Raw genomic sequence first — 121,896 nt, forward strand, 5'->3', positions numbered from 1 at the left:
GCTGGGTGGTTTCAAAACAAGATCCACCAAGCTACAGCAGGCAGGAGGATCCCTCGACCTATTTGGGCGGAAAGAATGTCAAGCTTCAGTGGACGGCTGCGCCGCCAACAACGTCCGAAGTGAGAAAAACGCTTCGCATCACTCACTGTGCCCCATCGCTGGCGTTTTGATCCGCGTCTCGTCTCGGGCGACTGTCGCCAACAGTCAAATCAGGTCTGGCGCCATAACCCGGATTGAAATTTTTGACTGTCAACCCGCTCACATCCACCTACCTCAGGCAACATCTCTTCTATTCGTCCACAAAAAAAAACGTTATACCATAGGCAGGAACACTGCTCGTCGTCGACCGAAATGCTCATCGTCAACTTTACGGTCAGCAGGCGACGATGATCTGCGAGCAATCATTCGAACGATCGGTTGCTGATGATGAGCGCCTGCAAAGCGATAGTTGGAGCCGAAACGCCGCGCTAGCGTTCTCAAAATGTGATAAAGATTGGAATTAAAAGATTTCATACATTTTATTGAGCCGTTAAATTTGGTATCCTGCCATCGCGGGTGTTCATTCGGCTTACATTTATTTATATAACTAGGTTAAAAATAGAACCTGTCTTTATATTTCATTTTTTTATTGTAATAAATCGTATTTACGTACGCATTTATTGCAGTTTTGAGAGGAAATTCTAATATTTAAACGTGCTTATTTGCAAAAAACTTAATCACGAAGGTTGAGAAGTGATAAGTGGCACACAATTTACAATGAAATACAAATTTGTTAACTAGAAAAAATGTTTTTTATAAAGGGTTCTCTAAAACGAGACTCAACTGAGGATCCTAATGAAGCATAATAAATTGGAGTTCCCAGCGTGCAAAAACAGTGGTCAAGCGTCACAGTAAACGAGTCTCAATGGGTATAGGAAATCGTCGAAATCGATTCTAATGATCGCCACCTCCTACGGCTGGTACGATTCTTAGCAACGAGACCTTTTAGATTTAAAATTGCTTCATTTTTATGATGGGATTCTAAACCCTCGCTAGCCCTGCTGCCACCCGCGTGCTGCGCGACTCATCGCACAGAACGCGCTGGCACCTCCGGGAGAGAACACTCCAGTCGCTGCTAGCCCCTCCTAGGCCAGAAACCAGAATTTTGAACGTCCTTGGTGACCTTTTCAACACGGTCGCATCCGCGAACCTCGGGTCGCATTCTTCTGCTCGCACACCACCGCGAAACACGCCGCCATCGCAGATGGGTACGCCGATGGGTAAACCGGTTTGCCGGTCTTGAAACCGGAGCTTTAACGGAGTATGGTAAACAGGGAAGTGTCTCGCTGCGGGCTGGGGATACGCCGGGGACAGTGAAAAAGCAGCATCAAGACAAGATCGTCGCATCACGAGTATTATCGATAGCGATTACGTTGAGTTTCACTTTAGCCATGGGGCAGACGATAAATTTTAAAGCTTCGCTCCGTGGCATTCATCCGTTTTATAACATGTTCTATTCCATTTCAACTGAGAATTTAAGCCGCTGAACGATTTTGGCTAACGATGCCGGCCGGCTAGCACGAACTGTAGAAGTTAGGCACGATCCAGCAGAACAATTATCATAGCGAAGAAATTAATGTCAAGCATCTTTATTTTAATTCCAAATAACGAGTCTTATAAGTTTTGAACAATTCATGGAACAAACGCTGGCAGGATGGTCCTGGTTAACTGTGTTGTCTCAGAAGCCTAGTAGAATCTGAACCGATCCGCATAATTTGACAGTCTAGACTTGGTCACGGTACAAATTATTTTAAAAACAAATGAAATTTGGAAATCGAAATGATTTGAAGTCGAACCACGCCGTCGAGGGAGCGCCTTGGCACTCGTGGTTCAATCTTCTAACCAGCGTAACCGCGAACCCTCAATGTATTTTATAGCTAGTTCAGTTTTGACCTTCACCTTTTCACTTTATCAATTCCAGTTTCGACAAATAAAAACTCAAATATTACTCTAAATTACACTCAAATCGTTACGCCTAGAGTTATGCAATGCCTGACACAATAACAGTTTTAAACAACCCGAAACGCGTTTGAATTTGGGTAGGTTAATCAAATCCTTATGAAGATTTGAATCTTTCTAATCAAATCCGATTTAAATTCCGGATTTATGAATCCGAGTCCATCAAACAGTTGCGAGACGGTGTAAACCAGTGATGTCAAACTCGTTTCACCTCGAGGGCCGCATTTCCTTCCAAAATAGGTTCGCGGGCCGCATTTCCTCCCAAAAAAGGTTCGCGGGCCAAACCATATAATTGATTGGATTGATGAAAACATGTTCTTATCAGTGTGGTTTGATCCAAACATTCAATCGTGTTCAACACCTTCAAATTTTTAAATATTATATTATTTTTTATAAAATTTACAACTTACAGTAAAAGATAAGGTTACTTTAACACTACAGTCTGTTCTCGAGTTATTCGGTTCTCGACTTACGCGGATTCGGAGATACGCGGTTTTCAAAATTTGACAGTAGATTGGGTTTATTACATCGATTTAAATTCCTGAGATGTACAACCACACGAAAAAATGTGTAAATTACACATTTGCATAACTTACGCTTTTAATTTCGTTTGTTCCAATTTATGTAGTTTGAATACGCTTGCATTGCATTCATATTAATGGACAAAGAAAAATTTTGAATATTCGATGATACATGTACAGTCTGTTCTCGAGTTACGCGGTTCTCGACTTACGCGGATTCGGAGATACGCGGTATTCAAAATTTGACAGTAGATTGGGTTTATTACATCGATTTAAATTCCTGAGATGTACAACCACACGAATAAATATGTAAATTACACATTTGCATAACTTACGCTGTTTATTTCGTTTGTTGCAATTTATGTTGTTTGAATACGCTTGCATTGCATTCATATTAATGAACAAAGAAAAATTTTGAATATTCTATGATACATGTACACAAGAGCTCGATCTCTTAACTCCTAGTATAAACTATGTGTCAAGCAATATTCGAGATACGCGGAAATTCGAGATACGCGGATTTCTCTGGTCCCCATTATCCGCGTAACTCGGGAACAGACTGTACACAATAGCTCGATCTCTTAACTCCTAATATAAACTATGTGTCAAGCAATATTCTGTTGTGATATGTGCTCGAAATGAAGCCGAGAACAGCTAGCATGCGACTACAACGTTTTATTGAAATCCACGTTCTTATATACAAAGCTCATGAGACCGCGTTCACACATAGTTGTTGTGTTTACGTATTCGGATAGTTCGGTACTTGAGTTGACACGTTAACACCCCCACACAATTCTAGGATCCTAACTATCCTAACCAAAGACAAAAACAATATAATTCAAACAATCTTATTGATTTACTCCCTCTCCAATCCTAACTTAATACAGAAACCTTTGAAGAGGTTTGGCGATAGACCCTTTGTCATGATATCAGCTTGTTGCATCGATGATGGCATGTATATGATTTCAATCCGCTTTTGTTGTACAAGTTCCCTAACAAAATGATATTTTGTATCTACATGCTTGAGACGCTTTATGTCTTTGGAATCTTCCGCCACTTTCATAGTCGATTGATTGTCTTCATATAGGGGTACCGGATCTGTTATGGACAACCATAAATCTTCTAATACGCGCAACACCCAAATGGTGTGACATGATCCAGTGCACAAGGCATTCAACTCTGCTTCCGTTGATGACAATGAAACACTTTGCTGTTTTCTGGTCAACCAACCTACAGTATTTCCGAAAAGTTTCATTATGTATCCAGAAATTGAACGACGGTCGGATACGTTGTTTGCCCAATCCGCATCACAATAAATTTGCAAAATCGGTTCATTCCTGTCAGCTCTGTATACCATTCTAACATTCAAACTACCTTTTATGTACCTTAAAATACGTTTTAAATGAATCCAATGTTCCTCGTTAGGGCATGATTGAAATTGGCTAAAGTAATTTACTGCCGCTGAAAGATCGGGCCTTGTCGTAACTGACGCATACGTGAGACATCCGATCAGTTCACGATATGGTTTAGATGTTTTCTCACTTTCCTTTCCTTTACTTAATTTCAATCTGATTTCGATGGGTGTGGATATTGGTTTACACTCGGTCATATTAAATCGTTTTAATAATTTTTCAAAATATTCCTGCTGACCTATACTCATTAGTCCTGCACCAATATCTCTTTCTATTGTCATACCTAAAAACGTGCTAACTTCCCCATCATCTTTCATTTCGAATTGTTTTGCACATTTTTGTTTTATTTCTTTCAGTGTATCTGGTGAATCACTCACAAGCAAAATGTCGTCAACATACAAAATGAGTATTATTTTTACAGCTCCTTTCTTTTGTGTGTAAAGACACATATCGTTAGTACTACGCACAAACCCTATGCTTATTAAGAAATTATGAAATTTTTCATTCCACGCACGAGAAGCCTGTTTCAATCCATAGATTGAACGATTCAATCGACAAACCAATCCTTTATCCTTCTCATAGCCTTCAGGCTGCATCATGTAAATTTCCTCGGATAAATCGCCATTTAAGAAAGCAGTTTTAACATCCATCTGATGGATATGCATTCGTTTTTCGTTTGCTAATGCCAGAACCATACGTAATGTATCTAACTTGGCAACAGGTGAGTAGGTTTCAGTATAATCTATACCTGGCTTCTGAGTGAAACCCCTAGCAACTAATCTCGCTTTATAAATGATTCCATTATTATTCCCACGTTTTATTTTAAATACCCACTTGCAGGATATAATTTTTCTGCCTTTGGGTGGTTTTACCAGTGTCCAGCTGTCGTTTTTCTGCATCGCTTGCATCTCGCTGTCCATGGCGGATTGCCATTGTCCCCAGTCATCTCTTTTCTTCAGTTCGGCAATTGAGCTTGGGATGTCATTGACGAAGCTCAGTGCATTAAAAGCATAACCAGCATAACTCATATCAAAATCTTCATGCCACTTGGGAGGTTTTATTTCACGATGCGAAACCTCTTCTTCGTCAAAGGATTCTTCATTGTTGTTCACTAATGTCTCATCAGCACTGTTGAAACTAGTTTCTAAAGGATCTGCTTCTAACTCTTCTTCTTGTTCATCATCTTGTACAACAACCGGATTAACTTCTTTTGGAATTACCACCTCACTTTTGCCAGGATAGCGTCCACTAGAATTTTCCATAAAAATCACATCACGCGAGCAACTAATACAGTTTTTCTGAGGATTCCAAATACGATAACCATTTGCGGAATATCCGACAAATATTCCCTTCCATGACTTTGCATCAAACTTTCCACGAAATTGTTTCGGTATATGCACAAAAGCGTCCGATCCAAAAACCTTTAGGTTCGCAACGTTGGGTTTCTGCTTATTCCACAACTCATACGGAGTTTTTCCAATAGCAGCAGCAGGGCTTCGATTTGCTAAATAAGCTGCAGTTTGAACTGCCACACCCCACAACTTTTTGTCAAGGCTTTTGTCTTCCAACATAGAGCGCGCTTTTTCTACGAGGGTCCTATTCATCCTCTCACTTGTACCGTTCTGTTCAGGCGTGTACGGATTTGTCCATTCCATTTGTATACCTCTTTGTTTGCAATACATTTGAAATTCACGACTTTTGTATTCGCCACCGTTGTCGCATCGAATTTTGGAAACGCGCACACCAAACTTTGCACACACCATGGCCTCATACTCACGGAATTTCTGGTAAACCTCCGCCTTTGTTCTCATCAGGTACACCACGGAAAATTTGGTGCAATCGTCGATGAACGAAACAAAATATCGTTCACCGTTAATCCCATTGTTCTGCATCGGACCACACACGTCCGAGTGCACGAGTTCCAGGATTCTTGACGATTGTTGTCCACTCCGCATAGAAAACGATTCTCTTGTTTGTTTTGCTGTGATACACGCTTCACACACTTTGTCCTCTTTTCTTGAAACAGCACTGTTCGGCAACCCTAACACCATATTATTTTTCATGAGCACTTGCAAATTTTTCGAACTGAGGTGTCCGTACCGACGATGCCACAAATCGTATGCTTCCGGAATTTTGCCACTGAACAAAGCACGATTCGATTTATTTTGATACAACTCTACTTTATAGAGATTTCCACAAATTTCCCCGGCCAAAACTAATTCCGAGTTTCTGAACACTTTTATTTTGTTTTTCATGAAAACGACCTTAAAACCTGCGTTTTCCATTTTTCGCACTGATAACAAGTTTACTCTTGCTTCCGGAATGTATAATACATTTTCTAAATTAATTTCACCAGAAATTTCACTGTGTACATTTTTCAAACGCGAAATGTTTCCCCGGTGGGTAGCTATAATGCATGCACCTTCTTTTGCCACTGCAATATTCATGGGAGATTCCATTTTATTAAGCTCGGTGAAAATTTCTTTATTGTTCGTAATGTGCTCCGAAGCACCTGAATCCACAATCCATGTGGTTATCTCACAATCACTGATTGTCCCAATCATGAAACACGCATCATTTTTCACGTCACGTTTTCGTTGATTTCCTCGCGCATTCAAGATCCTACAGTCCTTTTTCATATGGCCTATTTTACCGCACTTGTGACACTTTCCAGGAAATCGTTTTTGTTCCTTTCGTCCGACGAACGCCGCCGAAGGCCCATTGTCACTATTCACAAGACGTTCACTTCTTTTACATTCTTCGGCCATCAAACGTTGCTTCACAAAATCAACGCTTAAATCTTTTTCAGGAAGATTTTCCAAGGCTGTTATCAACGGATCATACGAGTCCGGCAGGCTAAGAAAGAGTTGCGAGACGATATCCGCCTCTATCAAATTCGCACCTGCTGTTCGGAGCTGCCGTACCAAGTCTTCAAATTCATGAAGATGCGCGCGCATGGAGTTTCCTTCATGCATCCTGAGTCGCCCGAGTTGTTTTCGTAAAATTGTCTGGTTAACCACAGATTTCTTTGCATACACTTCATTTAGACACGTCCACATTTGCTTCGAAGTTTTAGCATCACGCACTGTTTCTAAGCATTGATCTGCTAGGAAACCCACTAACAGGCACTTTGCTTTTCGATCGGCAATATCGAATAATTCCTTTTTCTTGGCGTCTTCAGGAACATCATCAGTCAGTGTATGTAAGACACTTTCTGCATCCATCACCATTTTTACGCGGAAACTCCAATTGTCGAAGTTTCCTTCACCGCTATACCGCGGAATACCAAGAATAACTTTTTCCATGGTGACTGGGCCCATAACCTGTTGTGATATGTGCTCGAAATGAAGCCGAGAACAGCTAGCATGCGACTACAACGTTTTATTGAAATCCACGTTCTTATATACAAAGCTCATGAGACCGCGTTCACACATAGTTGTTGTGTTTACGTATTCGGATAGTTCGGTACTTGAGTTGACACGTTAACATATTCGAGATACGCGGAAATTCGAGATACAGTCTGTTCCCGAGTTACGCGGATAATGGGGACCAGAGAAATCCGCGTATCTCGAATTTCCGCGTATCTCGAATATTGCTTGACACATAGTTTATACTAGGAGTTAAGAGATCGAGCTCTTGTGTACATGTATCATAGAATATTCAAAATTTTTCTTTGTTCATTAATATGAATGCAATGCAAACGTATTCAAACAACATAAATTGCAACAAACGAAATAAAAAGCGTAAGTTATGCAAATGTGTAATTTACATATTTATTCGTGTGGTTGTACATCTCAGGAATTTAAATCGATGTAATAAACCCAATCTACTGTCAAATTTTGAAAACCGCGTATCTCCGAATCCGCGTAAGTCGAGAACCGTGTAACTCGAGAACAGACTGTACGCGGATTTCTGTGGAACGCAAAAACCGCGTAACTCGGGAACAGACTGTATTGTGCATTTTGATTTTTAGTAAATTTAAGATATCAAATAAGTTCCAGCTAACTTATTGCTCCACATCTATTATTTTTTAAAATGCTCTCGTAGTTCATGACGTTTGTTTTGTATTTATTATAACACTATTTATTCGCTTGCCTCGAAAATCTATGTGAATTTTTTGCTCTTGTCAACCGCAATATATCGGCGTGATGTGGATCAAAGTTGTATATCACTTTCTTAAAGAAATTGTTTAAATTGAAGTTCATCCAGTTCTTTTGCAATTCTTAATTCACCAAAAAACATTCAAACAAAAGCTAATAATCAAAGATCCAAACATTCGATGTATTGCTTGAAAGGGGCCGCGGGCCGGATTCGATATTCTTGCGGGCCGGATGTGGCCCGCGGGCCGTATGTTTGACATCCCTGGTGTAAACCAATCAATGCCGGCGGGGTAGGCTACATGAAGCCCCGGCCTAGATCCTTGTCATCCTACTGTTTCACAATTGTGTCTGAAGCTATGGAAAGCGCAATACAGGCATTCTTTTCGAATATTCGAATGCTAACGGTTTTGTTTAAAAGTACATTACGGTTTAAACTAATCATGCGGTGGAGGTTGAATGCGGGGATGTTTACATATTACTTAACCATGTAAAATATACTGCAGAGGATAGACAGCAAGAACACAGCGAGCGGACTGCGCTAGTCAACCGAAAAAGGGAGGGGTGGTGGTTTGCTATAATTTTTTTTGAAATAAATGGGGCCCTTTATGATTGCGTAGCCAAATATTAACGGTCCACATAAAGATTCAAATAATAGTAGGACGAAACTAAAAAAGTAATATATCACAAATAGGGGGGTCCGCGACAGCCGAGCGGTAGCGCCGGTTAGAAAATCGGCCCATGAGGGCCGGGGCTCACCAATTCGACGGTGTGGGCTCGAATCCCAACCGAGTCCGAACCCTCCCTTGTTTGAGAGGACTGACTATCCACGTACAACAGCGAAAAAAGTCTCGTAAACCCTTAAATGGAGCAAGAAATGACCAAGAGGTATTTACGCCAAGAAGAAGAAAAAGATATCACAAATAGCATACATTTAGGAATATCGTCACACAAGTGGTGTAACCACAGCCGAAAAAACGAAGGCCATGGTCTCATTTACTCTTTTACCGCTTATACCCTTATTAGACGAGGAATTTATCTGTCATATTTTCCCAGATGTTTTCTGCCAAACGCGTTTGATAGAGACATTCCTTTCTCAAAATTAAGGGTATTAAGGTAAACTTTGTGAGCGAATGTACCTAAAAGAGGGTGCCCATGGCGCAGCGGTAGCGCGAGGAAACACCACACCACAGGTGTGGGATCGAATCTCGAGTCTGTCACCCTCCGGTATTACGAACGGCTGACCACCGATCTATAATATACCGTCTTTCGGTCACACAAACTCTCTTCGGAGAGAGGCCTTGTCCCACTAGGGGATGTCGTGCCACATAAAAAAAAAAAAAAAAAACAAATGCCGTTGTGTGAACCGTTTGAATTGAATGTCTCGTTAAATTAAAGATATGGTTATACTGGAGCAGATATACAGCATGAACTCTTTCATGCATTACTTGCATGAGTTTATGAAAATTTGGCTGCGCTCGCTGTGGGCGCGCCGCAGTTTCAATCTAATTTCGTAACTCATTGGTTTATGCTGTCCACCTTGCCAAGTTTAACCGATTAGTTCAAACCATTACAGCTTCTAACGGAAATCCAACGGTTCAAATATTCAAACTGAAATGATGTGCCCCCTGTTGCATAACTTTCAGGCGCAAACGTTGAATAAATGATTACGATGCGACGAGTAGGGGGCCTCATTTGGGATTTTACCCAGAATCAATCACTTTGTCTTTACATTGAAGTTGAGTCAATTCAGAGCAAAGAGATTCAGAGAATCTAATCAAATTTCAATCAATTCAAATCTATTCGAATCCCAATCGAAACAAATCTGATTCGAATCCGTTGAATGGGATCCAAATCTTTAGAATCCTCGAGTCTTCCGATCCCGATTCTGCCAACACTTTTGCTGTTTCCGAAGATTGCATAACCAAACAAAGATGCAACATAGTATATTAACTTTTCAACCATGAAAAGGTGAAGTAATTCACATTGATGAGTCTCAAATGAAGCGTAAAACATCTTCACGGATGCTTTGAAAAGGCTAAATGCAATCCGTTTTGTTTGCCAAAGTGAAAAAAAACCATGCGATGCGTCATTGTTCAGTACGAAAAAGACTCGTTTGCTTAGTGATGGGAAATGAAGGTGATCGGAGGAAGTGGTTCGGAACTGGACTATTTTACGAAAAGGAGCGGTAGAATCACAAAAGGATTTACGAGTATCAATGTACTGAATGTTAGATTGCTTTTATTTATGCTTGAAATTAGAGTATTAAGAGTTTATATCAGTTTCACACACTTTTAATACTCGAATTCGTTGATGTTATCCCGATTTTATCGAAGTAAAAACCTTGTTGGTCTCCTATCTATGGAACTGAGTGCACCGCGTTCTCAAATCGATTCTTCTCTCTAGGTACATGACCAAGTACACCCCTCGAGTCTATCTCCTCATACGCGATTGAACACGGAACGACGAGCAGAATCGTGAAAATTCGAGAAGAAAAAAGGTCGAAGCGGCCGTCCATTCCCAAGTAGCCGTTTTCATTGCATTGTGTCAATCAAGTCAACTGTATTTTGCAGCTTTGCCACGCGTGAATTGCATCAGAATCTTTCTCAGAAAGCATAGAATCCAAGCAGCAAAAAAAACTAGTGAAAAAAGCAAATAAGAAAAATGGTGAAAGAAACGGGATTCTACGATGTGCTTGGCGTTAAACCAGGTTGTTCACCCGAAGACCTGAAAAAGGCGTACAGAAAGCTGGCAATGAAGTACCATCCTGACAAAAACCCGAACGAGGGAGAGCGCTTCAAGCAGATCTCGATGGCCTACGAGGTGCTGTCCGACCCGGAAAAGAAAGCGATCTACGACGAGGGTGGCGAAGCAGCCATCAAGCAGGGCGGTGCTGGCGGCGGTGGCGGTTTCCACAGCCCGATGGACATTTTTGACATGATCATCAACGGTGGTATGGGCGGCCGTAGGGAGCAGCGTGGACGTGACTTGGTGCATCGACTTACCGTTACACTGGAGGATCTGTACTGTGGAGCAACCCGGAAGTTGTCCCTGCAGAAGAACGTCATTTGCGACGGATGCGAGGGCATCGGTGGTAAGAGGGGCACGGTACACAAGTGCACACAGTGCCAAGGTACCGGTATGATTACCAAGGTGCAGCACATCATGCCAGGTTTCTTGCAGCAGAACAAAGTTCCGTGTCGTCCCTGCGCCGGACAAGGCGAGGTGTTCGACGAGAAATATAAATGCAAAAAGTGCGACGGTCAGAAGAAGGTGCGAGACAAGAAGATACTGGATGTGCACATCGAAAAGGGAATGCGCAAGGGCCAGAAGATCGTATTCAGCGGCGAGGGAGACCAAGAACCGGGCCTGCAGCCTGGCGACATTGTGATAGTACTGGAGGAAAAGGAACACCCGATCTTTAAGTGCTCGGGTATGGATCTGTTCATGGAAATGCGGCTAGAGCTGTCGGAAGCGTTGTGCGGCTTCACAAAGGTCATCCAAACGCTGGATAAGCGGAATCTGGTCATTTCGACGCGCCCCGGCGAGGTCACAAGGCACGAGGAAATCAAGTGCATCCTTGAGGAAGGTATGCCGCGTTACAAGAGCCCGTTCGAGAAAGGACGCTTGATCATCCAGTTTTCGGTCGTATTTCCGGACTCGATACCGGTCGATGCGGTGAAGCTGCTCGAACGATCCCTACCGCCGAGACCATTCGAGGAGATCCCGCAGGACGTCGAAACGGTCAACATGGTTGAATTCGATCCCGAGCAGGATTCGCGCAGCCAATACAAGAACGCCTACGAGGAGGACGAAGACGAGGGCGCTCCAAGAGTGCGGCTGCAGCAGTGTGAATCGAGCTAAGTTCGTTAATGACGCTGCTCTCTTCCGCTCGGGCACAGTGTGTTTGTGACTGCGCACAGCGACCTAGATATTGCCGAATGCGGCAGAAGCGCGCGGGTAGGGACGAAGCCACAGCAGTGGGAGAGGTATTGGGTGGGGATGGATTGTATTCAGATTATATTTTTTTTAGTTGTCCAGGATCATTCACTAATATCCACAAAATTACAGAACGGTACGCGAATGTACTCGTATTCCTTTTTCGAAAATCATTTGAATAAACTATTATTGGGCTGTTTGGACAACGTAGCCGCAGTTAACCAAAAACTAAAAGACACATGGCAAAATAAAACAAACACATTAAATGAGAAAAGAACAAATCAAGCGATGTAGACGCAACTGGAACGGCTATTAGATGCACAGGCAAAGGCATCCAAGGACCTTGGAACAGAGCGGTAGAACCCAAAATCACCCTAACTACCAACTAGACGTAAAGTCAATATTATTTAAAATCCCCTTTGCACCATATTTCCATAACAAGCCACAAGATTACCGAACCAGATCATTACCCTAATATAAAACGAATAGCATTCGCATTGGTTCCTTCGAATAAGTGCAAGCAGTAGACACAATAGCAGATACGCGACTGGAGACTGTCTAGTATCCTTCCATTTATCCCATCTATTGGCTGAAAATCATAATGCTCTTGAAACCTACGTTTACCAATTGACCTAACTTTCCGTCTCCGTATCTTTTTTTTTCCTAGACAAGAAAGTGTCTTTCCATTGTACCGTCTTTGTACGTTTCATACGACAGAAACGAAATAAAATTTCATGTAGCAAAAACAGGCGTATTTAGTAAATCGAGTATCTGTGAAAGAAAGTGTGGCATTTGCTTGTGATATAACATGCCACTCCTCATGCCGTAATTCCAACCGACGTAGTGACATTTTAACGTAGACAACAAAAACTGATTTTTTTGCCATTTATTTTAGGTAGAAGAACGTTCGATATGGGTGGAAATTATATAGCAATAGTCTACCACTACCAGCTTATTTGTCTTCTACGTGTGCAATAACAAAAACAGAACATATGCAACGTTTCAAGTAGACGTAATAGTTATTTTCGAACATTCAATAGAGTATGCAATATCGGTGATCATAAAAAGCCGAAACAGTATTACTGCTGCCTAGCCTGATGCCGATTGGTTAGAACGGTCTGATTGGTTGCTTCGTTGATGCTGCTTTGTCGTAAAAATAACAATATCTTTATCGTTATTCATACGAAGAATCCGTTGTCAGGAAACTGCCGCGGTTCCGGTGAGTGTGCCCGTCCACTTCTCACTAACGGCCCACAGCCATTTGGCCACTCGTTCGTCCTTCGCTTGCTCAGCAACATCTTTCGGGGCGCAATCGCTAAAATACTGACCGGTCACCTTCTGCAGGTCTGGATCAAGTGCGGCATAGAGCGTTGTTTGTGCACCGTACAGGGGTGACTTCAAGAACGGCCACACGAAAGGTTTGACAAATACGGCCGAAAACCAGCTGTTGAAAATGCCCATGTGTCGCATCAGCTCCGTATCGACGATACCAGGGTGTAGCGAATTCACCGTAACACCCGTACCCTCCAGCCGTCGGGCGAGCTCGCGCGTAAACATTACGTTTGCCAGCTTACTCTGCTCGTAAGCCTTTGCCTCGTCGTAGGAATTTGCGCTGTTCAAGTCTTCGACCGCAATACGACCACGCGTGTGCGCCAAACTGGACACAACGACAATGCGGCTGGGCGCACTAAGCTTCAACTGATCGAGCAGCAGGTTCGTCAGCAAAAAGTGGCCCATATGATTGACGCCGAGCTGCATTTCGATACCCTCTTTGGTAAGCGTGCGGGGGCAACGCATCACGCCCGCATTGTTAATCAGAATATCCAGCCGCGGTTGCTCCGCTTTGAACCTACGAACCAAAAATTAGCATTTACCATTACGTTGTTACATAATGCAAACATCACCCTTCATGGCTTACTGTTTCGCAAACTCCCGGATGGATTGCATTGAGGCGAGATCACATTCGCGGCAGTACACCTGAGGATTTCTCGTGTCCAGGACTATCTCCTGACGAGCTTCTTCGCATTTCTTCATGTCCCGACATGCCATGTACACATGTGCACCGCGGCGGGCCAGTGCATGGGCAGTTTCCTTCCCGATGCCGGTATTTGCTCCGGTAACGATAACCACCTTGCCATCTGCCCTTACATCAGTCTTCTGGAAGGACGCACCTTGCATGTAATCCCTGCAAGTATATACACGAGCATTACAGTTAGTATACAGTTTTTTGGGTGCAAATTTTGCTTCTGCCTTCACAAAAAATACTTACTTCAACAGGACAGTGCCGCCAATCAGCGAACCGATAGCGCTCGACGCTAGAATAAATTTGTTGCGAAATATCGACATTTTGCAGAATGTTTAACAAATTGTTTCCCCTCAAATCAAACCATTTAATTCATGTTTTCTACTTCTATCGTCTCGAAGATGACGAATGAAGGAGAAATCGATATTTTTTGTTTACGAATCGCAAGGGTGATACCGTGTTGCCAGAAGGTATTCAATCGTATCATTTCAACAAACGACTTTTTTTTAAAAAAAACCTTTACCATGTAAACGCAGTTTTAGTGCAGAAATGTTCACTTTCCTTATGATATCAAACAAAAAGGATAAGTGTGGTTAATATCGTTCGAAATTGATTAATAATTAATAAAATACATGGTTCCGCGGGTTCCGGGACTGCCGAACGAAAACGCCGGTAGAAAATTCGGCCTACGATTACGTCAAAGAAAAACAACATAAACAAGTGAATTTATCAACAGCTAGCTGAATACATCTATTAATTAAAAGCTTATGAGATCGCACAAATAACGTATCAACACTATCGCCTCTACATTGGGAGATAAACTTTTCTTGTTTTATTCCGTACAAATGCAAAATAAAAATGCTATACCGAAGAAACATTGCACAGTTCGAAGAACTATCAAAAAACGCTTAGTTCGTTTGCCTGTAAAACGAATGTTTACTGAGTTGCCCGGCTTTGTAGAACTTTCCGCATGCTGGAAAACATATTTGGCAGGATAGCCACATGCTTGTCGACGCATTTTATCGCGCAACGTTCGAATTCGGCAGTGTACTTGGCGATATCGCCCTCCGAAGGATTGGATCCCATCTGCAAAACATAACAACAACAGTATTATGAATTAAACCCGTAAGCATCATCCTATCTGGGATGAAACATACCTTATCTTTAATAGTGTCATTACAATCCATAACACATCGCTGAAGACGGCTGTTGAATGAATTAATTTCGGTTTCTACGTGCTGTTGCGCTCGTTGGGCAGGAATGGAGCAACGTTCAACGCACTGTTGCACAGTGTCCATAGAAGAATTTGTATCCTTGCAGCACCGGGCGGCACAGTCGTGCATATCGGCCTTCAAAGAAACAAAAGATATTGGAGATGCACATCAGTACGATGGAGCATGGAGCCGGCAAACTAGAAACGGTGCATTTGATATTTACTTGCATTTTACGCAGCACATTTCGGTCGAGATCGTCCAGTTGCTTCGTAATCTCCATTTCTATCCGCTGCTTCTGTTGCTCAATCATTTTGCAGATTCTGACGAAATTCGGTCCGTTTTTTCCTGAGACAACAACTTTGGTGCCGCTATATTTGCCGATTTCGTTGAACTTGACAGCTATATTACATCACACAAGTTGAGCGACCCGTTGCAAAGAATGTAAACAGGCGAAAACAGTGCTCAAGTTCATATAGCGGCGAAATTGTTTCAATCATTTTTTTTCTTTTATTTCATGCTCAGGTATTCGTGGAGAAAAATAATAGCTGCTCAATAGCTTTTAAGCTATTTTTTCTCCTTTATTTCGGGGGTCGTTTTCTATAGTTATTTATCTTCATAAACAACGTGGTGTACTTTCAATGTTTCACCACGTGGGCATCCTGTCACCTGTCAAACATCGATCCTGTGAAGTGAGTGAAAACATCTTCGTCTGTATATCTTGGGAATCAATGTTCGCCTACCGATAGTATGACCTTTCGCAAAATATCCTAGAAAATACCGTGTCTTTCTGCCTTGGTTGCATTCACTAGAAAACGGGTTAACTTTCATAAAAAAACAACAACGTTTTCGATTCTTTGCGTACGTACTGCATTGTTAGCAGTTTATTCATGTGGTCCTGGAAAAACTACAGCGTTCCGCTATACCGTTCAAGGTTCTTAACACCGAGTTGTACTCGTTCAGAGTAGTGTTGTGCTTAATGAATCTTTTGACGAGATTCATTCAGATGGATTGATGAATCTTTGCGGGTTCGAATCGTCCAAGTAATGAATCTTTCATGGATCTGTCTCGAATCTCCACGATTCTTTCATTGACGTGGACCATGCGACAAAAAAAAACAAACGAGGTCCCTCTACCCATTTTAGGCTGATCACTTTTCCTCAGTTAGTCGACGAAAGATTCATGAATCCCTAAAACGCAAAGAATCATTAAAATCCATGAATCTCAATCTGATTTACACAACTCTAGTTCAGAGGCATACACAGCAAAGGTGTGTGATCATGCTGATCGAGCCGACGACGACGTGCGTTTTTTGAAAGCTGCCATTGCAAAGAAGAAAAGAAGCCCGTGCACACGCAGGAAAGCAGTGCAAGAGGTCTCTCGTTTTTCCTTCGATAGCTCGGTTTTTGGGTTTTTAAGTTTTTTCGTTTCATACTGCCGGCCTCCCGCAAACGGCGTTAAGCCATTGTTTCGAGCGAAAAACACTGCCAAACGCAGAGGGCTCGGAAATCGGGAAAAATCGTCCATTATCCTGTACCCGGCGACTCGGCCGACCACCATCACCACCACTACCACCACGAGAGAACGGGCAGCAGCTTTCCAAAGTGGCGGTGCACGAAAGACCGAAAAACGAGAGACCACACGGGCTTGGTTGAGTTAGAGAGAAAAAAAAAGTGTATTATTACCAGATTACCAGATAGACTGGTAATCTATAACCTACCACATTGTAAAGGCAAACTTCCCCCCCCGGCTGACGTAGCGCGTGTATTAGCTCAATAAGTAACATTGTAGGCAGGGCCACACAGAGCGAGTGGTGTTGAAAAAGGACGCACCAGTAGTGCCGCATCCGGAGCTGCTCGCATGTGCCCTCGTGTGTCCAAGTGCGTTGTGTTGTGCCGTCGTCTTAGTCGTCTGTAGGTGACCCGTTCGCCGGACAGGAAACAAAGGAGTCGCGAAAAACGGAACAACATATCGTGCTCCAAACCCGTGTCCCGTCTCCTTCACAACGTGTGCACCACGCAGGAAGTGGTAACGCGGTCCTTCTCCCCGGCGGCGCACCCACCTCCACCAGCACCACTATCTTCATCGCAGCTGTGATATACTCGCTGTCCGCTCCGCATCTCTGACTGCTCGGGTGGCTGTTCCCAGGAGTGAGCCGTGTACCATGTTCTACCCGCTGGTGAGTATGACGTACATGTCTAGTCTAGTGTGACGTTATATGCGAGATCATCTTTTGCGCTGGCTGCGGGTCGATTTCGGGGTATGAAATGGATCGACACGTTTTTTTTTTTTCTCCAACCGGGAAAAGGTATCAAACAACCTGTCGGAAGACGACGGTGCAGGCGGCGTTTCCCGTCGTCGTCGTTCCCGTGTAACTGCCATCACTCATACTCATCCGGTTCCGCCGCAGAACGATGGCGCTCGCTGTGTGTTGTCGCGCGGTGGCTGCGAAAGGCGATGGAGCGAGCAATGGCGATTTTTTTTACGTCTACCATTTTTTTCGCTTCTCTCGCGAAAACATACCGCTGCTCCATCCTGAGCGCGAGAGGACAGCCGAATATTTGTGCGTGCAAGGCAGGAACAGCAGCATCGTGCGGCACGCGGCAGCGGCGACGGTAACGGCAACGGTTACGACAGCAGCGGGCCCGCTAACATCAACCTCGGTTGCTGTATGTGTGCCTCTGCGAGCCGCTCGCCAGCGCCGATGCGGCGTGTGTATGTACGGGCTGTCCTGTGCGAATTGCAAAAAAAAAGGCAACGAAAACGAGTGCGGGTGCAAGAAAATGTGGTTTCGCGAATATCGGCGCGGCCCTCCAACCCTCCGCGTGATGCTGAAAGGAACATGAAGAAGAAAAAAACACCCCTGCAAACCTCCCCGGGTCCTCTTCACGTCCAACAACGGGGGTCGCGAATGAGAAAAAAAGAGGCCCTCCTCGTTTTGCCAAATTTTAACCAATCTTCGCCGACGCGCTCTCGTGCCTTAACTGCCCCCGTAAGGGAGAAAGAGGGGATGTCTTGGTTGTAGATCCCTAGTCCCCCCACGGGGGCCTGGATAGGGTGTAGCGCCTTTCCTTGGGGTCTGCTTGTGCTGTAAATGGTATGCCCACAGCACACCCAAAGCCACGGAGTTGTTTCCGCAATTTTTTTTCGCACACTATCTGGTTTAGTTTCATTTTTTCTACTTTTTTTTTTCTTTTCGCCTTTCTGCATCCCCACGCCGTTCGTACGCTCGATTCGCGAATTTTTGGCAATGTGATCGATTCGCCACGAAACCCCCTCGAGCAGTGGGACTGCAAACGGTGGGGCAGAAAAAAATCAGAAAAATTAAAAAAATATACATGCGAGAGCGAAAGCGAGAGAACACCATGGAAAACGGCGAGAGCTGGATTTTGCGTTTGCCAAAAATGAAACATGAACAAGAAAAAAAAAATAAATACGCCGAAAGAGATAGGAGGTTAGGTTTTGATCCGAGGCGCACGATTTGAGGAACGAGATCGAGTAAAGCAAAGGGTCAAACATGTAGCATAGCAACAGCAGCAAGTCTAGCACTGCGTGGCACCACCGAGAGGCTCCGTCCATAGTTGAGTCCGGTTTCCGGTTCCCTCCTAGACGAACCCCGGATGGACCGGGGATGGATACCGGTCGCGATGATCCACAGTCGCACCAGTCGCGGTAGCGTTAAATTTTAAATGAAAAATTTATTCTCTGCCCCACGGGTCGCTGATGTTTCTATGCATTGCACCGTACACATGAATAAGAAAAAAAAAGAGAAACGCACACAAAGTTGCTCTACCATCGTCGGCATCACCACTACCATCGAGCTCTCAGGTCCCTTCATCCGTTTATCCGATAATAAAAAAAAAACCTTCGTCCTTTCGCTGCCCACTACACCCGCCCGACATTTATTTCGATGCTGCTGCTAGCAAAGGGCTCTCGCGATGCTCTTACAATGGTTGCTTTGCTCCTCTTCATTTATGCTTTCGCTTTCGTCATTCCTTAGCGTGTTCCTATCGGCTTCTTTTTCAGTCATCAGTATGTGTGACGGAATTTGGGAAAGAGGGATTTTTTTTTCTCACTAAAAGATTTCCAACATTCCGTCTAACAACACATTTGTAAAGGATGTAAGTTATGAATGGTTTGGATTCTACAAGCTAGCACCAGCAACCTTTTTAGCATTTATCCGGAAATGTTTGGCCAAATATTTGTTCAATTATGGCACATTCGATTAAACGTATTTTTGGAAGTCCCTTATCTTACAAACGTAAAAAATAGTTGAAGAAAGTAAACACTCAATCGAATGAATGAATTCACGGTGTGGCTCCTTCTTAGAGAGTCAATCATAGGTGGCTGCAATAAGATTAAAAAAATCCTTATCAGAAAAAGAAAATACGCCTATAATCGAATTAAAATAATCTGTTGACGCGAATCCCCCATTTGTTTCACACCTTTCCAGCAAACCACATTCGAGGATGGTGAAATCGAGCTGGGTCGTACGGAAATGCTCAACCACGATCAATTGACTGACAATAAGCACTCGTTGGCCTTGTCCCTCTCCCTGGGCAATACGCTCATCAATCTCAACAAAATCAAGTGTCCACAATGTCGGAAGGTAAGTCGTGTATAGTTGGTCCGCTTTGTTTGGAGCCTTTCGCCATAGTACGTCCTTTAGAACCATAATAAAATTCTCCCACCTGTTCCGAGCAAGGGTCTCAAGCAAATGGTTTTAAAATTTAAGTGTTTAATTGATCTCCGGTATGCTTGTGGTAGCATATAAATTGCATTCTTCGTCCCATCGTGTACCACAATTGTCTTTCCCGAAAGCAGAATCAACCCACTGAACGAGTTTTCCCTTTTAGTTTTTTGGTCTGGAAACCAGATCCCGATTCTGGGACGCCTTTAGGAATAGATCGCTTGGGCAGCGAGAAAATACCCCCTGTAGCATCGAAAAGAAGTTGGTTGAAAGAAGAATTAAAAATAACAAACCTGTTCCTGGTTGTTCCTGTTTTCCCCCTCCCTCTACTTATGCTCCTTCGCTTCCCGTAAGCGATCATCGGTTGATCTTTAGCTCTCCTGCTTTGCGCAGGAAGGTTCAGGTTTGACTTATAGCACGCCAACAATCGTTGCTCGTGATGGTTTCAGCTATTTTAATCCTTTTCAACGGTTCAGCCTTTGCTGGGATCGGTTCCTAGTGGGGGATATTTTTTATGAGAAAAAGACGTTACCTTAACGTGCTGCTGCTCACCTTGTCCTGCTATAAGAGAGAGCATAATAATGCCTCGATCTTACCCTTAATAGCTGTCATTTTTTGACCAGAAAAAAATAGTAAAAGATAAGATCTTCAATTTAAAGTACAATTGGTCCTTGTTAAATGGACAGTTAGGTGAGCTTCACAGGCATTTAAAATAATCAACCCGCAAAGAAGCATTCGTACCGTCCGAAGTACAATGTTTGTATTCTTCTGATTTCCCTCCCTTCGCAGCGTTTTGATACGATGGAGGAAATGCAGCAACATCGGACGAAGCATCTGACGGAGAACAAATTCAAGTGTGAAATTTGTAGCAAAGAATTTCCCAGCCATAGTTCCATGTGGAAGCATACCAAGGCGCACACTGGCGAAAGTAAGTTGTACTCACATTTAGCAAAGTCGAAAGTTATTGATATACTCTGACTCCTTTTTCGCAGGACCTTTCGTGTGCCAGATATGCAACAAGGGCTTTACTCAGCTAGCCAACCTCCAACGACATGATCTCGTTCACAATGGTAAGTTGGCCAGCTCGGCGCAATAGATTTTGTAGGTTCAATTCCGAATCCGTTAATTTGGTAATGATGACAACTTACACAGATTGGTCACAATATAGCATTGATGACATTTTAAAAGTTTGGTTCATACTGATGCCTAACCCGAGCAGCATTAAATCGGATGAGATGGGCATTATTCAACGGTTAATTAAATATAATATTGCATCCTAAACGAGATCATGTCGATGTAACGCCAACCGCATCCGGTTAATGCTACTCGGAAAAGTTTACCCTTATACGATTTGAAAAATTGTGCGACTGACTGCTTCCAATTATGTAATGCGGTACTAATTCTACCATCTTCTCCAACTCCTAGGACTGAAACCCTTCAAGTGTCCGATTTGCGAAAAATGTTTTACCCAGCAGGCAAACATGCTCAAACATCAACTACTTCATACTGGTAAGTAGTGGCAATCGCATGGGGTGGCACTTCGTATATCCTCAATTAATCAAGCGATGGGAACACATTTTACAATCGCTACTACACGCTGTCACTTACGGTATCTATAAATAGCGATCATATTTACTTCTGTCGTTCAAACCTGATTCTACTCTGTGGAATGGTCATTCGGAAGATTTTTTTTTCTCATCTTGCTTATTCCGATGTGTCATGGCAATGAGGTAGATTAACTCACTTCTTTCTAAAAGAGAACTGAAAACTAAAAATTTATTGAAAAAAAAGGATACATTTTTTAAAAGCCACAAAAGCTTTCAGAACTCGAGAGATGACTGTGCTAAACCTGGGTTTTACTCTTGCTCTCTTGCCCCGATCCTTGCTATCGTTCTCTACTTTTTTTTCTCTAACCCCATCTCCAATTGCAGGACTTAAACCATACAAATGTCCCGTGTGCCAGAAGGCATTTTCGCAACACGCAAACATGGTCAAACATCAAATGCTTCATACAGGTTTGCCAGTTTTTTCCATTTTTCTTTTCTTCTACCTCTACTTTCACTTACTTTGCTAGTCAGTTTTGGATCCATTAACCCCTTGTGCTCGATCTGTTTTCGCACAGCTAAAGTTTTGAATTCCGATGTTCTTTTTATTTCAATTTCAATGTTTGTACCATTGTACGTACCCTTAATCAAAACCATCCCGAATGCCCTTTATTGGTTTTAATGTGCGTAGTTTATTTGTTGAATGGTGAACCATCTTTCTGATCTAGTTTATTTTTTCGTTCTCATTCGTTTTCTATTCTTGGTGTGTACCATGACTCATCCATCGCGCGACGTACTGGTTTCCTTTGCCCACGTGCGTATCTTCATTTCGGCGACGAACTCTACTCGCGGTTCCGGCTGGCTTTCCCGCGTACAAAGGTCTGAAGCCTTACAAGTGTCCAGTGTGCGAAAAGGCGTTCACTCAGCATGCCAACATGATAAAACATCAAATGCTGCATACCGGTAAATTGTTTCCCCATCATTGTGCTTGTCCTTTCCCTCTAAAATCCTTCATCGGCGGAACTTTCTCTTCCCGGGGGTGTACATTATCATGATGACAACTTACACAGTTTTGTCACAATTGCTTATTGATGATAATATAACGTTTGGTTCATACTGATGGATAATGTAGGGAAGAGAAAATGGTACGTCTTTCATTGTTTATCCTTTTCGATTAGTTTTATTTTTTCGCAAATTACCTTAGCTAACACGATCTTCTCCCAATTTCCAGGCCTCAAACCATACAAATGTCCGGTCTGCGAAAAAGCCTTCACTCAGCAGGCAAATATGGTGAAACATCAAATGTTGCATACTGGTAAGTAATACAAGAAACATTCCAATTGCATTATTTCCACGATTCACATCATTTCGTGTTTGTTATCATAGCGCCATGTAGAATGTATGGTTTTCCCTCTCATGTGCTGTGCGTTCAAATGTGTCCGATGTCCCCCACAGTTTCCCCCCATTTTTATGTTTCCCGTTCGTGTTCCCCCCGCTGTATGTTTGTGTTTTTGCTATCACTTCACTGATCGGTGGTTTTTCTTATTTTCTTCTCTTTTCCGATTGTGCTTGGCAAAACGTGCATCGTGCTTGCACTTGGTTGCACTACCGTTCTGCCTTCTCTTCTTGCTCCTCGTGTCCATGCCATCTGTCCCGGTCGGTTTCTTCATGATGTCCCATATCGACCGGCTATTATTGATTGAATGCGTGAACAAACGCAAAGGTGTGAAGCCGTACAAGTGTGGCACCTGCGGCAAGGCCTTCGCTCAGCAAGCCAATATGGTCAAGCATGAGATGCTTCATACCGGTAAATCCTAGCGTGTAGTTGCATCACTTACAAACAAAACCAACGCTGACAGAGGATGTACAGTCATTTTGGAGTATACACTTGGTATCGGAGCTAATCTCCTTGTAGGAATTCATTTGATCATGTGCCGAAAACAAATAGGGAATGAGGAATAAGTTGCGACTAACAAGAGTTATTAAAGCTGCCCCTCATTTTAAAGACGGTTGTTCCATATGAAAAAATTAACAATAAAGACATTTATTGATGTACATTGCAATTTTAATTTGAAGAAGAACATCTTCAGCCAATTATAAACCCAATTGAATTTCCCCTTTTTGTTAGCAGTTCTAAAATGTAAAATGTTCTTTTTCCTGATTGTTCGTTTAATCTTTTGTATGTATCCTGTTTTTACTATTTTGTGATGCATCAATAAATTACATTTTTGCCTGCCTCAAAATGGCCTTCAATTTGCCCATTCTCACAACATCATTATCATTTTATTTTGCTTGCTTTAAAGAAAGAGAGATATTTTACTACATGTTCCATTTTTATTTGTTTGTTTTACAGGTATTAAACCATACAAATGTCCAACCTGTGGCAAAGCGTTTGCCCAGCAGGCGAATATGATGAAACATCAGATGCTTCATACGGGTGAGTGGATACCGCCGCCCAATTCAGTTCGGTGGGGTGGCCATTTAGGTTTTCTTCGAACCTGTACGAGTCTAATCCTTTTATCTGTTCATCTTCCAGGACTTAAGCCGTACAAGTGCAGCACTTGCGACAAAGCATTCGCCCAGCAGGCCAACATGGTCAAACACCAGATGCTTCATACCGGTAAAGTATTCGTTAATAAGATAAACATTTACCTGATACTCATACCTCCATTCCTGTCATGTGTTTTTTTTATGTTCTTTATTGAAATTAAAACATTCCAACAAGTGGTCCGACCATTTGTAATTAGCACAAATGTGCCCTCCTTCAGCTGTAGATAGAAACGAAAAAGCATCAATATCAAGTTTATAAACAAAGACGACGCCTTTACTGTTTGCAAAAAATCGAGACACAAACTATTGTGGTTTATGGTACGATTGCGATCGTATGTATAAACTGTGGATGTTTTCCTTGCCATTTGGCCTGTATTCACAACACTTCCCACCAAATTACACACTCTCAAACACACACACACACACACAAACAGAACCTTGTGTTAGACTCCTGTACTTTTCCGTGTACATGCCTTGGTTCTTTTTAGTAATGTCCCAACATCCTCCTTCTCGTCTATTAGGTTTAAAACCGTACAAATGTGGCACCTGTGGCAAGGCATTCGCCCAACAGGCTAACATGGTCAAACACGAGATGCTTCACACCGGTAAATCATTTTTTACTACTTCTATTTTACCTCGCTCTTTAGTCAATTTTCTGTTGTACTTTCTTGTTATGTGTCACGCTTAAAATCTCTGTTTTCGGACACGGATTTTACTGCCGTTCCTTAGCAAGTCTGTGGCTCAGTTGCAACGAGTTGTTGAGTCGTGTCCTTTTTTTTCTCCTTTTCATTTATCTCGTCGATGGTTTTATCTCTCTTTTTTCCATTCTCTCATTCTATGGCACACCGCGGCGTACGTTTTATATATGCAACGCACAAAATCACAAACCCGCGCCCTTCTTCTCCGGTGAAACGAATGCTTCCGTTTCCGACTCGACCCTCGTAATGTGTGTACCTGTCCCCCCGGCTCAGGAGTAAAACCGTACAAATGTTCGGTTTGCGATAAAGCCTTTGCCCAGCAGGCAAACATGGTCAAACATCAGATGCTCCACAGCGGTAATACACATTTTTGCGATTTAATTTACTTCCACCTTCCCGTCCCAAATTAGCCTGCTATTATCCCCCCTTGGGTGTTTGTTGCGTCTTAGTTAACACAGTTTGGTAGTTCTGGTGTGCAGCAGCATGCGCTGTATTCTATGATAGTCACTTCAAACAAGCATAACAGACTATGAATTTTCATGATTTTTAATTTTGTATTTCTATTTCTCGGTATGCGCGCCGTAATCGTTGGGTTCGTTCTCGTTGGGTCACCACGCGACTGGGTAATGTACGTCCACATTCGCCTACATCGCCATCTTCCCGTGAGCAGGAATCAAACCATACAAATGTCCAACCTGTGACAAAGCATTTGCCCAGCAGGCCAATATGGTGAAGCATCAGATGCTCCATACCGGTAATAATATACTATTTCTCAACCCTTCTGTGCTTCAACTCCTATCTAATCCCCAGTTGATGAAAGATTCATCCCTTTTTTAACAAATGATTTACCGATGATGAGTATCAGATCGTGATAAAAGTCGAAAGTAGGGAAAAATGTGGCAAGATGCCCTGCCGGTGGGGTAAAATGCACTGGCACTTCTTTAGCTCAATCAAGCCATTTAGAACAAATTGAATTAATTGGATATGTTCATTGGCGTGTCTCATACATGTGAATTTCAATAAAACTAGGCAGAATACAGCGAATTATACCTGAAATCATCTAAGATTTCCCTCCAAAAGTTTAAGCTTTAACAAATGTTAAAATAAAATATAGCAATCAAACTGACATGGTACCTTTATATGTTACTTAACGAATATTGCGCATAATTAGATTCAGATTCCTAGCATTATAGTTGTGGAGACAAAAATCAAAACATTCTCATCAGAGGGGAATGTGGATCTGCTTATGTGTGGCAGAATGTACTGCTGTAAATGTTAGGGAACACTTAAGTTTTCCATACTTATGCTGAGTGCGTTCGGCCTCACTATCTGGGAAATTTTGGCCCGCAATTTAAAATGTCGCGTGGAAAAGAATGTTCTCAAAAATCTTCGTTCTGTTAACAATTTAAGATTATATAAGGCTAGCCAATCGATTTGTGAAAATTTGAGGTATTTTCCATGAATGATCTGTGATTTCGAAATGGTTTTTAAACATTCAAGAAAAATTGCGGTGCTTAGCAACATTTGCTTAATTAACTTAGCAGATGAAAAACTCGATTTGATGCTCATCCGTTTTTATTTGATACATGTTTGTTCCGTGACAACAATCCTAGTTACCATCTACTTTTTTAATGCTTATTTTTACCTCTTTTTTCATACCCTCGTAGGAGAAAAACCATTCAAATGCAAAAGCTGTGATAAGGCTTTCTCGCAACGTGCCAATTTGAAGAAACACGAAATGGTACATCTCGGCATCCGGCCACATACCTGCCCCCTGTGCACGAAGTCCTACTCGCAGTATTCGAACCTGAAAAAGCATTTGCTCGTCCATCAGAAGCAGGCGTTGAAGCAGCAGCATCAAAACGGGCAAGTGATGGTGTAAGTGTCAGCTGTAGAATTGATTTCTCTTTTCCATTGAGTAGGATAAGGGTATTGGCTGATGCACAACACGAAGGAAACCTTTTACTGAGAACTTTATTTATTGCGGCGACATCATTTATTGTTACAATTAGATGTAATGTATCATTTGATATCAAACATGTTGAGTATTTGTACTCTATGCCCAACGTTTAACACGATTGCCAATTACTAGTACCCTTACCCTATAGTTTAACACACAGCCTTGCTTTTTATGATGACAAATTTCACAAATTTCCTATGTAAACATTGAGGAATAATTTGTTTGGTTCATTCTGATGCACATAAGGTGCATCCAAATTGATAGGTTCGATACGGTTATTGATTGATGGTTAATGATTTTCTTTTCTTCTCTGCTCTTTTTTTCGACCGTGCACTAGCATACTCTACAACTGCCAAACGTGCAAGATGCAGTTCGAAGATATTATCGAATTCGAGCGGCACACAAAGCAATGTGATATCAACAACGGCCAGCAGCAGCATAGCGTGAAGCTGGAGACGATCAAGAGCGAAGTTGACATCGATGGCAGCTCGAGCTCTGGGATGCAGCAGCACCTGGCGACGTCCAGCAACGGTAGCAATGGCAGCGCGATCAACGTTAGCCAACCGCAGCAGCCGCCCCCAACGCCGATGCACATTCCATCGGCCATCCTTACCTCAGTCATTTCGTCGTCGATCGGTGCAAACGTGACTGCACATAACCTTCCACCGACGGCTCACTCCTCCCACGTGTCTCACGTGACCTCTAATGGGGGCATTCTGGGCGGTATACCGCCAGGGCATCCTCACGCTCAGCAGCAGCACACGCCGCCAGGTGTGTCACTTTCGCAGCACATTTCTGCTCACGTCCAACAGCAACAGCAGCAGCAACAACAGCAACAGCAACAACAGGCCCATCAGCAACAGCAGCAACAAGCAGCTCATCAGCAGCAGCAGCAGCAACAGCAGCAACAACAGCAGCAACAACAGCTCTCACCGGTCGGTAGTAGCCACCAGCAGCATTTGGTGCTGCAACAGCAGCACAACCTGCCGATCCATCTGCAGCAGCAACTGTCGCATCATCTGATCGCGTCACACCTGCCACACCATCAGGACCATGCGGCGGCCGCCAGCGATCTGCATCATCAGGTGAATTTCCATCACCCGCACATCTCGCACCTGCCGAACATATCGCACAAGATCCTGTCGCCGCTGTTCCACATTCCGCCGTTCAACAATAACCACAGCACATAATGGAACGCGTGCAAGGGAGCAGCAGTAGCGGGGCGACCGATTCCGGTTAGTTCTGCCACTGGTGTATCCCTTCTACCCACAGCAACGATGCTACCAACTGCAACGCCAATGGCGTCAATGCTGCCCCCCTGCGTCGTGAAGGCGGAAAGGCAGGAGGAAGAGGATGGTGATGCCGCCGGAGGGAGTAAGTAGTAGATCCGGTGAAGGACTCATAAGCTGCACCTTTTGCTGGTGAAACAAGGTGGCCATGGGACGTGTTTAATGCAAGCTTGATCTATCAATGGAAACACAATGTTCTCTAATACTCAGGAGAGGGGGGAATGCTACTAGGACGCACACGAAGCTGGCCCGATCATGCCACAGGTGGTTTTTTTATTGGGAATGCACAAGGCGCACTCCAGTGCGACACAAACACCCACACTCCAGTTAAAACAAAAACTCCCCCGGTCAGCTTCAAGTAGGTAATGTGTGGTCCTGTATTTTGTTTTATTGTCCTCGTCATTATAAGCACTACGGTTACTATTATCCTTGATAGAGATTTTACGATTAGGACAGTTCTCTTTTAAAATGCCTGCCTCTACTACTGCTGTACGCACGCATGTACACTCGCCACATCGCGAGAGGATCTGGATTGTTGAGAGGAGAGTAAACCCCGCGGGAAAGAGTAGGGAGGGTGTAAATCGCATCAACAGCACGTCGCGCACACATCCTAGCTATAGTATTGTCAAGTCATCATGTTATCGTAATAAGGTGTAGTATCCGTTTAACCCTCCCATCACGGAAGGGTGAAGAAGACGAACTCTGCAGCTGTGTATAGATATGTTATATGTATATTTTTAACACACAAAGAGAAGTAAACGCTTGTGCTGGGCGCGTTTAAGAGCATTGGGGCCGCATTAGATTTTAAGCAGCAGTTATAAAGAAGAAGGGTTGATCCGAGCGAGAGGGGAATTCGGGATGCACTTCTTGTGATAGGCGCCGGAGATGTTGACGTTAGTATACCAGAGCGTGTATAGGAGAGTGGCAAGGCAGAACCCACTTCGAAAGTGTGGTTTTGTTCTGGTTAAGTACAGGGCGGGAGAGAGATTAGAGACGAGAGTTACAGTAGAACGCAAGTGTGATAAGATGAAAGTGTGTACGAATTTTGCGCAGGAAGAAAAGGTGTATTAAAAGTTACGGTGGAACCGATGCGCCCCTTCTGGACAGCAACAGCAGCAATCCCCGGCGCTCTAGGGTTTTGGTGTGTGCCACGACTAGGTTGATCTTTTCCGTTTTTTTGTTAGTTTGGTTTTGCTTCTATGACGCCTTTCGGCGTGACAGCGACTTTGTATACTCCATATCACCATTTCCAACCCGGGTGAAATATTGTTTTTTTGCTTCCTTATTATGTACGAAGGATTCGAGGAAACAGAAAATCAAAGGAAAGCATCTAACGGTGTAAAAAGGGATAGAAGAAAGGGCAACTGTTGTGATATAGATTACCATATATAGATTGAACACACAATTTTACCTATACTCGTAACTTTTCGATCGTTTCGTAACCAGTGACCACTGGTTTATTAAAATGTTCTTTTTTTAAATATATATACATATACATATATATTCCCGTGTCGCGGTGTGTGTGTGTGTGTGTGTGTGTGTGGAGCAGATTTTCGACGTCATTCGGAGTGGAAAGGAAAAGTGTGTGTCAAACGAAAAAAGCAAATTAGAACGAAAGAAGACTTAATACAAGAAAGATTTGTGTGATAACAATGGCTGCGCGCGTGGTGGGGTTCTGTCCGACTGGGATAGGATTTTCATTTTGATTTGGATCCATGGGACGTTTGAAAAATATGGTTGAAGGAACTTGGACGAAATCCAAAAGTTTAATGCGTAATACGTAGTACTGAAATTCGTTTGTTCGATTCATTAAGATAATTTGCTACCGTCTCTTTTACGTAGGTTTTCATCAACCGCTTCTAATATCTTCTCTAAGGAGGAGGAGGGGCTCCGCGACAGCCGGGAGGTAGCGCCGGTTAGAAAAGCGGCCCATGCGCGTCGAGGCTCACCACCTCGACGGCGTGGGTTCGAATCCCTATCGAAACCGGACCCTCCCCTGTTTGAGAGGACTGACTATCCACGTACACAAAGGGAAAAAAGTCGTGTAAGCCCTTAACACTCTGACGTCCGGATACACGCATAGATGTAATGGCTCCGTATTAGTTTGCATCCGATCACATCATTTTGGTGTGCTTTCAACGCTGTCTCCTGACACGCACCACAGACTACTGAATGTAAACAAATATCAAATGGAAAGTAAACAAATTACACAGGGCGCGTTGCTGTTCGTACGTAAATTCTAATAAAGATTGAAAAAGAACGATCAAACAGGGCGGCCAGATACGGAGGAACTAGTGCAAACGCGCGCCGGTCGTAAAGCGTTGCAACACCGTGAATTGTGCGGACGTCAAAGTGTTAACGGGCAGGCATGACCAAGAGGTCATTACGCCAAGAAGAAGAAGACGGAGGAAATTATGAAATTATTACATTACGGTTTTTAATGTACTATTGCTTTCCCAAATTGGTTTCAATGAAGTTTTTTTTTTAACTTATGATCCGGACTTTTTTTATGGCGTGGTACTGCATAGGACGGCGTAGGATTTTAAAAAAATTAAATGGTTAAAGAATCAGATATTAGGTTAGCATTGGAATTTCAGTTTTTTTAAGTCACGTAACATAACGCGCCACCGTTAGCGACGCCCTACGAAGCAAGAAATCTCTCAAAAGTCAACAAGAAGGGGATCTTAAAGTCGTATAAATAACCAGACATAAGAAAAGTTTGTGACCAGCATATGCAAAATCATAAAACGATGGGTCTATTGACCATAAAAATTCTCGCAACCATCACTGTTAAACTTCCTCATTAATACTAGTCTCCAGATCGAACCAGGCCGATCGGATATGATTTGTGGTGTATACGGCTCGAACAGGCGCGAAACATGGCAATTTCCCCTCAGCTTGTTTGAAGGACACGAGAGAGAGGGAGGGAGACAACTCAGATGAATCTACAGTAAGCCAATGGACAGGGATAATGAAAACTCAGGAGAACGACGCCCACGGGCGCAGGATGTCATATGTCAAGCAAACATTACTGGTGTCCATTCGAGGGACGAGAGTAGTCGTACTTAGGTGTAAGCGTTATGTTGTTACTCGGTAAACTCAGCTCAGTGTTGGCATCAATATCCTCGAGAGCTCAACAACGGCGTAGGATTCTTTAAGCCAAATTCGGCGGAAACATAGCACACGATCTATTTGGTTCTGTATGCCTGAGATCGTTGAGTTGCTTGCTCTGGCATTAGGTCGCTTTTCTTTTGACCATTGACATGTGAACTACCTACCACATGATGATGATGACTCGCTCAGTCCCCTCGCATGTCTTCCAATGCAGCCAGCTCTCGTGGACCGTTCTCACTTTTCCCTCCAAGAGGGACAACGGGCACTGGTCGTTATCAAAAGGGTCACTTTCTTCTGCAAAGTGATTGTGCGTCGTCGATCCATATCGTCCCATTTTCTCTTAACCTGCCACTGTCGAAGTCATTCCCTAAGCCAGCTGCTTTTCCGAGTTGTTGTATATGTGATGCAGAAAAATATGGCGTACGTGTCCTAGCTATTTTATTTGTTGCATTCGGACTGTGATAGCTTGATCGTGCGCAAACGTTTGCATTTGCGCTAAACTACTGAACCCCTTGCTATTATGTCATATGGACTAAAGGGACATTATTCCCGAGCCCGTGGAGCTTTTGTGCCCCCATGCTCGTTGACACTGGATAAAAAATCACTTCAGCTGGTTACGCCACTTACTTACGAAAGTAATCCAACGTGTTTTTGCTCATTCAAATCCATACGCACAGAGATACCGTACACTCGCAAATACATCCCTTTTGCCATTAATTGAGTCAGTTAGAGATTAACGAGCGTGCTTAGGACGGTATTAAAAAAAAACATGGGTGATAAAGAAAAAGGAATCGTACGATTATTCAACCATATAAGATGGCAATAAAACACAACATGAGCATTGAAATGACTAGAACCCAACATGAGCGCCTAGATAAGATTGAATTAATAAAAAATGGAGAGAACAAAAAACACACAGAACGGAAATGTACTACGGGGTTGGTAGTGAAATGGATAACAGCGCTTAATTTTGAACTAACATAATGAAACGTCCCCTGAAAAACAAGTCCTAAAGAAGGCACATTATTACGCAAAAGGAAAACATTGGCTTGTAGACAACCCATACACATGAATCCATAAATATATGGCTGGAGGTAAAATAAAAAAAAGGAAATATACGCAAACCATAAGTGACAAGGACTATCGAACGGTAGTTTAATGGAACAAAGTAAAATGAACATTGAATAATGGGAGGACACGACACTGTGTACTCGACAAGGCAGACGGATAGACAAAACAGAAAATCACACACAACACTAGTTGTAAGCCACTATACTATATTCCTGGTTTCCCAGAAGTATAAACCGAAGGAAAAAATCATCGTGAGCAGAACAAAAAAAAAACTAAACGTAAATCAAAAGTAGACTTAAAGTAGTAAGATGCAAACTGAAACGCTACATAAAAAATGCGACATCCATAGAGTAGAGTGATAGTTCCCAAGAGATTTTCCAATAAGGTAGCGAACCGTAACAGCTGGAAGCAGGCAATGAAGATGGTTAAAAAGGAAAAAATTTGCTCTAGCCATCGTGCACACAGCTACTTGAAAAAAAAAAGTGGGTCATACTAAAGGGGTGATGTAAAGAAAGGGCAAGATAATAGTCTGATTGCTGCTGCATGGGAAATCGGTGAAAAGAAGTGAGAACAAATGGGACAATTTAATAAAAAAATATACTGTTCTAAACAGTGGGAAAAAAAAAGATTTGAAAAACTAAAACTAAGAAAACATGGTAAAATATCATTCAAGTGCAACAAGTAACAAAAGAAAACACAGTTTTTAAAACAGAATCGACACGTAGCGATACAGATTAAAAAAAGGGTAGCATGAAGTAGAAACAATTTAGAGCGGGAAGAGAACAAACCAGTCAAAAAAGATCGAACAAAAAAAACAGGAGAAAAGGATCATAGAGCAAACTAGACAAAACAAAACAAAAAAAACACACACATCTATCTACCCTTCAGCCTACTGTGTGTTAACATTTATGTGTCCCCGTTAATGTATGCCCTAGGAAGGGTGCTTCGAGTACACGGAATGTGAGTGATAAGAAAAGAACCTTTGTGTGGAAATCTTTGTTTGATCGATCCACCTAGATTAACTTTGATTTCAATGATGGCAGAGTATGTTCTTCTTGGACGGTTCGTTTCTCGTTTGCAGGTTAACACTGGCACAGGGACAGCAAGGAACTAATATTGGTTTTCAAATTTGTTATGAGAAGAGCAGAAAGTTTATATTGGTAACTCAGTCCTTGCACGACACACCTTCCGTAACCGAAGGGATGTTTAAGTATGAGTCGGAAAATCTTGTTAATTGCTATGGGCGGAGGATTGGACCGAGAAGCCGAGATAGGTGACAGGATTCGGTATCAGATCGGGTTGGAGAATGTAAGGTTGTTGGAAAGATCGAATGGATGAATGCCACACAGGAACGCACGGAAAGATACAAGGGCGCGTCCATTGGGAAGTTGCAGCATATGTCCTCGTTTCTATATAGATTTATATATTGTTCTTTGCGTTATGTAAACCTCCTACAACAAACGGCATGCACTCGCACGTGTGCTTATCGAGAGTAGCGTGCCGACATGACTTTTGATCCGCGTGTTAGTTAGGTTAAGTTTGTGACTTATGATTGCTTACCCCTAGATTCCAGTTGTTTCCGGTCGGTGCGCGACGGGAAATTGTTTTGCCTCCCCAGAAATGTTGAGAAAAGAACAAAGCGCCTCGAGAGTTAAACGAAAAAAAAAAAAAATGCACAAACAGTTAGGTCACAGAAATCAACTCGACGACGGAAGGAAGGAAAACCTTTACCTCCGTGCAGGTGGTACGTGAACGTGAGAATAATGCAAAACCCTTCAACATCGCCCCGGGAAATTTTAAGAAAAATTAAAAACACCAGAGTTTAAAACACATGGATAGCTCACGTGTTTGACTTGTGAAGGGCGAGGCAAACTGAAAGGGGTTAGATTTCAGTAAAACTTACTCTGTTTAGTTGTTCGAAAAAAGAATGAACAAAAAAATCAAATATTTTGCTTTATTCATTTCAGAAAGAGAAAGAGAGAGAAAAAAGATGTGCGAGCGCCTTCCTACTATTATTATGATTATTATTAAAATATAATTATGAGATGATTTGTACGAAAAAAAACAATCAATAAAAGAAAGATTACTTACTAGTGAAACGCTTACAAATTGTAGCATGTTTTGCCCTTTTTTCATCCGGATGCGAAGGAAAGAACACATTTATCTATTGCTTTGTCAAAGAATACTTCAACTTAGGATAATAAGTAATTTAAATGATTAACGTCTAAACTTTTTATGAGTGCAACCGGTTTTTACTTTTTCAACTTGAATTATTAAAAAACGGTAAGAGATATCTATGCGAACAAAGAGATTTCGGATTGTCTTAAATTTTCATTTATGTATTGTTGACCGTGATCTTCCAAAATAAAAATAAAAATTGTAGCAAGTAGTAGAATTTTCAACATTTGACCTTGTAGTTTGCCAAGATCCGACATTTCGTGCCCGATTCCGTTAGACCAGAGGTCTCCAAACTTTTTTTTATCGCGGACCGCATTGGGTGGAATAACCGTAGCGTTAGGCCACATTTACCCAAGGAGGAAAGGGTCTCGCGGGCCGTAGTTTGGAGACCCCTGCGCTAGACCATCGGTGCGCTGTGGGAATAACAAATAAAAATAGACGCAACAAGTCAGTTCAAAGTTTTAAATAATAATACAGCGATCGTGTAAAGTTTCGAATTTAATAAAATCGCCTTGAAGCCGTCAGTGTTAAGACAAAGTAGTATGCTGTTTTCTCTTTGCTTTCATGTGTCATCAATATTGAAAAATAAAGAACAATACCATTTTTCTCTTTTATCAACCGGCAAGCCCATCCGCAAGGAGTTGCAGATTGCGACCGACGACGATGCATTCGGCATTTCTTTTCTTATTGCAGAAGAATGTCAGTGTTCGTAAACCAATCGGGTTCCTGGGGTTTATCTATGCAAGCGCCTAAGATCGCAACATATCGGTAGCAGCAATTATCATATGCGCTATAGTGGATTGCGATATATCGTTTACAATATATACCTTCATCATCGTGATCTTCTATCTACAGTATGAAACTGGTTGCGACGGGGAGTGGTGGTAGTGCTTTCATCGGTTTCTCCAGTAAGCTGGACCAATTTCTACGCGACGGCACTCTACTAACTGGCAGCCTTAGATGCCGTTCCATTTTCGGCTCTTCCAACCTACTTTGTCCACATCCATGAAGCAAGCTGCAGTTGTTTCGCTATCGGGTTCCCCGTTGTGTTCCTGGTTTCTCTCTTTCTAGCACTTTCGAGGAACAAACACGGGCGAGCGCACACTCTACCACGATTCGCTTAAGTATTTCCTAATTAATCCTTAACGCAACTACATAGAGTGTACCTATGTACTAATAGTTTCACAAGGGATTGTTTGTGTTGAAGATCGTGTGTCTTTTGTATGAAATTTAATCTAGTAGTAGCTTCTTTTCGGTTCTCCAACGCATACCATCTTCATCGTCCACTCCTAAGATGACGACGACACGACGCCACGGAGGAAATATTGCTGGGTGGAAAGTTCTTTCCCCGTTTTACTGTCTACGAGTCGGCCGGGAAGAAATCTTTCAGTAACGTCGTGCGTCGCTTCTCCGCGATGTCCATCTGGTTCTCCAGCTCACCCCGATCGGTCGTTTCCGCTCGCTCAACCTTCCAGGAGAGGTTTTCAATTTCCGCTTCCAACTGGGCCTAAGGATTGGAGGAGTATTAGTTGTTGCTAACGATGAGACGGATAAACTAAGGTGCTTGAATGGTGCATCCTGCTTACCTGCTGATACTCGAACAGCTCCTTCCGGGAGTCCATGTAGTACGCGTATGGATAGGTATACTGAAGAGTGTAGCGACACTTGGCTAACAGGGCGGCCGCATCGAATAGATGCTGCCAGTCGATCCACGTGCCAAGCCCCTTCATCACCTTCTCGTTGATGCGCGCCTTCATCCGATCGAGCGTTTGCTGCTCGAGCTGCAGCGATTTGGAGTGATTTTCCCACCGTTCGTAGTAGTGAAGGTACTTTTTGAGCGCTTCGCGGGCCTGAAAAATAACGTCAAAAACAAAACCCATCTCGTTAGAACCGTTGGACGACCGCGGGAGGAGTGTTTGTTGGGTTTGTGTGCACCTGAAGCCCTACCTGCGCGTGCACGGACTCATGGGCAATGTTGGGGTTTTCCTTGTAGCGGGAACATTCATAGTACTCCGAGCCATGCGCCTTCCAGTCGCCGAGACACATCCAGCAGAAGTCGTGCTTGCAGTTAAAGCATTGCATATGGTTGCAGCCACCGTTCTTCTCGATGCAGATGTGACACTTTGGGCAGTCCTTCGTGTGGGCGCTGATGTAGTTGGCCGTTTCGCTGTCGTCGGCGCACTTCGTCAGCCACTTGCGGATGATCTGGCAGTCGGTTGGGGCGTGGTAGTCCGTCCCACAGCGGAAGCAAAATGCGGTCTTGCACACCCGACATAACGCCTTTTTTGGACAGATATCCTGGCTCCGGATGATGATCTGTAGTGCGTTGGAAAGGTGAAGAAAAGAAACGATGAAAGGAGTGTTTTTTGTAGCATACAAGTTAGGGGGTACAAGAGTGATCGTGTGTGATTTTTTCTCTTTTAACAATTTGTAGAGCAAAAATAATATTTCATTTTTTTAAAAGTATCAATAACGGAACTTGAATGGATACTCTAATAGGACTACCTTTGGGAAATATTGTATTGTCATATGACTGATGTTAAATATATTTGATATTTACTGCCGGAGGTATCCCACAGCTGAGCGGTTAGGATGGTCAGAAAATCGTATCAAAAGCGCCAAGACCCTTCCTCTACGGCACGGTTTCGAATCCCAACCGAGACCGGACCATCCCCTGTGCGAGAGGGCTGACTATCCTCGTACACAAATTGAAAAAAGTCTAGAATATCTTAACTGGGACTGCCATGACCGAAGACGGTCGTTACGCCAAAGAAGAAGAATATTTACTACAGAAAACTGCAGTCATTTGCGAACGATGAAGATATCTAGATTTATAACTATTTCAAATTAACCATTACTATTAATTATATTAATTTCAAATTTATTAATTTATCTGGTCTTTAAATCTCTTAACCAATCTTAACAAATTAACGCGAACATTATGTAAGACGCGGTTAACCGATTCAGCAGACATATTGAAATCCAAAACAGGAACTGACCAACTGTTCCGTGTTTATGCCAAGTAGAAGGCACCGAGTTGGGTAGTCCGGAAGGGAAGGGTCGTTGCACCACGGAAGACGGTCAATGACTACACGAGTAATACTACGCTGCCCTGCTTCCAAACGAGCGATTCTATTTCTATGAATAAATTACCAAACCACTGACGCAAATTCAATAACAGATAAAACTAGTCTGCAATACAATGTTTCAAGACACATAGCGTCACGGAATTCTTTACATACATGCGATAAAAAACAGAGATGCTTTCGCGTAACAGAGATAACAGAACATTTGAGAACATTCAAACAATTCTAAAGTTGAAGTCATTAAGGTAGGCGACGATCGCTTTTTCGCATCGGAAAACAAGTGCGTATCAAAGCAATCCTCCCAGCAGTATGATTTTCGACTGGGAAAGGCAATTCTTTTCATTCATTCGGAGGAATCATTCTTTTCAGTTGCACATTAAAGTGAACCCACTTTTGCATTATTTGCAATGGGACCCATATTTTGCCCCCAAATTCATTTTCGAAATCTTTTCCTTCTCACCTGACAGTTGGGACCGGGACAGAAGCGCAACTCCGGATGGGACTTGACGTAGTCGGCGAAAGCAAACTGCTGGTACTTGTCGCGCAGCATCGGCCGGTTGAGCAGCGTCAGCACCAGATCCTCCGGGACGCGCACGTCACACCGCTGCTCCATGCACTCGATCTGCGTCGAAATGCCCTGCCCGATCTGAATCTCGAAGTGCATCGCCCAGCAGTCGCGACAGAACGCGTGCTGACAGGACAGCCGGTGGAACTTATCGATGGATTGTACGGTGACGCACACCGGACACAGCTGCGTCCGGTAGCCACTGCCAGCGATGGAAGCGGCAGTGGTGGTGGTGGTAGTGGTAGCGGAGATACTAGTTGGCGAGATGCTACCAGTGCTATTCGTCGTTGTTAGCAGATGACCAACGGCATGTAGTGATTTACTGCTACTGTTACTCGTATTGCTACTGATGGTGTTGCTGCTGCTGCTGGTACTGCTGGTACTACTATTGTTAATACTATTGCTACTACTGCTATTACTGCTGCCCGCCGTCGTCGGAAGCCCCGTATGAGACGATGTTGACGCACCGGATGTCACCGTCTGCACCGGCGGGATAGAGGAGCAAGACGGGACAACTACACCGGTACCCGAGGACGTCGATGGGACGGCAGTGAGGGGCGCTGTGACGGCCGGTACGGCAGCTGCCGTTGCCACTACTACCGGCACTGCTGGCGGTTTGATGCGTGCACTGACCAGCAGAAAGGACGCGTTGTTCCGGTACCGCTCGATCACCTCGGCCGTGTTCCAGCCGTTCGCGTGCAGCAACACCTTGGCCAGCGATGGCGTAATCTGCAGCTGCGTGCTCAGCTTTTCGACCGACTCGTTTAGCAGCTTTTCCACCTCCTCGACGTCGAGACACTCGTACACGAAGTACTCCGGATCGGTACGCTTCGGATCGATCTGTTCGATGTCGCAATCTTCACCTGAGGCAAAAAAAAACATCACCCGATGGATGCGTGAAATGGAAGAGAATAACATAATCAGCTAATTGATCACATGGACCTACACACACACATACACGCATATTTGAGATGAATTTTTAAAAACGTTTCTTTCCACCAGCTTTGTCAAAGAGTGCTTCCCTCTCTGTCTCTCTTTTGAATGTTACTTTTTTAATGACGCTCCACTACGGTTTCGATCCGGTTCGTCCCCTATTGCGGAATCTTTGAACCTGTTTACTATTACTTCTTTTTTCGAATTCTCTCCTTGTAATAGCACCGGCCACCGGACGGTCGAATGTCAAATCGATTGGCGGCGAGGCATAGGCACACCGGCGAGATCCGGATGGTTTGTACCTCCCCGTGTGATCTCGCTGCCATTGACATTTGGTGATCTGTTTTTTTTCTACTTCTTCTTTTCACCTTAGACGTCTAACGGGCATTGGCTGTTGCCCAATCCATGTCCGGCGAGCCTTCCGAGTGTCCGAGCTGACAAGGTTGTTTAGATTTACCATTACGACGGGGTAGAAAACACCATACCGTCGAGTTGCGAATGAGGATTCGGAGACCTTCGTTTTATGAATTCAACATTTTGTTTATATGTGCGCACACAGTGTCGTGGACGGAAATCTGCAACCTTAAAACGGGCCAAGGAGTAAATACATCAGCAGCTACCGATCGATCTACAATCATCCCACACATCTAGGCCATCGGAAGGGAGTTACTTGAGTTGAGGGATTGTTGAGCGGGCAGGCAATGCCTTTCAAACGATTGATTACCAATAAGCACCACTATGGAATACACTAGACTCTCGATTATACTCAGCAAAGGGGGCACAGGATTCAGTAAAATGTTTAAAGGATCAACGAAAAAGGACAAATTAAAACACAGAAGCGTTTTCCATCGGTTTTTAAGAAGTGCTTCGAAAAGGTAAATTACAATAGGGCTGTATATGAGCTTAGGGAAATGCGGTATTGCAAGTTGGGAATCAAGGAGTCTTCGAGGAAATATTTGTACAGTTGCAACAAATTGTTTATCGTGGGAAGTGTATTTCAATAAATATTGTCTCCGTGTATAACGCAACCATTTAGAATACATTTCTTTGTAATCTTGCCCGAATGCTTTTTAGGGGTCATTTTTACCCCTATTTTTAAAACGTTATAACTCATATTTTTGAAGATTTTTCAAATCCGTCAAATGTTACTTTTTAGTATGTTTACATATCTAGGATAATCAAGTTGGTTCTCGGAACTGTTCGAATAGAAAAATCTGAACTTTTTGTTTTATATATAGCTTAGGATTTTAAGAAAAGCCTTTTTTGTAAAAATATTTAGCCATTTTCAAAATATTAAAATCGAAAACAGCGTTGGTGTTAAAATGATCCCCTATTTAGATTCTAGTGTTAAACATGACGAGCAAAATACCTGGAACGACCGTATCAGTAGATAATGGGGACTGTAACGAGTTACGTTGAAGTAAACAATACATGGAAGGCTTAAATTATTATTCGACGTAATCAGAGTAAGTAGCTACAAATCGTGAGACTATAGAGAACGAGAACGAAAACTCTGCCATGCACTTGTTTAGTTTCATTTGCATCTGTTTTGTTTTACTCTTGTTCACCACTCTGGGCTCCACAAGAATACAATGTAAAAAGCGTGATAAAGTAGTTCATTCCAACAACGATGATTGGAGTTATGTAAACCTTAACCTCTAAGCCTCGACAGCGAGGTATTAGGAGTCAATTATACGAGAAGAGTAATGCTGGTTGAAACTACGGGCCTTTCATAACGCTTTCATTTTCCTCTGATCAAGAACTTGAAACCCTTATGATTAAGAAATGCTCCTAAATAAAGACGAAACATGGCCCATTTGTAAGCACAATGATTCCAAAGAAACCGTTTTACAGAATGAAAATGGCATAATAGAATAGAATAGAAATTCCGCTGAATGATTAAATTATGAAACCCCGCACAAGCTGGAAATGAATGTATCCTTTTATCGCACGCAAAAAAACGCTGGGCTAGATGGGAAAACTGCTTCCGAACCAATAATAAAGTGTGTTTATTTTTGTCCCTTGGCAGCAAAGACGGAAACAGCAGTAAAATGTCTTATGATCCTGCGGTAGCGCTGCTGTCGTAATAAACTGGTAGACACTTTTTCTTTCCTGAGTTACGTTCCCTTGCAAACGCCAAAGGAATGGAAAAAGGCTTATCCACAAACCCTCCCTCCCTTCTTGATGCCTCCTCTAAGCCATCATCACGGAATAGATGTACGATTTACATAAGGACATCAAGCGTCGGTGGACATTGTTTCCGGTCAGTACGGTTCGCGCGCTGTCCGTTGTTCGGAGGTTCCCTTGGCCTTGTAGCAAATGTCATCATCTTTCGATGGCACGTGGCGGCCTAGGCAACTGAAGGGGGGTTATGGGGGTACTAAATAGAAAGGGGCTTTGAAAGAGCATACACTACTCGTTTAGCTTCAGTAGTTCTGCTTTCGCACGAGTCATGTCGCTGGCCGTCGTTGTATGTGCTAAATTTATCGCGAACTTGCTACCCCAGACTGGTTCCACCATCCGACTTCTTCTAGACGTTGGCGTCATTGGCGGCAGAGGCTTCATAAATAATGAGATTGCACTGACCGTTGTCCTGCGTGTTTCTGACCTTCCTGACGTATTACAAACGCTTATGGTCCTTGGCAAACGGGGGTAGTTTGTATGGCTTCAGGTGTACTTTTCGTTCCTTATTTTCTTTCCTATAGATGCGCTAGGCCTATACCAATATTATGCAACGCTAAACAACGTTACAAACATGTACGGTTTCGCTACACGTGACGCGCAAAAGGTTATCAAGACTAACATACTTCCAAACGTTTTGAGGATTTGCCCAGTGAAGCGTATTGTAAGAACTTAATCCTCCAATTTAATGTTTGCGAAAGTTTATAAAAGATGAGATAATGAGGTGGCTGTTTTCCAAGGGTTTTGTTTTTAACAACACACCGAATACAATATTTACACACACTCATATTTCCGATCAGATATATCCTATTAGCAATTTCTAAAAAAGAAATATACTATTTTCTTTTTCAAATAAACGAAAGATAAAAAAATTCCATAACAGCGAGCCGTTACAGTCTTATATTTATCTAAAAAAAATCTATTTTATGTAGCCAACATATTTGAGATTATCCAGTTTTTCACTTCGAGAGAAATGAGAAACACTGAGCAGGGGAATAAAATTTACCAGTAAGGAAATCCCTGGTCAGATGCTGTGCAGGGCAAATTCCAATCTGTGAGAAATTCGTAAGAAATTATTCCTTTCTATTTATCCGTGAGCGTCACCAATTTCCGAGAAACGTCCAACAGATGAGGAAAAACCTCTACCACGTGGGAATGGCCCAGGGAACGGCGTTGATCCATCGGCTTTGGCGCAGGTGGAATGAAGCCATTTTGAGGGCAGTTGCGGTTAAACAGTAAGCAAAGTAACGGGCAGGGGTGGTGATTTGAAATGAGATATCGTTTCATCTCATCTCGGCCGCAATTTGGTGCGACCGCAAATTATTGGAAAATTTGCATCCATGTAGGAGGACAGCATTTGATTACCACACAGACAGCGCACAAATACGTTCGGTAGATCCCATAAGTCTTTGGGAAAAAGAAACATTTCCTGAAACCAACAATGACCTAGGAAGGTGATCGAACGGATTATTTTTTTCTGATTAAACATAAAATAATCTCTAAAGGACCTTGGTTTAAACTAAAGCTTTATTGCATAACAAGTGGTATAAGTGAATGATCCGCATAACAAAAAGATGGTTTGCCAACAAGAGTTATTTTCTGTTTGATAATTTTCATTGTAGATCACATCGACTATGGACGTGTAGATCAAATATGGAAAAAATAAACCAGCAACACAGCCTCAAGTGTCATATTTCACACAAATGGTAAAAGAGGAGAATTGTGAAAACTCGAAAAAAATAAATATCACGGCCATGTTACAAAACGCAACTTTCTATCACAATCTTTTCCCACCTTGACACAATAAAAAAACTCACATTGTCATATCCATCTTTTCAAATGAACCAATAAAATTTCTCTTTGCCATATTACCGATAAATAGCAATAGATAAAATCTGTAGCTTAATTTCGTATGAACGAAATGTCTAAAATCTTGCTAAGTTTATGTGTTTAAACAACAATGACAACATTGAAAAGGTAAAATTTGATTTCTTACTGATCTTGAATTTTATCAATCGCTTTCCTTTTCAGTTTTGAAATCACGTCGATCAAGAAAACGATCGTTGTAAATAGGATGTCGAACGATCATCTGTACCGTGGGGCATCGATGGCAACACCATGCATCTTCTCTATCAGCCGCTCTGGGTTGCCACCGCCGTCTAGCTGTCTGGTGACCTCCCGCAGTTCAACGATTTCATGACCGACCCTGCCAAGGCCCGCGGAACCGACGCGGCGTTCGTAGGCGACGACGGAGAGACAAACATTCCACCTCCCCCCCACACCGAGAAAGGGTGCTCGACACCACGTGGGGAATCGGTGCAGGAAAGGAAACGATAAAACCCTTCCCCATTCGCGCACTGTTGCCTGTATGATGTTTACATGAAACACGTGAACTAACATACTATTTTACACATTTTGCCTCACTGAACTTTTTTTTTTATTGAAAACATTACTGATACTCATGGCTATAAAAATCTTTGGCTTCAAATGACAATTTTGACAATTGTGCTTAAAATCTACAGGTTAAATAACGGAAACTTTTCGAAGAAAACAAGTTTAATTGTAATTTTTTGGTAGTACTTTCCCATTATTTAATATTCATAGTTTCGTAGTGAGTATTTATGGGTAAATCCAGCACAAACATTTTAGTTGACCTATTTATTGGTCCGTTAAGTAGCAATAACGAGGCACGAAAGTTTGTAAACTATTTTAACGAAATGTGAAAAAAATTAAAAAAAGTCAAAACAATACTCCATTGATTGCAACTGAACAATTTTTTTTAAAAGCTCTTTAAACGAAAAATGATGACAAAAATTAGGGTCACATTAAATAACTTTAAATAATATAGTGTATAAACATCCCTACTAATTTACTATGGAAAGTGGAAAAAATAAATTTACTAAATTTTAAACTGTTGCTTAAATGGTAAATTTAATCCAGTCCTCAAACTAGAAAAGTTTGCAAACCTCTGACCTGGCACAATATTGACGACATTGGACGGGGTGGTAGTTTATATTTAGAAGCATATTCAGCCCACTCTGCTACCCGTTGCTAATGCAATTTCCATCCTCACGCCAATGATGTGATGGCATGGAAACGCATTTTTGCGAAGCTCACTGAGGCATATTCTTTTCGAAGAAATTAATACAACGCATTTATTAGGTATGTTGTATGATAGTGAAATGTGTGTTCGTGATCAAAACGACCCATTCATCGGAAGGACTGACTAAAAAACATCAACTTATCTGAGGTGATAAGATTTGGTGCGGTAAGATGGTATTGTTTTTTTTTCTATTAATGAACGAAAAAGAGAGACAGACGAAATGATGATTCATTACTACACGGCCAATGCAAACCAAACTTCAATCCGAATGAGTCAGTGACCAATGATGTGGAGATACGTTACGGTGCGCGAAGAAAGTGAAACGGGTTTATGGCAGGTGTCACCAAACCCTTTATTTATTGTGGGACTGGGCGTGGGATTGAAGTGGAAAATGAGCCAAATGACTTTGAAGAAGTTTACTTTTTTGTGCTTCATAGTGCACGTAATTTGTAGTTATTTTATTTGAGTAATACCTTAATTTGAATTACTGCAATTTTCTACATGTAATAAAAACAGTATTTAACTTATTGGAGCATCATTCAATTGCAAAAAACATAACGTACCGTTCAAACATGACCGAGCCCATGTTTATGGCACAACTGTTGGGCAAATGAACTGAAAAACAACGTTACCCGATCGGTGTGGAAAATTGAACTATACAGGGGAAGTGTAAACGTTAATGACGTATACTAATAACATTGATAGTTGAACTAAACTCTCGTCCTTGTACAGAAAAATTTCACGGGCAACCGGTGTGAGAGTGCGATAGACTAATGTTTTTTTTTTTTTTGTAAATTAGTTCGGTACCGCGAGCTGACAGTTGTAAGGCTAACCACCGCTACTTTGACTCTGAGAGGATTTATTTAACAGCATTAATTTAAAAACATCATATCTTGGCACGGGTCCGATAGTTGGTAACAAGTTCTTACCACTCCGGATGGAAGCAAACGTAACTAGAAACCGCTCAAAATATGTTACTAACAAGTTTTCCTGCCCAGATCGCTTAGTTTCGTGAGACCTTGGCCATCGTGTTGCTGATGCGACGGGTCTACTGACCTTGAAGCATCGTCCACACAAAGTGTGGGCTGTGTATTCGGAGGCAAGTTTTAGTGGGTTTTGCACGGCACTACCATCAACAGCCTTCCATCCATGAATCATAGTTAATGTTGATATCATTAGTTTTCTAACATGTCCACAATGTGGAAATATTATCAACCAACGTAACCAAATAAAAGGGCACTATTAAAACCCGTGCAATAAAGCAGAAAAGATTGCGTGAGTAAACCGCGCACGACATTTTCGATAACCTTTTTTGTGGCATTCACCCATTACCACCATACTCCCTTTTCGCCTTGGCAACAAAAATCGGCGCGCCTTTTTGGACCTCGCGGCAGGGTAGCACATAAAAGCGGGCATGTGGTGAACGAAACTCTATGCCATTGACCTCCGCGGGGGCAGTGCTGCATGAAAAGCGAAGCCCAACGAAGGACCCATTTCCAGCGGATGATGCTACACACTCCGATGAGCACGCGGAGAGCGAGGGACCACACAAAGCAACCCAGTAAAATCTCCTCCATGCACACCTGACCAGAAAAAAACATAGTAGATTGCCGGTAAGAGCAATGTTGAGGCACGTAACCCATCTCTTATGCTTCCAAGCCACCGTCTGGTTCACGAAAGGCTTTTTGGTGGGGCGTACGGATATATGGATGCGGCTAACAACCGTAACGATCGCGCGCACGGTACGCTCCCGCCTTGTTTTTCTACATGTGCGGGATCGACAGGGAAGTGAAACAATTTAAACGTAAGTCATTCAGTGTGGGGAATTTGCTCACATGAATAAAATCCATATCTCCCTCGACAAGGGAGAAGGAAACCTATCCGAGGCATGTAGTTTTTAGGGTTACGAAATCGTGATAAAAAGGTGAGGGAATCAGAATCATTCCCTCTGTTGGTAAGACTCATCCCACCGGAGGTCACTGAACGAGCTTAGGGAAAGAAATCAGAGGGGACGGACGGAACGTTTTCCTTCGTGTGCTCTACCGTTCAATCGCGTCAACCAAACCGACCGGAACTGCAAGCAAAGTGCCGTTCGGTGATCTCGAAGCAGGTCGACTGATTGAACATTGGGGCGATTTTGTTCTATTGGCGACGGAGGAAAGAAACGTTGTTGTGACTGAAACATTTAATCTCATCGGACAGTGTACTGTGTCGTACCTGAGTTGTAGTAATCCTCGAACTCGTAATCATTATCGGATGAATACTCCATATCCGACTCCTGGTCAGCCATCGCGCCAGCTTTTCCTCTGACTTCGCAAGCGTTATGTTCGAAGGGCAGGTATTGTGTGTGGTAGATGGATGATTGCAGACCTCCACGGAACCGATTGTGGCTTTGTTTCCTTCTGCAATCTGAACGGTACGTTGTGCTACCAGCAACACTCGGTGCGCTGCTCCTTGAATCACCTTCACTTTTTGCTGCTGCGAAATATTTTCCCACAGCCGATTACTGCTCACACGCTGCTGTGGCCCAACCTCGCACTACTCGCCCACTCTTCGTCTGCCTTGGCGTGTTGTGTGTGGAAAGTTTTCCGCAGCACCTGAGATGAAGATGAAGACAACTTCTTCGATTTCTTCGACGCACGTTTAGTTTCGCTGTGGAAATTTCTTGATACTATGTACACACACAAACAAGCACCGTCCAAAGGTTCGTGACGCCAGCCTCTACTGCGGAAAGGTTATAACCGTGTTTAAACAAATTGCACTATTTTGCGACGTTTTATTGCACCTTCCTGATTTGCTTTCCACGCACAGCAAACAGGAAGCAAAACACACAACATCGAACAAGGGAAACTTTGCTGTTTTTTTTAACTGCGGATTCTGCTGTCAAGCTGACAGTCGCGGGTACAACTGTGATGATGAGGCCCCGTAGGACTATGATTCACGAAACGGCATCTTAATACCCTTTTTAGAACGAACACTTGCCTACGACACTGCGGAAAAAGCGAGCGGAATCGATTTCCCGTAATCAATGGTAAATCTTTGCGCAAACAAACTTACGTTAACGTAGCAAAACATAAATGTACAAATAACTCTCTGCCAAACGATCCGCGTCGTTTGGCGTTCGCGAATGTAATGTTACGACTAAGTTCCGAACATGCAGCTTAGGACCTATACCCAAGATGAATAGAAAATGCCAGGTGGGTTCGTTCCGAACATTTCGCATTGTTTTGATTGACAATCAGTGAAGAACAAACTTGGTAAAAAAGGCACACGCAGCATTCTGCAAAAAGATTATAAAAATTTGGATTTTCTAAGGCGAACCAATGAATTAATTCCTCAAATGGTAGAATTAATCGTAAGGTTTGATGTGTAGGGAGTAGGGTTGAAGAAATCCCAAACTGAGATACGGAATCGAAATAATTGCGTTCCGCGTAGTGATTCCATTTGCCCATCACTCACAAACCTCTACCGAAAAACAGCGTTGACATGTTCAAACTTTTGCTGCAGCTATCAAACTTTTGATTTCGGAAAATGCCACCACGAGGTAGAGGCCGTTACAACGCTTATGCTGCCATCTGTGTTCAAACGAGGACCTTTTTAATTTCGGTCGTCACAGTTGTAATTGAATTGCAGGCTAACAGTTGATTTACTTTCTTCTGTTACTTCTCCCGGATTATAAGTCTAAACAGGATATTATTCGGTTTATTGCAGACCTCTTTGGTCTTTAAAAGAAGATAGTCCCACGGTAAGCCAGTCGGCATAATCATTTCTGTATTGTAGTAGGCACTTCCATTTCACTAACCGCCGCCGCAAGGAGCAAAAGACAATTCGGGTACTTTATTTAATTCGTTCCTCGTTGAATGCCAGGCAATGAATACAAAAGCTTCAAAGAATAGTAAGAAGGCTCAAATCAAAGCGAATATTAGTAATAGTTATAGTATTTCGCTCACCAAAGAAAAAAAGCGACAGTTGATGCGGCAAATCCTTCGACTGGTACATCAGCGCAATGTGTTTTCAGAAGGAGATGTCCGTGTTACGTGCAACTATCTGAACCAGTGCTTTGAACCCGAACTAGACTCTATACTTTTAGCGATGGAGATCATATCGCTGCTTTTGTCTCGCCGAGTGGCGGAGACTGAAGTTATTCAATCGTACCGCAAACTGCTATCGTACGTTTCGGGCATGCTTCACGAATCGAACTGTAGTAAGATTGCTGCTCATTTCACCAGGTAATAAACTGTAAACTCTGGGTTAAAGTCGTATTAATTAAGAAACATATTTTATTTGTTCTCAGTATATCGAAGATGGCTCTGCAAAGTGAAAACATTTCACACGAAAGCTTTCCAGTTTCTTTGATAAAGTGTATCTTGGTACTGATGTGTCGATTACCGGTCAGTCGGGTAAATGAAAGAACCATTATCCTCGAAGCATTACGTACTACCCTGCAATGGGGCAGGCATTCGGCAAAGCTGTACAGTCAATTTGAACTCGGATCCCTCGTAAGAAGTGCGTTTGCTTTTGCGGGTCATCTGCAGGACGACTTTGCTGCGATTACGGAATTAATAGCTTTAGCACGTCATATTCTCGACACCTTCTGCACCCCTCCATCCAACGAAGTTCATCCCGTGCAGGTGTTACTGCGATCTACGTATGATAAAATCTTTACCCGCTTGGTATCTGAATGGACCGATATACGATGCTACGAGACGTTGCTGTACGTGCTCTTCGATCTGCTTAAGCGCGATATCTGCATTCATCTTAAGCTGGAAATTGTCCGGAAAGTAGCGGATGCAGCCGGGGGCGGTATGCGGCGACTGGTACGCTTGCTGGCTGTCCCGAAGCACCTGAGAGTAGAGCATCTACTTTGCAAACTTAAAACTATTCTTACGATCATACTTGCCCATAGTTTGTTCCGGTATGAACCGACGAAACGTACATCCGATTTTCATGTACTTTTAAAGGCGGTCAAAACTATCGTTGATGGTGTTAACTTTGTGGAGCTGGTGAAGGCAAAATTTCTTTGTCTAAATCTTCCAAGGACAGAGCTGACATTCCAATTCGTATGTTTCGTATTTATCGTACGCCACCTTGACCTTCTCGACGGTGTAACCAGTAACGCAAGCATGGAGCTAGATTATGTATACAATCTTATCGCATCGCTCAATATCGTCTATCACAAACGTTGGAATCTTCCTAACTTTCTAGTTAAGCACTTCATAGATGGCCTTTCGGTGAGTTACAACGTTACATGCGTTGTGCAAAAGTAGAAACCTCTACCTTTATGTACATTACCTATTTCCAGCGATTTTCAAAAACCGTTACATTTGAAAAGAGTTTCCCCGACCCGGAGAAAAAGATAAAAGCGATTCTTTCCACCGCCTCAACTACTGCTCGTGTGAATGAGGCGATCGCAAACATATTTGGCCGCCTGCCGCCCACGGTACAACGAATCCAGTGGATCCAGATGCAACCGCACGAGTTTCGCACCAAGTTTATCTTCCATCAGCAGCTGGGCATCCTTAAGGACCGTTTCATCGTGACAGGCGACGATGTGTTGATTCATTCGCTGTTGACCATTTTCAAACCGGATACGCTCATCAAGGTGCTCTCAACCAAACAAGCTTCTCCAATTGCTCGTCGGAATGCATCGGTGCTGCTTTCGAAACGCTCGTTGGCGGAGTCTGCGTTGCAGAAGGTCATGCTGGAAATAGCTCGTTCGCAAGAGCAGCAATCGAATAATGTCGGTGCAATATATGACTGGGTGCGGGCGGTACACGGATCCGTCCAGACGATCACCGATGGATCGAAACGGATGCTCTGGAATACACTGGCCACTATAGACCAGACGGCGCCCCGTAGCGATGAACAGCGATTGTTGCTAGTGGATACGAAAGCTAGCCTACTGGTTAGTATGATGTTCATGATGAAAGACAAGGTTGTAGAATTGCAAATCGAAAGCACCAGAGGCGGCACTAGAACTTCTGCACTTAAGAGGAAACTTTCGAAACAGAGAACGGAAGAGACAAAGAAAGCATTTTCGCTACCCTTATAAATATTTGAAATTTAATACACTTGACTTAATTAATTTGATTTGATCTTACGTTGTTGAAATTAAATTTATAAGATTGAAACTCTAATCGAAAGGAAGTAGTTTGTAGCTTTTAGACTGATAATCGAAAAGAAAAGCATTACACGTAACATAACGTACAATAAAACAGCGTTATAGGTATGCGAACTTGCGTAGTGTATTGAATACCGGTTTGTTTAAATGTTAGCGCTTTTCTTTACTAATTCACATACAATCTCCTTGCAAATCCTTGCTCCAATTTTTGTCCGGCTCCGCGCTATGTAAATGTTAAATTTTGTCCACCAATGTACAGCTTAAACTTAAACCCTCGAATTTGTTATATACTTTTTAGCTAGGTACCTCTTCCACTTTCCGGCATGATCTTATCTTTCAATCAGTTCTCTGGAGTCCAACATTTTTCCTGTGGAGCGTGTTTTTTTTTTTTTTTGTATTCGCAGGCGTGGTAACTTAGCTAAATAGAATCGTTTTATCGTTTGTTCTCTACTGAACAATCAACCGTACCATGCACATTAAGGATCACTTCCAACGATTGAACACGATCACTTAGCATAGTGCATCGTTTTGAATTTGAATACCAATTTCAACTTGAATTTGTAATTTTGACACACTGCTGTACGAAACTGTTTGTTTCGATTCCTCTCTCTAGGCTACTTTATTCTGTAGGCAATTGAGCTCATAAATATGGATGCCATTTTATATAAATATATAGTTTTAGATATTTAAATGAGCTTTTCATACTAGAAGAAAATGAAAGGTTTTTTTTTTTCATTGTAGCGTGTGTTGTTAGCAATGTAAAAGGGTCGCACAGAATGTTGCTGTTACAAAGTTTCCTACTCGAACGAAGTTTTTTCGAATGAGTTGTCCATAACGACGGGTAAAATAGTTTTTTCTTTATTTTTTACATATGCCTGCACGCTTTTGCTTGACTGGAACTTTAGTATATTCAGGTATATATTGAATTTCTCTGCTCTCACTATCCAAGGGCTACTGTCGCTTTAGTTCGTTTATATTTCAGTTCATTGTTTTTCATACTACTATAGCAAGAGCTTTGTAAAGATTAAAGACTCCGTAACGGCTGGTTGTTCTGTTGATATTAAGACTGCTTTAACTTTTTCGGTTCATAAATGTAATGGAAAGTTGGTTGGTTGATTGTTTAATGTTTTATTATTTTGTTAAATGGTTGTTAAATGTTGGTTTGGTTTTTGAATAATATTAAGTTTCATTATTTAAACATATATATTATTGATCGTTCGCTATTTCATACCTTGCCTGTACGCACACACCCGAGAGGAGAGAGAAGGCATGAAGAAAGGAATTGTGGTTGTTGTTTTTGTTTTATTTCTTTTGATTCTGGTACTTTGATTACTTGTGTTTCAATGCCGGCTCACCCTGACGCAATACACTTTAGGTAAATTTGAAACGGAAAGACGGATAAATTTGACGATTAATTGTGCCCGTACAAAACACAAGGGCACTCCCCCTACATCTAGCATATTAACACAGTTCGTATGCTTTCCATCCTCTGTTCACTATCGACAAAAAAAATCGAATCGTTTGCGCGTTTTACTTAATCTTTTACATTTCAATCGCAGCCTTATCCTAAATTTTATGCTACCTTTCCTGCTTCACTTTTACTCACAGTACTCGCAGTTGCAGGGCTGATTAATAATGATGATGATGATCATTACGATATATTAGATTTGATATTAGCTTTAAACTCCATATTTCTCGTGTAGAATTCAGGAGCACAACCGAACGAAGGAAATAATAAAAAAAGGTAAAAAAGACACGCTATAAGACAAACAGTATAGCAGGCGAGGGAAAGACAAAAATTATTGTAAAAAGCTCATCTCGGTTCGCTCGGTACTTATTTTGTAAACAATTGTCAATCTCTACCGGTTACCCTCTACATTCGAGCGATAGAATGCATTTACCTAAGTTAATGGCAATATCATGCGCACATCTGTTCTTCAATATGGTTGCGGTGCTATGTTTCCTATAACGCGTCGCTAGCAAACAAAGCGCAATGATATATTCGTTAATACCATTCTTTTTTTCTTTTCTTTAAAAACAAAGACTACCTACAGCACGAAAGAATGAAAGCTAGCGAAAACGCTCTAAAATATAAACATTGCCTGTCGTCATTCGAGGACGCGTTTTTGCAAGCATGCTTTTTTATCATGTGGGATGATCATGATAGACAGGAATAAAAGTAATTTCCTAAATGTTGTGAGAGTGCAAAACTTGACGTCCTGCCCAGAAAAGATGAGAGCTGTCGGTAAAAAAAAATCTTTCCATTTGAAGCGCTACTTTTGTTGTCACAATGGGCACAGTAGTATCGGGATGAAGTGGTGGGATACAGGAGAAGTGTGAGTGGGGTTTCGTTCCTACAGTTCCATTGTGGTGCCACACAATTATTTTTGGGAGTGAGTAATTTGCGTTGCACGTGTTGCACACAAAATAGTTTTAATATTGCATTTCACCGATGGTCCTCTCTTTCCAGGCAGGGTTCACCAATCCCGATCAGCAGTCAGTATTGCCACTAAAGTTTGTCGACTAAAGCATAATGTGTATGTTCTACGCCTGGCGGCTGCGCTTCTCCTCTTGTGCAGAGTATAACTACATGTAACTATTTACATTTACTGGAGCCATCGCCCTGGAGTCGGGATTTATTGGCGATTCCTCTGTCCAGTTGTTGGAAGGATTAAGGATATTCGGGTGATCAACACTGCCGGAGAAGAGGGGAAAACCAAAACATTAAACTATATCGTCTCATCGTAAATATAATTTTTTCCACAATTGTTCTTACCTACGCATACAGCGTACACTCAATGTAGCTAGTCGGTACAAATCCTTCCTCCCAACCCTTGGAGCTAAACCGCCGGACTCGGGTCCAGCCATCTCCCTGGTCTACTTCTATCACTTGCAGTTCTTCACCTTCCGACATAGGAATGCTACCTTCGCTCGTTGCTGCAATTGGATTACAAAAAATAGACAAATACAAATGGGATTAAGAAAAATCAATAAATGGGGATCAAGTGCCCAGATTGACACCCGATTGGCAACACCCAACCAAAAGTCGTACCATCGAATGGATAGAGCGCCCGGCACGTTCCTAATGGTTGGTCTGCATCGTAGTACTCGTCGTTTAGCGGCTGTTCGTTGGTGCTACCCTGGCCCGAACCGGGCAGTGAGGTGTGCGATGTACCAAGTCCACTTTCCGGACTCGCCGAGCTGCTGTTGATTGTGAAGAAAGGAAGAAAACAAGTGCGAAGGTACCATATTAGTGACGTTTAGGCTCTATCGCTACAGGCGCTGTAGGAGGTGTGTGAGAGCGGGTTTGCGGGAGGAGCTACGATTAGTTGTTGTGTTTACTGTTAAAGGCTGCTTGCTGCTAGTGGCAACAGGAATTTGTTGACAAATTGTTGTACATAAAATTCAAAATCAAAATTTACTAAGACATACGATACGGAGGTGTGTTAATATTGGGATAAAGAAGGAATTCCAAGAGAAGGAAATCGAACTACACACGATCATCGAGGAACTACAACTACATGTCAAAAGCTACGCGGGGTGAAAGCGATAGTAGGAATCAAGAAACAATTGTTCAGTTGTACCCGTTGTTGTTAATGTTAAGCCCATTTTGCGCTTGCTGTACACTACTTTCGGAAGCTGACCTGCTAAGGCTACCGGCATCATCGGGGTGATCTTCACCGTTGTCGTCGTGGTTGTTCTCGTGATTACTGCTACCGTTGGAATGTCTGGAAGGAGGAAATAGTGTATGGGTAAAATAATCCGCCCTTAGAAAGCAACACAAAGTACAGCAAATGATACTCACCTGGATACACGCTGGCCGTTCTGTATCACGCGGTTCGCCTGTGGACTGTGCTGGTTGCACGTTTGACTGTTGGCCTGATCCAGCAGCTTCTGGTAACGCTGCAGCTCGATCCGCAGCCGGTCCAATCGGTTAACCGATTCGTTCAGCTGTTCCTCCACCGTCCGCGGGTCGCCCAGCATCGAGTTGGCCTCGTAGACGCCCTTCATTTTCATCAGTCCATCGCTGGCCGCCTGCTCCTGGGCGACCTTCTGCTGTAGCTCCTGCACCTTGGCGGCAAGCTTTTTTCGCCGTTGCGTCGGTGGCAAATCGCTGAAATCCTCCTTCAAACCGTCCGTCGAAAGGTTGTTCTAGAGAAGGGCGGAAAGAGCGCGGCGGAGGGAAAACGTTAGAATGCCACTAGACTAGGCTTCTCCATTAGTATTTCCTCCTTGTTGGGACAAGGTGAATGTGCTCCAGAAAAAAATGTACCGAAACCTCATGCATAAAGGATTCAAATAAAAATAATTAAATGGCCAATATGTTACATTAAAAAAAACACACACAAAATGTACTCAACGTAATCGAAACAGAAATCATATAAAACAAAAATATCACACGAAAGCAATGGAAGATAAGTACAATATTTACAACACACACACACACACACACACACGCTGTAAACAATTTTAATCGAGCAAACATCAAATCAAACGGAAAATACATTTTGACACACCACGCATCACGCACTTGGCAGCAGGTTATCACACTCATTACCTTAACATTTATGCAGGCTTCGAGAATCTTCTGGGATAATTTAGTAGAAGTGTAGTAGAGTTGGTAGTAGTGGGTGCAATTTTGATATTTTTGCAGACAGTTTAGCAAACGGTAAGTAGCCAGCGGAAGAGGAAGCGCGTGAAACACATCGAAAGCACCACGTTCACAGTTCAGCATCGTCAGCCGAACGCCAGCAGCACGAACCAACCAACCGACACCAAATACGAGGGAAGGTAGTAACCAAAATGCAACGAAAGCAGATGATGTTTAAGAAAAAGGTTTTAGTGTTTTGTTTATAGTATGAGTTTGTGTTTGCATGTAAAGAGTGTTTGAATTGGGTTCATTTAGGTTTCGGTTGGAATGGTAGCATGAAATAAGATAGAGGTATGGAAAAAAACATTGCACATAAGAGAAGCGCACGTAAATAAGCTACACATCTACTATTATGGTTTTAGATCAATTTAGTCTAAAAACGTAAAAATGATGGATAAATAAAGCATACCAAACGGAAATGGTACAATAGGGGATACTTTTTTCGTGAAATTATTAATTATTGAAAATATTAATTTATTAAATCATCAAAATATCGTGGGGTTACAGTAAGAGCGAACACTAAGAACGTGGAATAATGTGACGCATTGAGGCTATAGTTTTAATAACTTTTTTAAATACGAGACATTATTCCTGAGGCAGCAACAAGTTTGAGTATGTACAGATTACATCACTCACGCTACAATAACCTTGCGGGCATAAAACACACACGCAACAGGAAAAAGCTCGAAACCAGACAATGGATTTGAAGAAAAAAACTGGAACAATGAAAAAATAAATCCGCTGCTAGAAGCCGTTGCGTGCGTGAACGATATCAAACGCTTTAGCTGTCGGGTCACGTTTGCAAATGATATCCGCGGACGAAGGACGAAAGGGACGACACGGTGGAGTCCATGAAATGTGTTTCTCTCTCAGTACGGATATCGATTCGCGAAGGGGGTTCGTCTTGTAAAGCTTATCCGTTAATAATGTGACACAATTCGAAGGAACGACCGTCGGTGGTAACCGGAGGGGGTGGTTTTGTGTCTCGCCATTGACGAGCTCGGTTGTTTTGTCGCGACAGTGTCCCACTCCCTCAAGAACTGCTTGCTGATTTTCTATCATTGCCATCCTTAACCATTTGGTTTGCGTACTTATTGTAATTCAATCCGGCAAATCCTTATTGCATGGCGTACCTAACGAGGCCGTTCCTCGGATACGAGACTGCATTTCATTTTTTTTATTTGCATTCCTCTTGTTATGGAGAGTGCGAGAGTATTTAATGAGTAATTAAAAAGGGCTATAAGTTGAATATTATGAACCGACGGAAAGTCCCCAATCAAGAAGAAGCCTTTTTTTTCTTTTGCAGTTCCTGTTTATGTGTCATAACTTATTGTTTGATTTTTGCCTCAACTTTCGTTATCAAACATACATTTTAAAAAAATCGCCTAGAGACTGTTATTGTAAAAAAAACATCCGAATCCGATAGTGGCCAGCAAGGGAACAACATTTGCAAATGAACAAATGAATGCAACTTATTTGCAACATTTAGCGTTTCCCAAAACGTAGATGTGGTTTGAAGATAAGATTAGAGATAAATATAACGAACAAGACACAACAGTCCCCACCCAAGATTTGCGGTGCGGGGTCGAACAAAAACCATACACGATGAAACTCCTTTTGGGGCACGGTGAGTAATCGTGAAAAAATGGAAGATTACTCGTCATTCCTAAGTGAAAATGAGTCATCGGAACCGTTTGTAAATGGTTTCCAGGCGGTTCAGCAAAAAACCGTTTACATTATGCTAACCGAACACCAACGCAATATGCACGAAACAGCCGACCTTCTGTAGGAAATTGTTGGGACTATTTTATATGTATTTTTTATTCTATTGAAGACTTTTTGTTGTTGGGATAGTTTCCAATTTTTCAAGTCTTAAGTAGCCTCCATTAACCAATTTGCAAGCCAATTTTACCCGGAGGTCTTATTCGTGAAACGGAAGGTGCCGATGTCGTTTGTCAAGTGTAACCTACGCTCGTTGGCACAAAGCATCAAGCACTACACCACCCCCTCCCACTGTTTGATGAGTGCGTTTTTCTAACCAAAAGTTTGTCTTAGAGGCCAAGTGGCAAGTGTGCTTTAAAATGGCAGGCAAACACCTATCTCAGCGCCACAGCAGAGGGTTTCCCCGCTAATGAGATGCTTGCTCTTCAAGTGGCAGCACTGTGTCAATTTGTATGTTGAAATGGAAGAATATCTCTAATCTTAACGACCCACCCACCAAGGCACGACGAGAGAAGGAAGTTACGTTTAGCTTGGGCCATAGAAAATGAAGAAAAGACGAAGCCTTAGCAATGATAGATAAGCATAAACGCATATTATGATGAAAGCAGCTGGGACAGCAGCCCGGGCAAGCAAGCTTCACAAGATGTACTGACATTCGCCCATACTAAGCGAGAAGAAGAAGAAGAAGAGGATAAATTCAGGAAAAGTAACACAACTCTAAATGAACAACAGTCCGAGAACCGACATCGTGGAACCCAGTGGAAGTGTGTGCAAGTCTGTGGCAAAGGGCAACACTGGAAAACGATTTTGCGTGCGATAGCTTCAGAAACAGCACCAAAAGACAACAACAACATTAGACAAACGCACACGTGCTTTGATTTTTGAGTGCAATTTCATTTCCGAATCTCCAACGGAACTCGACGGGTAAAATACTCACTCCATAAAAAAAACATTGTTGATACCGCCACACGTGTATCGTCAGTTATCAGCAGGATTTATTTTTATCAGGAAGTTTATTTCCCGTTTCGAAGCATCAAAAGAAAACACGCCGAACGGGTGTTTGTTGTGATTCGGTTAGCATGTTTGACACATTCAGCACCGACCAGAAGAAAAAGGCGCAATCCATTGCATGGCGAATAATAGATGATACGTAAAAAAGTAAATGAATGAGGATAAGGGTTTTCAACAGAATAATGAATGAAATCAATTTAAGAAAAATTTACATATGGAAAAATAAAGGATATAAGAACAATAATTCTTGTAAGACGATAAACATATGTAATTATTAAAACGCAATAAAAATGTAAAGGACGGGAAAGTATAACCAGTTAAAAGATTTGACAAAAACAAAATGAACACACGGTATTGTTCTAGCTGTGAATTAATTTCGATCGCATTGCTTATACAAAAGGAGGATCTTACAGAGGAAGGATACTATACAGATGTTAAATTTTAAATGCGGACGAGAAGGTAGACATATCGCGTTTGCGTTACGACAGGCATACAAGACGGCGAGCCTTACCTTGTTGCCGGTGAAGATACCGAAAATGCCAACTCGTTTTTTCAACTTATCCTTCGTCGTGCCCTTCCCCGTCATGTGGTTCAGTCCGGTGCTGGAGTTGTGGGTCTGCGAATTGTTGGCGGCGTCCGGGTCGGGCTTTGAGAGATCCTCGAACGGTATGTCTCCGGGTGGTTGAAAGCCGGACTGATATCTACGGTTACGACGGTAAAAGGAAAAGATCGTTTAGCGTAAGATCATTGTGTGCAGCCAAGGAAATAACGAGCGTGCGCATACTTCTCTATAACAATCATCGAATCGTCCTTCTCGTTAATCGAATCGGCCGCCTTCACCATACCCTCCAGGCAGCGGGCAATGATGGGCGAAACTTCGTACTCGACATCTGCCGACCGTTTGATGAATTCCTTCATGCCACGTGTTCGCTTTTCGTCCAATTCCTGTAGCCGGTTGAACACCTGCAAGTGTGAAGGGAGGAAACAAACGGACAAAAGATGGTGGGTTAGACGGTTGGATCGACGCCGTGGAATACCGCACCATACCTCAGGCAGGGCCGTTTGGTAATGCTGCTGCTGCAGTTTGTTCGTAATCTGCAGCTGATTGGCGTACTCGCTCTTGGCGTCCTCCGACTGGCTGTTGCGTATGTTCATGTTAACCCGTTGCTTCTCGACATCGGCCCGGCTCAGGTGGAAGTCGGCGTCCGCCTTTTGATAGCCCTCGAGGGCCTTCTCCGCCTCGCGGAACGCCTTCTCGTAGCTCCGCTTCGCCCGCTCAAGCGTACCGATCTGTGTGTGCAGGGACTGGGTCAGCAGGGCGCCCTGGTTAAGCGACTTTTTGCGCTCGTCCCGAAGATTTTTCGCTAGCAGCGTAATGCCCTGCAGCACCTGATTCTGAAGATTCTCCGCCACCACCTCGCGCTGCCCGGCCAGATCGGCCACTTCCTTGAGGACGTTTTTGAAGGCGATCAGCGTGGAAAACCTGTGCGGAAAGGAAGGGCATGAGAATTACACTCGCTGTTTGATTATCTCCGCGTGGAAGTGCAGTTAGATTCGCCAAATAAGTATAATCCACTCTCAGGTGCTCGGACGTTCGTTCTAAGATCCCTCCTCCGGCAGCGAATTGTCATTGATTCAGGTAACCAGTACTTACTCATTTTCTTCGTCCTCTTTGTTCTTTTTGGGTTGGTAGTTTTTCACGAGCCGTCTGCAATAGAGAGATGCGAACGAAAACCACAAGTTAGAGACTTAACGGAATGAGAAGAAACAAAACAATCAAAATGGACAAGAGTAGATCTAGGTTAGAATGGCAGCCTTCGAATGCCTTAGGGAATCATCCGTGACGTAAGAGTCGTCAACGCAACAGCCGCAAAACAAACCACGGATCAAGTGTCAAGCATCAAAAATCACTGATTGGTACCTGTCGTTGGGCTTGACACCGAACCAGGCTGGTCGTGGGTTGGTGTTTTGAGCGGCGAGGGGGGCTGTACATTGGTGCAGCCTTAGAAGGCTGCAGCATACAGCTGGTAAAAGGCAGCATAAAAGAGGGGCAGAAAAGTGCAACAACAATCCTGTAAAGGTGCCATTGGCACAGAAAAAGCCCACAATTACTGACACTCTTTGCGTTTGGGCCGGTTAGCCGAGGAGTCGGTGTCCGTGGCACGATATTCCCATGCCATTTATGTATATTTACGTACACGCCAGCACCGTTTGGGATTTCGTTTCGGAAGATTAGCCTGTTTGATGATCGGAATTTCGTTGCTGCGGAGGTTATGCAGTGTCGGTCGCTGATTGAAGCCCGCTAGTACATTGTCATTAGGTCCGGATCTGTGGCCATTTCAAAGCAGAAGCCATACTTTAACCAGCAATGCGTTGTGTTGACGACAGCTGTAATCACACGCGGCGTTCTTTTCCCCCTTTCGGCACATCCAGTAGAACGGAACGGAATGCAGTTGGAAACGGAAAGCCGCCACCCGATCGGCATTTGGATTAGAACGAAGGTATAAATGACCCGATCTTGCCATCCATTTGAGGCGCACAAAGTGCTCGGTACGTACGACGTTGCAGTTGCATTCCTTTCGCGTGATCTACCGACTGCGGCACAATGATCGTCGTTGTGACGGACGTAGGTTTTGTGTCATCGGAGATGGGTTTCCGTGTGGTGAGCGCGTGGGGTGTAAATTGTTTTAGATGAACGCATGAGCTGCTCGGTGTGTGACAAAACTTTCTCGAAGCAATACAACAAAATGGCGGTTGAAAAATCAAACAGAGAGCTCTAAACAAAATACAATATGTCCTGTGAAAATTCAGTCGCTTCTATCTGATATACAGATATTGGAAACGGGTTAATAGACTGTGACCGGCTCGTCGGTTATCAACAAAATCAACAAACAATCACCCCAATGATTGGGGCAGAAAGATAATTATCTTATCATTTAGCAAATATTTGTCAACGTTTATGATGCGCGAAAATATCGGAAACACGATGATGATTTAATAAAGCGCAATTGGTTATCAAAACCCTCTCTATATTTCTCCCTAATTACCCTCCATAAGTAATGAGATTTACGTTTACGGTTTGCGTGGAGGTAAGCAATGAGCTTCAGTAACGCATGTGAGTTTCAGATCGATAATTAGCATTATCCGCACGCACAACAGGTTCGACTAATCTAATTTCCCGATAACCACTGGTGCGATATGGGGGCATGGCGTGATATACCCCTACCACCAACAGAAGAGGATATCACGCAGGTACTCAGAGGGGACGCATGTGGTTATTTGTTTTTCCTTCGTGCACAATCTACACTGACCTTCTTCAGCAAAACGATATGTAACACTCTATATACTACTGGCCCTGCGGGGGTACTACATACAAAGCAGATGCGTCTAGAGTAACTACCTCTGTGATCAGTTCAACGTTGTTGGGGAGAAGTGAGCCACCGGATCCGTTACACGTTGCACTTTCTAGCCATGCGAACAGTAGCTAGCTGCAGCCACAACAACGGTTGGGGTCTTTGCAGCAGCGATCTTGCCAACACCAATATGTCTATACTAATCATCATTGCCTGCGAACATGTGCGAAGGAGTGCTCACTTTCTACCCACCGCTAGCGGACTGTCCTACAACCTAGGAGGGAAGGGTTTCCAACCAGTATACTGCTTTGCTAGTTCCATGAACGAGATCAATGAAACGGGCGCCACCATGACGATCAACATCGCGAATTCCTTATGATGCGTTTATGATCGCATGCATCGGGAGCGGCGTTGACACATGCAGCACACACAGGCCATCATTTGCGGCAATCATAATTGATACCACACACAAACACACTGGAGGGAGGTTAAAACATACTCGCCGGACGGACATGTTGCATTCGACCGGTTTGTAACCGCTTTGCAGCACCGGGTTCACGTGACACTGATAGGAGTCGGACGGTTGTTCCTGATGACTCGATCGGGTTAGCGTCATTGGAGATTGATTGCTTTCTCTGGGGAACTCGATGGGAGGAGCACGATGGTTCGTGAACATAAATGAAAGTGAATGAATGAAGCGGTCTCGGAACTGCCCTACTGGGTGTGGCGTGTGCATCATGCAACCAAGAGTATTCAGAGTGCATATGGGCATAAGGTTTTAACTGACCCTGGCAACTACAACAACTATAGCGAATCTGACACGCTCCAGTGAAGTGATTGTAAGATCACGAGCATTGAGTTAACGATAATAATTAAAAACAGAATATGCCACCCTCCTCCTCCGCTTAGTCAATTGAGCGTTGGTGGCAATGGCCAGGATCAAACGAGACGCTGCTAGTCGCCGGACACTTGGCGTATCTCGGACCTATGGCGGAATTGGAGAAAGTTTTCGATCTGTGTCCATCGCCGGCCAATCGCCGGGGCCCGGGGGGAGAATTGATGGCCATCGACCGATCAACCGGTCAGCGTCGGGGATTGGAGATCGTTTAAGCATTGAGGCTCATCGAAAACTCATGAACCACAAGGGGGATATCATCGCAGGAGAACCGATATCGGTATGCGGGAAAGAAATCGTTATTGTTGCTTCTTGATGCGTTTGCCGCACCGGCAACATAACCTAGTTTACAGCGTACACTGTAACCTGTCCATCTGGAGGGTGGGATGATGGTCGGCGAATTTTATTTCGCTGCTTTCTTCCTCAGCTCACCGCCAGCCTTACCTGTGGCTCGATGGAAAAGAATCGATAAGCCCGTCCTCGGGCGACGCAGAACAATAGGAAATTTCTCTCAAAAACCCGCTCAAGAAAAAAGGCTTCGTTCGTTCGAAAATAAACAAACCAAAGCCGCACGATCGACCGGATTCGGAGAGTGAGGGTAATTGGAATTCGCGAAAAGTTGAACTGTTTGCCCACATATTTTCTATTTCTTCAACCGGCTTAAGCCAAATGCCCCGCCCCGTCCATCGGGAAGGCATACCGTTCGGCGGTATGTTTTAATGAGTTTTCCGGTTTTAACAGTAAACCAAGATCGGCTAAGATACAAAAAATAATCATTCCACCAACCGATTCCATCTTATGTTCGAATCATTTTATGCCCTTTTTTTATTTTCTTAGTTTGTTCATGGTCGTTATGTAGAATTATGACACAGTACGGTACCGCTAAAGCAAAAAAAAAACAATGATCAACGGAAGAGATGGCGAGATGTAGATTATAGAAAAAGGAAAAGACGTAAATTCCAGACTCTGCCGTCCGAAATAACAAGATTTATCACCAGGTAGCGATCAGTGCCAAACGGAACCGTTGAACGCTAATGCCGGTTGAATTTAAATCATATTGAAGCGATATTTTACGAGACGGCATCGAAAACAGTTTTACTTGCTGTCACAGCAGGGATACGAAAAAAAACGTATCATAATCAAAAGGTAATTCGTTGGAAGGCTTTGAAATTCAAATATTTTGCTTTGACAACGGAATCGATTTGAAAATAAGGAAAGTCCTTGATCTTCCTCCCAACAGGTGTGCGGCATTGTTGTTTACTAATTTTCTCCTTTCGCATATTGATTTTTGATCAAAGTTCCGGAATCATAATTTCACTCACTAATTTAGGCCGCTTAAGGTCTCAATCAAGCGGATTATGGGAAATCTAGCTAAGACGACACAACCCGAATTGCAAATCCAGGAGGTTCCCCAAGGCACGCAGTGGATTGAATATGATTTAGGAATGAAATGGAAACTAAAGAAATCAAGCTGCGTGTAGCGAAAACAGCCAAATTCCTTGTGTCGCAACGGAATTTTGCCGCTATCTGGATGAAGTTCCATTTCGCACGATGCGGCTTTCAAAGCGTGCTCGGTAGCGAGGGTTGAATGTCTCGCCCGATCGATTGTATTAAACCGTCACGTCTTTCGTTCGTGATTGAATTCGCATTCAAACGGTCACGTCATCGATCTTGAAAAGGCAAGTAGTAGGAAAAAATGACTTGCGCATATGAATCATATTAATCGATTCAAAGAATACATTTCAAATTCACTGGAACAATGTATGCAAATTTCTTCGAAATTTTCTTTTTTCGACGTGGTGATTCAAATTTTTCTTAACGGCAAAAAACGAACAATTGCTCAAGAATGCAAGCACCCCCAATGTCTCTACATTTCTTGTTCTCGGCTGACGTTGTTTAGATGCAAACGTAGGCGGACACGGTATGCAGTTTACAAACATTAAGGCTACGTAAGAGCTCTTCGCATCCGCCCAAAAACTCACCTCCACCAGAGCGAATGCCTTCGAAAGCGGAAGCTGAATGAAATGAATCTCAATCGAGCAAATGGGGAGAGACGTGGGAGTTCGTGGTGCCAGCCAGCCAGCGCATTTTCTATTATAAACACGTAAGATCGGTGCGCACGGAAGCCAATGGCCGCGAAATCTTACTTACGGTAATTGGCACGCGCGATGTTGGAACCGAACGCCCACCGCGCGTTCGTGAACTCTTTTTGGAACAACATCAATCTCACTGCGCACGCAAGGAGGAGAAGGAGGATGAACACAAACCATAAAACCAAATAAACCACAACCACGCTGCTTCGGCTTCTCTTACTTCGACTGAGATTTTTGTTTTTGGGTCATTAAGTCACCTAAGTTTGTTCGATTCCGTCGCACTCTCGCCCGAGAAGCGTCTAGAATGGCGGGCATCACTATAGTTTTGTTGAACGTGAATCGGGCAAATTATAAGATAAAATTAGATCGCAAGAGCAAGGTGGAGCACTGCGTCCGGTCACCGTTGACCGCCGGCACATGGGAATGGGACAAGCGGCGATCCGGCAACTGAGGTCGCGAAACGGCAGGTCCTTGCGCTCGCGACATTGATCGCGTTTGAAAACGCGTAATTAATTCGCTCGCGATTTTAACTCCACCCGTCGCTTGTCGGTCGTAAAGACGCCATACTTATTGGAGCGCTACCCCTTTTGATCGGAACGAGAAACAGATTCGAGAAAGTGGATGCCTTTCCGGACTGAAGCAAGACGTTGGCTTAACGCTTTTAGGTTGTGGTAGACAACAACCATCACATTCGACAAAGGCGATCGTGAACGAATTGACAAAATAATCCAAACGGTTGCCGATGGTATATTCTTCACATATACGTTGGACCAGTGGAACTAATCAGTTGGAGGACTTGCAGCGAGACATACCCTTGAGCACCTTTTTCCACGTGGTTGCGTTTGTTGGTGTGATGATGTGACGAAAGATCATGGTCAAACGGGGTGTCCTACACACAGGTCTCCTTGAGGTTACTTGACGCACGCACATCGAATGCGTTGAAAAATAGAAATGCGGCTCAAGAAGATTTTCAATGAGTTTCCAACGCGTCGCGTTCCTTCAAAATGGAGGGAATTATTAAAATCATTTTGCACTTTTCTCCCCGGAATAAATTATGCTGTCGGGGCAAAGAACCTCTTAAACGTTCTTTTTTTTTTTATTAAAATTTACGACAAATTACCCATCGAAAATCGATTCACCGTCGCAATGCCGGCAGATCTGTTCAGATTCAACAACTGGCGCGAGAGCCGACAGAGGAGAAACAAGCCTCGATGATGGGTGCAGCAGTTTTGGGCAAACTTTCGCAACCGGTTCAGCGAACTTGAGCAGTTACCTTGGCCACAATAATGGTGGTGTTGGTGGTTACGATGGTGGCTGCTGGCGAGTTTTTGTCGCCGTTGGGTTTGATCGCTTGTGTTCGTCCATTTGTTTCGTCTCGGTTTCGATCGCTGGAATCAAGCGTAGGATGCTTCGTTATCCCGGACGAAGAACGTTCGTTAGTTGGACTTCATCGCTAAAGCAGGAACACCTAACATTCGGAGGACAACGAACATTACGTCAACAGGCGGCTTCGAACGACATACACACACAGACAGATACCTCGATCGGAAAGGGGAACAATGGGATGAAGGAGAGACATCTCGTCAGACCGGTTTCCCGATTCGGTAACTAGTAGTGTTGCGGGCCCACAGGGGACAGAGACAGGATGGTTTTTAGGGATTCGCAGCCAACGGATGGAACCTGATGCCAAAGAACATCCCTAAGGAAGAAGAACTTGTCTCACACGCCCTCCTCTTGATCTATGTGGCATTACGCCACTACACCACCGGACTCACAGAAGGAATGACTGCAATCGAATTAAACTTATGCCGATGAGCTCATCCTCTCCCACAATCCTCAAAAAGGTGTCGTGCTATAAACAGATTTTAAACAGGGAGTCCCGGATCCCGAAAACCAAGCGGTCAGTTGCGCGAGCCATAGACGACGATGTTGAAACTGTGCACGAACTCTAGCATAGGAGAAGCATGCTAACAAAAAAAACAGGGAAACGCATTTCCGTGTCATCAGGTTCCAATCGGGGTGGGAAGATTAATATCTGCCAGCCTACATGTAAAAAAACGCCGTCGCGGCGATTTGGGACGGAATTTCTCACAGCGGCTAAAAACAAACAATTCGTGTCGTTAAGATTCGCTCCAATTTTTGGAAGTTTTAACTGTAATGGGTCAAACACGACCCAAAGCGCATTAGTAACACCAGCACGTCGGCAAGAAAAATGAAGATTCCGAAATGTAGAGCATCGTGTCGGCTGCAGAACAGTGGTCACGATCTCTCTTCTGGTTACGAATAGCCATATTCTCCGCCAAGACCGATGCACATGTGCTGGGCCCAACCATGGACTCAGGGCGCCGGGGGTTTAGGGAGTAGACAGCAAAATCTGACACACCGAAACCATGACCTATGCTTGCAGAGGTACGTACAACCATCATGGAAGTCAGAACGTCGTGGCTTAACGTCCTTCCCCTTCTGGATTTGGGATGTTCTTGTACTCCTGCCCCTCCCGTCAGTCGTCGCCGGGCAGCATCCGAGCTTTGAACGACCTAAACCAGTCCCTGACCCTTTCGGAGGATGATCGTACGGTGGGGACCAACATCTGGTGCAGCGTCGCGATCCGTTCTACGCTTGCACCAAGCGAGCAGCACAAGCCACAACACAGGGTCGTTTCTTGTCGGTGTCGGCTCGTTTGGTAGCACGCCAAGTCGTTTCTCGCACCGAGAATACCGTGGTGCACTTTTTTTTCTACCCTTTCCTTCTCTAGCATGAACGCATGATGCACAAAGCGAAACGATCGGAGGCTAAACGGAGGGCTTGTTTCTGTTCCCGAAGAAGATACTTTTCGAAACGGCGTAAAGAACGCAAAGCGGGGATACTGGCAGGCCCTCTTCTTAACACTTCTTCCTCCTCGGAATCTGTCCAATTGCCACGTGTGTGTATGCCGCCGGAGAGCGCGTACGTGTCAATGTTTATTTTTAGTCCGTGCACTCTTTGAGATGAGTGTGGAGTCCCGAACCCCAGCAGAGAAGCGGGGATCGAACGTTTGCACGACGTCGTTGTCGTCGTCGTTGCAAGGGTTTTCCCGAGGGTCACGCACGCCGGGGAGCTCAAGGTTTGTGTTGGGAGGTCGAGGGGCACGGAAGGAATCGCTAAAGAAAGGTGGGGGGCAGGATACTGCCTTCTTACCAGAACCCTGGCGTAAGGCACGTAAAGGCAGATGAACGATGGTGGGCGCGTGTCTCGATGTAGTCTGCCCCCGGTGTACTACCGATACGACAAGTTGCGAATGAAGCCGGCGGGAAAGAATACCAATCCGCGAAGAAAAACCTTACATCCCCCCGTGGGTTCGTAAAAAAGAATAAAGTTTTGCCAAAGGTACAAGAACACATCTACCGAAAACAACCGCACCGCTTCCTACATTCTCTGGTGGGTTTTCAATGAATGAAGGAAAAATAAAAAAGAACTACCCAAAGGCAACCCTCGATTTCGTGTGGTTGGGTGCGTCGATTTTCTTTAGTTCTTGCCACTGGCGTACGGAGTCGAGTTTCGACCCCAGAGCGCTGTTTACGCACATGTTTCCCCTTGCCATTTGCGTGTAATTGGAGAATTGTTTACACTCAATTCGCGTCTCGATGATCGAACCGCGGAACAGGAAATGCATCCATTCAGCGTCAGTTCCTGGACGAGGTACGCGGTCTCCCTCGGGCGCTAGGGTTAAGGAACTGTGCGGTTTTGTGGTGCAGCAGTCCACCAACGCGCGAAGGTTAACCCCGCACGAAGGGAGTATAATATTTTGTACTGGCTTTGTACGACGAACGCTCTCTCTGTCCAGAATACGACGGCGGCGCCGCGGAATGGAAATTTAAAGGAGTAAAAATTCATGTCTCCCGCATGCCAGCATATTAATGACGCAAAAACCTTATTTTTTCGCCATGCACGAGATTTACGAGGACCTATAAATACTGGAGCAAACTAAGCGGAACCGTCGTCATTCCGCTTGGCGTTACTCAGCCGTCGTTATCGGGCAAATTTTGAGACGCCATTCGGACTGGATTCGACCAAAGAGCCGTGGCGATGCCTTTCCCACAATGTGTTTGATGCTAAAATAAAATGTATGATTTTTTTTTTGCGTGAACAAGCTACCATCAAAATGGTAAGTAATTTATGACATCAACACGCTGAGAAATATGTTCTGGAGTGGAGCTCAGGTCGTCTCGTACGCGGTTTCTCTAAACACGGCAAAGGCCTCTCTGGATTGTTTACCAGCGTTTTGACTGAAATGCTACTAATAATAATGGTTCGTCTATTGCCGCTTACCTAAGCTTTAGTGCATATTCGACTTCGATGGCACTGCGATCGCGGATGAAGTTTCCAAATCGCTCGAAAAAGTCAATTCCTTTCTGCGTGTGTGTTGCTAGGTTGTCGAACTGGTCCTGTAAAGGGAAGAAAGAAAACAACATTCAATGATCATTGGTGAGTAAAACTTTCTTATGCTGCCAAATGTAAAGTAGGATTATAATCCTTATAGCGTCGAGTCATATTTCAATGTTGAAATTAAGATCTGGAAAACGTATTAGGTTAGTTCTTGACTTAAAGCCGGTAATGTTCGATCTTGAGTCAATCTAGACTGCTGTCACTATTTGAAACTTCAACTTATCTCTATTTGGAAGGTCACCTTCCACCCTCAAAACTAAAATCTGCTTGTCCAAGTTGTGGTTCTTTGCTACACCGGACGTTTTTTTGCCGATGCTGTTTTGGAGTGAGTGGAAAAATAACGCCTGACGTCATGGTCCGCGTTTGGAGCGACAGTGGACCAGCGAACACTGGTTTGCAGCTTTGAATCGAGCTTAGGTGTACGCTATACGCCATCAAGCGATCGCATTCTTTAATGTTCATTCCTCCCTCGGTTGATGATTTTGCAAACGTAAGAATATCATTTCTGCCGCCCCAGTATAAGGCAAACTCAAGAGGGGGAAAGATTAAGATAAGCCCGACCTGGTCAGTTCACTCCGAGATTTTGCCCAGAGCACTGGTTAGTAAGATTCCTTGACGGGATACAAGTCAACACAAGCAGGGTTTTATTTATTAAAGTTCATCCACAGCGTTCTATCAAACACTTGTGCGAAGACATATGGTTGATTGAGGTGAAAAACAAAACCCTCCACACACGATATCGGCGAATTTATTTGCTGAGCTTCCCTCAGTAATGCTTTGCTATCGGTACAATGCGAAACAGTGCCTCAAGCGGCCATTCTGCATGCAGGGTTAATGTTTTGTGTTCACCTTGAGATCGTCAAGAGGTTGGAAAGTTAAAGATCCGCTCCGACACGACCCTTCTTCTCGGAAACGCTCACAAGGTTAACCAGAGCCAATCTTGGCTTCAAATTGATTATGGGATTGTCGGGAACCTGGTCAAAAAAAACTCTATAAAAAATCTCTGTCGCTTTCAGAAAATTTTCTCAGAAAGGATGAAGGATAACTCAAAGCCGGCGAAATGGATTGAAGGTATAGCAGGAATGTTTACCTCAAAACAACAAATTGTATATGTTACGCAAATGCACCCCAGGTTAGGTAAGGATTTAGTTCTGCCGAGTACCTATGGTGGTTGTGTTTGCTCGGGAAAGCTTTTTTATAACTAAATGTTTACCAAACACTGACACGCAGCGCGACAAACAACATGCGTGACATATGTACTGTTATAGAACGTAAGAACAAACGGCCGCAGTACACGGTGGACGACCAAAAATTAAGCTGCATTGTATAACGGATATATACAGTACATTTATTATCACTAGCCAATAAATGAATGTCAGAACAAAATTATCATTCTAAACCGACGCTTACATTGTAGGTGTAGGCAACGTTTTAATATCCCTTTCCTTTTCCGTAACGTTTTATGACGGCGGGCAACAATTTGTAGACTAAATAATAAACAATGGAGAAAGACGAAACCTGGCAGGCTTTGCTGCCAACATGCCACTCTTCATTTCGATGGACCACGGCTCTGGCCAATATTTCATCGCTGTATGATTTAGAGGTCTGAGTGTTACTACCATTTTTTGTAACGGTGATTCCATAAAATTAAAAAAAACCAAACAGGTCCAGAAGATGCAACAAACTTTGGAGCAAACTGTACCGAACCCGAAGAAGAAGAGAGCCAAGAGAACCCATCCGTAATTAGCTTGTATTATACTACTTTCTACAAAACACGGCGAGGCTGGATGGTGCCTGCGTCGAATACATATGTGTTGCAGAAGGTGCTTCCCTCATCGGAAGCCGACGAAAATAGGAAGCGATCGTTTATTAATTCTACACATCGCACGGTTTTACGGTACACGGTTTTCAGCCGATCGCGACCATCAGGCCGTCGTGTGGTCCAGTTGTAGTGTTTTAAAACGGCTAGGCTTTCAAGTCGTTTCACATGGGGTTTTACTGTGGCTAGTACATGATGGTGTACCATCTGGGTTTGCGTTGGTAGATGCCGGATGATTCCAGGAACGCCGAAACAAACACGCTACCGGAAGGCATACTACTGGTGGCCTTTAAAAAACCACATTGTATTACTCACCACCACCATCTTCTTCGTCATCATCAAAACCATGCTCTGGCGTCTGAGAGCACATTTGAATGAATAATGGAGTCGGCGGTAATGGCAGTAGTTCACGCTTCATCCAGGCCTTCGTATACCCTCTTGCCGCAGAACCGATTGTGTTTTTTATTAGCACAAATAGCAGAGAGGATCAATCGGGCTAATAAATATTAGCAACACCGATTGATTTCGGCAGCTACTGCTCACTTCTCGAGTTGGAACGCCAACTCTTCTCATCGGGATTAATTATATCTCTCCTTCCGAGAAACAATACATTTCATCTTCATTTCTTAATTTTATGGCCACGGGGCACTTTTCGGCTCCGAAGAAGATGTTCGCGGTGAGACAAGAGTGATGAAAGGAGGAGATGAAATATCTCCAAAGAAATTTTTCACGATATTCGATATTAATATCATCATATTTCTTACTTCTACCGCTCGGTGATGCTGCTTTCCACCTTTACCGAGTCTTATCTAATGAACCATCGCGTCGGCCAGCGTCGCGAGGAGGAGTTAACCCATTGATTACCATTTCTATCGTTGTCCCATCTCACGGTATTACGCGGCTCAGCCTCTCTTCAGTGGTTTCTGGAAGCTCCCCCTGCTCACCGTCTTTCACCATTTCGTCTAACACCAAAGTTCGAGCATAAATTTCACCTGCATCCCGAGCACAACACACCTGACGACGCGGCCACCGAACGTCCCGTGAAGGCCGGACGTCTTACGAGGTCACTTCGAGTTGGTGTCTCTTCTCCCGAGGGGAGAGTTTCGGGCGTTGGCGATCGGACGGCACACACCGGGAACACGCAGGCACGGGCGCGGAACGATATTTAAATTTGTTAAACAAAACGTATCCACGCCCTACGAGAGCAGAGAGTAACGGCAATTGAGGAGGGGAACGCCACAACGCGACAAACGACAGCTATGGACACGGCGTTCGAAAAATCAAAACAACGTCTCGAAAGTCTTTGATAACCAGCAGTGGAAAAGACCACGATGGCGGAAGCTAGAGGTCCAGACGGGATCACCGCATAAACGCACCCGTAGGTATGTTCATGTAGGCATCTCCCGAGACATCGACAATAAGGAAAAAGGTAGGTTAGGAAAGTTTTTCTTTATGCTTTACTTTCACTTGATGTCAAGCAGAATGACTTTAGATATTTGGAAAGGAATGCTGGAACAGGTATTTAATGATGTCGAATGGCCGGTGTTTGGTAGGACAATTTCTTTCGGTGCCCGAACACTGAACAAATGTACAAACATTTGTTATACTATAACTGTAACAAACCGACATATGTACATCTGAATAAACTCATTAATTCGTATTAAAACCAGCCATCCCTTAAGCAAAACGAAACCGGTCGTCGTTCTTACCCCCCGAGGACAATGTACTTGATCAACTTCTACAGATCATGCTGCTCTGGGAAGCCAGATAACGTGGTTAATATGATACTTATTACTTCAGGGCAGGTTCTGTAACATTCACCACGACGATCGTTTCCTGTCAGAACTAGCAACCTAAATCCGGTGGTGAATGAGTGCAACGCCTGCATTGCGACCAGCCTTTAATGGTTTGCTCAAGCTTATTACCGCCGGGTGCACAGCAATGAGCTGCCAACCTCATAGGAGTCGTATCAATTATTAATATGCAAATGTTGAAAATCCTTTGGGCCATAACTATAATCTCGGGGATACATACAAAAAGGCATCAGTCGTTTACACGCGATCTTGTTTTTCATTTTATTGATAGAGCCAATTCTAGCATTGCGATTTTATTTGCCGTTTAATACCGTTTGTCAAGTAGAACATCGTAACGGTTGTAGAATCAACCTAACCTAACCTAGCAAGAAACGGTTACACGGATATCCCGACGCAATGGCTAGCGGCAACCGCTTCCCAATCCTCGGACGCTCGGAATGCACCGGGAGAATTCAGGTTCGTCGGAATGTACCGGGCATATCGAATAACGACTTCTACGAGCTGCAAGCGTGCAGCAAGCAGCCCGGACTACACGCCCGGAAGAGACGGCCGTTCGTTCGTGACATGCAGGTGATGCTCATCGCAAGTTATGTGGCAGCACAAGTGCGTACTGCCGTCGGCTACTACTACTACTACTACTACCAACCATCGGGTGAGAAACCCGAAAAACTAGTTTTCATTCCTCCTCGCTTCAAGATTGATATGCCCCCGGGGGAGACGAAGGGCAGAAGGGTAGCAAACGGCACGGAACAGGAACTAGTTTCATGGTGTCGTGTTTCGAAGCCTACAGCTTCTTGACAACCACCGGACGCACTGTTCTATCCCCAGTGAGAAAGCTGTCTTGGAGTCGTTCGCAGCGACTCAACAACGCGATAACTTAAATCCCCCGATGTCAAGTACAGTTCTCACAGGGACCTGTTTGCATTGGATGTAGTAAGGTGCAATGGAACTTAGAAAAGAGGGAAGGGACGCAATAGAATTTGGAATATGGGGCGCAACACGAGTGACTCAAGTTCAATCAACGGAACTTTTCCCAGCACTCGACGGGCAAAATTATGTTGTTTTTAACGTCGTTTCCAAACGAAGCCACATGATTACAACACAAAAACACTCTTATCTACAATGTGCCGATATGCTTCCAAAGAAAGTACTTCCTAACCATTACATCCCTCCCAAATTACGCGTTCATTGTTTGTTAGCTCAACAAATGGTATCCAAAGTTCGGATCGACCCGTTGTCAAGTGACAAAAAGTCCCCTCGGATGGAGGTGGAGTTTCGAAACGCTTCATCAGCGGCGAAATGTGGGAACTTAGAGCGTCAGCTATGCGGTTCAAGAGTGCCCGGAATTTCCCTCGCACCAGTCAAGTGTGGTGAATCAGTGTGTGGTTTTGTAACGCAATAGCTGTGACAAAAATAATCTATTACTTTACGAAACGAACATTCTCACGCTGCTTGTACAAAAATCGCGCATGAAAGCATTTAGAATATTTCGCAGGAATTATTTGCTTTTCATATGATGTATTTTAAAGACCGACCTAGGCCTCATGGTGACTACGTGACAAGGAAGTTGTCGTCAACAACACATCAACCCGTGTGGATCATTAAAATATCGACAAAACGTTGTTTACAACCCCGTGAACACACGATGACTGTGTCCGAGGGCACACAGAGACTGAAATAAACTTCATACTGCAAACCCAAACGTGACAGCTAGATCTTGGCCAGCATCGTTTCGAAGGAAGTGTCTATTCAAGTGTGACGATAGCAAACCAATCCTCATGAGGAGAAGCTGTTTGATTTGTTTTATTTGTTCCCATCTTGACTTCGTTTCCTCATTTGCGGTTTCAACTTTCTCCGGTACAATGAGATCGGAACGATCAGCTGAGATTCCCGGTGTTTCGAAACGCCACAACACATATTGTCTGGTAGAACTGAGTGTTCTCCACTCGCCGTTGTTGTGGCCTCTACGCATAAGGCCGGTATTATGACTTTGCGCTGCGCAGTCCATTGGAAGTGGGGACGAGAAATGGAAGAGATTGATTAGTAATAAAGAGTTCGCATATCCCTCTAAGTAAGAAAAAAAGAAATCCGAGGCGAAAAAGGAACCCCACCACCATTGATTAGATAGGCAAGCGCTGGCTGATGCTGAAGAAAGGTCGAAACGTTACAGCAACGAGGTAGGGGTGCCCACTGCTCGAGCTTTTATGCTCGATCTTTCCACCGGACCGGAGGCTTGAGGGCATCCGTGTGTCCACGCCTCGTGTGATGGATGTGATGGTCAATCGGAATAGCGTTTGTTGGACAGTTGGAACCCGAGAGACCCCTGAGAGTTGGTAGGTCCATGCCGAAGTTGGCCGTAACGGGATAGGGCGCGATTGACCGTTCCTTCCATCGGCCGTTCTGCTGAATAGATGTGGGGAAATCTATTTTATTGCTCATTGGACACATGAAGGGTATTTTCTATTCGGCCATCAATGTTAGTTGATTGATGAGTTTGCTTGTGGGAGGGTTTACCATCATTCTATTTTATTTGTTCGTTATACGAGTTTAAACTGGACTAGGTAATTATCGGCTCGGTCGTGTATTTATGTATGGCCCGAGTTGAACCATTTAGCAAATCACAAAATAACGGTGCCGTCCTCAATAATGTAAACACCAATCAATAACGCAAATATTTCAATTATCCGCTACTACATTTTGCAAAGTAAAAACTAGATGTCACATCACATAAAAAATAAAACAAAGTGTGACACAGTTTGCTTCACACATTTTCGATAAACCATGAGTCAATGTGTGTACTGTTTTTCTTTTCCTTTTTTTTTCCAAACTAATTCAAGTGGCACTACTCTGGCGCCTTCGTTAGTGGTGTGAAATCGTAAGCAGAGCCAAAAAAAACCCTAACCCCGCACACCAAGCGTGGCATACCAACCAACCCCATCCCCAAACCGCAAAGTGATCCATCAGTCCCATCTCGCTCGCTTCCAAATAAACTGACCGTCGCCGAAAGCGAAACGAAAAATGCTAAACAAAAACCATCTTCAAACTGCCAAACTTAAATGTATACCGAACCGCAAATAAACACCCTCTTGGATCGCGAGCGTAAATAAAACGTGCCAAACGGCTGGCAACATCAGCCCGAAAACATGCACGCACGCACACGCATGTCGGGCACTGGAGGAGATGGCGCGAAACACACTTCGCCGGCGTCTTGGCGCACACCTAATTGAAAATTCCAATGTCAATGTTAAGCATGGCCTGTGTGTGTCCTCCTGCCTCCGTCAGAAGCCTTGCCTTGGCTTGGAGTCAAGCGCGCCACAGTTGAAAAATGAAGGTGTTAGTGGATGGGTTTTTCGTTGGGCCTATACTGCACATTCGTCTCCGTAGCTTGGTTATTGACGTGGTGTCGATGTTGGAGCGAATGTCATCATGAACTAATGTTCCGAATGAAGAAACAAGTTCTGATTTACGAATCCATATTCGTCCGTGCGTTTCTGTTTCGGTTTGCCAACAATGTAGAATTATCATAAGCTGTGGGCTGACTGGAATTCTAAAGGCGAAAATGCTTATAATTTATAATCAAATGGTTTAGATATGAGCCCCAAAGCCATTCGAAGAAGTAAGACAACCAATTGAATAAGGGACGCATGTTCTTGAGTTAACCAAATACATAAAAAAAATCCAAAAGTTAGACACATTCAGTCGCAACCACTATCGTAAGGGTTTCAGATTTTCATTTGTCCTCAGAAGATTGCTATGCTATATTGCCTATGACGTCATGTTCACAAAACATGGCAATAAACAGCAGAGCAGACTAGCGAATTTAAAAGCCTGCGAGCAACCTATTGATGATCTGTTAGCGACATCATTTGTTGATCTCCTCCAAGCGCGCTTCTTAAGGTTACTCCACATAAAGAAACTGTGACAAGGTTGACCATGCGCAGCTGGTGAATCACAGGCCGCCAGAGTACAACGTACAACGGCTTGCTGTCTTCTGTTCCAAAGCTATAAAACGTTAACTCGACCCCCAAACAAGCTCTATCTATGGAACACCGATCTCCTACGGTCGTCGTAACCTACAATCAACGATCTATACGGGCTAAAGGAAACTTGCACCATGTGATCCTAAATGTGCGAGACAAGGTAGTTGCTTCGGTAGTGGTTCGAAGATGGAGAAGGATTGATGCATAGATTCTCGCCTTCTGGCGGAGCAGGTTGATGACTAAACTTTGCCAAACATAGCTGAAGAAGTTGAACAGCACCCCAGGAGATCGCTGTGCTGCAATGGAGCCTTTTTTTCGTCCGCCTTAGTGGCGCGCGCAACGTTACAACACGAAACAAAATAGGTGTAGGGTTACAGTGTCTCTGGGAGGCACGGGACTTACCCCACCACCACGCATCGTAATAGCCACGATAATTTCAAGTAACCGGCTACTAGTTCCTCGAGCTACTTCTTTGCCACGATCGAACACACTGTGTGTGCGCTGTCCTGTGTCAAATTTAGCAAAACTTAAATCTGCGAAAGCTTATGCAAAACAAAGTTGCTTTCAACAGACAGACACAGACACAAATCCAGGGGGGCATGGTTACGAATTACATAAGAGTGTTCGGCACGCGAAGGAGATCGGTTTGCGGATTGTAACGCAACGAAAACAGCTCCATAACCGTTACTCCAAGATAGGTCATTGATCCAGTTGGTGGAGTAGGGCAGAATTCCGAAACGCTGGAAGATACCAACCGGACCGAGGAGATGTTTGTGCAGCGGGTTGAGATTTACAAGAATGCCCGCGAAAATTCCATCCAGTTAATTTCGATGCGTTGGCAAAGGTCAGGAGTTCCCACGAGCTCCCGGTCTTCTTACATCAACCATGTTAAACACGTGATCCTCCCCCCAGATGATGGGGAACTAACGACATTAATACATTTAGTAGTGTACGGAATTCGACCGTCGTGTGCAAGGCATGCGTGCACGTTAATGCAATAATCTCCGCTCAGCCGTTGATTCCAGCGATGAATTTCAACCCCACACTAATCGAATAAACCCGAACACCGGTCACAACCCCAGCGACCCACCCGTCATTGAGAGCGTGTTCGCAGCACGCGACTTGAGCTCGTCCTCCCGCCGTTGTGTCCGAGGCCCATAAATTAAACGGTAACCCCTGGTGTCATTGGTTGGAAAATTTTGTTCAACAGCAGGGGAGACATACCAGTTTGGGGCGGTCTTCTTCCGCCTCTGTAGCAAAGTAAAAAAAGAGTTTCGTCGGTCAATACTGACCGACCCCACCAACCGTAAACGCCAAACGTGTGGTAATGCCATCAGCCAGCCAGCCATTATCAATTTACAGCAAGGATTAGTACGCACCCTTCCGCATATAACACGGGACCAATTGAGCTGTAAGGGAGGGCTATCTTGTTTCTTGCATCAATCGGCTGTGGCGGGGCTAGTGGATGGTGGTGCAGTAGCGTGGGAGATTTAAACATATTGCATCACACCCGATGAATCTCGACACACCACATGACAGTGAAATTGGTGGTAACACGGCGGTGCTGGTCGAAGTCTTACTGACTTACTTTCGTTTGACTTTAATTAACGATTTACGTTATGGAACGAGTCAAGAAAAGTGGTGGTGGTTAAAAAACGAAAACATTTAGGTCATGAAGCAGGGAGGGGGGTTTTAAAGTCGAGACGGTTGAAGAGGTTGAACAAAATTGAACTGTTTTCAATTACACTCTCAATTATGACCGCCCTGAAGGCTGCCCATCACACACGCACACACCGAAGGGATTGTGTAAAACCACAAGCGGAGTGCAGTGTGTTTGAACACATCTGGTCCGACGTGAATCGATTTGTTTAACCTCAGAGTCTCTGCTGTAAGCCAACGTAAAGGGTTGTTTGTTTCGTCGTAGATGTCACTTTATGAGAGCAAATAGTAATGAAGTTACTGGTTTGGGATGTATTTCTTAGGCTAAATATTCCGCAGGTAAACCTCTTACGAAAAACTAAACCCACCAAGCAAGTTCGTTTAAATCCCTCCGACATGATTTAACCGAAACTTAAAACTTTGCACTAAACGAGGGTAAATGGGAAATTCTCTTTGCTAAAACTCACGACACGAACCTACAGCTGCATAGTGTTGTTATGTAATAGCGTCAAGCCGTGCACTGCGTTCGATTTTTTCTTTTAACTTTTCCACGTTTTAGTTTCTGCCGCAGCTAGACACTTTGAACGAATGCCCTGCACACCCGAACTGCATCATTCATGAGGTACAGTGGGCGACATAGGCAAGGAGAAAATATGGTTGCGCATAGCATCGACCGGACCATGGACAGGAGTACTAATGCGAGATCCATAAAGTGACGCGCCTCACGAGGCGTGGACTTCATTCGCAGTGTGGTGACGTTTGGTTCGAAGGCTGGCATCAACTCCGCAAATCCGTTCCGAAAGTAGTAACGAAGCCGAAACTTCACTAAAAACTTTGGTGATGGTGATGCTGGTTGGCATAAGGTGGAATAAATTATACACAAACCCACACCCCTCGACGCCGGCCGGCCGGCTGGTTCCTGGTGCCGGAGATTGCTTTATGATCGAGGAAACACACAAACCACATGAACGCACCTCTGGCGGCCTCAGGACTCACGGAGGAGGTCGTTCTACCGGAGGGTTTGACAAGCACCCCGATTAGCCGAGCGAGAACGTGTTTTTCCAGCCAGCCTAAGCCACGGTCAGGTTGTCGCCCACCTTTAGGTGAATTCTCCAACGCTAGCTCGGGACTACAATCGCCAATGCTTTGAGGGTGAGTGAGCTAATATAAAGGAAATACACAGGAGAGAATAGTTCCATGTTCACATGCGTGGGACATTTCTTTTTCTCCTTTCCAAGACTATGGCGTGTAGCTCCTGCAACACGAACCGGAGGTTTATTCCCTCCGGATGGTTTCAGGAAATATTCGATTGGACGTTTGGCGCAGTCCGCATAAGACTCAATGTCCTCGTGGCCTGGACAACGTGTAAAAGTTATTTGAAGCTAGGTACTCAACCTAGGTAGGTCAACCGGGTGACGGAAGTGATGAAATATAAACAGTCTCGGTTGTTATGAATTGACGTTGGCTGGATTGAAGCATACACCTACATATTTTTCAACGCGGGTTGACTTTTCAAACATGAAGAATAATTACATTATAAACATTTTTAGAAAAAGTGGTATTTAATTGGTACGTTTCGAACCGTAGAAAGTCATTTTAAGAACACGAGTGCATTCGTTGAACAATTTGTACATCAGATTCCATCTTTTTGTATTTTGCCGTAGTAGTTTAATAAAGCTTTTAATGTTATGTTATGTTTTTAATCGTAGGCTGGATCTTCAAATATACATTTTGAATAAAGAGATATCTCACTGCCTGATTTCAATTGAAGAGATGACTCACTGCTGTCAATTTATTGTATTTATAATGCACCTGCGAAAACGATAGAATAAACTTCCAAGACTTAAAAATTATCGATTAAACAAATTCAATGAAAAAGACACGGCGTAGCGGCCAAGGATATCTTTGTAAGATTTACAATTTCCTGTAGGTTTATTTGCCAGCACCAATCGCATCCAATCGTACCCACACCATAAAACATTCATTTTCCCATTTTAATAAATCTTCCAATATTTTCTCCCCTTCGTAGTTGAACAAGTTACGGCCTCTGTTGCATTCACAAAAGGGGAAAACACCAATGACAAAACAAAAAAGAAATCATAATAATCATTGGACGATAGTATTTCGATTGGTAGACGTGGGTGCGTCGGCAAGCGTGTTCCAAAACAAACTCGTAAACAAGTTCAAGGGTAGGGGAGAATGCGGAAAACTAGACATCCCAAACGGCGCACGGGAAGAGAACATTGAAGAAACACACGCTACAGCACCAAACTCAAATATGTACCCTTCCGTATCCTTCGCTTCACTTTTCGTAGGTATCGAAAGGGGGTGGCCCGAAATTGGCACAGGGAAAGTGTATCGATCGGGATGAAAGTATAACATTCGAACGGGCGCGTCGTCTGGGAGCTAGAACACACGCATGAAAGTGAAGACCATCGAAAGCTTACTACGAATAGCAAAGGACGAGATGAACATCGGTTCCGGTGTGCCGAAAAATGATATACCGAACAGAAAGGACCACATTTGAGAGCCGTCCTCAAAGCGCGCGTCTCACGGGAAAATACTCGATGAGTCATCGATGGAAGGCGAACGGGGATGGAGTACACTGCCGGTGTATAGGTGTCTCATCCCACGGCGACCCGTGAGGACCCAGTTATCCTTGGCAACTTTACGGAAGTGTTTGTGAAACGATCCACACCCGCCGTGTCCCGTACATGCGCACTTATTTGCTGCTGCTACTTTATTCAAGCCGCTACTATGAGGGTGTCCTCAGCCCGAGCCGGAAGCATAGTGGAAATTGCATCATAGACGCTCGAGTCTACACTCGCGCGAGGCGTTACTCATCCAATTCGCAAGATGCTGGCCCTTGTGCCTAAGAGTGTGTGACTCATGCTTCGTTGTGAAATAGCCTTGAAAGGAGGAAAAAATAAAGTGACGGATCACGCTGAGAGCAACGATATGGCGCACTGTGTGTTTGCCCTTAAGAGGTCCTTTCCGCGGCTCTTTTGTTCCCGATGAGTGAAAGCATTTTGTCAACACACTGAGGGAGTGAAATTTTTCTGTAACGCTATCATGATCCGAGGCCAACCATCCTGTTGCGTTGAAAGAAATAAAGAAAGCGAAACACTTCCTCGGCACAATTACTCGCGACGTGGACAGGCGTCGTCTCCGTGGGCAACAGGGACTATAGCGAGTTTATTCGATTGGGAACCCGGAACACACGGTGGGCAGCGTCCTACCGGTCCAGAACGTTACCGAACGATTGAGGAAGTAATGAAGAAATCGGGAAGCAAGCGTGCGCTCCTGTGTGTCCCCCCCTGCGAGATAGTGTGCGCCAATTTGTAGTAATGAAATTCCGCGTAACCGATTGTACCCCCGCGATAAGCGAGTAGCAGTAATCGTGACCGAGCACGCAGAACTGCAGAAGACAGCAGAGCGCTTGGGGATGACAGTAGGAGCATTCTGATAAGCGACGGCGACGAAGACGATGACCGTTTGCAGAATGCCGACCGTCGGGAGCAACGACAGCAGCAAGCAGCAGCAAATCAGTGTCATGTCCGACGAGCTGTTGTTTGTCCTGCCATCATCGTCAAACACGGGGGGGAAGGGATTGCTGCTGCTGTCCGGTGGAGGCTATAGTAATATAGTAATCAACTTATCAGTAACGACAGGAAGACACGAAATGCGACCGGTGCTTTTTGCCTTTCGCTGCACTCGGAAGTTTGCGATGACAAGCGTCTAGCTGACATGACGCAAAAGTGAGCAGCAGGTCGTAAAAAAGCGTGCTGCCAGCTCATATTCGTCAGTATTTCATGTTCGTCAATCGAGGCCTATCAAATCGAAGTCAAACACGCCGATAGCCGTTGGCAGCTGAGACTTGAAAGGCTTCCTACAAAATTTGCTCGGTTCAATATTGATACCTGCCTCCGTTACAGCCTTTGATCACCACCGTTACACTTTATGGTGCAGGCAGTAACTCGTCACAGTTGGAGACATTGTTCCCTGCTACTCCCACACACCCGAAGGCCGGCTAAAGAGGGGGCCTGCCTGTTGCTTTCAAACTAGTTTTCCACTTGTCGTCATGGCATCTTGCTTCTTACGGAAGGTATTTTGAATATTACTTCACAACCGGAACACCGTTTTGGCGAGCGCACATGGCTGGCAGAAATTTAATAGCAAAAAAATCTCCAAATTGAATCCTCCACACAACCTACCTTCTCACTTCTTTAACCTTCGGCGGTAATGGGATTCGGGCCACTTAAAACAATATGGCGTAGAAAAATTGTTTAAAACACTTCCACAAGGGTCGGGGTTTCGATTTCCCGGCCTTTTCCACGGAATCTCTCTCACGAAAGCGTGCTGCTAGCTTAAGTTGCCTGCTAAATGCACCGTTCAAGCGACTACCAAAACCCCATCTGGTGTGTATGTGTCGGTGTGTGTTATGTTGCATATGGGACGAAGGAGCCGAAGTCGAAGAAGGCGAATCATCGAAACGGTAAAAACATGTTATATTCGTAGCATACATTCCACACGGCCGGGGAACCGCTAATCGTGAGCGAAAAGAAGCGTGGCGGAAGCGGTATGCTTACGCACCTGGGCAAAATCTCCATCTCCGGTCGGCGAGGAGGTGTTTTCTTTTTGTTGTTGTTTGGGGGAGAACATCTGGTCCTGGCTGCGTTTGATGTTAACGTGTTGTTATTTGTGGCTGCTTGCCGCCTCGAATCCCTTCGCGAAAGATATAGGATTTTTTCAAAGAGGATTGTTTTAGTTTGTCTCGCTTTCCATCCATTTTATTGTCGTCATCTTTGTGTTATCAATTTTCTGATACATTTGACGAGACTGGAAAGGTTACTGTATCAGAAAAACATAACCTGGGAATTACTAACCGCGTCCCCGCGCAACCGAATTTTATTCAAGTCAGTAAATGTATCGGAAGGGGGTGCCCATGGCGCAGCGGTAGCGCAATGAAACACCACGCCGCAGGTGTGGGATCGAATCTCGAGTCTAGCACTCTTCGAACGGCTGCCCACCGATCTATAATATACCATGTTTCGGTCACCGAAAATCTCTTTGCAAGAGAGAGAGGCCTTGTCCCACTAGGGGGATGTCGTGCCACATAAAAACAATGTATCGGAAGCTTATCAGCTTAAACAAGTTGAGTTTATTCTTAAATTACGAAAAATAATTGTAAAACCTAATTAGGACACCGTTAAACCCATCAGGGCATCGTCAAACCTCGGTGCCAAACGATAAACTCCGACAGGAAATTATAAGCTTGGAAAGCCGTTTGTTTGGATAGACGCAGATTACATATGAAAAACTAAAACAATCCGTCCTGTGGTCTGAAATTTTTCTAATGTAGTATAATGATACTCATTCGAAATTTTCGAATTGGTACCGAGATTTTGTAATGGATGTAACTGTTAATTGTCTAGTAATATTAATATTAAATTTACTGCGAAAATGTGAATTACTTTATAATAATTAAATTAAATTTACTTAAAAAAATTGTAATGCACCCAGTATATAATAATTATTTTTAAACAGCTTACACAGTCATCTGCTATTTTACATCTTGCATCCTGCCATACTGACGTTGGTGAAGAATGTTTGCCAAGTTCTCTCATACGCTTGTAAGCGTTACCAAGCATCCATCGTAACGCTAACGTCCAGAAACAGGAACGCATCGATGTAGAACTCGTTAAATGGGACTTATACCAGCTACTGATGAAGGCACTTTGGTGCCTGTTTGCCTGCGGCTCCAAACGTCTAGTTCAAACACAACCATCGTCCCACCAGCGCATCCCTTAGGGTAATCAATGGCGCACCTTCTCTGTGCTGGTGCGAAGGATGGAAGGAGCTGCCTTCAAATACTTATGCGCGTCCCAATCCCTCGTGGGGGATCCGCTAGGAATCCGGTTTGGCAAACAGTTGACGGAAACGGTAAACGAGCTTAATCGAATGACCAGGCTCGCAAACAGTTGCCGCAAACAGAACCGACGAGCGCCAATTTGGCCGGCGTTGCTTCTTCGGGGGTCAATTTGAGCGCTTAAATTCGGTGTTCGCTACCTCAAATGGTTTCACGTTGGTGAACAACTGTGGTGAACTTGGGAAAGAACACCTCGTAATATGTCCAACGACGTGTGTGACTAGGGAGATAACACTCCACAGCGAAGGTTTAGGTTTAGTAGTTTGCGTAAGCCGTCCGTTATGCATCGTCTCCTAACCACAATGTGCCGCCACCAGCATGGCAATCCAGGATTGCAAAACTGCATTAGCAACTCGCTGGTGTACCACCTTTCAACGTGTCTCCGATGGGGGCAGAATTTAAGCCGAGTGCCGCACGACGAACGCATCCGTTGGGCGACAGCTTCGCCGGCGATGGAAACCCTGGGAAACGACCGATCGAGCCGTCCCATACGGTACACACAACAACAAAGCGTGATGGTGCGTTCGGGTCTCTCCCCGGCAGTAAAACCGCACACTCCGGCGCAGAGGAAGCAACGGTGGTCCATGATTTCGATCGAGACGATGCTTCTCTTCTCTTCGGACGCGAGCGACACAATGAGGGATGTTTTGGGGCGTCCGGTGGCAAGAGGAAGGAATCGAAGACGTTCCCGGTTATGCACCGTCGCCTTGCGTTGGATGGTGATGCTCTCAGTTACGACACACACACACACACACACACACAGAGCCAGCCGTGGGAGAACTCACCGGAATCGTGGCAGGTTTATGATTAGTAAATTTGGTATTGGCTCGCATAATGGAGGCCTCCTCCATTAGTACCGCTGTCTTTTCCACTCGGAGACTCAAAACCGGCGTGTGGCACGTTGGGTTAGGGCGGAGGGAATGTTGGGAGGAAAAGGCTACAAGCGACAAATGGGAAACCATTGGGAGGAAATTATGACAAATTTGATTGCCTACGCTATGGAACCATTTTTCAACACTTTAAGCAACCGATGTTGGGCGGCGTTGGAAGTTACAATTTCCTCTCAAATCTTTCCAACGTGATTTTGTATTTGCATATGTTATCGGCAGCTTTCGACGGATGGAGCAACTGAATGAATATTAAAATCAAATGACTGAGATCGCCTCCGTAGAGCAAAATGTTTCGTATTGGTTAACATTGAAATAGGAAAACGTCTAGCCCGAAAAAATATGTAACACTCCTCGGGTGAAGAAATTACCAACCGCAAGTGAAGTGTTTACCAACGGTATAATTTCGATTTCCATCATCACTTTCGTGGACGCACTTACACACATTACACATTATGCCATTCATTGCCCCGCCGCATTTCCCCGGCCACAATTAAAAGCGACGCGCTCGTAAGTGCGAAACACAAGAGCGAACAAATATTTGAACAAACAATCATCTCCTGCGGGGGCAACAATTTAAATTGTTCATTTCCATTTCTATTTCACCCGCACGAAATGTGTGTACGTACGGTGCCATGCTCATATACATACACACATATTATAGTAGTTGCCAGGCATTATCGTGGAGAAATGCGCACCTCAAGCGTGCGTATCCGGACGGCGCCAGTTCTTGACAGCCGTTTCTCACCATTACGGCGAAAGTTGGCGGTGCACAGTTGTAGTGGGGTTGTGTTTTGGAATGTGTGGAAAACAAAAACAAAACAAATAAATGCACCTAAGAGAGTAAGTAAAACAAAACAGAAAAAAAAAATTACTCAACTACCAACAGGGAAAAGTGGTCAACCCTCAGCCTCACTCGCTGAACATCGTCGTGTATGCACGCATTCGACGCACTTACAACAGACTTTCCTCCTTTGCGATCTTCTCTACGTTTGTATGTGGGAGGAGTTTGGAGGCAAAAATGTGGAAAAGCAAAATAGTACTAATTATAATCATTTTAGCGGTATTTAAATTTGCAAATAGGAATGGTTCGAGTTCAGGTAGGAAGAAAAACAGTGAGAGCAAATGAGAGTGGATGCTGCATTTTGTGGTTTTCTTTTGTTTTAAAGCAAAAACAAACATGGTGAGGAACAATGGCACTGCAGAGTTTTTCATCCGATTATCGATCGCGACAATACAGTCATTGTCATCAATAGGCCATCAACTTCTTTCTTTTGTCACTAACTCATCAGCTTTTGTTTCGTGTTAATCTAGGTTTTTCTCTGGATTTCTATTTGTCCCCATCTAAAAATTTGGTTACTTAGAATGGACGTAACTATGATGAATACTGTTTGTACTAAACATTATTTTACGAAGCTGCGTACAAAAAGGAAATCAAGCTAAATTCTTACAAATCGAAAGATCGGTGCTAAACAACATTTAAAACAATATATGGCAACACTTGTAAATAACTAAAACAAGAGACGTTTACCAGCTGTGAACATAAGTTTATATTCCAGAATTAACCACGACTGTGCGGATTTCGAAACGAGCATACAAAACTGAACTCGAAAAATAGATAAAAAAAGCATGGTTATAGGCTCATGTTAGTTTTAACCAAAAATTATTTTATGTTCATTGTTGTTGCGGTGTAACTATCTAGGAAAACCAAGCTACCCTTTTCATTTTCTTCTTTCCAGCAAGAGACAAAAGCCGATGAGTTAGAGAAAAACTCAGATGCGTTAAAGATATCAGTTGCTGAGCTATTGCAAAACTTGTTACCTTAGAGGCAACACCACTTGCTTTCAAGCTAAAGTTTAGCGGCAACGACTGTGATTAAGGTGACACTTGGCGAACTTGATGCAAAATTTGCGAGTTATAATTTTATTTTTCCCTCAACTTCACGATATGTATGTTGGCTTTATTTAGAGCTATAAGATATATTAAATATTTGTTAAAAATTTAATTTTACTCCTTAAATGTGACATCCAATTATTTACAAATATAAATGAACCGATTACGAGAGTAGTTGGAAAACAATCTTCTATTGACTATCGTCTAGCCTTCCTTTCTAAATAAAAAAAAGACAGTGAGTTTGCCTTATCCAACAGTTGCCGACGATAAATTGACAGTGTCTCCAAGCGATCGTTTCGATGTGATAGGAATCTTCGAACCCTGTATTCAACCGGGATTGAAACAACGAATGTAAAAAGGGGAGTAAGACAACTATTTCCTGCGCCCACGCCACCTGCCTCATAACTCATCATCCATCGCATCTTGTGCTACCTCGCGGACACTAATTGCCGCTGTCGTCGGTAGCTCTAACGAGCCCACCACAAACGCCACCGCCGCTGGTCGGTCGGTCGGTGTGATTTTCCTCGGCGTTTCCACCGGCAGCATTTTTCTATTTTTCATAGCGGTAGTAAACCAAAAAATGAGAGAAAATTCAAATCCCCCACAAACACGACCAGGTCTTATCTTGCCGCTTCTTCGGAGCAGGTGTGCCGGAGGAGAAAATAACGACGAGGAAGTTATTGCACCATCAACGTGTAAACCTAACTAAACAAAAAAAAAAGATGTAAAGGAGAAGAAAATAAAACCACCATAAAACTCATCATTACGTCGCACGGACGCGCCTTCCGAAAGGCTTACAGGGGTGTGTATTGTTTCCAACTCGTCTTCCCAGACAGCAGCGGCAGCAGCAGCACACGCCGGAGAAAATATGCCAACTAATTGTCAATCAATTCCGTTTTCTCGCTCATTTTACTTCCCCACACAGCGGGTGGGTGGTGGGCAGGAAACGCCGAAGGTCAGTTGTTTTCAGCGCGTCACGAACGATGCACTTTCGTTTTTTCCCCTCCTCCGAGCGCGTTCGGGAAGTATGACAAATTGATCTCATTTTGCACTCTCTTTTGCGTCGAACAGGATGTTTACGTTGTTGGCTTCGGCTGGTCGAAAAATATTTGGCCTGTTTGGTGGTAATGAGGGTTTGTTTCCCGCGATCCGGTTTTTCACCTCTTTCCGGCGAAAAGTAAACATACTTTATGATCGATGGTGGGAAAGATTATCGGTTCAATTGAAATTAATTTTTGCAATAGAGATTTTACGTACGTTAACCATACGTCTTTTTCTTGTGCATCATTAATATTCAAAATGAAACCGAAACAGTTCGAAGTGATTTAACAAGGTCACCAAACAAACTGTAAAATATTCAATGCTTCACCCCTGGTTGAGAGCATACACTCAAGTGCGGTTCAAGGAGAAACATTAACATACTGTATTTGTGTATCGTCGTTTATGCCCTTCGATTGGGAACTCTCCTCGTCCTCCACCACCCCGTTTCAAGACCCTTCAAGTAATCGTGTTGATGGCAAGCATTTGCTGAAGGGAGTAGCGGTTGATATAAACATTCTTTAAAGTCGTAACGCTTCGACTTCAAGAATATACCACCAATCTGCAGTACTACAACGCAGTAACGGTCTCGAAGTCGAAGCCAGTTTTGTATGCAAACTACGTTGTCCGTTTCGCTGGCAAAGAAACGTGCTATTAGCTAACATTCCTTCGCCACATCGTCCCCGAAGGTGCAGCTCCTTCCAGCACCCAAGTTGGTTTTACTTTCAACCATAGTTGGGCGTACTTTTTTCATATGCCTGCACACGTTGTAGTTTGCCACCTTCGCCACCTTCTACCATGTCCCATATGGGGAGTCGGACACCCTCCTCCTGGTGGCAAAAGGCACAACCCTCATGATACGAAAAAATACTGTGCAGTTGCCTTGGAATTTATCGTCGCACTCTGCTGCTACAGCAATGCAGCAAAAAGAAATACACGCTCGAATCAATCACATTCCGCCATGACATTGAGAGCGGTGTGTAAACTGGTTCTTACTTCTAATCTCGCGGCCAAACTCCAATGCCAGCTGCGTACTTGCGACTTCCTATACGCAAGCTAATGTCGATGCATGAATCATAATTACTACAATGCGCGTAACTTTGTGATTTACAACCCGAGCAATGATTATCTAGAGCACTTCCATATGCGCGGGGGTAGGTAAATTAAATTTGGTACCTACATTTCCAGGTGCACTCGCACAGGGGTGTTGTTGTGTGTGGGTTTTTGTTTTTGATGTTTATGTAACCGATAGCAAAAACAAAAAAAAAAACGGTAACATCTCCGGGGGAGGTTACGTTGCCACCGGCAAGCACACCGTTGGCCATATCAATGTGCAGTGTCGCTTGTGAAGCACGCGCTTACGAGTCCGTTTATATCATGCTGCTTTTATGAACCGGTAGATGTGCATAGCGCTGGGACCGACCGCAGGGTTCGAAATGAAAACACCAATTAAAATTCTTCCCATGCGTCTCGCGGCCACGGGTGACACTCTTCGAGCTGGGTGAAATTCAGTACCCTGCCCTTTCCACAATAGGAAGCCTAATTTTTTATTCCCCCTAAAGCATACACACACGAGTACCAACCAAATGGTGTCATACTCCCAGGTGATCTCATCACCATTGTTGCCCACTGGCTCCAGAATTGTGGAGACAGTATCCTGCGCAGTTTCACTTTCCACGACCGGGTCTCACTAGAGATGCGAACGAGTAGATATCCGAGACCCACCATCAGTCTGTAGGAGGATGCTTTCTACCACACCGGAAGAGGAGCAGCCAGTCTTTCGGTAGTTGCGGATGGTTATGCAACTGCAATCCGGCATCCGGCACGGGAAGACCTCCGATGGTTCATTATTCCACTCACATCACCCAGCGACGCTGTACCGTGGAGGGCTGCCGTAAGACAATTTGCGCTACTGCGAGTCATTGTTGCCAATTGAGTGGTGAAGAAATCGGAGGGGGGTTCGGCGTTGTGGCTGTGGGGTGTTGTGAAGAAGATACAATTGAAGTTCACCTTTTGCACTGTACGTACACTTTCCACCTCCAGCCGCTTCGAACGATGTAGTCAAGCGTGGCATCAACCCACCAGCGCTCTCGCGAATGGAACTCCAAAGCATCAGCCTGTGATACTCAGAATTTGGGAGACCGGTGGACCAAAAGGTAGGGAGGGGGCGGGGGGAACCCGCGGGCCACGGGCAGAGATTTCGCAATCATACCATCAATTTAATTCACATCTCAGCAATCACACACTCGGACGCGATATGCCCGGTGCGATATGGTGGTGTGCCCACTTATGGCACACCCATAGCTCGGCTAAGAGGCGTATGTATGCAAAGCGGCTACTTTGCCTCTTGTTTGTTACGCAGACGGTGGAAAAACACAGCATCTCGCGACGCATCACAGTCGTGGTGTTCGGTATAAGTTTAATCAATCTCTCAGCCTCCACCTCCGCCTTCCTTTGTGCACTCCAGCGGAGATACGCGGTTCTGCGAAAGGCGGAAGTGACTAATGGACGCTTCTGTGCATAACCTCCCGAAGGTCAGCGCGCAGGGCTGGCTTTGCGGTCCAGAAGAAAATGATGCCTCCCCAATCCTTCCCAGACGGTGTGGACCCCTGGGCGTAAGTTATGGGAAGCCGCCTGTCTGACAGTTCTCGTGTGGCGCTGCCAGTAAATTTGATGATTATCGGAGAAGAAATTGCCCACACGAACAGGCATGGTTTGTATGATTTTCTCCAGACAGACTGGTGGTAGTAGCGAACTGGTTGTTGCTCGGGTACCAAAACACGAAAGAACTCCCCTCGATGTAGGAAACATTAAAATTTACAACCTCACCTAACCAACATGTCCTCACGATAGTTTCCGTCACTTTCACTCGATGTCACAACAAGCGGAATTTTTATAAACAAATGTTTGGTGTTTCGGAACCGTGTAATCCGTTGATGGCAACGTTCCATTTGTACCTTTTTGGAACTTTCGTGTCGGCAGCGCTGGACTGTTAAGATGTAAACGTTGTTTCCGTTGTACATTGTAGGTGGAGTCCATCATAAAATCTTTATAGTTGCCTAATCCGCCACGAAAATGTTATAAGTTTCGCCTCATTTCAAAAAACCAACCCATCCTAGGATTAAATCGCATGATTGTGTCGATTCATGGGGGATACTCTTCGTCATACAGTACAAAATATGCTTTGATTTGTTATATAAAGGATGTACGGATGAATGATTTCTTTCTATAAGCGAATTCGATCCATAACTTATGTAATATCATTGTAGTGGAATATAGTTCAAAATACGAGTAGAATTTATGTTAATCCAAGAAGGTAATAAAAATTTTAACCAATCCTTCTATTCAACGGTGAGTGTTAGTCCTCTGAGCGAATGACTTTGCTGACAACTCTTGGAAGTAGCACATTTCCACATCAACGCTTACCGTCAACGACGCCCCGAGAACCAGTATCCGAGAACGCTGGCGGCGTTAGATTGTACCCTGGTTGGACATTCCACTTGCTGAAGCGTAAGCCTAACGGCACCTTTCAAAAACGGGTTTGTCCCTGTGCAGCCTTGTTTGCCACTCTTGAGCCTTCAAAACCCGTCTATAAGCAATCACTGAAGTTCGAACTCGGCTGCTATTCGTTGGTCTTTGGAATCAAGAACTCACCCTAAGAGCTCAAAACGACCCCATAAAGTTCCTACTTTGTTATCGTTGCATCGCAAAGACAGACTGCGCGCCAAATTACGACCTCCAATCGGGGAAGGCAATTAATCAACAATCCCTTTGCCGGGAGGTATCTCAATCATTCACATCGTGACGGGCACATGGTAGAGGAGAGCAGCCCATAGAATATGCACCAAGGTCATCGACATCACGACATTGTGGGGCTGTATACATGTTGGAAGTAGAAGATGGTGTATTTCGGCCGCGGATCGTCGCTATAATCTGCGACGATCGCTTTATGACTTTTCTCACGAGTGAAGCAAACACACGTGGCATCCCAAGTGGTCACCATCAGGGGGTGGGTGATGATGCAAGTACACGTTCCATCTTCTTCTCGACTTACCTGGAAAGAAACATAACATAAGAAGATAACAGTCAGTTGAGTTGGCAAAGAGGTAAGGCGGTGGAAATAAATTAAAGATTTATAAATGAATGCTTTGAAAGGAATGCCTTCATCGCCATCGGAGAAGAGTTTAATAAAACATAATAGCCTTATAGGTAAACCGACAGGGGCTCACAACAGCATCGCATATCGAATCTCTCAGCTGTAGCTTGCTGCAGTTTACGTGGTATGCCCTCCGCGCAGCCTTCGTTCTCCATGGGCTACAGCCAAAACCCATCGTCATATTCGCCGTGACATGCCACTCATCTCTCTCTTTCTCTCGTCGATTTCGCCGGGACGAAACATCCGGTAAGCCAACGTTGTTGGCGGTAAGAGTTAGCGAGATGAAACTGGGTCATACCGTTTCGCTGAACTCGGTTAGTCAGGCATGACTGCACCGCGAACGCGAATCTCGGACCCTCAGGTGAGCCACAAGAGCAAGAAGGAATACATCCGTGTCGGTTTGCATTCGTCGATGGTATTTTTTGCGTTTGTGTCATGTTGGCCGGTTGTAAAATCAAAGACAGACTCTACAAAAGCAACCGTAGTATCCCCGAAAAGCCCGCTATCCATTATTGCCCATATTGATGTTGTTATTCAAGGGAGAAATGTCTTTCTAAAGAGCTTCGCTGAGATGTGTCTAAGGATGATTCGAAAGTTAGATTATTTAAACGTCCTTTATGAATATTTACAAAAATACCGGAAAGGTAACATAGGCACTGGACAATATTTGGAAAATATGAATATATTGAGAATATGTCCATATCCCACATCAAGAGTTCCCGATGAGACCTTCAAGTAATTCTATGGTCTATGTTTGGATTTAAGAACAACAACCTCTAAAAAAATCACCAGCTGTACAACTAATTTTCACTAACAAATTACGACATGACCGAGTTGATGTCCGTGCATCGGAAGTCATGTGCCCTGTGTTAGCGGCATGTCTCACTATCCCCTAACGATACGTGTTCTGTTCCGCTTGCGAACAGAAACACCATCCAATACTATTTTTAGACTGTTTCAAATACAAAATCCTGCTAATCAGTAAACTCTCGGGAAGAAAGTTTTCATAGATCTATTTCTTCTTTGGCTAAGTTCCCTCCAAGCCCCTTCCTCTCTCTTTCTCCCTCCATCGACAGAGTTCCTAGGCTGTCTGGCGCCTCTAGGTTGAATTCGGCGGGACGTAAAAATACCGTACGCTTTGGATTGGATGGGATTATTTCTGCCCGTCTGCCACTCTGCCCTCCAACAACAAAATGTACCAAGGTTCAGCATGTTGTGGGAAGGAAAGAACGAACACCTCAAAAAAGCAGCGCACCACACATCGCCAAGGAAATTATGTTCTAACGGCCACGCGAACAGATGGTAAGATGGATTGAACCTTTTTTTACTTTTTGTGCTCCTCCGCCATTCTTTCTTACTTGCTTTCTCTCTGAGGGGGTGTTTTCACAATGGTAGACGTTTGCCAAATGGCACAAGAAAGGGACCGAGAACCGATTCGCTCTTCTAAACGCTCTCGGAGGGGAACAAAGAAGAAGATGGACACGCGGAAATAATTAGCATAGGTGCACACGGTTCTCACCCCTCCCTACACCAAATTCACCTTTCAACTCGAGAGCTGAGAAAACCAAGGGGTTTTCTATTCTGAGCGTGAAGAGAACTTCATAGACATCGAGGGCTCCTGGCCGTAAGTCGCCACCGCGTGGCGGCTATAAATATGCATTAGAGGAATACTAATTAAACCAACCGCCATGTAACGGCGATATTAATCATCGTTCTGAATGCTATGCTGCAGCATATGCAACGCTACCTCGTCATCGAGCCACGTGAACCGTATCCAGAGAAGTATCCAGAGAACTTAGGAAGTGGAGCAGGGTGGTGTCAGAGTTTGTGCGTCGTTCTAAGACGATCACCGACGACCGGTACGCACAAAACAAGATCGTATTTGACAACATTAGGGTGAGCAGGGTTAGGTAGTTAGCAAGAAGTTTCGTTGCGTGCGTGAAGGATAAGAAGAAAAAAAAAACCATCCTAGAGCTGCTGTACGTCAGCAGAGAAAGTACAACGACACCGACGCGGCTCATGATCGCGGTCTTCTGCAGTACCACGCAGGGAGTGTAGTAGAAAAGATGGGTGATAATTGGTCCAATTAAGAAACGATCGCTACGTCAACGAAGGCGACGATGACGACGATCATGTAGATGAGCTTCCGGACCCGTTACAACCGGAGGTGAGCAAACGACTTAGAGGAAGTGATCTTTGATACCCTATTCGTAGTTAGAAATTTAAAATCTCAATAAGTCTCTATCAGTACCGGTTCGATATAATCACGGTATAATTAGGTTTAACTCTAGATTGAACTACACATTCGGCTTCAAAATGGTTCCATTGATCCGAATCAACCATCGCCGGGGAAGGACGCAGAATGCATAATATTATGTAAAAGAGTTCTACCAGACTACCACCAGCTACAGCTTTGATTTCACCGAAACTGTCGTGCCCTACATTGATTGGAACGAGGACAAGCATAGGAAGGGGTCCACAGGAGGCGGTTTGCGGGCCTCCATGATAATCGTGTTAATTAGTTCAATCAAATGAACTAAAGTGAACCGTGCATAAGCCAGAGCTTTCCAACGGGAACACAAGCCAACACAGAAGGCCATCCAGATCGGATGCTTATGTTGGACGCTATAGCTTACTTGTCCACCGTGTGTCTCGTGGATTCGTCGTAGTCAGTGAGAGGATTGTGCGCTCGAATAGCTCTAATCAAGCAGCGAAACACAAAGAGACCTGCCTTTCGGTGGAGAAAGTTTAAACTGTCCTTTGCCGAGAGTGTAACGAGAATGGATGTTTGTGCTTGAAGCGTTCCAAGGCAAGAACCATGGTACGGTCCCGACACTATTCTTCGTGCGATTAGAAGCATTAGCATAACTGGTGATTATTTCAAATTGGTCCAGTTCCTGGATTGGGTTGAGGGCAGTAGTGCGCAGTCGGTTGGGAAATGAGAAAGCAAAAAACAAAACGCACACCACATCTCTTTATCGGTCCTAAGGCAAGCGGAAACAATGTACGGCTGACGAGATAATAATGATCTGCTCTTTTTTCGTCCGTCTTTATCTAATGAATCCGATCGAAAGTAGTGCGCGGAAGGGACGGGCGTCTCGGCAACATTCTGGCAGCAATTAAGAACATCTTCTTCAGGCGAACGCCCCACCGGAGTTGATGATTTGAACGTGGCAAAACATCACCGACGCACACACCAACACTCACACATCTGGTGCGGTCGGATTTTGAGGCGTTATGCACCGTTAGAGCAACAGTTACGTTCATTCATTTCTGTTGTTCTCTTCCATCGCCCTAATGCCATGCGAAGGCGAACAACTAAATACGTGCGTGCCTCACAAAACTAACGCCGAAATCAAACAAACAACCTGCCGTGGCCGCCCGGCTGGAAGGCAGCGGAGAGATCCGAACCTGATGTCCGGTTCTCTGCGTTGGCATCTGGGTTGGATTTTAATTAAAAAACGATCTAACAACAATGCGGTACACGCATCGGCATCGGACGTTGCTTTGCAGCAACCGCCGCCGTTCGAATCGTTAAATGGCAAGACGAGATAAAACAACCGCTGGCATGAATCCGTTAAGCGTTGGCCCAAAAACTGGCCCGAATTCTTGATGGGGCCTCCACTTCCCGGTAGTTCACCCCGGCTTGGCTTGGAAATTGGAGAAAGAGGAAAAAAAACAATGTGAGTTCTCAAATCACTGTAAATTGATGGATTAAATGGATGTGCGAAAGATCTACAGATTCTTCCCTCCGATTAATCACACATTTAACAACAAAAAACCTACCCAAGCAAATAGGGGGAACGAAAGATGCGACTACTTTCGGTAACGTCGACGAGCGGTTAATCACGCGGACAGGCGTAGCTGCAATCGAACGCCGTTCATATATTTACCACATGGACCCAGATTTCACCATTACCGGATCGGAGGTGTTGGCAAAGGTATTAGGCGAAAACAAAAACATACTTTCCTCCCGCTTGCCGTCGGCATGCAGAGGCATCCGAAAGAAGAAACCGACAGACGATGGCCAACATGGTACAGGGAGTCCGGAGTTCCGAAGATGCTGCTGCTCTTATGCTGTCCAGTTTTCTTGTAGCCCCTTGCAGACATAACATGGCGAAGGTAATCTTTCTTTCCCAAGCGTAGGTCGTTGTCTTCGCGTGATCTTGAATGGCACTGCGATGAATTCTACAGCAAGAAGTAACGAAGCAATGGAGCGACCTCCGGACCTGATGGCTAGCATGCCATTTTTCCTATCGTTCTTTGTCAGAAACTTTGCATTGCTACGATTCATTGTTGATGCGTCGAAGAACCATAATAAAAACAATGATGCTTTTCTCAACTCTTGGCTACGTCACGTTTGGTGCACCCAAAGGCCCACCAATACTCGCAACATTCTCTGCACTTCCTTCGCTTCATAGTGGGAGGAAAAAGTGAAGTTTTCCATCCGTTTTAATACATTCAAGTTCCTTTTGTTGGTGAAGAATTGCGATCTCACGTTGCAAATTCGCGTGCCGGGGCCGAGTTTCTTCAGCAGCGAATGCAAGAACCGTTAGAAATGTCTTCCAAAGAAACGTAGAAGCTAGCCAGCCAGATTCAAATGCAATTCTGTCAACAACGTTCAGTCGACCGATGATGGACATGTCCGTCTTCCGCCAACAAGGTGTTATTATAGAACATATCGCCTTATAAATCGATTAATTGAACTCTTGTTGGTAGGTTTTTGAAATTCCATATGCAACGTACACAGTCAGTTACAGACTTGTGTGAACAAGGCATGCCTTATTTGTTTGAATAGATTTCTGGTGTGGAGCAAACCCTGAAGCTCGTTTCCTAAGATATGGAGAGCTCTCTTTTGATGCTCAAAATCAATCAAAATACTCGTGTTCAACCCAGAACTATTTTCTATCACAGCATTAAGGTCATACCGTGTACAACGTTCGATTAAACAGCCTGAATCAGACATGGCTGAATCCCTCATGGTTATTGCGTAAAGTCGCATATTATGTTGAAGAACAGCCGTTTGACCCTTATCAAAATATGTTGGAGATAATAATAGAATACGGGTTATACCGTCTGGTAAAATCGGACAACAGTGCACGCCTAGACCGTGCCTTACTTAGGATAAAGAAGAGAATAATGAAGCGAACAAAATAAACTCAACAGATAAAACCCAACGCATTGCGCTACTGCTCCCCTGACCAAGATAAGTGGCCATTACTTCTTTTTCGGGTTGCGCTCCAAATGGGCTCTGTGATCCACTTCGTTCCGTGCTTCCATCTACCTGCCAGCAAACACTCAAGGCGTGATGGGTCGAGACGGGCACTGTAAGTTATGACGTGTGCAAGCCTATAATTTTCACCGTCAACAGCTCCCGCGGGGTGTTAATTGGCGATCGATAGAGATCAATGAAGGAAAATTATCCAAATGGAGCAACTTTGTTGGTATGGGTGTGAAGGAGAATTTCTTTTAACCCCGCGTGATGCATCATGTGATTCACCGTCCCGTGCACCCGACACCCAATCTTAACCCCGGGTGACTGGCATCTCCGAATATACACTACCGGTTCGGAGCAAACGTATAAATATATTGAGCACACTTCCCCCAAATCAAGCGCCCAAAAGTCTGCCACTGTTTACGTTTATGCACTTGCAACAATCTACCAAGCTGCGCCTACAGGTACTTTGGTGGTTCGTGAATCTGTTCCTTGAAACTCGTTATTCTATTTTTGCGCACAGTATCCCTCCGTCACGTTCGATAAGCCAAACATTGTTCTACCAACGGGGTTAGGTTTCGCCTTCTGCTGGGCGAATGCGGAAAAACTAAACAAACTCTCAATCCGCATGTGCTAAGGGACGCCGGCAGCACACAGGGGAACGAACTGTGCCGGGAAGCATGAGATCTAAAGTTAGTGATGTCCATGACTTTGACTTCTTTCAATCCCAACGGTTACCGTCTACGTAGCCGGACTTCATTCGAAATTTGATTCGGTGTATACGCCGCGTCCTAGGTGACGTGGCGCGCGGTTTTTCTCCGGATCGGCCGGAAAAGCGGAAAAGTCAAATAAACAAATGAAAGTCTTAAAGCGAAGAATAAACGAGCCGGCGCGTAGGAGCGAGCCATGAAGGTGCACGCGCACGATTTGTTTGGAGGAAAGAATTTCATTCCTGTTTTCGACAATTGTTTACCCGAGGGTAAAAATGGTACGTCGAAATTTTGAGGAAAAAGAAACACCAGGATGTTATCACTTAAGCTGCTAGATTTTTACATTGGGAGGGGGTTTGCAAAGCGCAGACAAATTGGCGCTTAAGGTGTGGAACGAATAAAAAAATAAATTAAGAGAACTAATGTATCGTTTCATTAGAGATATTAAAGTACGCTTATAGCCAGATTGATCCTCAAAACTCTGCAGACAACTCATCTGGTGATTGTTTCGTTATAAAAAAATTAAACAAGTAACCCCAACCAACAAGGATAACTTGTGACAAAAAATACCCCAGTTTCGACTACTTCTTCCGTTCAAACCATTCAACTATTCATTCCCGCCACATCATCCAGTTCCGCTCACCCACTCATTAACTCTTTGCCTTGTGTCTATCGGTCCTAGCCACGGACATACGGCCAGAGATTTCTGCGGTTCCTGGCCACAGGGCGGGAGTATAATCGGAGGCAGCAGACGGTGGAGGAAACGCAACCCGGTACCAACACACGACATGGTCGACGGCGACAGTGTGTCGCAACTGGCGGCGACCCGATTGGCGAGACCGTTCGTCTGACGTCGACCATCGTCGCGCCGTCAATGGTACTCCAGCGCCGGAGGGTGATAACAACGACCAGAATACCAGCCGTCGGAGGAGAAAAGTGGCAAAATGCAGCCTACCAGGCACGGGTGGCAAACACTGGGTTGAATGCAGGCTACGTCAGCTGCGGTTCCACGAAAAGGGGTACCCTCTGCCCGGTTGCAGCTGCCAACTAACTGTCCCGGATGTCTGAGCCCGGCGACGGCGACGACGACGACGGCGACGGAAATGAAGCAGCACAAAAACGGAAGTAGCTATTTCTTTTTCTTTTGCATCATTAAAGTAAAATTTAATTATGATAAAAGTACTGTGAGAGATAGAGCGTGGACTGGCTAGTACACGTATGAATACAATGATAAGACGAGATTAGGTCCCATCTTAGAATGAATGTATTTTTACTCATAGCCAAAACGGTATTCGAATGTTAGTATTAATTGAGGCACCAGGAATTTGACGTTTTATCAATGACATTTATCATGAACACGTTTAAAAATAAATGCCCCCCCTAGTGATATTTTCAATCATAGACCTTCAAGCGAAAAATGCAATCATCAAACACTCCAGATAAGAAATTCCAATGACAAAAAAGAAATTGAATTGCCTACAACAACCACCCGGAACAATACATCGTTTAGGACCCCTTAGTAACCTGGCGGCACGCATCAACCAAACGCGATAAAATGCATTTTAATTTCCCAAGCGCCGCTTCCTTCTTCGGCAAAGCTGTCGAAGTAAGTTTCTCCGCGGGCAATTAAAACCCAAATTCAGCCAAGAAAGTCACCACACCGACGTTCGGGTTCCCAGCGTACGATAGAGGGACCGAAACCTAAGAAAAGGGTGTGGCGGGGGTAGTGTTAAAGCTAGGCTCATTTCTACCAACACGTATAGGACACTGTTCATCATTCGGATAGCTAGCTGGTCACCCTCGCCGGAGAAGGTGCGGTTCATGAAACAATATCGAATTATCAGCGCGTGCTTGGCTCTAAGCACGTACACTCATATGGTGGATGGCACGGGGGTAGTCCGAAGTTTAATCCAGGGCGCAAACCAATAGACGGAGAATTTCTACCAACAACCGGCTCCAAAAAGATTCACCCAAGCTTTCCCCTTGGCGAATATAATAACAAAACAACTGTCCCCAAATTCACATCAAATCGAAATTGTGTCGAAATGCACAGCCGAGAAATCGCTGCACAATTTCTCACGTAAAATGAATGAAAGGAAACATAAATAAACATAAATATCACAGCAATGGAGGAATTTGTGACCATTGCAGCCAAACTAGAAACAACAAAAAAAAAAGGCCGGGCAGATAGCCATCGTTATCTGTGGTGAAAAATTCACTGCTAACTGATTTAAAATTCGACCCAGAGCTATCGACACCAACTGAAAATTAAAAAAAAACGAGCGCCGGGAAAATGGAGCACGGCAATGGTATTAGGTGCATCTCCAGCAATAAAACAAAAGAAAAGGAGGTTAATATTTTCAGCGCAAATGGTCGTAAATCGAAAGTTAATTTTTAGTTGATGAATGTAATCAAAAAGTGAAAAGACAATTGACAACTTCTGTGCAGTTTGAGTTGTTTTAGGTGAAAACGGGGGGTGGTACTTGAAACTTTGGTGATAATGTTTCATAGCATTTTTCCCATTGTTATCTTGAACGGGAAAGAATGTTGTACCCGTGGGGATCTTCTATCGAAGCCACTCTTAAAAACTAGTTGTCAACTGGCAAACGAATTGTACAAACAGAGGCTTAGAGAAAGAATTAAAGGATAAACAAAGCGATCAGGGACCAACACTCCAACCATGGAGAGTTTAACAGACATTGACAGGCTGAAGGTTTTTTTCTCATCCAAACGAGGGATGAAAGTACAGGACGGTTTGGTCGTTTTGTGCAATCAATCATCATCGTCTCAATCGGAGCTGGGGTTGTTGTCAGCGCCGACTTCACTGGTGACGACAAAACGACTAAACGAAAACGACATTGGATACGTAACATGTGACCGTATCAATAGGGAATAAGAGTCTTCAATACCTGTACGCCTCCTTGTAAAGACTAACTATTCAACAAAATAAGTTAGATTTTTTTTAAATCCATTCAGTAAGAAATGATTTCATTTTAAGTCTGCAATTGGTTGAGAGTGTTTGGCAAAAGCAAAGTGTTCAATCACAGAAACCTTAATGTCGCCACACACGTCGGAGTCCACCGTCCATGCCGTTGGAAAGCAACGGTAGCTAACGAGGGAGCAGATACACGGACAGCGAACATTAGCGTGCCGCGAACACAACGCCACAAATTTGCCGATACCGACTAATTTGATCCATGAAAATCACGTCTCCAAAGGTGCCGTGCCACACACCCCCACACAAAACGGTGGACCGCCACTAAACGATCCGGTGGACAACAAAACACGCGGGCGTCGGAATCGGATTATGCTGGCGGCATATTAAAAACCTCTGATGGGCTCACCCCTTCGGGGCTCAATCGACCGTAATGGCCGGGCGATTTCACCGAACCTTCGCACTTCTTTCCGACAACCGTACGGTAGGGATTAGGGGGGTGCGACGGATGGCAATGATTTCATCATCGGCGGCGGCCATTACGGACCCCGCGCAGCAGCATCATAAATCGATAAAGCTGACCGTTTGCAAAGGGCAGTCACAGTCTGTTCAGCCAGGATGAAGTTCACACCGGAGCGAAATTCTCTATCTCTGACATCCCACGATGGATTATCGAATTGCACCGTACGATTCGAAGCCGGCACCATTTTGGAGGTTTGCGAAATACGCCGCCGAGCGAAAGTGGTGGAAACGAAGATTCGTAGTTGATTGCTTTAACAATTTATCATCCACAGCTCTGGAAAGAAGATGCAAGGATGAGTTGGATATATTTACCACCATTCAAACTAGAGTTGTGTACTTCCGATTCCGATTCATCAATCTGAAAGATTCTGAGCATCGTTTTAGAGATTCATGAATCCCAAAACTTCATTAATGTTAAAAGAACAGAAGAACAGAGAGACCCCTTTTTCCAATGACAGGAGTTTTGAAAGATTCATGAAGATTCATTAAGGTTTGAAGATTCGAATCACGAAAGATTCATATGAATGAATCTCGTCTAAAGATTCATAAGGCACATCATCAGTTAGAATCCCAACTGATTTATTTGCCTTAAATGTGCACTATGGGCAGAATAAGTTGAGCCTAATGTAGTTTTTCCAAACCATAGAATCCCTGTTATATTTTTAATTATATTATTATATTATTCTTTCACGTAAAAATATTATTCTTTCACATAAGCTACAACCTACAGTATAAAAATCCACGTTGGCAACACTAAGATTTAATAAAGACGAATGTAGTACAAAGTCTGAAACAATGTTTCAACCGCAAACACCCCCATCAAAAAGTCCCAGTTCTTACGTAACCTCCAAGTATTAGTACGAAAGGTCTATGTAGCGGTGGCTTGTCTGGGGAAAAACTAGACGAAAATGGCAAACATGAGCACGAGTGAAAACACGGGCAAGAACCAGCCTACCGTACCAGTGCGGTACAGGTCTGTGACTACATAAGAGACGGAATATGATGGCCGACGTTAACTGCACCGGTGAAGAAGTCACCGCCGTCGCCAGTGAACACGTGAGCTAACCGCCATTGCCGTCGCCGCCGCCGCCGCATGTCAGTTGTCGAAAAGTCGTAGTCCAATTGTGAGGAAAAGCAGTCTCTTCGTTTACCCATCACTTCTCTTCTCGTGACACCGCGGAGTAAAGGGAGGATGGTGGGCTTTGGGAATCGAACCGTTTCACGGGGCTTTGGGATGGCGTAACGAGCACTCGCGGCGGCAACATCACGTGTAGCAGCCGTTGATTCCAAACTTCGCAACAAGAGCGCGCTGAGAGGAGAAAGGGATAAAGACCGGCAGCAAGGCGCAACCAACGGTGGCATTTTGAGCGGCCGCGAGCGTTTGTGAAGGGAAATTCGTGTTTATCTCTTTTCTCGGCTCGTGATGGTTCCTAAATTTGTTCGGCCTGTGGAAGAAGTGCCGGCGACGATGGGCAATGGGAGGTATTCGATAATGTAAACAAAACTGTGATGATGCGCGCTATGCGGCAAATACTGGACGAGAGGGTTCAAACTCTGGAGTTGATGGGCAGCAGCATGAATGAATGAGTCGCCGGGTGTATAAATATCGAGGTGGAAAAGTCTATCTTGATGGGGGCTAATGCTGCGGGGTCAACGACCATATTTGGAGCTCCTATCGGATCCACGAGTTTGAAATTGAAATGTTGCCACCGAGGATGGTTTGAATCTTTTCGAAAATGCTGCAACTTCCTACACGCGTTACGTTGGATAGGGAATTATCCGCAAAGGTTAAACTCCGATTGGAATTCGTGAGAAACATTTCCAATCGACACATGACGCAAACGTATGACGTTCGGAGGACAGGAAACGACTAACCACATTCAACCATCACAATGGAAAAGTAACCCTGAACAACAACCAAACAATAAGTAGCAGCAATACACAACAGTCGCTATTGGTTAAGCGCTTTTCCAAAGTCAACAGAGAAAGAAGAAAACAAACACGATTGAATTAAGACTCGAGAAACACGATAAACAAACCCGTTCGATCATTTCTTTGTAAGTTGTAATATGATCAATTCTTAATCTTAAGGTCCATCCAGTGCAACATTCGTCTTCGGCTGTCCAGTATATACACACATGCTTTACAGCTTCGTTAGTAAAGCCATAATCGGCAGCAGTTTATTTTTTCTCTAGTATGCGCTTGTTGTAGATCCTCTCAGTTTACAACCGCTTTTAGCCTTTGATGCATAACTAACACTGAGAGTATTTTTTGCCTGCATTTGATGCACCAGAACAACGCCTTCAAGAAGCTGGTTTATATTTGTCTACTGTAATAGGAGAAGACGCTTCCGGAGATCCTAACCCAACGATGTACGTAACCATGACCCTGATCCGGCGGGTCTAAAAGTTGGACTCCAAATGTGGCATTCGAATCAAAGAGTATTGGTTAAAGTACCCACTTACATCGTCTTGTTTGTTTATTTAAGCCTCAAAAGCTACACCCCGAGCGGGGAGGTCCAAGTGTGCTTTTTCCGGCAATTATTGCACGATAGCAAAGAGAGTCAGCATAAAGATTTGTTCTTTTTTTGAGTGTGGCGTATTATACCGAACGAAAGAAAATATGTAAGCAAACATAACAACGGTGCGTATCCGTGTGATGCGCTGTGTTTTTCGTCTGTTGGAACCGAGTTGTCCAATCTGGTAACACACCCAGCTGGAAACCCCTGGGTGAGCTTATCACACACCATTACGTTTCAAGCGGATAAACACCGACCGGAGTTACAATCCATTCACACACTGCCGGCTGTGTTGTGTTTCCATTGCCAGCCAGGACCGACGGTTTGGCTGGCTTACTGGTTGTGCCATACCGTCACGGATACGAAAGTGCAAACAAAACTCTCCACCGATAACGAGCCGCACGGAATCACGTGCAACCCCCGGGCGCGCGCGCACACATAAGACGAGCCGTGCCAAATAGGCCCGAAGCCCGGCCTGCTGATGGTTGCGACCACCGAGATGACCCATCAGCTCGATATCAGAAGCCGGAGAGATTGCCGGCAAAATGAAACCTCCTCCGTGTGCGAGTGAGCAACTTTCGAACCACATTTTGTGCGCAGTGCTTCAAACGAAGGCAACTTGCAGGATCTGTAAGTGGAGCAACCCTAGCCAAATACCGGACCGTCGAAAGCCGTCCGCTCGGAGGTCTCCTCCTATGTCGACAGCGGTGCGCTGTTAACAGACGAGAGCCGAGGGAGCGGGCGTGGAAAAAGCTGAAGTTCAAAGTCGGCGTCCGAAAAATCTCTCGCGTCCGAGCGAATAAATTAGCGAAAAAATACATTCCACCTTACCGGCATCATTTCACCTCCGACGCTAACCAAACATGGCGAAGTTTTCGCGCCAGTACCCCCTTTGTTGAGGAGGTGGAGAAGTCGTCATGATGACCGAGAGACGAGGAGTTCGTGAAAATGGCACTTTGGAAAAATGACAGCCACATCCGCCGACTGGCTTGGTTCGCTGCCCCTTGTCGGCGATGGACAAAAGGCGGAGGGCAACCAGCGATACGGAACGGTGCCTTCGAGAAATTAAACCAGATCTTGCTGGGAGTGGACAAGAGAACTCCTTGTGTCCAGTAAGGAATATAATGGTGCTAGGTGAGATTGTTATACTCGCATGAATCCAGAAAATCGTTCTGAGAACATTCTGCAGGCTCCATAGATGGGTCCCCAACCTAAGTTCTGGAAACCCACCAGAGCAAGCCTTTGATTTGGGACTGGGATTTAAACAGAAGACCACACAGACTCTAAACTACTGCGCAAAGGTTTAACAAGCGTCATCTTGTCTACTTTTGCTCCTTCCGTGCCGCTAGCAACACACAATCGAGCCCGTTGTGTTTGTACAATCTTCTGTCTACACTGCGCTTAAGTACTCAAACTGCACGCGTGATTTACTGTGCACCAGACGAGTGAGCTTTTCCAATGTTTTTGTTATCTCCGACTTTTCCTTACCCGCCTTCTTTTTTTTTTCTTTTGCCTTCCAAACTCAAAGCATCAGTCGAAGGCGACAGTTCGGTTTCGTTTTGTCAACAGGCGCGTTTCGTTTTGCTACCAGCGCGCTCGGCATTGGATCCACTTTCATCTCGACGATCATGGCATTTCCCAGCCGCGTCGGCGACACGGTCGAGCGATTTTCCTCACTTTGACAAACGCTTGGGTTCGGTCTCAGTGCTCGCTCATGATCACCCGGGCGAACGCTTCGGTGCGCATTGGTTTGAGATACCCGGTGGTACCCCGTTTCGCCTTGAAGTTTGAAGTCGTTGGCTTCGATCATTGCCACCCGATCGGGAATGTACCACAGGGAAGTCCAAGGTCTCTCGCACAAACATCAATGTAACATTGCAACAGGGATATTTTGCAAAATAATATATACATTGGAGGAATTCACCCTAGAGCGACAGCTTCACATCCATCCACACGTCACTTTTGGGAAACAGCGAGGTCCACTAGTTATCCGTTTCGGGAGCGCTTAGGAAACCCTAACCCCTCCGATGCGGCCAGATCTCCTTCATGAATGCATTCTGCGCATACATCTGCACTCCCCATCCCTCCTCCTCTTTTCTACATCCTACGGAAACTATGAAACACTAAACTGTCCGCAATGCTCCATCGAGCGGACGTGAGGAAATGAAGCGTAAATCATTGCGCGCGCTGGCGAAAGCCGCTGAGTGTCTCTCCACCTCGGAGTGCAAACGGAAGTTGAGGCTTTTCATTCGGCGGCGGTTCAGTGAGGTAAAGCAGGGAGAAAGGGGGAATGGGGGGTCGCTTGTACTAACTCAAACGAGGTCACAAACTTGGCGATGAGGTGTCATACTGTGAATGTATGCTCGCTTTCCGCGCTTCCATTAGGCCTTTATGGCGTTTGTGTAGTGAACAGACAAGCGTGAATTCAAATTCCAGCAGTTAGAAAAGAAATTAGGAACTGTTCTTGGTGACAAGCCTTCGACATTCTAGTTTAGTCTGGCCTTGCCTTCTTAACCTGAATATATGATTTGAAATGTAAAAACGTTTCCACTTGATCCAATGGTATATTTGGGAAGCATACCAGCATTAAACAGAGAAGGACGTAATGAATTTCACGGCAACCAACAAACAAGATAACAAAATACTTTCTTTGTTTTGAGTACCGGTCATGCGATCCATCCACACAGTGTTTGTTGGTTCTAGCCTGTATGCTTTGGCCTGGGGCGCTGGATGTTTATAGAAACACTGAGTGAATTTATTAACTTCTGCATGCTGAATACTGGTACTTGGTTGGGATTCACCGGAAATTGGAAGCATTATGTCTAGAGAACTCGAAAGAAAACTACCATAGATCAAATTCAGGCACGATTACTATCAAGTATTAGCGTGAATTAAGCGTTTTTGCAAGCTGGAGTCATTACGGACCTAAGCTCCTAACATAGAACTTGTTTGGAGGGGTTCTCTGACAGCACTGAAACACTTTTTCTTCGGTAGACTCATTCCGAAGAGATCTCTAACTGCACGCATCGGTGTAAACTAATTACGGAAAGCAATCATCAATTTACACCCTTCCTATCAAGTTCTTTCCAATTCACACCTTATCAGAATGTCGCTGAACTTGGTGCAAATATTGCGAAGGTCAGCGATGTGTGAGGGTCCCCAGTGACTGCCAGATTCCTCCATTCAAACCAATTACTAACTCTGGGTAATGGCTGTCAGAGTGGATGCCACACCAGAAGTTCCGGTTAGTTTGATGAGAGTTTCTTATCAGTTTCGTCACCACGGACAAGCCGATAGTCTCCGGGTATAGCGGGTTCGTAATTTGGAAGTTACTCCTCCGCGTGTACCAGGACGCAACAACTGATAGCACCGTTCGATGTTCGATAGTGATCTCGCGTTGATTTCATTGCTGCCACCCGTTGCGGGGGGGTCTCAGCCTTCCAGCGCACGCCGACCGTTTTCGAGGAACCGAGCACCAATTTTGCGAAAATCTTGCATCTTATCAAGGCACCATGTCAATGAATGTCTATGTAGGAATGTCCGGGCTGACATATCGCCGCTCCGGAAGGTGAGAACCTGTACCTGTATAAAAGACCTTGGCAGGCCCTTAGACAGCCATCAGTTCTCTTCTTCGAGTTTCCAACGAAGTCAGCAGCAGCAGCAGCAACAGCAGCACCGAACGACGATGAGAAGTTTACTCCTGTTGGTCGTCCTTGCGACGGCCTCCCAAGCCTATATGGTGCCGCAGAACGCACCATGCTCGGGATCTACCGTTTGCCTGATCAACTGCGTGGTGGACTCGCGCTGCCCGGTGTTCAATCTGGCCAAGCCCGTCTTCCTGGCCGGCACCTCGTGTAGCCGCTTCTTCAAGTGCGAATCGGGCCGTGCCTGCGAGATGGAGTGCCCGGTCGGACTGCACTTCAACCTGGCGAAGGAAACCTGCGACTGGCCGAACCAGGCCTGTTGCGATCCGACCGTCCCGTGCCGTCCGGACCCGTGCCGCCCCGGAAGCGGTTGCGACACGCCCATCGTGCCAATCCCCCCAGCACCCATTGTCCCGCTTCCCCCCTCGGTCCCGGCCCCCATTCCCGTGCCACCGTGCAGCGGCGGCTCGATCTGTCTGATCAACTGCATCGTCGATTCGCGCTGCCCGGCCTTCAACCCGGCCAAGCCGATCCTGCTCCCGGGCCGCACCTGCGACCGTTTCTACAAGTGTGAGTCGGGCCGTGCCTGCGAGATGCAGTGCCCAATCGGTACACACTACAACTCCCGCGAGCAAACTTGCGACTGGCCGCATCAGGCCTGCTGCGACCCGAGCATTGAATGCCGCCCGGACCCGTGCCGCCCAGGAAGCCCCTGCACTGGACCACCACCACCACCTAGTCCGATCTACCCGCCACCGCCGCCACCGCCGCCACCACCACCACCACCACCGCCACCACCACCGCCGCCAGTGCCGGTGCCACCATGCAGCGGAGGCTCCATCTGCAGCATCAACTGCCCGGTCGATTACCGCTGCCCGGCCTTCAACCCATCCAAGCCAGTGCTGCTCCCTGGCCCATCCTGCGACCGCTACCTGAAGTGCGAGACTGGACGTGCCTGCCCGATGTACTGCCCGGCTGGACTGCACTTCAACCAGGCCAAGCAGATCTGCGACTGGCCGTTCCAGGCTTGCTGCGATCCGCGCATTGAGTGCCGCCCAGACCCATGCGGTCCCGGAGGCCCCTGCACTGGACCATCGCCACCTAGCCCGATCTACCCGCCACCACCGCCGCCGCCGCCACCACCACCGCCGCCATCGCCAATTCCAGTGCCACCATGCAGCGGAGGTGCCATCTGCGCCCTCAACTGCCCGGTCGATCCTCGCTGCCCGGCCTTCAACCCATCCAAGCCTGTGCTGCTCCCTGGCCCATCCTGCGACCGCTACCTGAAGTGCGAGACTGGACGTGCCTGCCCGATGTACTGCCCGGCTGGACTGCACTTCAACCAAGCCAAGCAGATCTGCGACTGGCCGTTCCAGGCTTGCTGCGATCCGCGCGTTGAGTGCCGCCCGGATCCGTGCCCACCAGGGGCTTTCGGATGTGGCCAGAGCAACAACAACAACAACAACTGGCAATGGGGTTAAGAAGAGGACGGTGCGTGAAGTTGTTACACGTCGGCGTGGGAACCCCTTTTCCCTTGCCAGCGGTAGCATCAACCTCAACAGTAACGGATAAGTTTGCCAAACTCCCCAATTCCGGTGGCATTTACCTAATCAAGGTGACTAACTAACATATATAGTAAATAAACACGAGCCCCGAAAACTGTACGAGCACATCTTACAACTACAGCAGATTGCGTTGTATTACCATTCCTTACTGGCACATCCGAACACGAGCGGGCTCCGTGGCCCAGGGGAAAGTAATTCCCCGTAAACCAACGGGGTTGCAGGTTCGAATCTCGCCATGGTTATAGGAACATCACTATCAAAAGTAAAAATAAAAATAACACTTGTTCAAAGACACTGTTGGAAATAATACTATACAATGTGTGATCGAATGAATATTATCGTTTCGTTCGAGAAGGCGAGGTAATGAATCGTTCAAGAGGCAATTCTGTTAATTAAAAAAAAAAGCAGAACCATACAAATCACAGATAAGGTTACTTCATTGCTTAGGAATACTTTTTAATTCAAGTGAGTAGATAGATGCGTCAAACCTATTCGAAGTGGTCAGGTAAAGTGTGTACGCACAGGCCGATAACATGAAGTATTTAGAACTTGTGCGATTGTTATCTTATCTATGTTCCTAACATTGCCATACACGCATACATGAAGGATAGATCAAACCATATATACCGAACCTGCCAAAACGAAATGTTGTGTACGGAGTGGAGTGTTTCTACTTTGTAAAAAGTCTTTTGAGTTTAGACCAGGTGGTTGAGGTTTGACACAAATCTCTCTCTTAATCCTCGCACTTCGTTGTCATCATGGGTAACTACCATATGCGTGATAATGTTTGCACTATTTGGCAATAACCAAATTTGAAATATCCTCAAACAATTTAGGATGTAATTTTTTTTTTATTTTTGTCAATGTTTTTAAGCAAGTAAATCTTCGATTGAGTTACCATTTGTAGCCATTATAGTCTCCATACGCTTTCGGAATCCAATGCAGGTCCTAAAATGCTAAATAAAACTTGGATCCATTTCTCTCCAAAAATTATTCAATGTTTCCCGGAGCCTTGTCATACTTGGTTGGCGTTTAGAGTAAGCCTTGGCCTTCATGAAGCGTCATATTGAGTAACCCGGTATACAGGATGGAGGCCGCATATCTTTCGACCAGTACATAAGATGTTCCTGCAACCAGGTTTGGACGCGTTTGGAGGTATGGGACGAAGCTCCATCTTGTTGAAATGCAACTTTTTTGCTACTGCAGGGTTCTTGTATCCACAAAAGAACATAGTTATTTTAAATTTCAATGTGAACAATGGTGTTGATTTTTGTTCTCTATGTGGAATGAAAAACGGATCAATTCACAACCATCCCAAACACCATTACACTAGCAGGTTAATTGGCCCTGATAGAGGTTTTTACACTTGCCGTGCACGTCTTTTACTGCGTTAAAACTTATATAGTGGTCAGTTCCAGAATTAAATACTGTGAGAATGTTGTTGGAGCCCTTGGAGTTATTATGTGAGAATGTTTTTAGAGTCCTTGACCTAGCCCCACAACGTTCCTCTAAGGTCTTCCTTAGAGTAAAATTATTGATACCGAGCTCTTCTGCCATTTTCCTCATCGAATGGACTGAATTCCGTTTGATACTGATCCGCAAAACCCGTCCGAGTAAAAAACTGCCCATTATCTACCTTTGAGGACAGTTATCCAACCTTTTCCCTGTCTAAGACCCTTTCAACGGTCCACCGGGATACTCCTATTATGGCATCGGTAATACATTTTTGCGACATTTGCGCATGAGACTAATCGCAAATACACTGCTACTTGGTCATGGCACAAGGGCTAAACTAAGTCAAACTTGGTTTTTCGTTCACAACCTATTTTGATACGAGTTAAGGATTAAGTGAATGCAAAGAAAGCGAAGGATTTGAATGCCCAGATCAAACGGGAACCATATTAGTGCGATGATGCAAACATTATCACGCATACGGTATACCGAACCTGCCGAAACGAAATGTGAATGGAGAGGAGAAATCAGCTTAATTTCTACGACTTGTTGCAGCTTGCAGAAGAACACCTTTACATCTACTTCCGGTTTCTCAAACAATTCGTTTACGTTTGACTACCATTTCCAAATGAAGTATCTAAATCCAGGGACGCAAAATAGCTTCCGGGGTCGTGCTCAAAATTAGCAAATTCCTGAACTCTCTCCCTTCGTAACCTCATTGTCCCAAAATAGACTTAAGGAGACTGGAATTTACAACACCGCAGCAAAAGGGGGAGAACGGATCGAAACCTGAAAAAGCAATGTCACGCCCACCACCGCCCCAGAGCCTATGAAGCAGTAGGTTCCACGTCTTATCTACGGAGGTGCCTTCCGCTGCGTACAGTTCATTTTTAAACTCGATCTCGGCCAGATATTCCCTGCCCCGGGGCGGTTGTTTCACAACGCTGATAATCGGGTCGACAAGATAGAATGCAATCAGTTCATTGGGGCCAGCCGGAACCTAAACACAACACTAGATAACGGCGGTGATAAGACTGGGCTGTCTTGTGGATGCAACAACGACAACGAAAATTGAAGGAAATAATACCGGAAAATAGGTGATAAGAGAGCGATAAACAGGCCCACATTTAACCGGGGGAGGAAGTGTTTGTTTAATTTGCAATAAAATGTCATCGCCATAAAGGTGAGCCACCGTGTGTAAGTTCGGGGGTCTATCGGATCGAGCCGCATAGCCAGAAAAATCTAAAACCATACAAAATTTTGCACTAATTTCAAATCAGTTAAAGAAACGCTAAGTTATAGCTATTTTCTAGAAGTAATAAGCTCGAAAGGGGTCCGCGACAGCCGAGCGGTAGCGCCGGTTAGCAAATCGGCTCATGAGCGCCGGAGCTCACCACCTCGACGGCGTGGGTTCGAATCCCAACCGAGACCGGACCCTCCCCTGTACGAGAGGACTGACTATCCACGTACTACAACAGGGAAACAAGTCTCGTAAGCCCTTAACGGGCAGGCATGACCAAGAGGTCGTTACGCCAAGAAGAAGAAGAATAAGCTCGAAAGGTTTGGCGGAAATTGAATTAAACCAATACCCTTAAGGGTGCACATTTACTGATACACAAGGGAATGTGGTTTACTTTGCCTTACTGTGACCGAAAAAGGAACCTCACCGGTATGAGGGGTAATGTTATAGTCCCCTGCTGTTTGTATTTCTGCACACTTTTGCAAACCACCGAAGTTTGCACAGCGGAATCGATGCATTACCGTTTTCCGCCATGACATCGACGGAGCGTACCGAAGCCTAATGCGACCAACATGGACCACCAGACCACATTGGGGGAGGAATTCTACCCCTGAGCGGCGGCTTTCCCTTCAGACCCTACCGTCGCGAACACTTCCGGTCGCAACTGCTGGTGACAGAAGGGGTCTGAGAAAGCAGGAGCAGCAAACCGGGTCGGATTCGATTTCATGTTATCGTCCACCATTATGCTGCATGGAGGTTGGCAGGAAAGCATTAAAACACTGGTGAATGACCCCTACAGCTGGCCAGAATGAGAGCGTTGGAAGGTTGGGTTCGGTCAAAATAGTGTACTCGAACAAAATCTCTTTCCAACTCCGCGCTGCTTCGATGTAGTTGTTTGGATGTAGTCGCGTCCCCCGGGCGTCGGCTCCGGAAGTGTGCATGGAAGGGTTTCGGTTGGTAGCGTTGTTTACCTAACGTTCTTCCTCCTCTCTCTCTCGCTCTTGCCATCCCATGACGGACCGGTCACCCCCTATCTCGGCCAGCGCGATACCTTTGTGATCGTCAATTTACCAACAAATAAAAATTCGATTCAAACCCACAGTTGCGACGGACGGTTCATGCGACGAACGCCATTCGAAATGTTTGTTCAAAGACACACCGCGAAGGCGTACGAATACTGACAAGCGGGGTATATCTTAGAACCTGAGCCAAGACGAGATCAACTAGCGATCTCATCGATCGCATTGGGTGTTGTGGGGAGAGGGAATTATTAAACGGGTTCTTTTTTGCTTCCAACTCCGGCCCCAAGCCGCGCATCTCGTGGCGCACCTTCCGCTCGTTACGGAATGGAGCTGCGTTTGGGGTGGTTCAGGTAGGGGTCGCGTGTTGGTCTGTGTGTGTGTCATTATTTTTTTTCCTAATGACCCACCAACACAGCTTCATGTATGTAACAAAAAACCCTCGTTTAAAAACACAAACCACCAACATGCTGCGAAACGAATTGCGCGGCATCGCGGCGTTGTTGAAGTCTCAAGTTGATGGCGACCGAAAAAGGGCAGGGCAGAGAAGGGGTGAACACTTCATTCTGTCGCAGCTATGTACACTGCCTTCCACCACACCTTTCATCTCCCCTCCGTTCCACCTCTTCGTCCATCAGAATCAGGTTATTACAGGTGTATCGGGAGGCAGCGAATTTGCATTCCATCCCTTCCTTCTTGCATTCCCTTTGCTCGAGCGGAGTGTTATTCTTCGCTTAAATACCTTGGCGCACAGCCTCAACGAAGGGGTTGATTATTTTTGTCACAGTGTTTGCCATGGAACCGGTGTTGTTTTTTCTCTTTCGAACCATGCCACTATTAGCGTGTAGACTCTAAATCGATCTGGTATACAAGCGAGGTGTTTCTCTAAGGTTTACAAGAAAAAAATAAAAGGTTATGAAATTTATGGAGGCTAACGCATATAACTGAACTAACATTAAGTTCGAACATGCATTCGATTGTGTTCAACATTTTACGTTTGTTACGTTTCGCACTCAACTACGCGGAGTAAACGGCACTCCGAGTGCCTGATTATTCATTCATTTTTTATTAGCGTGTGGTGTGGAAATGCAACTCCATTTTTTATGCTAAAATTTTTATACTGAAGCTTCGAAAAAAATCTTCTTGATAAGGCAAGTGTAATTACAAATTTCGTTTATATTTGAAAACTGTGCATATTTGATCAAATTGGATTTGTTTACTTGTTTACCCAAAACCAACACAACCAACGTCCATGCTGAACATTGAAACCGCTTCACACAACGCAATTTGCAGTGATAGCAATTCAAAGAGCATTTTTTGTTTCCAACATTAAACGTTATCTTGGTACGTATGATTCATGAAATATTTTTGATAGCATTGCAAATCGACACTTACCCATAGCTCTTTGCCCCACGATGTGCCGATTTCAAGCTCCTGCACCGCCATTGTTGATGTTAATATTATTTCCCTTCCGCTGGAAAACCGTTGATTAGAAGCTAGAATCTGCTAGGTGTATGTAACCGTTTTCTTCTCGATCCGACGCAAGCAGCAAGTAATTTTTCGTAACTCAAAGTGCACTAGATTCCGGAACGATAAATTATTTTTGAATTTACCGACACGTAAGAACACATACGCACACAAACAGGCGGATACACACACAAATGTGCACGAGGGAAAGTAGATCCTTTAATGATCTGTGCTTGAAAGAGACCGCCGCAGAATGTTGGACACTAGATTTTCATTCACGGCCGTTTCATGATGCTATGATCATCATTTCACCGAAACGGAAACCGAACGTAGGAAAAGCCTGCCTATCACCAGCACCCCCCGGGAGGCACCCTTTCGTTGGCCTTTCCTAGCTACTGCGGTTGCGAACGATTCTCGTTTTAGTAGAAGATTATATGTTTCACTCGGGTTTAATCCTGAACCACGGGGATAAACACTACACGACGGAACGATTTTTTAGAGGAGCTGCAAAAGTAAACAAAATTAGATCATGTTATTTGAATAAGAATTCAGAAGCATATCCACTGTTAGCGGGCAAGTGTAAAGCAAGTTTTTACACATCAGGAACTCAAAAAAAAAACACTTCCAAAATCCTTATCACAATTTTGATTCGCTTTGGGAAAAAATATTGAATCGCACAGTGTATCAAAAGTACAGATTAACCGTCAATCGGAAATATTTTTGCAGTTATCTCGCTGATTCTACCTAGTTTTAGTCCGTCTCTCCACCAGAATGTACCAGAAGGACAGGAAACAGGATTTCAGTTTCAGGAGTGATTTTTTCTTTTTCTATCGAAACACTGTTCGCGCACACGCATACCAACGTGGAGTTTTCCATTAGGCGCCTGCTTTGAGGAGTTTTCTCCAGGCGATTCTGCAAACATGAGATTGCAACGATTGCTAAGATGCTAGACACTTGGGTTGGTATGCTGCTGGTTCGCCAATCGCCCACTACCACCATCGCTTTTCTCCGACCGTCGCTCCGTCTACCTCATCGGTCGGATGAAGTGCCCCCTGCGGGGGAAGGAACGAAAGGCGCCCGCGAAAACCGAAGCGAGACAGCGAACGCCGCGGAACACGTTTACACGTTTCGTGTGGTCTTTTTATCCTCCACTCCAATTACTCCTATTCCTTCCATTCGCGCCGCTTTGCGCTGCACCTTAGCTGGTTTCTGGCTTTTCTGTACGTACAGTCTGCACGGCGATTGCTGTTCTGTTTCGTAGGAGCTGCAAAGCAGGCGATGCTGCGGTTGTTTTTGCTGCAGCAACTCGCTTGAAACTCGATTTTGTCGTTGCAAAATCCTCCGCCCTTCCTGTTGACTCACACACCGCTGGTGCTTTGCGAAGGATTTATATTCGACGAGATCCGCGCGAAAGACGGGCAAAAAGAACACCACCGCCAAGCGATACGAACGATTGCAATCTCAGGGCAAGGCTAGGCAAGAAGGGACAAACATCGCGCTGCAAAACAGCGATAACAAAGGTTCCTACTGATCGCATGACAAACGACAGCGCACGGCAGAAGTACGCGGTCACACATCGAGGAAACAGCAAGACTGGAGATTTGTTGATAATTTTCTAGATAACAACAATTTCAAAGTACACGGTGTCGCACTTGCACGGCACAGTGCATCGCGAACAGAACTGCGTGATGAGTAATAGAAACCAAAACACACACACACACGCGCACACACTTCAGAAACACGGGGTCTTTTAGAAGCCTGCAGCGTCTAGTCTATGCTGTCTTCTTCTTATCGACCACCGTGGCATAGAACGACAATGCTTGAGTGTGGCTTTATGTTTCTTCAAATACAAGTTTAAACCGAGTGTTACTAGAATTAAAGCTACTAACTTATATAAAGTCAACAGTACACACCACAAACAGCCCTCGCAAGGTAGAAACAGCTAATTTGTTCACGGTTTTATGGTAAGCTTTTTTTCTTCCAAGCCAACAGAACGACGAGCGACCGCACCTTATTGCAGCGACAATCCAACTCAAACTGCCGAGATAAACGAAACACGGATCGGGGCGATTTCGCTGCGGGAGCAGGATAGTCGTCGGATTAGTGCTATCTCAGATCACTTGCTGTCACAGCTCGCAACGAGCGATTCACGCTAGTGTTGGCAGAATCGGGATTTGGACTTGAAGATTCGATCCCTAGATGGAGTCCAAAGATTCGAATCCCATTTGACGGATTCTAGGTTACTTCGTTACTTGGATCCGATTGGAAGATGAATGTCGTTCAGGAAATTTTTACTTCCAAAGAAAAGTAGCTATTTGGCAGCCAGAAAACTGGTTGCCTTATTGACCGATAGATTTATATAGATCGATACGGTAAAAGCGCACGCGATGCAAAATTCGGGTAGATAACTTTATCGAGAAATAAAAATGTATCGATAGATTCGCGATGCCTAATTCGTTTCCGATAGGCGTTATTGATTCGTTTACATCGTCTCACGACTGTTTGATGGATTGGGATTCGGAATTGGGGATCCGGATCTCCGAATGGATGTGAATCGAAAGAATGGAATCCCAACCGGGAATTAATATTCCCAACACTAGTTACACACGCCAATATAGCGTTTGAATGTGTGTGTGAGAGCTTAGCTTGATTTTCGAAACGTTCGGTGCTGGCAGTGATCGGTTTTTTTAATTCAAAATTGAGATGTATAAACCAAAAATTTTATAAACTCAACCAACTTGACAATAGAATTTCTAAACATAGCTAAAAGATTCATACAGCTCATGTACGAAAAAATCTCATGTTCGAATGTTTGTTTCGAATTAGAAGTTTATTTCAAATATTCTTGTAACATTTTCACAGGGTATGCTGCAGCTGTCAGTTGCATTAGTCATGATCGTATCACGTATAGATTCTAGAGCATATAATAACCTTGGTAGTGTTGCTGTTATGTTTTGGTAACAAGTGTGTTGTTTCAAACGGAAACGAAATAACAAATGAACGAAGCAAGTGAAGAGGCCAGTGTCGCGGTGCAGTCGACTTCCAGCAGCATTCGTCCCCAGTTTGGAAATCGGTTTCTTTCTGCCGACGACAATGTATTCCAGCATAACGCTTGGTAGGATATTGCATTCCTCTGCTCGGATCTTGCCACCCGCGTTTCACACTGTACACCGCTCGTGCGCTTACGAGCACACACGGTACCGGAAGAAACCGGCCGGTGGAGGTGATCGGTTTCTGCGCGATCCTTCTCAAGTATTCGATTTTAACTCATGGTTCGTTATACACCTGCAGCCTTACAAGGAGACTGATCGAAATTTTTTCCCCCCTCTATTCCTCCCCAAACCTTTTAGGGACAACATCCAGTGGGATGACGAACAGGAGCAGGCGGCTTTGGAAGGCGTCAGGAAGAATTCTTCCGTCAAACTTCCCGACGCGGAAGTTGATCGTCTCGCGACGGAGGCCGATCAGAACTGGGACCGCTTTTACGGTATCCACCAGAACCGATTTTTCAAAGATCGGCACTGGCTGTTTACGGAGTTTCCCGAACTTGCGCCATTCAAGACGACCCCCAACAATGTTCCAGAACGAGTGCTCCCTGATGGGGAAACGGTGAAAAATGTCGAAACCCTGGCGGATACCAATCGACCGAGGACAATCTTTGAAATAGGTTGTGGTGTTGGAAACACGGTTTTTCCTATTCTCAACTACAGCCACGAAGGGAACCTGATGGTGTACGCAAGCGATTTTTCTCACCAAGCCATCGACATTTTACGACAAAATCCCGAATACGATCCTCAGCGATGCCAAGCGTTTGTACTGGATGCTACGGCGGAACACTGGGATGTGCCGTTCGCTGAAGGAAGCATCGACATCGTGGTGCTAATATTTGTGCTGTCTGCTATCGATCCAGATCGGTATGTAAAATGTTGCACCAAATTTCAACCGCTAAATCGAAGGTAAACAAAGCAATGAAATTTATTTTTAGTATGCAACACATTGCCAAACAGATTGCTCGCTACCTGAAACCGGGAGGTTTGGTACTGCTACGCGACTACGGCCGGTACGATCTGGCCCAGTTGCGCTTCAAGCCGGGCAAATGTGTAAAGGATAACTTCTATGTCCGCGGCGATGGTACGCTGGTGTATTTTTTCACCCAGGACGACCTGCGGAAGCTGTTCGTGGAAGCGGGTCTGGTCGAGGAGCAGAACATTGTCGATCGTCGATTGCAGGTGAACCGTGGCAAGATGATTAAAATGTATCGCGTTTGGGTGCAGGTTAAGTTTCGTAAACCTTTGGCGGATTAAAATGACAACCCACTGATGAACTCAAATCGATGCTTTTAGTCATGATTTCATTTATTTTAACTATTCTAAAATCTAAACACATATATGAGAATGTTTTCTGTGGGGTAAAATAATGCACATTATTGAGATGCAAGGTCGCATGTAAATGCAGCTGCTTGCAGCGCGGACTATTCTTCACTACGACTGCCGTCGTTGTACAGTTCAATAAAATCGGCAAAACTGTCCGCATAATAGTCGGGCAGTTCGTCCGGTTCGTCATGGGCCAATAGGACATCCTTAGAAGTACCGCCACTAAGCATTAACAGTTTCTGAAAACCGCACCGCGTGCCAAAGCCCATATCTTGTGGAAGCCTGAAAAAACGAGGGATCACTTTAGTGAATAAATGTTGGTCAATTAGAACGTATACTGCACGTACATGTCACCCACAAACAGCACACGCTTTGGTTCGGTAATTTGAAACTTCTTCCGGACCACCTGCGCCAGCGCCTTTCCCGGTTTACCAAGCACGAGTGCATCCCGGCCGGTGGTGCGTTCAAGAATGTCGATAAAATATCCCGGTCCTATCACGTCCATGCTCGAGTCGAGTGGAATCACGTAATCGGTCGCACCGGCAATGAACAGACAGTCGGAGTTCCGCTCCAGGTAGCACTTGGCTTTCATCAGATTCGCCAGGGAGAGGTTCACGTCGATGTCAATCACAACCGCACCGACCTTTGGACCCGCGTCGTGTTGGTCAAAGTAGCTCGAATAGACGCGCACCTGATTTGCCTCCCTGTTGTCGGGGAATCGTTCCTTGGGCTGGAGAACCAATAATTGTATGTAGTTTGTATTTTACACCAAAACAAATCGGAGATGCTTACCTCGTCGAGCACTAGAAATCCTGCCTCCCGCAGATAGTCCTTAAAAACTTCCGTCGCAATGCAGTAAACGGCATCCTGCATGTTGACGGACTTGAGATAGTGGACTGTTGTCAACGCCGGGTGCACGATGTCTTCCGGCTGTGCCTCGATGCCAAGATAGTGGAATTTTTTCCGGTATTCCGCCATCGTACGCATGCCATTGTTAGAGATGAACGCAAGCTTCTTGCCATCGGCTCGCAGTAGCTGCAACGCCTTATCCACTCCGGGGATCGGACCGGTAAAGTTCCACACCACCCCGTCACAGTCGGACATTAGCGTATCGAAGGAATCGAGAAAGGCCCGCCTTTCTTCCTTCGACAGCTGTAGGATGTGCTTAATATTGTTATTCTCCATCAGGATCAACTGTACGCACGGGGTCAAACACAGAGCTTAATTTTATCTATTCGTCGTACGGTGGTTTTCCTTTGTATGTTTCTGAAAAAGTAACACGGGCATGTAAAATGTGCATTAAGTGTAATGTCACGAAAAATCAAACCGCCATTGCTAAAACTAATGATAAAAATACTCTTGTAACAAGCGAACAGCAAAACTATATGGAAAAATAATTTTTTAACCTCTAACTGCGTTCTTCCATGCAATATTATTTCTTGTTTCACAAACACATCAATTTAATGCACTATTTCTTATCCATCCACCTTTCGACACACATGACGCACAAATAAGATAGTTGATAATTCTTCGCTTCTACCAACCTAGGGGGACTTGTTTTTTTCACAATGCTGTCGGTCAGTGTCCTGCCAGCCGGAGGACAATGATGAAAAAGTCATCAGTAGGATTAAGTCGGTATAATTTATTACTGTTTGCCGTTGCACTGTGGAATTAACGAAATATCGATAAGTTTGATTCTGGGTAGTTTTATTTCGAGCAAGGAATGGAGATTTTATTCCAAATTATCGATGTTACTCTTGCTTAATATGCCTCGTAATAATATGCAAAAAGATCAGTCCCAGTATGTTCCAATCAAATCTACATGATGTTGAATTCAATTTGTGCTCTATATATTTTCACCGTTTTTACTTTCCTATATTTTATAAATTTATTGCTTATAGTGTGAAATTTTAATCATCATCAAGCGTGTTTTTTTTAACGAATTCAGTATACATTTATGTTTTTTATCGAAATCCTATAGGATCGTCTAAAGAAGATTATCAAGGCATAACACTATCAGTTATACACATGAATAATGTAATTTTTTGAACGAAGGAAACATATGGATATAGTTTGGAGAAATTTAACAAAGTTTGAAAATTTATAAAGCATGCATTTTAAACTGATTGCAAATCTATGGTCCTTGAATTCTTCAAATTATTTACTTTAGATATAGAAAGTAGTTTAAACCCGTTACAATACCGAGAAAATTTAAACTAAATTAAAAAAGGCTAGAATTTTAAATTTATTGTTCGTAACTTTTCTCGGTTCTAGGAGCACGCTTGAACACTTTTGTTTAAAATAGTATCCTACCAGGTTAAGTGTTGAAAAATAATTAATCGGATTGGCTTAATGTTTTAATGTTCACGTTATATTACGCAACAATTATTTAAATATTACGTAACAAATGGTTAACCAATATCCTTGACCTATCCAAACCAATTTTTGACCGCGGGCTAACCTTGACTCCTACGGTAATAGCCGTGTTTAATCAATATGCATGCTATAGGACGTTGACACCACCGAAGAGGTGTTAGTTTTTACACTTTTTTGGTAAATTGTATTATTTGTAAAACACAATAATTAAATTTCGTTTGCTCTCTTTCGATCACATATTGCAAACACGTGTTCCTATCATGGCACCAGAATTGTCACGCGTGAGTCGGGTGAACAGTAAGTTATTCTTTCCAATATTTGCCACTGGATGCTGTTATCATTGCACTTGACTGGGGCACTACCCGGTTGTGTTTTCTTGGAGCAAACGCCTATGACTACCATCTACCATATCCACTTGTAGAAGCTCACCTGCAGCTATGTGATAAGAGAAGCCCTTGGCTGGGATGCAACAATTTCCAACTCACACCGGCAGCACCGATTGGCCGTCAACCGTCTCGGTCAGTGTGCAGACACCATCTGAGAGCCATCGCCGTCCGTCCAGGAGGATGTCTATGGCTGGCCGCTCTCAGTGGCTGTTTGTTTGGGTGATGGAAGGCAAGGGCCAGGCAAGGAACGGCCAGAAGGACTGTCCAGTGGAGGCGGTGCCATGACCTTCGGTTCACGTGGAAAGTCGTGCGACAGCCGGCATGCCAACGGTGAAAAAAAGCTTCAACTAAATATAGTAACAGCTGCGCATGTCTTGGCCATGCCGGCAAGCAGACCGGCCAAGAGTGGCAACCCAAAGCCGAAAATTGATAAGTGGAAAAAGTAAAAGGAACTGATTCCCGGTTAGACACACAGGCAAACGCGGGATGATGCTGTTTCCTCGCAACAACCACGCCAAAAGTCGGGCCCGCCATTGGCAACGACGGGCCGGCATTCAATCGCCAGTGCCGGAAGAAGGGTGAAGAATCAATCTTTACCCCTTTTCGCGTGGCCCCGCGGGGGTTGGGGAAGGGGGAGGGTGAAGTTGACCGAGACACGGCTGGAGTCGCGCGTCCAAACACATCCATCTTGCTGCCGGACGGGGGATGCTGCGGCTAGGACGATGGGGCCCACCCGATTGTTGATGATGGACACTATCATTGATGCGCAATCAGACTCAATTGCTGTGTCAATTGGTTTTGGGGCAATCCGACTTCATTGGTAACCCTTTCCGCCTCCTTGGCCTGTGTGTACGGGCCTAACCCC

General features: G+C 44.4%; 10 protein-coding genes across 26 annotated transcripts; 5 read left to right on the forward strand and 5 right to left on the reverse strand.

Annotated features, from left to right (window-relative positions):
- The first annotated feature begins 10,470 nt into the window (after positions 1-10,470).
- LOC131266789 (dnaJ homolog subfamily A member 4-like) lies at positions 10,471-12,717 on the forward strand. The gene has a single exon (XM_058269435.1). The coding sequence runs from the start codon at positions 10,693-10,695 to the stop codon at positions 11,890-11,892; it is 1,200 nt and encodes a 399-aa protein (XP_058125418.1). The 5' UTR covers positions 10,471-10,692; the 3' UTR covers positions 11,893-12,717.
- Positions 12,718-12,844: 127 nt separating this feature from the next.
- Positions 12,845-14,403, reverse strand: LOC131266791 (retinol dehydrogenase 13-like). The gene is made up of 3 exons (XM_058269436.1): positions 14,237-14,403; positions 13,886-14,152; positions 12,845-13,816 (listed from the first exon to the last, which is right to left on the reverse strand). Exons 1-3 carry the CDS (start codon positions 14,311-14,313, stop codon positions 13,165-13,167), a joined length of 996 nt encoding a protein of 331 aa, XP_058125419.1. The 5' UTR covers positions 14,314-14,403; the 3' UTR covers positions 12,845-13,164.
- A 392-nt stretch (positions 14,404-14,795) lies between these two features.
- LOC131266795 (protein FAM136A) lies at positions 14,796-15,613 on the reverse strand. Its single transcript, XM_058269442.1, has 3 exons — positions 15,428-15,613; positions 15,148-15,339; positions 14,796-15,076 (listed from the first exon to the last, which is right to left on the reverse strand). The coding sequence occupies exons 1-3, from the start codon at positions 15,512-15,514 to the stop codon at positions 14,927-14,929; spliced, it is 429 nt and encodes a 142-aa protein (XP_058125425.1). The 5' UTR covers positions 15,515-15,613; the 3' UTR covers positions 14,796-14,926.
- Positions 15,614-16,539: 926 nt separating this feature from the next.
- On the forward strand, positions 16,540-29,433 carry LOC131266780 (zinc finger protein 260-like). 5 transcript variants are annotated; one of them, XM_058269419.1, is made up of 16 exons: positions 16,540-17,380; positions 19,655-19,810; positions 20,681-20,819; positions 20,884-20,961; positions 21,317-21,400; positions 21,823-21,906; positions 22,315-22,398; positions 22,667-22,750; positions 23,159-23,242; positions 23,789-23,872; positions 23,972-24,055; positions 24,507-24,590; positions 24,957-25,040; positions 25,354-25,437; positions 26,351-26,561; positions 26,981-29,433. In XM_058269419.1, exons 1-16 carry the CDS (start codon positions 17,366-17,368, stop codon positions 27,831-27,833), a joined length of 2,292 nt encoding a protein of 763 aa, XP_058125402.1. In that variant the 5' UTR covers positions 16,540-17,365; the 3' UTR covers positions 27,834-29,433. The 5 variants fall into 5 exon arrangements, with proteins under 5 accessions (XP_058125402.1, XP_058125403.1, XP_058125404.1 ...); XM_058269420.1 differs by lacking the exon at positions 24,957-25,040; XM_058269421.1 differs by lacking the exon at positions 21,823-21,906.
- Positions 29,434-34,905: 5,472 nt separating this feature from the next.
- Positions 34,906-47,275, reverse strand: LOC131266782 (potential E3 ubiquitin-protein ligase ariadne-2). Of its 3 annotated transcripts, XM_058269427.1 has the most exons (7): positions 47,221-47,275; positions 46,381-47,153; positions 38,455-38,809; positions 37,842-38,148; positions 36,243-36,611; positions 35,882-36,145; positions 34,906-35,802 (listed from the first exon to the last, which is right to left on the reverse strand). In XM_058269427.1, exons 2-7 carry the CDS (start codon positions 46,451-46,453, stop codon positions 35,656-35,658), a joined length of 1,515 nt encoding a protein of 504 aa, XP_058125410.1. In that variant the 5' UTR covers positions 46,454-47,153; positions 47,221-47,275; the 3' UTR covers positions 34,906-35,655. The 3 variants fall into 3 exon arrangements, with proteins under 3 accessions (XP_058125410.1, XP_058125409.1, XP_058125408.1); XM_058269426.1 differs by having other exon boundaries at positions 37,842-38,809; XM_058269425.1 differs by having other exon boundaries at positions 36,231-36,611; positions 37,842-38,809.
- Positions 47,276-48,033: 758 nt separating this feature from the next.
- Positions 48,034-50,258, forward strand: LOC131264708 (uncharacterized). Its single transcript, XM_058266979.1, has 3 exons — positions 48,034-48,392; positions 48,458-49,394; positions 49,466-50,258. The coding sequence occupies exons 1-3, from the start codon at positions 48,034-48,036 to the stop codon at positions 50,213-50,215; spliced, it is 2,046 nt and encodes a 681-aa protein (XP_058122962.1). The 3' UTR covers positions 50,216-50,258.
- A 140-nt stretch (positions 50,259-50,398) lies between these two features.
- Positions 50,399-115,899, reverse strand: LOC131261926 (formin-binding protein 1-like). 7 transcript variants are annotated; one of them, XM_058263787.1, is made up of 13 exons: positions 115,810-115,899; positions 113,825-114,400; positions 68,318-68,433; positions 59,323-59,376; positions 58,716-59,151; positions 58,453-58,631; positions 58,180-58,369; positions 54,843-54,869; positions 54,090-54,436; positions 53,869-54,012; positions 53,337-53,488; positions 53,061-53,221; positions 50,399-52,979 (listed from the first exon to the last, which is right to left on the reverse strand). In XM_058263787.1, exons 2-12 carry the CDS (start codon positions 113,873-113,875, stop codon positions 53,061-53,063), a joined length of 1,857 nt encoding a protein of 618 aa, XP_058119770.1. In that variant the 5' UTR covers positions 113,876-114,400; positions 115,810-115,899; the 3' UTR covers positions 50,399-52,979. The 7 variants fall into 7 exon arrangements, with proteins under 7 accessions (XP_058119770.1, XP_058119774.1, XP_058119773.1 ...); XM_058263791.1 differs by having other exon boundaries at positions 53,337-53,485; positions 53,929-54,012; positions 54,843-54,872; XM_058263790.1 differs by having other exon boundaries at positions 53,929-54,012; positions 54,843-54,872.
- On the forward strand, positions 107,195-108,634 carry LOC131261927 (keratinocyte proline-rich protein-like). The gene is made up of 2 exons (XM_058263794.1): positions 107,195-107,322; positions 107,665-108,634. Exons 1-2 carry the CDS (start codon positions 107,195-107,197, stop codon positions 108,632-108,634), a joined length of 1,098 nt encoding a protein of 365 aa, XP_058119777.1.
- A 971-nt stretch (positions 115,900-116,870) lies between the features above and the next one.
- LOC131267274 (tRNA N(3)-methylcytidine methyltransferase Mettl2) lies at positions 116,871-118,410 on the forward strand. 3 transcript variants are annotated; one of them, XM_058270110.1, is made up of 4 exons: positions 116,875-117,011; positions 117,247-117,450; positions 117,523-117,810; positions 117,882-118,410. In XM_058270110.1, the coding sequence occupies exons 1-4, from the start codon at positions 116,893-116,895 to the stop codon at positions 118,198-118,200; spliced, it is 930 nt and encodes a 309-aa protein (XP_058126093.1). In that variant the 5' UTR covers positions 116,875-116,892; the 3' UTR covers positions 118,201-118,410. The 3 variants fall into 3 exon arrangements, with proteins under 3 accessions (XP_058126091.1, XP_058126093.1, XP_058126092.1); XM_058270108.1 differs by having other exon boundaries at positions 116,871-117,168; positions 117,247-117,810; XM_058270109.1 differs by having other exon boundaries at positions 117,247-117,810.
- On the reverse strand, positions 118,231-119,843 carry LOC131267275 (uncharacterized). Of its 3 annotated transcripts, none has more exons than XM_058270113.1 (4): positions 119,757-119,843; positions 119,062-119,535; positions 118,617-118,999; positions 118,231-118,551 (listed from the first exon to the last, which is right to left on the reverse strand). In XM_058270113.1, the coding sequence occupies exons 2-4, from the start codon at positions 119,452-119,454 to the stop codon at positions 118,368-118,370; spliced, it is 960 nt and encodes a 319-aa protein (XP_058126096.1). In that variant the 5' UTR covers positions 119,455-119,535; positions 119,757-119,843; the 3' UTR covers positions 118,231-118,367. The 3 variants fall into 3 exon arrangements, with proteins under 3 accessions (XP_058126096.1, XP_058126097.1, XP_058126094.1); XM_058270114.1 differs by having other exon boundaries at positions 119,814-119,832; XM_058270111.1 differs by having other exon boundaries at positions 119,676-119,801.
- Positions 119,844-121,896: the final 2,053 nt, after the last annotated feature.

This window comes from Anopheles coustani, chromosome 2 (assembly GCF_943734705.1).
Source record: "Anopheles coustani chromosome 2, idAnoCousDA_361_x.2, whole genome shotgun sequence".
NCBI lineage: Eukaryota > Metazoa > Arthropoda > Insecta > Diptera > Culicidae > Anopheles > Anopheles coustani.

Bases quoted from the DNA above. Each gene is read 5' to 3' on its own strand.
- LOC131266789 (XM_058269435.1), top strand. From the start codon at position 10,693: ATGGTGAAAGAAACGGGATTCTACGATGTGCTTGGCGTTAAACCAGGT.
- LOC131266791 (XM_058269436.1), bottom strand. From the start codon at position 14,313: ATGTCGATATTTCGCAACAAATTTATTCTAGCGTCGAGCGCTATCGGT. The intron at 14,153-14,236 runs GTAAGTATTTTT...ATATACTTGCAG, and splicing joins GGCGGCACTGTCCTGTTGAA to GGATTACATGCAAGGTGCGT. The intron at 13,817-13,885 runs GTAAGCCATGAA...TTTGGTTCGTAG, and splicing joins ATCCGGGAGTTTGCGAAACA to GTTCAAAGCGGAGCAACCGC.
- LOC131266795 (XM_058269442.1), bottom strand. From the start codon at position 15,514: ATGATTGAGCAACAGAAGCAGCGGATAGAAATGGAGATTACGAAGCAA. The intron at 15,340-15,427 runs GTAAATATCAAA...GTTTCTTTGAAG, and splicing joins ATGTGCTGCGTAAAATGCAA to GCCGATATGCACGACTGTGC. The intron at 15,077-15,147 runs GTATGTTTCATC...TATGTTTTGCAG, and splicing joins ATGACACTATTAAAGATAAG to ATGGGATCCAATCCTTCGGA.
- LOC131266780 (XM_058269419.1), top strand. The intron at 22,751-23,158 runs GTAAGTAATACA...ACAAACGCAAAG, and splicing joins ACATCAAATGTTGCATACTG to GTGTGAAGCCGTACAAGTGT. The intron at 25,041-25,353 runs GTAATACACATT...TCCCGTGAGCAG, and splicing joins ACATCAGATGCTCCACAGCG to GAATCAAACCATACAAATGT.
- LOC131266782 (XM_058269425.1), bottom strand. From the start codon at position 46,453: ATGGCTGACCAGGAGTCGGATATGGAGTATTCATCCGATAATGATTAC. The intron at 36,612-37,841 runs GTGAGAAGGAAA...AACGCACTACAG, and splicing joins GTCCCGGTCCCAACTGTCAG to ATCATCATCCGGAGCCAGGA. The intron at 35,803-35,881 runs GTAAGCAGGATG...TCCAATCCTTAG, and splicing joins AGCTGTTCGAGTATCAGCAG to GCCCAGTTGGAAGCGGAAAT.
- LOC131264708 (XM_058266979.1), top strand. From the start codon at position 48,034: ATGAATACAAAAGCTTCAAAGAATAGTAAGAAGGCTCAAATCAAAGCG. The intron at 48,393-48,457 runs GTAATAAACTGT...ATTTGTTCTCAG, and splicing joins ATTGCTGCTCATTTCACCAG to TATATCGAAGATGGCTCTGC. The intron at 49,395-49,465 runs GTGAGTTACAAC...ACCTATTTCCAG, and splicing joins ACTTCATAGATGGCCTTTCG to CGATTTTCAAAAACCGTTAC.
- LOC131261927 (XM_058263794.1), top strand. From the start codon at position 107,195: ATGAGAAGTTTACTCCTGTTGGTCGTCCTTGCGACGGCCTCCCAAGCC. The intron at 107,323-107,664 runs GTTCAATCTGGC...GCGCTGCCCGGC, and splicing joins GTGGACTCGCGCTGCCCGGT to CTTCAACCCGGCCAAGCCGA.
- LOC131261926 (XM_058263786.1), bottom strand. From the start codon at position 113,875: ATGGCGGTGCAGGAGCTTGAAATCGGCACATCGTGGGGCAAAGAGCTA. The intron at 68,434-113,824 runs GTAAGTGTCGAT...TTCCCTTTACAG, and splicing joins CGTGGGGCAAAGAGCTATGG to GACCAGTTCGACAACCTAGC. The intron at 54,437-54,842 runs GTAATGAGTGTG...GCCCTTCTCTAG, and splicing joins AAGCCTGCATAAATGTTAAG to AACAACCTTTCGACGGACGG.
- LOC131267274 (XM_058270108.1), top strand. From the start codon at position 116,990: ATGTATTCCAGCATAACGCTTGGTAGGATATTGCATTCCTCTGCTCGG. The intron at 117,169-117,246 runs GTTCGTTATACA...CAAACCTTTTAG, and splicing joins GTATTCGATTTTAACTCATG to GGACAACATCCAGTGGGATG. The intron at 117,811-117,881 runs GTATGTAAAATG...ATTTATTTTTAG, and splicing joins TCTGCTATCGATCCAGATCG to TATGCAACACATTGCCAAAC.
- LOC131267275 (XM_058270113.1), bottom strand. From the start codon at position 119,454: ATGGAGAATAACAATATTAAGCACATCCTACAGCTGTCGAAGGAAGAA. The intron at 119,000-119,061 runs GTAAGCATCTCC...TTGGTTCTCCAG, and splicing joins GATTTCTAGTGCTCGACGAG to CCCAAGGAACGATTCCCCGA. The intron at 118,552-118,616 runs GTACGTGCAGTA...TCGTTTTTTCAG, and splicing joins GTGCTGTTTGTGGGTGACAT to GCTTCCACAAGATATGGGCT.